Source organism: Neofelis nebulosa, chromosome 6, assembly GCF_028018385.1.
Source record: "Neofelis nebulosa isolate mNeoNeb1 chromosome 6, mNeoNeb1.pri, whole genome shotgun sequence".
NCBI classification, from domain to species: Eukaryota; Metazoa; Chordata; class Mammalia; order Carnivora; family Felidae; genus Neofelis; species Neofelis nebulosa.
In genome coordinates, this window is record NC_080787.1 from 3,038,526 (window position 1) to 3,182,704 (window position 144,179).

Here is a 144,179-nt window from a genome sequence, read left to right on the forward strand (position 1 = left end):
ACAGCATACCCTCAGGCATGGGGTGCACCCTCAGAGAGTACCTCTGCCTTTCAGGCAAAGAGAGTGCCTTCAGGCGCAGGGAGTGGCTTCAGGAAGTGGAGGCTCTGTGTGGCGAGCACAGGGCCTGGAGGCTTCATGGGATTCTGTCTCCCTCTCTCTCTGTCCTTCCCCAGGAGGCTCTGTGCTGAGACCACAGAGCCTGGAGGCTGCTTGGAATTCTGTGTCTCCTTTTCTCTGTGTCCTTCCCCTGCAGTTCCTTCAGGCACTGGGAGTGCCGACTTCAGTCACTGGGAGTGACGACTGCAGTCACTAGGAGTAACTGCAGACACTGAGTGTGACTTTGACTTCAGTCACTGTGAGTGACTATGACATCAGTCACAGGGAGTGACTTTGACTTCAGTCACTGGGAGTGACGTCAGGAGTGACTTCAGTCACTGGGAGTGACTTCTGGAGTGACTTCTGTCACGGGGAGTGACTTCGAGAGGGACTACCGTCACTGGGTGTGACTTCGCAAGGGACTTCCATTTCTGGGAGTGACTTTTCCAGTGACTTCCGTCACGGGGAGTGACTTCGGGAAAGACTTCCCTCTCTGGGAGTGACTTTGGGAGTAACTTTATTTACTGGGAATGGCTTTGACTTTAGTCACTGGGAGTGACTTTGGGAGTGTCTTCATTCATTGGGCAAGACTTCAGTCATTGGGAGTGACTGACTTCAATCACTGGGCATGTCCACAGGCACTGGGCATGCCTGTGCCCTTCAGGCAGGGGCTAGCCTTCAGGCACAGGTGAGAATTCAGGCATGGGGCAAGCATTCAGGCATGGGGCAAGCCTTCAGGCATGGGGCGTGCCTTCAGGCAAGGGGTGTGCCTTCAGGCACTGAGCAGGGCTTCATGCATGGGGCAAGGCTTCAGGCACCAGGCCTGCCTTCAGGCAAGGGGCTTGAGTACAGGCACCTGGAGCTGTTTCAGGCAAGAGGCATGCCTTCAGGAACAGGGAGCAGCTTCAGGCACAGGGAGCGTCTTTAGGCACGTGGCGCACCTTCAACCATGGGGCTTGTCATCAGGCACTGGGAGCACTTTTAGGTACAGCGAGCGGCTTCAGGCACAGGGTGCGACTTAAGGCACGGGGGAGTCTGTGCTCTACAGGCACGGGGCGCCCTCTGGCCAGGGGTGCGCTGTCAGGCATGGTATGCGCCTTCAGGGAGTGCCTGTGCCCTTCATTCAAGGGGAGCGCCTTCAGGCATGGAACATGCCTTCAGGCACATGGTGTGCCTTCAGGCACTGGGCGAGGCATCATTCATGGGGCACTGCTTCAGTCAAGGGGCTTACTTTCAGGCAGTGGGCTTGCCTACAGGCATGTGGAGCTCTATCAGGCATGGGTCGTGTCTTCTGGAACAGGGAGTGGCCTCAGGCACAGGGAGAATCTTCAGGCAAGGGGTGCACCTTCAGCCATGGGGCTTGTCTTCAGGCACAGGGAGCAGCTTCATGCAAGGGGTGCGCCTTCAGGCAAGGGGAGCATCTGTGCTCTTCAGGCATGGGGCATGCAGTCAGGCATGGGGCGACCCATCAGGCATAGGGAGTGGCTTCAGGCATGGTGCATGGCTTCAGGCATGGGGCGTGGCTTCAGGCAAGAGGAGGTCCTGTGCCATTCAGGCAAGGGGGGCTCCTGTGACTTTCAGGCACAGAATGCCCCATCCTGCACAGGGAGCTCAGTCAGACTCAGGGCATGCCTTCAGGCATGGGGTATGCCTATAGAGAGTGCTGGTGCCTTTCAGGCAAGGGGAGTGCCTTCAGACAAGGGGAGTGCCTTCAGGCATTGGAGGCTCTGTCCTGTGATCACAGAGCATAGGGTTTCTGTGCTGGGAGTACAGAGCCTGGAGGAGCTTCTTGGGATTCTATGTCTCCCTCTTGGGAGTCCCTTGGGACTCTATGTCCTTCCCCAGGAGGCTCTGTGGTGAGAGCACAGAGCCTGGAGCCTGCTTGGGATTCTGTGTCTCCCTCTCACTCTGTCCTTCCCCTGGAGTGTCTTCAGGCACTGGGAGTGCCAATTTCAGGCACTGGGAGTGATGACTGCAGTCCCTGTGAGTGGAGACTGCAGTCACTGGGAGTAACTGCAGACACTGAGAGTGACTTTGACTTCAGTCTCTGGGAGTGACTATGACATCAGTCACTGGGAATGACTTTGACTTCAGTCACTGGGAGTGACTTCAGGAGTGACTTCAGTCACTGGGAGTGACTTCGAGAGGGACTTGCCTCACTGAGAGTGACTTCGGGCGTGACTTCTGTCACTGGGAGTGACATCTGGAGTGACTTCCGTCACTGGCAGTCACTTCGGGAGTGACTTTCATCACTGGGAGTGACTTCGAGAGGGACTTCCCTCACTGGGAGTGACTTTGGGCGTGACTTCTGTCACTGGGAGTGATATCTGGAGTGACTTCCGTCACTGACAGTCACTTCGGGTTGACTTTCATCACTGGGAGTGACTTCGGGAGAGACTTCCGTCACTGGGAGTGACTTTGGGATGACTTTCTTCACTGGGAGTGACTTTGTCTTCAGTCACTGGGAGTGACTTTGACTTCATTCCCTGGGAGTGACTTTGGGAGTGACTTCATTCAATAGGCATGACTTCAGACATTGGGAGTGAATGACTTCAGTCACTGGGTGTGCCCTCAGGCACTGGGCATGCCTAACCCTTCAGGCAAGGGGCGAGCCTTCAGGCATGGGGCGAGCCTTCAGGCAGGAGGAGCCTTCAGGCAAGGGGCCTTCAGGCAAGGGACAAGCCTTCAGGCAAGGGGTGAGCCTGCAGGCATTGGACCTGCCTTCAGGCATGGGACATGGCTTCATGCTCAGGGCATGGCTTTAGGAAAGGGGCTTGCCTTCAGGTAAGGGGCTTGTCTTTAGGCATGGGGCATGCCTTCAGGCCCTGGGCATGCCTTCAGGCACAGGGAGCGGCTTCAGGCAAGGGGCTTGTCTTCAGGCATGGGGAGCGGCTTCAGGCATGGGGTGTGCCTTCAGGTACTGGGAGCGTCTGTGCCCTTCAGGACACGTTCCGTGGAAAGTAAGGCTGTACCACTTCTGGCCCCACATGTGTGTGGTCATATCAGATTTAGGAATTTTGTCCTCATTGAGAGAGAGAGAGAGAGACAGACAGAGAGAGACAGAGAGAGAGAGAGAGAGAGAGAGAGAGAGAGAGTGAGAGAGAGTGAGAGAGAGAGAGAGTGTCTTAGCTAGTGTTTGGGTTTGGGCCAGGACTTAGATAGGGCTGAATGGACAGGAGACCCATGATCACCCTGGAAGGCTGCAGTGAGGGCCCATGCACTAATGCGTGTAAGGTTTAGGATTATGGTAAGAGTTGGTGTGAACTTTAGGTTGAGGGGTATGGTGCAGGTCAAGGTTACTGTTAGGTTTAGGTCCCAGGAGGTTGTAGGCGGTGAACCCCTAGCAGTGCAGTGGTCTCCACATAGGGTTGAATGGAGACTGCATGAAAGCCTCTAGTTCAGGCTTCGTCTTTCCATGCCAGAGCCAGCCTCCCGTGTGTGCCACTCTTCTGTTGGGCCTCAGCACCCTCCTTGTGAAACTCCATGCCAGCAGTGGAATTGACATGATGATGTTCCAATTCCATACCGAATAATACTTCAGGGGTCTGGGCCCTATGGGCGTGATGTTCTCAGAATTCGGAACTCGATCCCCATTGGGAGAGAGCCATCGCTAGGGTTAGGGTATGTTCCAGCGACATAAGCATGGCTGAAGCGACACCAGTCCCTTGAGCTACATGGAGGGCTGAATAGGGCGCATGCACAGGTGCAGGTCAGATGTAGGGTTACGGTTAGAGTTGGTGAGGTTGGTGTGTATAGTTATGTTCATTGTTTTAGTTCTGTTCATAGTTATGTTCATGGTGAGTTTGGTGTGTATAGTTATGTTCATTATTGGGTTTGGGGTTAAGTCCTAGGTGGCTCCAAGCGATAAATGAACAGCAATGCAGTCAGCTTCCCGGAGGGCTCAGTGGAGGGCATATTGCAGGTTGTCCGTCATGCTTAGTCTTTGTTTGTCAGGGCAAGCCTCCATCGTGGGCCATTCTTTGATTGAGCCTCAGCAACTACTTCTGCAGCAACATCTGGGCTTTGGATATTACATGATGATATTCCACATTCTACGCTGAGTAATACTCCTCCTCCTCTGGACTCCATGTGTGTGGTATCCTCAGACTAAAGAATTGAGTCACCATCAGGAGAGAGCCTTAGTTTGAGTTAGGGTTTGCTTCAGGGCCATAAGCAGCGCTGAAGCAACACTACTCATGTGATCTACATGGGGTGTTGTATGAGGGACCATGCGCACGTGAGGGTCTGGTGTAGGATTAGCGTTAGAGTTGGAGTGAGGTTTAGGTTGAGGAGTACTGCGAGGGTCATGATTAGGGTTAGGGTCCAGGAGGCCCTAGGTGCTGAAACCCAAGCAGTGCAGTGATCTCCCTGGAGGGCTGAGGGAGGTCGCATTGGAGGGTGCCGGCCAGGCTTAGTCTTTCGGGGCTAGGGCCAGCCTCGGATATGGACCACACTTTGGTTGGGCCTCAGCAACCCCCTTGTGCAGCTCCCTCTGGGCTTTGGAAATTACCTGGTCATGTTCCACGTTCCATGCCGAGGAATCCGGCTCCTCTTCTGAACCCCATGTGTGTAGTTTGCACAGAAGTAAGTATTGGGTCACCATGGGGAGACAGCCTAAAATGGAGTTAGGGTTCAGTCCAAGGACATAAGCAGGGCCGAAGCGACAGCAGTCCCGTGATCTCCCTGGAGGGCTGAAGAGAGGGTCCCTGAGAGGGTGCAAGTCAGTTGTAGGTTATGTTTAGAATAGGGGTGATGTTTAGGTTGAGGGGTACTTTGAAGGTCATGGTTATTGTTAGGTCTCACGAGGCTCTAGGTGCAACAACCCCAGGAAGGATGTGGTCTCCCAGAAGGGCTGAGTGGATCCCACATGGGATTGTGCTGATCAGGCTTTGTCTTTGTGTGCCCGATCAAGCCTCTCGTGTGAGTCACTCTTCAGTGTGGCCTCAGGAACCCCCTTGTGCAGCTCCTTATGGGTAATGGAAATGACACGATTTGCTCCAAGATCCATGCCGAGGAATCCTGCAAAGCTTTGGGCCCCATGTGTGTGGTCTCTCAGAGTTAGGCATTGGATCCCCATCGGGATTCAGCCACAACTAGGGTTAGGGTTCGGTCCAGGGAGGTAAGCAAGGCTGAAGCAACAGCAATCCCATTACCTACATGGAGGTTTGAATGAGGGCCCATGAGCGGGTGAGGGTCAGGTGTAGGGTGTCAGGTGAAGCCTTAGAGTTGGGGTAAGGTTGAGGTTGAGGAGTATGTTGATGGTCACGTTTACGGTTTGGGTTAGGTTCCAGGAGGTACGAGGTACTGTACCCCAAGCAGTCCAGTGGTCTCACTGGAGGAATCAGTGGAGGGCAAATGGTAGGTTGCTGCTCAGGCTTAGTCTTTGGGTGCCGAAGCCAGCATCAGTTGTGGGGCAATCTTCAGATGGGCCTCAGCAAACCCTTTTTGCAGCTTCCTCTGGGCTTTGTAAATTACCTGTCGATGTTCCACGTTCCGTGTGAGTAACACTGCAGCACTTCTGGGCCCCATATGCTTGGTGACTGAGACTTAGGAATTTGTTCCTCGATGGGAGAGAGCCATTACTAGGGTTAGGTATTGGCCCAGGGATGTAGATAGGGCCAAATCCACATGAGTCCGTGATCATTCTGGAGGACTCCATAGGGCCCATGCTTGGGGGCGGGTCATGTGTAGGGTTAGCGTTAGAGTTGGTGTGAAGTTTAGGTTGAGGTGTATGGTGAGGGTCAAGTTTAGTGTTAGTGTTAGGTCCCAGGAGGTTCCAGGCAGTGAATGCCTAGCAGTGCAGTGGTCTCCACAGAGGGCTGAGTGGAAGCTGCATGGAAGTCTACAGCTCAGACTAAGTCTTTGCGTCCCAGAGCAGCATCCTATGTGTGACACTCTTCAGTTGGGCCTCAGCAACCTCCTTGTGCAGCTCCATCCCAGCAGTGCAAATGAAATGATGATGTTCCAATTCCATTCTGAAGAATACTGCAGGGGTTTGGACACTATGTGCATGGTGTTCTCAGAGTTAGGAACTGGATCCCCTTTGGGGGAGAGTCATAGCTAGGGTCAGGATTCGGTCCAGGGACATAAGCAGGGCCGAAGCAACACCAGTCCCATTATCTACATGGAGGGCTGAATGAGCACCCATGCAGGGGTGCAGGTCAGGTGTAGCGTTACCTTTAGAGTTGGGGTGAGGTTGAGGATGATGTGTATGGTTCTTGTCAATATAATGGTTAGGTTTTGTCCCAGGTCCTCCAGAAGCTGAAGCACCAGCAGTGCTGGTCTTCCTGCAGGGTTCAGTGGTGAGCACATAGGAGGGTGTAGGTCATGCTTAGTCTTTGAGAGCCAGGGTGAGCCTCCTTTGTGGGCCACACTTTGGTTGAGCCTCAGGAACCGCTTCTGAAGCAACATCTGGGCTTTGGATATTACATGGTGATATTCCACGTTCCATGCCGAGGAATCCGCCTCTTCTTCTGGAAGGGAGATATCCTCAGACTTAATAATCGGGTCACCATCTGGAGAGAGCTTTAGATAGAGTTGGGTTTCAGACCAGGGCCATAAGGAGGGCCAAAGTTACCCCATTCCACTTACTTCCATGGGGTGATGAATGATAGCCAGTGTGCAGGTGAGGGTCAGGTGTAGGGTTAGTGTTAGTGTAGGAATGCGTTTGAGGTTCAGGGTATGGTGAGGGTCACGGTTAGTGTTAGGGTTAGGGCCCAAGAAATTCCAGGTGGTGAACCCCTAGCATCGCAGTGGTCTCCACGGAAGGCTGAGTGGTGGCTGCATGGGAGCCTTCAGTTCAGACATTCTTTGTGTTTCAAAGCCAGCCTCCCATGTGTGCCACTATTCATTTGGGTCTCAGCAACCTCCTCAGGCAGCTCCATCCCAGAAGTGGAAACGAAATGATGATGCTCCAATTCCATACCGAGTAATACTGTAGGGGTTTTGACCTATATGCGTGGTGTTTCAGAATTAGGACCTGGATACCCATTGGGAGAGAACCACGGATAGGGTGAGGTTCTGTCCAGGGACATAAGCAGGGCTGAAGAGACACCGGTCCTGTTATCTCCATGAGGGCCTGTATGAGGGCCAATGCACGGGTAAGGGTCAGGTGTAGGGTTAGCATTAGCGTTGGGGTGAGGTATAGGTTGAGTAGTATGGGGAGGGTCATAGTTGGCATTATGGCTAGGTTCCAGGAGGCCCAAGGTGCTGAATCCAAGGCAGTGCAGTTGTTTCCCTGGGGGACCCAGAGGAGGGCGCATGGGAGGGTGCCGGTCATGCTTATTCTTTGGGTGCCAAGGCCAGCCTCTTGTGTGGGTCACTCTTCGATTGGTCCTCAGCAACCCCCTTGTGCAGGTCCCTCTGGGCATTGGAAATGGTATGGTGATGTTCCCCGTTCCATGCCAAGTAAGCCTGCACCGCATCTGGGCCCCATGTACGTGGTTTTCTCCGAGTTAGGAATTGGGTCCCCATCGGGAATGAGCCATAGCTAGGGCAATGGTTTGATCCAGGGACGGGACGTAAGCAAGGCTGAAGAAACAACAATCCCTTTACCTCCATGGAGGGCTGAATGAGGGCTCATGCACGGATGCGGGTCATGTGTAGGGTTAGCGTTAGACTTAGGGTGAGGTTCCAATTGAGGAGTATGGAGTGGGTCATGAATAGGGTGAGGGATAGCTCCAAGGAGTCCCCAGATGATGAACCCCATGCAGTGCAGTGGTCTGGGAGGGCTCAGTGGAGGGCACATGGGAGGGTGCTGGTCAGGTTTAGTCTTTGGTTACTGGTGCCAGCCTTGCATGTGGGCCACTTTTGGGCCTCAGCAAGCACTTTGGCACCTCCCTCTGGTATTTGGACATGACATGGTGGTGGTGCATGCTCCATGTGGAATAATCCTGCACCGCTTCTGGGCCACAGGTGCATGATATTCTCTGCATTAGGAATTGGATCCCCATCGGGATAGAGAAATAGGTAGGATTACAGTTAGATCCAGGGACATAAGCAAGGCCGAAGAAACAACAGTCCATTTATCTCCATTGAGTATGAATGAGGGCCATGCGCGGTAGCAGGTCAGGTGTAGGGTTAGTGTTAGAATTGGGGTGAGGTTTTGGTTGAGGAATACAGCGAGGGTTATGGTGAGGGTTAGGGGTAGGTTCCAAGAGGCGCTTAAGTGCAGAAACCTAAGTAGTGCAGTGGTCTCCTAGAGGGTTGAGTGGAGGGTGCAAAGGATGGTGCCATTCCTTCTTAGTCTTAGGGTGTCAAGGCCCTCCTTGGGTGCAGGACACTCCTTAGTTGGGCCTCAGCAGCGCCCTTGTGCAGCTCCCTCTGAGCTTTGGAAATGACATGGTGATGTTCCAGGTTCCAAGCCGAGTGATTTACACCATGAGCGTGCTGTTGTCAGTCATTGGAATTGGGTTGCCATGAGGAAGGAGACTTAGCTAGGGTTAGGGTTCAGTGCAGTGACATCACCAGGGCAGAGTGACTCCAATCTCATGAATTTCATGCAGGGCAGAAGTGAGAAAACTTGCGAGGGTACCGGTCTGGTTTAGAGTTAGTGTGAGAGATAGGTTTAGGTTTAGGTTGAGTGCTAGGGTCAGGGTTCTGGTTAGGGTTGGGGATAAGTCCCAGGAGGCTCCAGATGCTGAACCCACAGCAGTGCAGTGGTCTCCCCGAAGTGTGGACTGGAGTACACAGTGAATGCTGCGGGTCAGGATTAGTCTTTCGGTTGCCAGGCCAGACAACTGTTTCTGGCACTCTTTGGGTAAGCCTCAGGAATGCTCTCAGGCACAACGGAGGCTGCCGGTCCGGATTAGTCTTTGGGTTCCAAGGCTAGACAAGTGTATTGGACACTCTTTGGGGGAGACCTCGGGAATCCTCTTATGCAGCAGCAGCCGGGCTTTGGAAATGACATGGTGATGTTCCACGTTCCACGCCGAGTAATCCTGCACTGCTTCTCAACCCCATGTGCATTCTGTTGTCAGACATTGGAATTGGGTACCCATGGGGAGTGAGTTTTAGCTAGGGTTAGGGTTCAGTGCAGGGATGTGGCCAGGGCCAAAGGACTCCAGTCTCGTGATCTCCCTCGAGGGCTGAAGTGAGGGCACATGTGCTGGTGTGGGTCTGGTGTAGAGGTATTGTGAGATATATGGTCAGGTGAGATTGAGGGTTATGCTCAGGGTTATGGTTAGGGTTAGGGTAGGTCAAAGAAGGATCCAGGCGCTGTACCCACAGCAGTGCAATTGTTTCCCCGAAGGGCAGAGTCAGTGCACAATGGAGGCTGCTCGTCAGAATTAGTCTTTGGGTTCCAAAGACGGACAACTCTATAAGGTCTGGTGTAGATAGGTGGGTCCAGTGTGATAGAAAATGTTAGATTTAAGTTGAGGGTTATGGTTAGGTTTAGAGTTAGGTCCCAGGAGTCTCCAGGCGCTGAACCACAGCAGTGCAGTTGTCTCCCGGAAGGGTTGAGCGGACTGCACAACGGAGGCTGTGGGTCAGGATTAATCTTTGGGTTCTAAGGACAGACAACTGTATCTGGTCTGGAGTAGATAGATGTGTCTAGTGTGAGTGATAGGGTTAGGTTTAGGTTGAGGGTTAGAATATGGTCCTGGTTAGCATTAGGGTTAGGTCCCAGGAGGTTCCACGCACTGAAACCACAGCACAGCATTTGTCTCCCCGAAGGGCAGAAGGGAGTACACAAAGGAGGGTGCTGGTCAGGATTAGTCTTTTGGTTCCAAGGCCAGACAACTGTATGGGCCACCCATCGGTTAGGCCTCAGGAATCCTCTTGTGCAGCTGCAGCCGCGGTTTGGAAATACATGGTGATGTCCACATTCCATGCTGAGTGTTCATGAACCGTTTCTGGTCCTGGTGTGTGTGCTGTTATCAGTCTTTCGATATGGATCCCCATGGGGAGAGGGCCTTAGGTTTATAGTTTTAGATTTAGCGGGTAGAGTTAGAGCATTAGGATGAGTGTTTTAGGGTTAGAGTTAGAGGCTTAGGGTTAGAGAGTTAGGGTCAGGCTAGGGTTAGTTCGGGTTATGTTTACGTTTACGTTTAGTTAGAGGTAGGGCTATGTTTAGGGGAAGGGTGGCGGCAGGATTTAGCATTAGGATTATGGTTAGGGTTAGGTGTTAGGTTTAGGTGGTGGGATTTTGTTTAGTGATAGGTTTAGGAGTTGGGCAAGGAGTAGGTAATGCTTGCACCCCTACTTTGAGCGGGAAGGTGTTCATGCGTGGACACCACCCTCCATGTTTGAGGGATTGTGTTCTTCTATCACCCCAGTCTCTCTGCAGTGCAGGTTGTTCTTGCCTCGCCCATTCCAGCTTTGCTCTGGAGTTTTTCACACCATCACCCCACACTCTCTCGGTATGGTAGGATTTCACGTACCACCCAATCCTTTTTGGTGCATGGGTTGTGTTCACACATGCAACCCTCCACACCTTCTGCGTGCGATGGTGTCACCCATGAGCCTCACCACTCCTTAGATTGGGATTACTGATGCCAGTATTAAATCTGATACTGATGCCAGTATTAAATCATGAATATCTATTTTCACTTTCACAACTGAAAAAGTAGGCGTTTCTTAAGGTAAGGTTTATGTTTAGGATTAATGTTAGGTGTCAGTTAAGGTTTAGCGCATGGTGCAATCCCCCTCGGTGTTGGATGGCTTCCCGATTGTGTCCCATCTGATTCCCTTTATCCACGATGTAGCAGTGATAGTCCTTTTAATTCAGATGTTTTCCTTGGCACCTGGATGTCTCTGAGTTAAGCGTCCCACTTCGTCTTGGTTCATGGGCTCTCAGTTTCTGGTTTGAGCCCTGAGTAGCTTCTGTGCTGATGGCTCTGAATCTGGAGCCTGCTTCCGATACTATCTCTCTCTCTCTCTCTCTCTCTCTCTCTCTCTCTCTCTCTGCCCATGCCCCACTTGTGTTCTTTGTGTCTTTCAAAAATTAATGTACCTAAAATCATTTTCAATCCGATGTTTCCAGGATGGCTCTTTTCACTTTCATTGCTGAAGAAGAAGGCGTCTGTCTCATTCATTGTTCTTTTGTTATCTTTGGCATAGCTGACAACATATACGACATTTCCCCAGCCAGCATCGGGGATGCTCAGCATTTCTTCTACCAGCTGGACACCTCTCATCCACTGTAACACTGCATTCCTCTAGAGCATCCCACATGCTCTCGGAAACTGGACTGTAACTGTGGATGGTAGCACTGTCCCATAGTCTTCTGATGGTATTTCAGGAGGTTCTTCATTCGCACCTTTGGTTACCTGAGTGTCTTCTGACATCTCTCGTATTTCCACTAGGCCGCTGCTATGATGCTCAACAGGGAACCCGAAGCACACAGGGATTCAGGGGCAGACCAACTACCGCTTGGCTCCCACAAATGGTCACCTTGGAACTCTTTATGGAAGAGGAGAAAACACCCACCACCACCATTTCATAACCCTGCACCGAATGTGGAGACAACAATCACCCACCCCCAAAAGGAAACTCTAGCAGGGTACATGTATCAAACCTAAGGTGTTGGTTATGTACTTTGGATCAATAAGGGAGGTTATACTTTTGACTGGTAAGTGTACATCTAAATCCCTCAGAGAGGATATTCTCTGAGGTCACCCCAACCTAAATTGTTGGCCCATGGGGAGATGTGTTGTCCCTATTGACTGTATTGATGTTGTCTCTGTAGGCCAGTGAATTAAAGCTCCATAGGGTCTTATCCTGTTCTTGCCTCTTCACGGGAAGGTCCATTTCACTGATTGAAAGAGACAGCAAGGGAGTAGTGTTGCCACTATTAAATCTGACGTTTCATGAATGAGTCTTTTCACTTTCATGGCTGAAGAAGCAGCATCTCTTATGATGAGGGTTTGGGTTTGGATTACCCTGATGATTAGGGTAAGGGTTAGGTCATGCTTGCACCCCCCGTTTTGGCAAGGGAGGAAGGTCTCACCTGACCCCCACCACCCTCCTTGTGGAAGGGTGTTCAGGCATGCAGCCTGCCTCCCTTCCACAAGGGAGTAGTGATGCCACTACTTAATGTGTTGTTTTATGAATGGCTCTTTTCACTTTCACAGCTGAAGAAGCAGGCATTTCTTAAGGTAAGTGTTATGGTTAGGATTGCCGTTCATGGTTCGGGTAAGGGATAGGACATGCCTGCACCCTCCCTTGGAGTGGGAGGGCATTCACACATGAGCCACGCCCCCCTCATCTCGGCAGGGTGTTCACCAATAGGAACCAGTCCCCTTCAGCGGGGGGGATGTTGATGTATGCGCCTGCACCCATCTCGTGTGCGAGGGTGTTCATGGGTGGACACCACAACCCTTGGCGAGGGAGGGCATTTGTCCATGCACCATGCCCTCCTTGGCTCAGGAGGTGTTCACGCATGAGCACAGTGCCCCCTTGGCTTGGGAAGGTGTTCAGGTAAGTGCATGAACCTGCCCCCCAGCATGGGAGAGGGTTCACGCATGTGCCCTCCCCCCTCAGGTGCTGGAGGGGGTCACTTGTGCACAGCACCACTAGTCAGCAAGGGAGTAGTGATGCTACTATTAAATCTGACGTTTCATGGACGGCTGTTTTCACTTTCACAGCTGAAGGAGCATGTATCTCTTAAGGTCAGGGGTAGGGTTAGCATTACAGTTAGGGGTTAAGATAAGGGCTAGGTCATGCTTGCTCTCCCCCCTCAGCATGGGAAGACTTCACGCATTACCCCACTATCCTGAGCAAGGGAGAGTGTTCACCCTTTCACCCCAACCCCTGAGAGTGGTAAAATATTGAAGCACGTCCTCCACTCCACTTCTGCTGGGGAGGGCTTTCACACATGCGTAGATCCCCCCTTCGGGACAGATTGTTCACATATGTGCATGACCACCTGTCGGGTCAGGAGGGTGTTCACTCATGGGCACACCCCACCTCTGCATGGGAGATGGTTCATGCGTGTGTCTTGCTCACCTCAGCAGGGAGGGTTTTTACGCATGTGCACAGCCCCACCTTGGTGTGGGAGGAGGTCACCCATGCAGATTGCCACTTTTCAATGAGGGAATAGTGATGCCATTATTAAATGTGACGTTTCATGAATGGTTATTTTCAATTTCACAGCTGAAGTAGCAGACAACTCTTAAGGTAAGTGTTCGGGTTAGCATTACCATTAACGGTTAGGGTAAGGGTTAGGTCATGCTTCCACACCCACCCCCTCGTCCCTAGTGTGTATTCACGCAATAGCACCGCCCCTCAGTGTGGGAGAATATTCGTGCGTGTGTCCCGCCCCCTTCAGCGTGGGAGGGTGTTCACACATATGCCCCATCCTCTTCAGCTTGGAAGTGCGTTCACGCATTCTCACATTTGCACCACCCGTCCCAAGTTGAGGGAGGGTGTTTCCACATGTGCCCTGTCTCCCTCGGCATGGGAGGTGGTTCACACATGCTCTTCATCCCCTCGGTAATGGAGGGTGTCACCCATGAACAGTGCCACCCCTCGGAGAGGGAGTACTGTTGCCACTATTAAATGTCACCTTTCATCAATGATTCTTTTCACTTTCACAGCTGAAGAAGTATGCATCACTTAAGGTAAGGGTTAGGGTTAGCATTACATTTAGGCTTTAGGGTAAGGTTTAGGTCATGCTTGCTCCGCCCCTCTGCGAGAGGTGTTTCACTAATACTCCCTGCCCCCTTTGGCACAGATGGGCACAGCCCTCTGTCCGTGTAGAATGGTGTTCTCACGCACAACCCTCCTTGGCGATGGAGGGCTTTTATTCACGCACCCTGCCCCATTAGTGCGGGAGTTTGTTCTCACGTGTGTAAGGCCCCCCTCCTGGAGGAAGGGCGTTCACCCATGTGCACCATCCCCCCACTTTGGCATGGGAAGGTGTTGACCTATGTGACGTGACACGTCAGCATGGGGGAGTATTCACGCATCTGCCCCGTCCCCCTCTGCCCGGGAGGGTGTTCATGCATGCGCACAGCCACCAGTCAGTGAGGGACGGTATTCATGCATGCGCACAACAACCCCTCCATGAAAGAGGGCATTCACATATGCGCCATGCATCCCTCAACAAGGGAATGGTTCAAGCATGTGCCCCATACCCATTTTGGCACGGGATGGTGTTGACCTATGCACCTTACCCCCTCAGCGCTGGAGGGTGTTCATAGATGTGCACAGCCCCCGTTATGGCGGAAGTGTGTTCACACTTCTGAACAACCCCGGCTAGGGGAGGGATGCCATTCGCACGTGGGCCCCGCCCCATACCACTGGGTGCTGTTCACACATGTGCACAGCTCTCCCTACTGGCGGAAGAGTGTTCACACATGCACAAAACTCCTGCTCCAAGAGGTAGGGCGTTTCCACATGAGCACAATCCCCATCAGTGAGGGAGGGCATGCATGCATGCTCCTTACCCACTACCGCAGGAGGCTGTACAGGCATGCGCACAGCCCCCCCCCCCCCAGTGGTGTATGTTCATGCATGCACACAGCCACCCTCAATGAGGGAAGGCGTTTGCACATGCGCCCCCCTCCCCTGGGCAAGGAAGGGTGTTCAGGCATGCACAGAACCACCACCTCAGCCAGGGAGGTCGTTGGTGCATGCACCCTGCCCCATTTAGCACAGGAGGTGGTTCAGGCTTCCGCCTGGCCCCCTGTCAGCATGTGAGTCGGTCACCCATGCACAGCGCCACCCCTCAGGGAGGAAGTACTGATGTCACTATTGAATGTGATGTTTCATGAATGGTTCTTTTCACTTTCACAGCTGAAGAAACACGGCCAGGGAGGGCGTTGACGTATGCTCCCCGCTCCCCTCGCCAGGATGGTGTTCACGCATGTGCAAAGCCCCCCCCTCCTTGCCAAAGGGGGTTCAGGCATGCCCATAACCCCCGCTCTGTGAGGCAGACCATTTGTACAGGCACACAACCCTCCCTCAGCAAGGGACAATGTTCATGCTTGGCCCCACTCACCTCAGTGGGAAGGGTGTTCACACATAACACATAACCCCCCTCAGCATTGGAGGGCATTCAAACATGTGCCCCACCCCACTTGACACCAGAGGTGGTTCAGGATTCTGCCTTGCCCCTGGTTGGTGTGTGAGATGGTCACCCATGCACAGTGCCACCTTTTAGGGAGAGAGTAGTGATGTCACTATTAAATGTGATATTTCACGAATGGTTCTTTCACTTTCACAGCTGAAGAAACACACATCTCTTAAGGTAAGTGTTAGGGTTGGCACTGACATAAGGCGTAGGGTAAGGCTTAGGTAGTACTTCCTCCACCCTGGGTATGAGAGGTTTTCAAGCATTAGCGTCCCCCCCCTTTGGACAGGAGGGGGTTAACACATGCGCCCTCTCACATCAAGGGAGGGGGTCACCATTGCGCCACTGTCTCTGCAATGGAGGGGTGTCACTCATGTTCTTTCCCACACCTTGGCACGGGAGGGGATCATGCATGTGCCCCTTCTGCACCCCTTCTTCAGCGATGTAGCCTTGATGTTTCTTTTAGGCCAGACGTATTTTGCACTGCCTCAGCCGCTCAGTGGATTAAGTGTCCCACTTCAGGTCATAGTCTCACAGTTTGTGGTTTCGAACCCTCGCTTCACCTCTATGCTGATGACTCTGAACATGGAGCCTGCTTCAAATACTGTGTCTCACTCTCTGTCTGCCCCTTCCCCACGTGTGTTCTGTCTCTGTCTGTCTGTCTCTCTCTCTCAAAAAACAGTGAAGCTAAAAACATTTTAAAGCAGCTCCATCAGTCTACTTGTCTTCTTGCTCTATTCCCGCCTCTTCATGGGAAGGTCCATTTCACCGATTGGAAGAGACAGTAAAACCCTCGTGTGGTCATTCAAATGAGTCACTATTTAGGAAACAAGTGATTATGCTACTTTTCCACGGTCAGGATACCATGGCCATGTCATGAATGTCCCTAGGCAGGCGGGGCCTCTAAAACTAGAAATGCTAGAGGTGATTTTACTGGTAAGCAGGTGGGGTTTGTGTTCACTGAGTTACTTTTACTTCCTTTCATCTTTCCTTGATTGCCTATCTGTGTTGGGTCAACAATTGGTTTGGTATTGACTTTACAGTTAGGTTATTTTTATCTCATGGTTAACTATCCATGGTTATCCGCTCTGATAGAGCTTAAGCAAGTACAAATATTTCGTGTTGCACATACTAGCATTATTGTTTCCTGTGCACCTGCAGCTGTTTCTCCCGGCCCACGGGGAGCAATCACTTCCCATCCAGCACCACCTGCTTTGTCTTCCTATGCCTAGCAGCGCACGTGCTGGTGCCTGCAGAACTTCCCTTGTTTGTCTGTCAGCTGAGTCTGAATGGGCTTCCTCTCCCACTCATCCCTATTTCTCATCTCTTTAATGGATGACACACATCGCTGAAGGTCACAGTGAAGTCTCAAACTTCAGTATGTGGATTACGTGGCACCATTTTACAGTCTCACTTGATTACCCCCTTTCTTTAAAAATTACTTCCTTCCTCCTCCCACCGTCTGGGCCGCTGCTCACCAGTGTCTGTGTTGGTAGGTCCTCATCTTCCTCCTGACCCCCATCTGCTTTCCATCCGCCCTTACTCTGGGGTGATCTCAGCCAGCCTCAGGCTTCTATATGCCAGCATCTGGGGCCTCTAAGTCTTTATGCGCTGCCCACAGCTGTTCATGACTCCAGACACCTGACTCCAGCTGTGCACCACACAGGTGCTACCCTCCCCAGACTCTGCTACCTCCTTGTAGGCCTCTCCTATTCCCCTCCCCTTTTTTACTGGGCTGCTGACACACTGGCCCCTCCCTGTTCCCTGAGCTTGTCAGGCACATACTCCTGCATCAGGTCTTTGCACTCACTTTGCCTCGCTCTGTAGGGGATATACTTCCACGTGTCAACAAGACATACTCCCTCATTTCCGTCATAACCTTGCTCTGACATCACCTGCTCAGTGGAGTCTCTGCTAGCTCTCTATATAAAACTGAAAACTGTTCCTTCTCCGACCTGAACACCCGATATCCCTTCCCTGCATTCTTTATCTTCCTGGCCCTTGGCACCATCTGTTTTTCTTTCTTGCTTGCTGGATGTCGCCTCCTGCAGTCCCTGCCAGATTGTTGGCTCCATGGGGCCCAAAGACCAAACTCTCTTTGTTTAGGGCTGGTTCCTTAGGGCCCTCGAACAGTGCCTAACTCCTTCAAAGGCTCACACACCATTTGCTGAGCAAGTAAATATTAGGATTTCGTATTATTCTGCTGGGCCCGCCATCACAATGTACCACAGACTGGGTGGCTTAAGCAACAGAAATTGATTTATTTATTTTCTCACACTTCAGATCAACGTGTGGCCAGGGTGGGTGTCCTCTCTCCATGACTGGTGGATGTCCTCCTTCCCACTGTCTTCACGTGGTCTTCCTTCTGTGTGTGTAGTTGCCCACTCTCTTCCTATAGGACACCGGTTATCAGACTAGAGTCCCTCCCCGCAAATGAGCTCATTCGGCCTCCACTTTACCTTTCAAGATCTGGTATCCAAGTACAGTCCCATGGGTAGTTAGGACTTCAATGTATGGATTTTTGGGGCAAATCCATTCCATAACAGGTTTCTGTCTGTTGTACCTAGTCACTACCTACACGGGTTTTTTTTTTCTCTATGCCCTTGTGCCCATTATTTGCTCACACAGTGCTAATCCCAGTTTGCCCTTAGCCCAAGTTATAACTCTGTTTGTTAATTTATTTGTATAGGCTTGCATCTTTCCCTTTATCAAATGGAAAACTGTTGCCAAAGCAGTTATTTTACTGCATTTATGTTATATCCTATTCACTTTTGTTTAATGCTATTTGTGTGTGTGTGTGTGTGTGTGTGTGTTTGCAACTAAGTGAAATGTGCAATATTTGGTCATTTAAATAGATTCACTAATTTAGGCAAAGTCAGCTATAAACAAATGCAATACATTATGTCCAAAGTAGTCAAGCAGATTTTGCATCATGAGTAAAAGTTGCTTTATCTTAAATGAATTTGCTTTTCTCTTTTATTTTTAACAAGCCAAGTCCAAGGTGAATATATTCTTTCTGCTCACCTTGAGGCAGGGCAAGAGCAGATTTGTGTCAGAGCGCACTGTCCGTATTTATGAGAAACTAGGGAAATTAAGAAAGCCACTTAGGTACAAATCTTAGTGGGGACTCATGACTGACAGCTTTTCAACAATATTCTGTTGGGATGTCTTTTATTTACTGGGTTAATTTTTTTTAATTTTTAGTTAATTTATTTTTTAAATTTACATCCAAGTTAGCATAATGTGGAACAATGATCTCAGTAGTAGATTACTTAAAGTCCCTTATCCATTTAGCACATCAGCCCTCCCACAGTCCCTCCAGTAACCCTGTTTATTCTTCACATTTAAGAGGGTTTTTTTTATGTTTTTGTCCCCCTCCATGTTTTTATATTATTTTGCTTCCCATCCCTTATATTCATCTGTTTTGTATCTTAAAGTCCTCATATGAGTGAGGTCCTATAATATTTGTCTTTCTCTGACCAAATTCCCTTAACATAATACCCTCTAGTTCCATCCATGCAGGTTAAATGGCAACATTTTATTTTTTTTGGATTGCTAAGCAATACCCTATTGTGTGTGTGTGTGTGTGTGTGTCTGTGTGTGTACACCACATCTTCTTTATCCATTCATCCATCAATGAACATTTGGGTTTTTTCTATACTTTAGCTGTTGTTGATGGTGCTTCTGTAACTTTGGGGTTCACTTTTCCCTTCAAAATAGCACATCTGTATCATTTGGATAAATACCTAGTAGTGCAACTGCTGGGTTGTAGGGTAGTCCTCTTTTTCATTTTGTGAGGAACCTACCTACTGGTTTCCAGAGTGACTGTGCCAGTTTGCATTCCCGCCAGCAGTGCAAGAGCTCCTCTTTCTCCGCTTCCTCACCAACATCTGTTGTTGCCTGAGTTGTTAGTGTTAGCCATTCTCACGGGGTGAGGTGTTATCTCATTGTGTTTATGATTTGTACTTCCATGATGATCAGTGATGTTGAGCATTTTTTCATGTTTCATTTGGCCATGTGAATGTCATCCTTGGAAAGTGTTTGCTCATGTCTTTGCTCATTTCTTCACTGGATGACTTGTTTTTTGGGTATTGAGTTCGACATGTTCTTCATAGATTTTGTATACTAATCCTTTATCTCATATGTCGTTTGCAAATATCTTCTCCCATTCTGTTGGTTGCCTTTTAGTTTTGCTGATTGTTTCCTTCACTGTGCAGAAGCTTTTTATTTTGATGAGGTCCTAATCGTTCATTTTTGCTTTTGTTTCCCTTGCCTCTGGAGACTTGTTGACTAAGAAGTTGTGGAAGCAAACATCAAAGAGGTTTCTGACAGCTTTCTCCTCGAGGGTTTTGATGGCTTCCTATGATACATTTAGGTCTTTCATCCATTTTTGAGTGTCTTTCATCCATGTTGAGTGTGAGAAAGTGGTCCAGACTCATTCTTCTGTATGTCGCTGTCCAGTTTTCCCAGCACTCTTTCTGAGGAGACTGTATTTATTCCATTGGATATTCTATCCTTTTTGTCAAAGATTAGTTGGCCATAGGTTTCTGGGTCCATTTCTGTGTGCGTATTCTCTTCCACTCATCTGAGTGTCTGTTCTTGTGCCAAGAGCATACTGTCTTGGTGATTACTGCTTTGAATACAGCTTGAAGTCCAGGATTGTGATGCCTCCTACTTTGGTTTTCTTTTTCAAGATAGCCTTGGCTATTCGGGGTCTTTTCTGGTTCCATACAAATTGTAGGATTCTTTGTTGTAGCTCTGTGAAGAATGATGGTATTATTTTGATAAGTATTGTGTTGACTATGTAGATTGTTCTGGGTACTATTGACATTTTAACAATATTTGTTCTTCCTATCCAGGAGCATGCAATATTTGTCTTTTCTGTGTGTTTGCCATCTGCAATTTCTTTCATAAGCTTTCTGTAGTTTTCAGTGTATAGATTTTTCACCTATTTGGTTAGATATTGCTAGGTATCGTATGGGTTTTGGTGCAATTTTAAATGGGATGGATTCCCTGATCCCTCTTTCTCTTGCTTCATTGTTGGTGCATAGGAATGCAACTGATTTCTGTGCATTGATTTTGTATCCTGCCACTTTGCTGAATTCCTGTATTATTTCTAGCAGTTTTTTGTTGACTATTGTGGGTTTTCCACATAGCGTTTCATGCCATCTATGAAGAGTGAAAGGTTGAGCTCCTCCTGGACGATTTGGATGCCTTTTATTTCTTTGTGTTGTTTGATTGCTGAGGCTAATACTTCCAATATTATGTTGAATACCAGTGGCGAGAGTGGACATCCTTGTCTTGTTCCTGACCTTAGGAGGAAAGCTCTCAGTGTTGCCCCTTTGAGGATGATATTAGCGTCGGGTCTTTCTTTCATATATGCCTTTTATGATCTCGAGGTGTGATCCTTCTATCCCTACGTTCTTGAGGGATTTTATCAAGAAAGGATGCTGTATTTTGTCAAATGCTTTCTCTGCATCTATTGAGAGGATCATGTGGTTCTTGTCCTTTCTTTTATCGATGTGATAAGTCACATTGATTGTTTTGTGGATATTGAACCCGATTTGCATTCCAGGTATAAATCCCACTTGGTCGTGGTGAGTAACGTTTAAATGTATTGTTGGATCTGGTTGGTTCATATCTTGTGGAAGATTTTTGTATCCATGTTCATCATGAAAATTTGTATATACTTCTCCTTTTTAGTGGGTCTTTTTCTGGTTTTGGAATCAAGGTAATGCTGGTTTCAGAGAAAATGTTTGGAAGTTTTCCTTCCATTTCTTTTTTTGGGACAGCTTCAAGAGCATAGGTGTTAACTCTTCCTTAAATGTTTGGTAGAATTCCCCTGGAAAGCCATCTGGCCCTAGGCTCTTTTTCTTGGGAAATTTTTGATTAGTAATTCAATGTCTTTACTGGTTATGGGTCTGTTCAAATTTTCTATTTCTTCCCGTTTCAGTTTTGTTAGTTTATATATTTCTAGGAATTTGTCTGTTTCTTCCAGATTGTCCATTTTATTGGCATATATTTGCTGATAATATTCTCTTATTATTTGTATTTCTGCTGTGTTGGTTGTGACCTCTCCTCTTTCTTTTGTGATTTTATTTCTTTGGGTCCTTTCCTTTTTCTTTTTGATCCAACTGGCTAGTGGTTTATCAATGTTATTAATTATTTCAAAGAACAAGCTTCTGGTTTCATTGATCTGTTCTACTGTTTTGTGTGTGGGTGGAGGGGGGTTATTTGTTGTTGTTTTTTTCTGTGTGTGTTTTTGTTTTTGTTTTCAGTTTCGATAGAATTGATTTTTGCTGTAATCTTTATCATTTCTTGTCTTCTGCTGGTTTTGGTTTTATTTGTTGTTCTTTTTCCAGCTCTTTAAGGTATAAAGTTGGGCTGTGTATCTGAGACCTTCGTACCTCTTTTGGAAGGCCTGGATTGCTGTAAACTTCCTCTTATGACTACCTTTGCTGAATCCCAGAGGTTTAGGGGTGTGGTGTTATCCGTTTCGTTGGCTTCCATGTACTTTTTTTTTTTTAACATTTATTTATTTTTGAGACAGAGAGAGATAGAGCATGAAGGGGGGAGGGTCAGAGAGACAGGGAGACACAGAATCTGAAACAGGCTCCAGGCTCCGAGCCATCAGCCCAGAGCATGACGCGGGGCTCGAACTCACATACCGCGAGATCGTGACCTGAGCCGAAGTCGGACGCTTAACCGACTGAGCCACCCAGGCGCCCCTTCCATGTACTTTTTAATTTTCTCTTTAACTTCTTGGTTCACCCATTCTTTCCTTTTTTTAAATTTTATTTATGTTTTAAAATGTACATCCAAATTAGTTAGCATATAGTGCAACAATGATTTTATGAGTATATTCCTTATGCCCCTTACCCATTTAGCCAAACCCCCTCCCACATCCCATCCAGTAACACTCTGTCCTACATAGTTATGAGTCCATTCTGTTTTGTCCCACTCACTATTTTTATTTTATTTTTGTTTCCCTTCCCTTATGTTCATATGTTTTGTCTCTTAAAGTCCTCATGTGAGTGAAGTCATGTGATTTTTGTCTTTCTCTAATTTCACTTAACATAATACCCTACAGTTCTAACCACGTAGTTGCAAATGGCAAGATTTCATCATATGTATAAGTGATATATATATCACTTATATTTATCACTATATATATATATATATATATATATATATCACTTCTTTATCCATTCTTCCATTGGTGGACATTTGGGCTCTTTCCATACTTTGGCTATTGTTGATAATGCTGCTATAATCATGGGGGTGGTGCATGTGTCCCTTCAAAACAGCACACCTGTATCCCTTCGATAAATGCCTAGCAGTGCAATTGTCGGGTTGTAGGATAATTCTGTTTTTAGTTTTTTGAGGAACCTCCATACTGTTTACAGAGTGGCTGCACCAGCTTGTATTCCACCATTCATTCTTTAGTAGTATGTTCTTTAGTCTCCAAGTGTTTGTTATCTTTCCAAATTTTTTCTTGTGGATGATTTTGAGTTTTATAGCATTGTGGTCTGATAATATGCACGGTGTGATCTCGAACTTTTTGTACTTGTTGAGGGCTGATTTGTTTTCCAGTATGATATCTATTCTGCATACGTTCCATGTGTCCTGGAGAAGAATGTACATTCTGCTGCTTTAGGATGAAATGTTCTGAATATAACTGTTAAGTCCATCTGGTCCAGTGTCTCACTCAAATCCATTGTTTGTTTGTTGATTTTCTGTTTAAATAATCTTTCTGTTGTCATAATGGGGTGTTGAAGTCCCATACTATTATGGTTTTATTATCAATGAGCTTCTTTATACTTGTGATTAATTGATTGATATCTTTGGGTGCCTTCACATTGGGAGCATAAATGTTTACAATTGTTAAGTCTTCTTGGTGGATAGACCCCCTCAATATGATACAACACACTTATTCATCTCTTGTTACTGTCTTTATTTTGACGTCTAGATTGTCTGATATGAGTAAGGCTACTCCGTCTTTCTTTGGCGATCATTAGTATGATAGATGGTTCTGCAGCCCCTCACTTTCAATCTGAAGGTGTCTTTAGGTCTAATATGCGTCTCTTGTAAACAGCATATAGATGGATCTTGTTTTTTTCCCCCACCCTGTTACCTTGTGTCTTTCGATTGGAGCATCTATGCCGTTGACGTTTAGAGTGAGTACTCACAGATATGAGATTATTGCCATTATGTGTCTTGTAGCGTTGGATTTTGTGGTGGTGTTTTTTTGTGCTCTCCAGTCTTTGGTACTTTTGGTGTTTTTTTATTCTTTTTATTTTATCTTTTCTCCCCTCAGGGAGCCCCCCTGAAAATTCCTTGAGGAATTGCTTAGTGGTCACGAACTCCTTTAAGCTTTATTTGTCTGGGAAACTTTTAATCTGTACTTCTATTTTGAACGACAGACTTGCTGGATAAGGAATTCTTGGCTGCATAGTTTTCTGATTCAGCACATTGAGTATATCTTGCCACTCCTTTCTGGCCTGCCAAGCCTCTGTGTGTAGGTCTGCTGCAAACCTGATCTTTGTTGTCTTCCCTTGTTGGTTAAGGACTTTTTTCCCTGGCTGCTTTCATGATTCTTTCCTTGCCTGAGTATTTTGTGAATTTGAATATGATATTCCTTTTACTGGTGGATTTTTGTGGAATCTTATGAGAGTCCTCTGTGCTTCCTGGACTTTAATGTCTGTGCCTTTTCCTAGGTAAAAAAAAAATATATATATATCCGCTATGATTTGCTGACTTAACACTTCTATCGCTTTGTCTCTCTCTTCATCTTCTGGGAGCCCTCTGATTCTGATGTTGTCCTTTTTAATGAGACAGGGTTAGGTGTAGGTTGAGGGTTAGGGTTAGGGTTAAGGTTAGGGTTAGACTTAGGACCCAGGATGCTCCAGGCACTGAAACCCCAGCAGTGCACTTGTCTCCACGAAGGGCTGAGTGGAGTACACAAGGGAGTGTACCAGTCAGGATTAGTGTTTGGGTTCCAAGACCAGACAACTCTATGGGACGTTCTTCAGGTAGGCCTAAGAAATACTCTCTTGTAGGCACACTCGCGCTTTGGAAATCACATGGTGATGTTTCAGGTTCCATGCCAAGTGTTTCTGCACCTATTTTCGAACCCGTGTGCGTGTTGTAGTCAGACTTTGGAATTGGGTCCCATGGGGAGAGAGCCATAGCTATGGTTAGGGTTCGGACCAGGGACATCGACAGGGCTGAGACGACACCAGTATCATGAATTCCATGGAGGACTGAGGTGACGGCACATGCACAGCTGTGGGCCTGCTGTAGAGTTAGTGTGATAGATAGGGTTAGGAGCAGGTTGAGGGCTAGGGTTAAGATTACGGTTAGGGTTAGGGTATGTCCCAGGAGACTCCAGGCACTGACCCCACATCAGAGCAACTGTCTCCCCGAAGGGCCGAGTGGAGTACACAAGGGAGGATGCAGGTCAGGATTAGTCTTTGTGTTCCAAGTCCAGACAAATGTATGGGCCACCCTTCAGGGAGGCCTCAGGAATTCTCTTGGGCAGCTGCAGCCAGGCCTTTGAAAGGACATGGTGATGTTCCAGGTTTTTTGCCGAGTGATTCTGTACCGCTTCATGCACCCAGACTCGTGGTGTTTTCAGACTTTGGTATTGGGTCCCCATGGGGGGAGACCTTAGCTAAATTTAGGGTTCGATTGAGTGACATCACCAGTGCCGAAGCGAATCCAGTCTTGTGATCTCCATGGAGGGTTGAAGTGAGGGCCCATGTGAAGGTGCAGGTCATGAGTAGGCTTTGAATTGAGATAGGGTTAGGGTTTGTTGAGAGTTCTGGCTAGTGTTAGGGTTAGGGTTAGTTTCCAGGGGAATCCAAGTGCTGACCCCACAGCAGTGCAGTTGTCTCCCTGAAGGGCTGATTGAGGGTACAGTGGATCGTGCTCGTCAGGATTAATTTTTGGGCTCAAAGGCCAGACAACTGTATGGGCCACTGGTCGGGTAGGCCTCAGGAATTCTCAGGGGCAGCTACAGTGGGGCTTGGAAACAACATAGTGATGTTCCAGGTTCTATGCCAGGTGATCCTGCACCGCTTCAGGACCCCAAGTGTTGGGGTTGTCAGACTTTGGTATTGGGTACCCATGGGGAGAGAGCCTTAGCTAGGGTTAGGGTTTGATCCAGGGACATCGCCAGTGTTGATGAGACCAGTCTCGTGACCTACCTCGAGGGCTGAAGTGGGGGCCCATGTGACGGTGCGCTTCAAGTGTAGGGTTAGAGTTCGAGATAGTGTCTGGGTTCGCCTGAGGGTTCTGGTTAGGGTTTCTGTTAGGTTTAGGTCTCAGGAGCCTCTAGACACTGACCCCAAGGCAGTGCAGATGTTTCCCCGAAGGGCTGAGGTGAAGACACAAGGGAGGGTGCCGGTCAACATTAGGCTTTGGGTTCCAAGGCCAGAAAAATGTATTGGCCACCCCACAGGTAGGCCTCAGGAATCCTCTCATGAAGCTGCAGTCGCGGTTTGCAAATGACATGGTGAATTTCCATGTTCCATGCCGAGTATTTCTGCACTGATTGTTTATCTCATGTGCGTGCTGTTGTCAGACTTGAAATTTATTCCACATGGGGAGAGAGCCTTAGCTAGGGTTAGGGGTCGGTCCTGGGAAGTCACCAGAGCTGAAGCTACTCCAGTTTCATGATCTTCCTAGAGGGCTGAGTGAGGGCCCATGCGAAGTTTCAGGTGAAGTACAGGGTTAGAGTTAGAGATAGGGTTAAGTGTAGGTTGAGGGATATGGTTTGGGTTTCGGTTTCAGTTAGGGTTAGGTCCCAGGAGGCTCCAAGCACTGATTCCACAACAGTATTGTTGTCTACCTGAGGGGCCGAGTGGTGTCCCCAGGGAGGGTTCAGTCAGGATAAGTCTTTGGGTTCCAATTCCAGACAAATGTATGGGAGACACTTCGGATAGGCCTCAGGAATCCTCTCGTGCAGCTCCAGTCGTGCTTTGGAAATGACGTGGTGATGTTCTACATTCCGTGTAGAGTATTTCTACACTGATCTCGAAACCGTGTGTTTGCTGTTGTCAGTTTTGGAATTGGTTCCCACGGGGTTAGCGCCTTAACCAGGGTTAGGGTTAGGTCCAGGGAAGTCGGCAGGGCTGAAGCGACTCCAGGTTCGTGATCTCCCTCGTGGGCTGAATTGAGGGCCCAGCAATGATGCGGGTCAAGTGTAGGGTTAGAGTTCAAGATAGGATTAGGTTTCGGTTGAGGGTTCTGTTTAAGATTACGTTTAGGGTTAGGGTTAGAATTAGGTCCCAGGAGGCTCCAGGCAATGAAAGCACAGCAGTGCAGTTGTCTCCCCACTGGGCTGAGTGTACAAGGGAGGGTGCTAGTCAGGATTATTCTTTTGGTTCCAAGGCCTGACAACTCTATGGGTCACTGGTGTAGTAGGCGTCAGGAATCCTGTCAGGCAGCTATAGCCAGGCCTTCGAAAGCACATGGGGACCTTCCAGGTTCTGTCCTGAGTGATCCCGCACCACTTCTGGAGCCCAGGCATGTGGTGTTGTCAGACTTTGGTATTGGGTCCACATGGGGAGAGAGCCATAGCTATGGTTAAGGTTCTGTCCCTGGACGTCGCCAGGTCTGAAGCGACTCTGGTCTCGTGATGTCCCTCCAGGGATGAAGTGAGAGCCCATGCGACGGTGATGGTCAAGTGGAGCATTAGTGTTTGAGATAGGATTAGGTTTCGGTTGAGGGTTCTGGTTAGGCTTAGGTTTAGGGTAGTGTTAGGACCCAGGATGCTCCAGTCGCTGAACCCACAGCAGTGCAGTTGTCTTCCCGAAGTAATAAGGTGAGGGCACATGGTAGGGTGCTGGTCAGGATTAGTCTTGGGCTTCCAAGACCACACAACTCTTTGGGCCACTGGTCAGTGAGGCCTCTGGAATCCTCTCGGGATGCCGCAGCCGGGTCTTTGAAAGGACGTGGTGTTGTTCCAGGTTCTATGCCGAGTGATCCTGCACCGCTTCTGGACCCCAGGTGCATGGTGTTGTCACACTTGGTTTTGGGTCCCCATGGGGAGAGAGGCTTAGCTAGGGTTAGCTAGGGTTAGGGTTTGGTCCAGTGACATCGCCAGGGCTGAAGCAACTCCAGTCTTGTGATCTCCCTCGAGGGCTGAAGTGAGGGCCCATGCGACGGTGCGGGTCAAGTGTAGGGTTAGGGTTACAGATAGGGTTAGGTGTATTGTGAGGGTTATGTTTAGGGTTAGGGTTCGGTCCCAGGAGTCTCTAGACACCCCACAGCAGAGCAGTGTCTCCCCAAAAGTCTGAGTGGAGTACACAATGGAAGGTGCCTGTCAGGATTAGTTTTTTGGTTCCAAGGCCAGACAATTATATGGGCCACCCTTCGGTTAGGCCTAAGAAGTCCTCTAGTGCAGCTGTCATAGCTCTTTGGAAATGACGTTGTGATGTTACACGTTCCATGGCGAGTATTTCTCCACCGATTCTTGAACGTGTGCGTGTTGTTTGCAGACTTTGGAATTGGGTCCCCATGGGAAGAAAGCCTTACCTAGGGTTAGGGTTCGGTCCAGGGACATTGCCAGGGCCAAAGTGACACCAGTGTTGTGAATCCATGGAGGGTGACATGAGGGCACATTCATGGCTGTGGGTCTGGTATAGAGTTAGTGTGATAGATCGGGTCAGGTGTAGGGTGGGTTATGGTTAGGGTTATGGTTAGGGTCAGGGTTATGTCCCAGGAGCCTCCAGGTACTGAACCCACAGCAGAGGAGTTGTCTCCCTGAAGGTTTCAGTGGAGTACACAAGGTAGGGTGCCAGTCAGGATTAGTCTTTGGGTTCCATGGCCAGTCAAATGTATGGCCCACCCTTCTGGTGGGGCTCAGGAATCCTCTCGTACAGCTGTCTCCCCGAAGGGCTGAGTGGAGTACACAAGAGAGGTTTCCAGTAAGGATTTGTCTTGGGTACAAAGTCCAGACAAGTGTATGGAATGCTCTTCTTGTAGTACTCATAAATCCTCTGTTGTAGCTGCAGTCGTGCTTCAGATATGACATGGTGATGTTCCATGTTATGTTGAGTATTTCTGCACCAATTCTGGAACCCATGTACGTGCTCTTATCAGACTTTGGAATTGGGTCTCCATGGGGAGAGAGCCTTAGCTAGGGTTAGGGTTCAGTACAGGGACGTCAGGGCCGAAACGATACCATTCTCGTGAATTCCATGGAGGGCTGAAATGTGGGCACATGGGCGGGTGTGGGTCTGGTTTAGAGTTAGTGTGAGAGTTCGTGTTAGGTTTAGGTGTAGCGTTAGGGTTACGTTTCTGTTTATGGTTGAGATTAGTTCCCAGGAGGTTCTAGACCCTGAACCTACAGCAGTGCAGTTGTTTCCCGGAATGGCTGACTGGAGTGCAGAAGGAAGGGTGCCGGTCAGCATTAGTCTTTGCGTTCCACGGCCCCACACCTATATCCGCACTCTTCGGTAGGAATCCTCCTGTGCATCTGAAGCCCTGCTTTGGAAATGACATGGTGATGTTCCACGCTTCACACATAATTATCCTGCACCGCTTCTCAAGCAATTGTGCCTGCTCTTGTCAGACTGTGGAAATTTGGTCTCCATATGCAGAAAGCCTTAGCTACAGTTAGGGTTTTGGCCAGGGAAATCTCCAGGGCTGAAGTGACACAAGTTCTGTGATCTCCCTGAATCGATGATATGAGGGCACACGCATGGTGCGAGTCAGGTGTAGGGTGAGTGTTAAAGATGAGGTGAGGTTTAGGTTCACGTGTATACTGTGGGTCACTGTTAAGATTAGGGCTTGGTCACAGGAGGCTCCTGGCACTATACCCCCAGTAGGGCCATTGTCACCCCACAAGGCTGAGTAGAGGGGTCTAAGGAGGTTCCCAGTCAGGCTGAGTTTTGGGTGCCAGTGCCACTCCTCGGTTACACCTCAAGAAGTCCCCTGTGGAGCTCCTTCTGGTCTTTGGAAATGACATTGTGATATTCCAGGTTCCATGCTGAGTAATCCTCCTCCGCTTCTGGGCCCCAAGTCCGTCATGTCCTCAGACTTGGGAATTGGGTCCCCATTAGGAGAAAGCTCTTGCCAAGGTTAAGGTTCGTTCCATGGATGTTGCCAGGGCCAAAGCGACACCAGTGCCATGATCACCCTGAGGGCTGAATGAGGGTCCATGCACGGGTGCGGGTCATGTGTAGGGTTAGGTTTAGAGTTGGGTTGAGGTTTAGTTTGAGCGGTATGTGAGTGTCACAGTTAAGGTTAGGGTTAGGTCCCAGGAAGCTCCAAGCGCTGAACCTCCGCTGGGTAGTGGTCTCCCCAGAGGATTTTGTGTGGGCCTCATCAGAACGGGCTGTTCAGACTTAGTCTTTGTGTTCCAGGAGCAGCCTCGTGTGTGTGCCATCTTCAGTTGGGCCTCATCAGCCCCCTTGTGCTGCTCCATGCGGGCATTGGAAATTTCATGATGATGTTCGATGTTCCATTTCGAGTAATTCTGTACCGCTTTGGGCCATTTGTTTGTGGTGTTCTCAGAGATAGGAATTGGGTCCCCATCTAGAAAGATTCTTAACTAGGGTTAATGTTCTGACCAGGACTTCACCAGTGTGTATGTGACACCATTCCTGTGTGTCGTGTGCGTTGGGTTAGGGTTTGGGATTGGGTTTGGTGTTAGGTGTTAGGGTTATGGTTAGGGTTGTTGTTAGGGCTTACTGTTAGGGGTTAGAGTTAGGTTTATGCATTAGGGTTATGTTTAGGGTTATGGTTAGTGTTTAGTGTTATGGTTAAGTGTTAGGTTTAGGCATTAGGTTTGGGCTTGGGTTAGGCTTAGGTTTAGGGTTATGGTTTGGGTTTGAGAGTTAGGGTAATGGTTAGATGGTGGGGTTAGGGTAAGTTGATAGCATTAGTGTTAGGGTTTGCGTTAGGTTTAGGGATAAAGTGAGGTCTAGGTCTAGGACTTGGGTTCGGGTTATGGGTGTGGAGATTCGATTAGCGGTTAGCGTTAGGGTTAGTGTTCGAGTTTTATGGTTAGGGTTAGGGTTAGTGTTAGGTGTTATAATTTTAGGGTTAACGGGTAAAGTAGAGCATTAGGGTTATGGTTTTAGGGTTAGAGTTATATGGTTAGGGTTAGAGGTTTAGGCACAAGGTCACAGTTAGTTCAGGGATTGTTTACTTTCTCAGTTCGGTAGAGTTAGGTTTGGGTTTAGGTGTAGGGATAGGGACAGGGTTTAGTATTAGGGTTATGGTTAGGGTTAGCTGTTATGTTTAGGTGTTGGGATTTGGGTTAGTGTTAGGGTTAGGTCAAGGACAAGAATTAAGTTATGTTTGCACTCCCACTTGGAACGGGGAGATGTTTATGCGTAGACATCGACCTGGATCTGGGAGGGAGTGTGTTCAATCTTTTCGCCCCTGTCTCTCTGCACCGGAGGTTTTTTTGCCTTGCCCCATTCTTGCTTGGCTCTGGACTGTTTCACATCGCCACCCTGCCTCTCTAGGTATGATAGGATTTCACGTACTGCCTCATCCGTTTTTGATGCATCGGGTGCATAGTTTTAATCTCTATATCATTTGTTTCTTTTTTGATTTTAATTATTTTCTTCATTCTGTCCTTTGTGAGTTTTGTTTGTTGTCCTTTGTCTGGTTTTTATTTTATAAAGTTATGGAGTTTACTTCAGTGTTGTTTTTTTTTTTGTTTCTTTTTGCCTGAGGCAGACTTGTATTGTTATAAACTTCCCTGTTAGAACCAGTTTTCCTGCTTTACAGAAGTTTGGATTCTTCTGTTTTCATTTTCATTTGTTTCCATGTTTTTTTTTTTTTATTTTCTCTTTGATTTGTTGGTTGAGCCATTGTTTGCTTACTGGCATGTTAACTTCCATGATTGTGTGCCTTTTCCAGAGTTTTTTTTCTTGTTGTAGAGTTCTAGTTTCATAGCTTTGTGGTCTGAAAAGACACATGGTATGGTGTCAATCGGTTTGATTTTGTTTTGGCTTGTTTTATGACCTAATATCGAGTGTGGGGAATGTTATGTGCACGTGAAAAGAATGTGTATTGTGCTGTTTTAGGATGGAATGTCTAAAATATGTCGGTTAAGTCCATCTGGTCTACTCTATCATTCAAAATCTCTACTTCTTTGCTGATTTTCTGATGGAAATATCTCTCCATTGATGTAATTGGGGTGTTAAAGTGCCCTACTATTATTGGATGACTATCAATTCTTTAGTTTTGGACTGTTTTGTGTATTTGGATGCTCTCAGGTTGAGCGCACATATGTTTACAATTGTTCTATCTTTTTTTTTCCATTTTTTTTAATTTATTTTTTATTTTTTAATATATGAAATTTACTGTCAAATTGGTTTCCATACAACACCCAGTGCTCATCCTAAAAGGTGCCCTCCTCAATACCCATCACCCACCCTGCCCTCCCTCCCAACCCCCATCAACCCTCAGTTTGTTCTCAGTTTTTAACAGTCTCTTATGCTTTGGCTCTCTCCCACTCTAACCTCTTTTTTTTCCCTCTTCCCCTCCCCCATGGGTTTCTGTTAAGTTTCTCAGGATCCACATAAGAGTGAAACCATATGGTATCTGTCTTTCTCTGTATGGCTTATTTCACTTAGCATAACACTCTCCAGTTCCATCCGTGTTGCTACAAAGGACCATATTTCATTCTTTCTCATTGTCATGTAGTACTCCATTGTGTATAGAAACCACCGTTTCTTGTTCCGGAAGATGGCGGCGTAGGAGGACACTGGGCTCACCGCGCGTCCTGCTAATCACTTAGATTCCGCCTACACCTGCCTAAAACCCAGAAAACCGCCAGAGGATTAGCAGAACGGAGTCTCCGGAGCCAAGCACAGACGAGAGGCCCACAGAAGAGGGTAGGAAGGGCGGCGAGGCGGTGCGCGCTCCACAGACTGGCGGGAGGGAGCCGGGGCGGAGGGGCGGCTCGCCAGCCAAGCAGAGCCCCCGAGTCGGGCTGGCAAAAGCGGAGGGGCCGGATGGACTGTGTTCTGACAGCAAGCGCGACTTAGCGTCTGGGAGGTCATAAGTTAACAGCTCTGCTCAGAAAGCGGGAAGGCTGGAGGACAAAGGGAGGGAGAGCTGCTGAGCCCCCGGCCGGCAGAGCTCAGCTTGGCGGGGAACAAAGGCGCTCGCCAGCGCCATCTCCCCCGCCCATCCCCCAGCCAAAATCCCAAAGAGAACCAGTTCCTGCCAGGGAACTTGCTCGCTCCGCGCAAACACCCAACTCTGTGCTTCTGCGGAGCCAAACCTCCCGCAGCGGATCTGACTCCCTCCCGCTGCCACAGGGCCCCTCCTGAAGTGGATCACCTAAGGAGAAGCGAGCTAAGCCTGCCCCTCCCACCCCCGTGCACCTTGCCTACCCACCCCAGCTAATACGCCAGCTCCCCAGCACCACAAGCCTGGCAGTGTGCAAGTAGCCCAGACGGGCCACGCCACCCCACAGTGAATCCCGCCCCTAGGAGAGGGCAAGAGAAGGCACTCACCAGTCTGACTGTGGCCCCAGCGGTGGGCTGGGGGCAGACATCAGGTCGGACTGCGGCCCCGCCCACCAACTCCAGTTATACACCACAGCACGGGGGAAGTGCCCTGCAGGTCCTCACCGCTCCAGGGACTATCCAAAATGACCAAACGGAAGAATTCCCCTCAGAAGAATCTCCAGGAAATAACAACAGCTAATGAACTGATCAAAAAGGACTTAAATAATATAACAGAAAGTGAATTTAGAATAATAGTCATAAAATTAATCGCTGGGCTTGAAAACAGTATACAGGACAGCAGAGAATCTCTTGCTACAGAGATCAAGGGACTAAGGAACAGTCACGAGGAGCTGAAAAACGCTTTAAACGAAATGCAAAACAAAATGGAAACCACGACGGCTCGGATTGAAGAGGCAGAGGAGAGAATAGGTGAACTAGAAGATAAAGTTATGGAGAAAGAGGAAGCTGAAAGAAAGAGAGATAAAAAAATCCAGGAGTATGAGGGGAAAATTAGAGAACTAAGTGATACACTAAAAAGAAATAATATACGCATAATTGGTATCCCAGAGGAGGAAGAGAGAGGGAAAGGTGCTGAAGGGGTACTTGAAGAAATTATAGCTGAGAACTTCCCTGAACTGGGGAAGGAAAAAGGCATTGAAATCCAAGAGGCACAGAGAACTCCCTTCAGACGTAACTTGAATCGATCTTCTGCACGACATATCATAGTGAAACTGGCAAAATACAAGGAGAAAGAGAAAATTCTGAAAGCAGCAAGGGATAAACGTGCCCTCACATATAAAGGGAGACCTATAAGACTCGTGACTGATCTCTCCTTTGAAACTTGGCAGGCCAGAAAGGCTTGGCACGATATCTTCAGTGTGCTAAACAGAAAAAATATGCAGCCGAGAATCCTTTATCCAGCAAGTCTGTCATTTAGAATAGAAGGAGAGATAAAGGTCTTCCCAAACAAACAAAAACTGAAGGAATTTGTCACCACGAAACCAGCCCTACAAGAGATCCTAAGGGGGATCCTGTGAGACAAAGTACCAGAGACATCACTACAAGCATAAAACATACAGACATCACAATGACTCTAAACCCGTATCTTTCTATAATAACACTGAATGTAAATGGATTAAATGCGCCAACCAAAAGACATAGGGTATCAGAATGGATAAAAAAACAAGACCCATCTATTTGCTGTCTACAAGAGACTCATTTTAGATCTGAGGACACCTTTAGACTGAGAGTGAGGGGATGGAGAACTATTTATCATGCTACTGGAAGCCAAAAGAAAGCTGGAGTAGCCATACTTATATCAGACAAAGTAGACTTTAAATTAAAGGCTGTAACAAGAGATGAAGAAGGGCATTATATAATAATTACAGGGTCTATCCATCAGGAAGAGCTAACAATTATAAATGTCTATGTGCCAAATACCGGAGCCCCCAGATATATAAAACAGTTACTCATAAACATAAGCAACCTTATTGATAAGAATGTGGTCATTGCAGGGGACTTTAACACCCCACTTACAGAAATGGATAGATCATCTAGACACACAGTCAATAAAGAAACAAGGGCCCTGAATGATACATTGGATCAGATGGACTTGACAGATATATTTAGAACTCTGCATCCCAAAGCAACAGAATATACTTTCTTCTCGAGTGCACATGGAACATTCTCCAAGATAGATCATATACTGGGTCACAAAACAGCCCTTCATAAGTTTACAAGAATTGAAATTATACCATGCATACTTTCAGACCACAATGCTATGAAGCTTGAAATCAACCACAGGAAAAAGTCTGGAAAACCTCCAAAAGCATGGAGGTTAAAGAACACCCTACTAACGAATGAGTGGGTCAACCAGGCAATTAGAGAAGAAATTAAAAAATATATGGAAACAAACGAAAATGAAAATACAACAATCCAAACTCTTTGGGACGCAGCGAAGGCAGTCCTGAGAGGAAAATACATCGCAATCCAGGCCTATCTCAAGAAACAAGAAAACTCCCAAATACAAAATCTAACAGCACACCTAAAGGAAATAGAAGCAGAACAGCAAAGGCAGCCTAAACCCAGCAGAAGAAGAGAAATCATAAAGATCAGAGCAGAAATAAACAATATAGAATCTAAAAAAACTGTAGAGCAGATCAACGAAACCAAGAGTTGGTTTTTTGAAAAAATAAACAAAATTGACAAACCTCTAGCCAGGCTTCTCAAAAAGAAAAGGGAGATGACCCAAATAGATAAAATCATTAATGAAAATGGAATTATTACAACCAATCCCTCAGAGATACAAACAATTATCAGGGAATACTATGAAAAATTATATGCCAACAAATTGGACAACCTTGAAGAAATGGACAAATTCCTAAACACCCACACTCTTCCAAAACTCAATCAGGAGGAAATAGAAAGCTTGAACAGACCCATAACCAGTGAAGAAATTGAATCGGTTATCAAAAATCTCCCAACAAATAAGAGTCCAGGACCAGATGGCTTCCCAGGGGAGTTCTACCAGACGTTTAAAGCAGAGATAATACCTATCCTTCTCAAGCTATTCCAAGAAATAGAAAGGGAAGGAAAACTTCCAGACTCATTCTATGAAGCCAGTATTACTTTGATTCCTAAACCAGAGAGAGACCCAGTAAAAAAAGAGAACTACAGGCCAATATCCCTGATGAATATGGATGCAAAAATTCTCAATAAGATACTAGCAAATCGAATTCAACAGCATATAAAAAGAATTATACACCATGATCAAGTGGGATTCATTCCTGGGATGCAGGGCTGGTTCAACATTCGCAAATCGATCAACGTGATACATCACATTAACAAAAAAAAAGAGAAGAACCATATGATCCTGTCAATCGATGCAGAAAAGGCCTTTGACAAAATCCAGCACCCTTTCTTAATAAAAACCCTTGAGAAAGTCGGGATAGAAGGAACATACTTAAATATCATAAAAGCCATTTATGAAAAGCCCACAGCTAACATCATCCTCAATGGGGAAAAACTGAGAGCTTTTTCCCTGAGATCAGGAACACGACAGGGATGCCCACTCTCACCGCTGCTGTTTAATATAGTGCTGGAAGTTCTAGCATCAGCAATCAGACAACAAAAGGAAATCAAAGGCATCCAAATTGGCAAAGATGAAGTCAAGCTTTCGCTTTTTGCAGATGACATGATATTATACATGGAAAATCCGATAGACTCCACCAAAAGTCTGCTAGAACTGATACATGAATTCAGCAAAGTTGCAGGATACAAAATCAATGTACAGAAATCAGTTGCATTCTTATACACTAACAATGAAGCCACAGAAAGACAAATAAAGAAACTGATCCCATTCACAATTGCACCAAGAAGCATAAAATACCTAGGAATAAATCTAACCAAAGATGTAAAAGATCTGTATGCTGAAAACTATAGAAAGCTTATGCAGGTAATTGAAGAAGATATAAAGAAATGGAAAGACATTCCCTGCTCATGGATTGGAAGAATAAATATTGTCAAAATGTCAATACTACCCAAAGCTATCTACACATTCAATGCAATCCCAATCAAAATTGCACCAGCATTCTTCTTGAAACTAGAACAAGCAATCCTAAAATTCATATGGAACCACAAAAGGCCCCGAATAGCCAAAGTAATTTTGAAGAAGAAGACCAAAGCAGGAGGCATCACAATCCCAGACTTTAGCCTCTACTACAAAGCTGTCATCATCAAGACAGCATGGTATTGGCATAAAAACAGACACATAGACCAATGGAATCGAATAGAAACCCCAGAACTAGACCCACAAACGTATGGCCAACTCATTTTTGACAAAGCAGGAAAGAACATCCAATGGAAAAAAGACAGTCTCTTTAACAAATGGTGCTGGGAGAACTGGACAGCAACATGCAGAAGGTTGAAACTAGACCACTTTCTCACACCATTCACAAAAATAAACTCAAAATGGATAAAGGACCTGAATGTGAGACAGGAAACCATCAAAACCTTAGAGGAGAAAGCAGGAAAAGACCTCTCTGACCTCAGCCGTAGCAATCTCTTACTCGGCACATCCCCAAAGGCAAGGGAATTAAAAGCAAAAGTGAATTACTGGGACCTTATGAAGATAAAAAGCTTCTGCACAGCAAAGGAAACAACCAACAAAACTAAAAGGCAACCAACGGAATGGGAAAAGATATTTGCAAATGACACATCGGACAAAGGGCTAGTATCCAAAATCTATAAAGAGCTCATCAAACTCCACACCCGAAAAACAAATAACCCAGTGAAGAAATGGGCAGAAAACATGAATAGACACTTCTCTAAAGAAGACATCCGGATGGCCAACAGGCACATGAAAAGATGTTCAACGTCGCTCCTCATCAGGGAAATACAAATCAAAACCACACTCAGATACCACCTCACGCCAGTCAGAGTGGCCAAAATGAAGAAATCAGGAGACTATAGATGCTGGAGAGGATGTGGAGAGACGGGAACCCTCTTGCACTGTTGGTGGGAATGCAAATTGGTGCAGCCACTCTGGAAAGCAGTGTGGAGGTTCCTCAGAAAATTAAAAATAGACCTACCCTATGACCCAGCAATAGCACTGCTAGGAATTTATCCAAGGGATACAGGAGTACTGATGCATAGGGGCACTTGTACCCCAATGTTTATAGCAGCACTCTCAACAATAGCCAAATTATGGAAAGAGCCTAAATGTCCATCAACTGATGAATGGATAAAGAAATTGTGGTTTATATACACAATGGAATACTACGTGGCAATGAGAAAAAATGAAATATGGCCTTTTGTAGCAACGTGGATGGAACTGGAGAGTGTGATGCTAAGTGAAATAAGCCATACAGAGAAAGACAGATACCATATGGTTTCACTCTTATGTGGATCCTGAGAAACGTAACAGAAACCCATGGGGGAGGGGAAGGGAAAAAAAAAAAAAGAGGTTAGAGTGGGAGAGAGCCAAAGCATAAGAGACTGTTAAAAACTGAGAACAAACTGAGGGTTGATGGGGGGTGGGAGGGAGGGCAGGGTGGGTGATGGGTATTGAGGAGGGCACCTTTTGGGATGAGCACTGGGTGTTGTATGGAAACCAATTTGACAGTAAATTTCATATATTAAAAAATAAATAAATAAATAAATAAAAAAAAAAAAAAGAAACCACCGTTTCTTTATCCATTCATCAGTTGATGGACATTTAGGCTCTTTCCATAATTTGGCTATTGTTGAGAGTGCTGCTATAAACATTGGGGTACAAGTGCCCCTATGCATCAGTACTCCTGTATCCCTTGGGTAAATTCCTAGCAGTGCTATTGCTGGGTCATAGGGTAGGCCTATTTTTAATTTTTTGAGGAACCTCCACACTGTTTTCCAGAGCGGCTGCACCAATTTGCATTCCCACCAAGCGTGCAAGAAGGTTCCCGTTTCTCCACATTCTCGCCAGCATCTATAGTCTCCTGATTTGTTCATTTTGGCCACTCTGACTGGCGTCAGGTGATATCTGAATGTGTATTTCCCTGATGAGGAGCGACATTGAGCATCTTTTCATGTGCCTGTTGGCCATCTGGATGTCTTCTTTAGAAAAGTGTCTATTCATGTTTTCTGCCCATTTCTTCACTGGATTACTTGTTTTTCGGGTGTGGAGTTTGGGGAGCTCTTTATAGATTTTGGATACTAGCCCTGTGTCCGATATGTCATTTGCAAATATCTTTTCCCATTCCGTTGGATGCCTTTTAGTTTTGTTGGTTGTTTCCTTTGCTGTGGAGAAGCTTTTTATCTTCATAAGGTCCCAGTAGTTCATTTTGCTTTTAATTCCCTTGCCTTTGGGGATGTGTCAAGTAAGAGATTGTTACGGCTGAGGTCAGAGAGGTCTTTTCCTGCTTTCTCCTCTAGGGTTTAGATGGTTTCCTGTCTCACATTCAGATCCTTTATCCATTTTGAGTTTATTTTTGTGAATGGTGTGAGAAAGTGGTCTAGTTTCAATCTTCTGCATGTTGCTGTCCAGTTCTCCCAGCACCATTTGTTAAGGAGACTGTCTTTTTTCCATTGGATAATCTTTCCTGCTTTGTCAAAGATTAGTTGGCCATACGTTTACAATAGCATCCAAAACAATAAAATTTATTGGAATAAATTTAGCCAAGGAGGTGAAAGATCTCTACAGATAACTACAAAACCTGTGTGCAGAAATGGAAGAAATTCAATTTGCATGGAAGAAACAGAACACACAAGTCAGTGAAAAGCCACCCCATGTCCATCTGTAGGAGGAATTAATACAGATACAGCGTCCATACTACTCAAAGCCCTCTAGAGATTCAGTGCTATCTCTATCAAGACTCCGATGCAATTTTTATGCAATTAGAAACACATACCCTCAAATGTATTTGGAACCACAAAAAGACCCTAAGTAGCCAATGCAAGAAAGGACAAAATAGGAGGCATCACACTTCTCGATTTCAAGCTTCATTCTAACACAAAGAAGTCAGTTATGTTACTGGCATAAGCACACACATAAGACAATGGAATGGAAATTGAGAGCCCAATCTAAACCCGTGCGTGCACAGTCAACTAGTATTTGACAAGGGAGTCAAAAATACACAGTGGAGAAGAATAGTCTCTTGAATAACTGGTGCTGGGAAAATTGGATATTCACATGTACAAGAATAAAGGTTAGCACTGTATGTTACACCACTCCCTAAAGAGTGAAAGGAAGAAACATAGATGTGGTTAGAGAGAAACAGTGACAAAGAGGAAGTACAAAGAGGAAGGTAGACACCTGCTCGAGGTATGTGGATGGCATTAGATGCGTCAGGGGAGAGAGGATGTATGAGATGGCTCTGCGTGCTGGGGCAGAAAGGGATTGTATCGTGGGCATCAGAGTTCCATGACCCCAAGACTCCAACATCCCTGGGTCCAAGCTCTGCAGAAGCCATTGGAATTGAACAGAAGAGTATCCCTTATTTCTTCTGGAATTGTGAGGCTCAGCCTCATGTTCTGTCATGGAGAGGGATGTCTTGAGGGAGATTGTGCTGCTCTTTGGCAGGTATACTCCAAGTCTGCCTTGTGGGGAGGTGTCCTGGGGCCATCTCTCTCACTGCCCCAGGCCCTGTTGGATATCCCCTCTCCCCCACCAGCTGGCCTTCCTCAAGTTCTGAACCCAGGCATCAGGCATCATGTTGTCCCCAGGTCCTGAAGTCTGTACCTGGCAGAGGTGGACTGCTGATATTGATTTTTAAAAATTGACAATAAGGTCCATATCCTCCCTCTGGGACTAGCGGTGTGCATCCAAATCGTGGGTTGCTATCCTCCTGTCCACAACTAATCTGAGGATTCCAGAAGGTAGGTGAACACTTTAAAACACTCTAGTCTTCTCTTAAATCAAATTCAAAGACACTTTCTTGTCCCAGATTTTTTTAATGCTGAAGAGATGGCAATTAGTAATTGAAGGCATAACGGTCCTATAGGATATTTACCTATATGACTGGTGGACATTATTTCATCCATCCATGTCCCTAAAGCACATTTCTTTGGAAATATTATCCAAGGATACATACTGTAAATTCACAACTGATTCATAGCTCCCTGTAAGTTTCATTCTGACCTTGTCACATATGTGTCATCAAAGATATTGTTAGTGACTTTTCAGATAAGCTCTTCACATCAAGATGGTGATGTGAGAAAATCTGGTATAAATGGAATTTCACAAATTCCAAATTAGGAATTATTTTTCATTTTTAATGTTTCTTTTTTCTGTTTTTGAGAGAGCCCGAGCTGGGGAGGGGGGAGAGAGTGGGAGATACTGAAACTAAGGCAGGCTAGAGGCTCTGAGCTCTCAGGACAGAGCCTGACGCAGGGCTCAAACTCATGGACTGCAAGATCACGACTTGCATCAAAGTCGGACGCTTAACCGACTAAGCCACCCAAACGCCCCAGGAATTATAGTTGATTGGCAAAGAAGGAGAAATTAAAAATAGTGTAAAGGATGTCTATTTTTAATTGAAATATTGTTCACACATTAGTTGTATGAGTTTTAGGCATACATTGTAGTCATTCCATATGTCTATAAATTATATTGTACTTAAGCACAAGTGTAGCTATCCTGTGAAAGCATGCAACAGTATTATTACAGGATTGACTCCATTGCATTGGCTGTCCCTTGTATCCCTAGGACTCATTCATTCCATAGCTGATGCCGGTATCTCTCTCAAAGGTGTTCATTCTTTATCTAACCTAAGTATTTTGGTGGTAAACACAATTACCACTTGCTCAGCAAGTGTAAATTGGCGGTCTATTTTTCTGTGAACATTGCTTAAAACACTACAAATGATGTCATTACGTTAATAAATTCGGTTTCATTCTTCACTCACAAGAAAGGAGAAGGAAAAGATTTCTTTGTGTCCCAGGCCCTGTCATTAAAACCTTTCCCAATGTGGAGAACAGGTTTAGTTGCCCAGGCACCTTCAGTGTCTCAGCTGAGTGACCAGGGCCTTCCACATTGCAAAAATGCCCATGATGGCCAACAGAGAGAGCTCGAGCACCGCAGACCCGGAGAGGCGTGTTTCTCTGCCCAGGCAGTGACGGCCAGCAGAGGGCGCAACATCGGCTTTTCTGACCAAGAGCACCTGAGAGCAGGAAGGGCGTTGATTGCTCCCAGAGTACTCAGGGCCTCTGCCGCTGCCTCAGTACAGAGAGCAGAGCTGCATTTCCAGCAGGTTGTGCCACCCGCCCCAGGGGAGATCTTAGGAGATTTGTAGCAACTTGGCATCTCCTGAGTCGCCAGAGAGAATTTGCCTTATTGTACTGAGTGCTGAGGAGTGGGCGCTGGGTGGCTTCCCTGGGCAAGCTGGTTGCTGAGCTGCACAGGCCCTTGCATTTTCTGGGCTGTTCCCGAGTTTCATTCCTCCCCTTCCCGGACAGTATTTGAACAAGACATATTTCACTAAAGGTCTCGTGGATTGCGGAGTCCCACGACATCACCTCATCGATGCAGTCGATGGTTTGTTCCAGATTCAGGCTTGTTTCCGGGAAGAAACCCTGACAGAAATTCAGAAGAATGGGAGCTGCATTCCGTTAGGACATGAATACATGAAATGCTCGTCTTGGGAACTCCTAGAAGGATGAGCTGGGACCCACTTTCCGAGTCCTGCTAGAACCAGTGACTGAGGTAAGGGCACAAACTGTCCCCCACATCATACATGCCTTTTAAAAAGTTTCATGGTTATTTTTCCAACCTAATTAAGTGATTGCAAACTACAGAAAACCTGGTAGGTACCTGTCATTAACGTACGTTATCTTTAATTTAAATTGCAGTGAGTAAAGTTACAGTGTAGTATTAGTTTCAGGTGTAAAATATAGAGCAACCCTTCCACACGTCATCCGGTGCTCATCCCAGCTGTACTTCTTAATCCCCAGCAGCTGTTTCACCCATTCCCCACCTTGCTCTGGAAGCCCTGTTTGTTTCCTAGTTAAGCGTCTGTGTGTCACTGTCTCCTCCCCGCCCCCCCCCCGCTTTGTTTTGTTTTATTTCCATGTGTTAGTGAAATCATCTGGTATTTGTCTTTGTCTGAAAGGCTTATTTCACCCAGGGTAACATTCTCTTGCTCCATCCAGCTCATGGCAAATGGCAAGATTTCATGTTTTTACGGCCTAGTAATATTACATTCCATATACCACATCTCAATTTATTCATCAGTTGATGGATGCTTGGATAGTTTCTGTAATTTGGCTGTTGTAGGAAATGCTGCTGTAAACATCATGGTGCATGTATCCCTTTGAAGATTTTGTATTCTTTGTGGAAATACCTTGTAGTGAAATTGCTGGATCGTAAGGTACTTCCATTTCCAGTTTGTTTTTTTTTTTTGAGAAATCTCCATAATGTTTCCCAGACTGGCTGCACCAGTTTGCATTCTTACCCACAGTGCACGAGGGTTATTCTTTCCCCACATCCTTGGCAGCACCTGCTGTTTCATCCTTCATTGATTTTCGTCATTGTGACAGATGTGATGTGTTATCTCATTGTACTTTTGAATTGTATTTCCCTGAAGATCAGTATTGTTGAGTATTTTTTCATGGGTCTCTTGGCCAGGTATATGTCTTCCTTTGGGAAATGTCCATTTTTGTCAGGTCCAGTGTGTCATTCAAAGCCATTGTTTCCTTGTTGATTTTCTGTTTACAGCTTCTGTCCATTGATGTGAGTGATGTGCTAAAGTCCTCTACTATCGTTATATTATAAAAAATGAGTTCCTTTATGTGGTTGTTAAATATTTTATATACTTAGCGATCGCATGTTGGGTGCATCAAAATTTACAATCATTGGATCTTCTTGTTTCATTGTCCCCTTTAGTATGAGATAGCGTCCGTCTTCATCTCTTGTTATGGCTTTATTTATTTATTTATTTATTTACTTACTTATTCATTTATTTATTTATTTAAATTTAAGTCATAGTTGACATACAGTGCATTCTCGGATTCGGGAGCAGAATTTGGTGATTCATCCCTTACATACAATACCCAGTGCTCATCACAACAAGTGCTCTCCTTAATACTCATCGGACATGTAGCCCAGCGCTGACCCATTTCCCTCCATCAACCTTCGTTTTTTTTCTCTAACATTAAGAGACTCATGTGGTTTGTTACCACTCTTCTCGTTTCCTTCCCCCTTCCCATGTTTTCATCTGTTTTGTTTCTTCAATTCCACATGAGTGAAATCCTATATTTGTGTTTCTCTGATTGACATATATCACTTAGCATAATACATTCTAGCTCCATCCACATCATTGCAAATGGCAAGATTTCATTCTTCTTGAAGTTGAGTTATATTTCTTTGTATATACATGTTTGTATATATGAACGTACACATATGTGTATATATATATATATATATATATATATATATATATATATATATATGCGTATACATACATACACACACACACACACAAACCGCTTCTTTATACCTTCATCAGTTGATGGATACTTGGGCTTTCTCTGTAGTTTGGCTACTGTTGATAATGCTGCTATAAATACTGGGTTCATGAAATGTCACTATTAGGTATTTACCCAAAGTGTACCAAAATAGAGTCTCGGTTTTTAAGGTTATTTTGCCTGATATAAGTATTGCTACTGGCTTTCTTTTGACATTATTGGCATAATAAATGTTTCTTTATTCCCTCACTTTAAATCTGAAGGTGACTTAAGTCCAAATAAATCTTTGTAGACAGCATCTAGATAGGTGTTGTTTTTGTTTGTTTGTTTGTTTTGTCCATTCTGACGCCCTATCCAATGTCTTATGATTGGAGCATTTAGTCCATGTACATTTAGAGTGGTTATTAATACGTATATATTTAGTGCCATTCTTCTAGTTGTTTTGCCATTGTTTCTTGGTGTTTTCTCTGATCCTTTCTTGTCTGTAACACTTTTAGTCCTAGATTTCCACTCAAAGAGCCCAATTTAAATATTCTTTTCTTTTGACTGGTAGTACATTTCTTTACTTCTTTTTAATATCTCTCTTTTTTTTAATTTAAGCTCAAGTTAGTTACTTTATAGTGGAATACTGTTTCAGCAGTAGAATTTAGTGATCCATCAAGTACAAAATATACGCAATACTCATCCCAAGTGTGCCCGTAATGCTCATCACCCATTGAGCCCATACCCCTATTCAATAACCCTCCTGGAACCCTGAGTTTCTTCTCTGTATTTAAGAGTCTCTTATCGTTTGACTCCCTCTCTGTTTGTATCTTATTTTTGCTTTCCTTTCACTACGTTCATCAGTTGTATTAAATTCCACAGATGAGAGAAATCATATGATGTGTGTCTTTCTCTGACATAATTTGCTTAGCATAATCAAGTCAGGTTCCACCCATGTTGTTTCAAAGAGCAAGATTTCATTCTTTTTGCTCGCCGAGTAATATTCCATTGTATGAATATACCACATCTTCTTTATCCATTCATCTGTCAATGGTCATTTGGGCTCTTTGCATAGTTTAGCTATTGTTGATAATGTTGCTATAAACATTGCAGTGCATGTGCCACTTCGACTCAGCGTTAGTGTAACCTTTGGATAAACACGTGGTAGTGCAATTGCTGGGGCCTAGTGTAGTTCTATTTTTAGTTTTTCTGACAAATCTCCATACTATTTCCAGAGTGGCTACACCACTTTGCATTTCCACCAGCATTTCAAAAGCGTTCCCTTTCTCTGCATCCTTGCCAAATCTGTCTTTTTCGGAGATGTTAATTTTAGCCATTCTGATAGGTGTGAGGGGATATCTCATTGTGGTTTCGATTTGTATTTCAGTGATGACGAGTGACATTGAGCATCTTTTCATGTGTGACCAATCTGAATGTCATCTTTCTTAAAGTGTCTCTTCACGTCTTTTGCCCATTTCTTCACCGGATTATTTGGTTTTTGGGTGTTGAGTGTGATGATTTTTTATAGATTTTGGATACTAATCCTTTATCTGATATGTCACCTGCAAATATCTTCTCCCATTTCATTCAGTGGCCTTTCAGTTTTGCTGATTGTGTTCTCTGCTGTGCAGATGCTTTTTATCTTGAGGTCCCAAGAGTTCATTTTGGTTTTTATTGCCCTTGCTTTGGAGGCATGACAAGCAAGAAGTTGTTGTGGCCAGTATCAAGGAGGTAGATTGCCTGTTTTCTCCTCTAGGATTTTGATGGTCCCTTTCTTACATTTATATCTTTCATCCATTTTGAGGTGTGTGTGTGTGTGTGTGTGTGTGTGTGTGTGTGTGTGTGTGTGTGTGTGTGGTTTAAGAACATAGTCCAGGTCCAGTCTTCTCACTGTCCAGTTTTCCCAGTACCATTTGCTGAAGAGACTTTTGTTTTTCCATTGGATACTCTTTCCAGTGTTATCAAAGATTACTCGGCCATATGTTTGAGGGTCCATTTATGGGTTCCCTATTCCATTCCATTGATGTCTGTGTCCGTTTTTGTGCCCATACCATACTGTCTTGATGATTGCGGTTTTCTAATACAACATAAAGTCCAGATTTTAATGCCTCCAGCTTTGTTTTCTTTTTCAACATGACTTTGGCGATTTGGGGTCTTTTCTGGCTCCCTACAAATTTTAGGGTTGTTTGTTCTAGTTCTGTGAGAAATGCTGTTGTTATTTTGATAGGGATTGCATTGAATGTGACGATTGCTTTGGGTGGTATTGACATTTTAATAATATTTGTTCTTCTCATCCATGAGCATGGAATGTTTTTCCATTTCTTTGTGTTTCTTCCATTTCTTTCATAGATGTTGTATGGTTTGTTCCTTTATTTTTTAATGTTTGTTTATTTTTGAGAGAGAGAGAGAAAGAGAGAGCACATGAGCAGGGGAGGGGCAGAAAGAGAGAGAGAGAGGGAGACACAGACTCTGAAGCAGGCTCCAGACTCCGAGCGGTCAGCACAGTGCCCATCACGGGACTCAGACCCACAAATGAGGGATCATGTCCTGAACCGAAGTTAGCACTTAACCGACTGAACCACCCAGGCGCCCCTCTATTGTTTAAGTGTACTGATCTTTTACCTCTTTGGTTATGTTTACCCCTGGGTATTTGATGGTTTTCAGTGCAGTTGTAAAGTACATCAATCCTTGATTTCTCTCTGCTGACTCATTATTGGTGTATAGAAATGCAGTCAACTTCTGTATATCGATTTTATATCCTGAGACTTTCCTGAATTCCAGTATCAGTCCTAACAGTTTTTCCATGGAGTCTTTTGGATTTCCTTGGAAACTATCATGTCTGTGAAGAGGGAAAGTCTGACCCTCCTTGCCAATTTGGACGCCTTGTATTTCTTTTTGTTGTCTGATTGTTGAGGTTAAGACTTCCAACAGTTTGTGGAATAATAGTGGTGAGAGTGGACATCCCAGTCGTGTTCCTGACCTTAGGGGGAAAGCTCTCAGTTTTTCCTCAATGAAGATGATATTAGCTGTGGGACTTTTGTATCTGGACATACTGATATTCAGACAAGATCTTTCTATCCTTCCTTTCATGAGTACTTTTTTTTTCATCAAGAAAGGATGCTGCATTGTGTCAAATGCTCTTTCTGCATCTATTGAGAGGATCATATGGTTGTTATCCTTTCTTTTATCAATGTGATGTATCACATCAGTTGATTTGCAGTTATTGAATTGGTGGTGCATCCCAGGAATAAATCCAATTCATTGTGGTGAATAATTATTTGTATGTATTCTTGGATCCGGTTCACTCCTTTTTGCATCCAGGTTGATCAGGGAAATTGGTCTGTAGTTTTCCTTTCTGGTGGGGTCTTTTTCCAGTTTGGACTCAAGGCCAAGCTGGCCTCATAGAATGAGTTTGGAAGTGTTCCTTCCATTTCTCTGGCCATGACCGTATCTTTTTCTTTCATTTGGATGCATTCATGTTGTCTTGGCATTTTGGCTGAGTATTTGCCTTCTCTGTGTTACAAAAGCTCATTATGTTAGCTGCCTGTGAGATGAATGGCTTTATGAAAAGGAGGTCATCTAGTGTCCAGGGCCTGACCATCAGGGAGTGTCCGTGGTGTGTGTTGCATACACTGTTTTGTGTTCTGGCTGCACTGTCCTTCAGGCCAGTTGTATGGACAATGTATGGTCCTTGGCCAGAATGTGCTGAGTTTTATCTAGGTCAGCTCCGATCTGCTTCTTAAGTGAGACTTGAAATGACTGCCACTCGAAGTGAAGCTCTGCAGAACTGTCTGGTCAAGAGAGGTGATGTGGTCATGGGCTTCCGCTGGTCTCCTGGGGAAGGGGACACCTCCATTGGGACTGAAGCAAGCCTGTGGCTCTGTGTTTATGCTGTGGGGAAGAGGAGGAAAATGGTCCCACACACCTCCTCTGTCCTAGCGCCTTTGTCCCCTTGTTGTGAACACTGCCTCTCAGGGATGCTCTCCATGATGAGTGTATAATCGCCCCACTGCGTGCACCAGGCGATGTACAGGTCACTGTTTCCATACCATCTGCCTGTAAGTAGTTTGCTGCCTTCTCTCAAGGATTAGGCCAGTGCCCTCAGGGCTGTATCCCAGCCAAGCCTGCTAACCTTTGAAACTCCACATTCTCGGGGTCTGGATCGCTTGGTTAAGTGTCTGAGTCTTGATCCTGGCTCAGATCATGACCTCGTGGTCATGGGCTTCTCTCTCTCCCTCTATTCCTGCCCCTCCCTTGCATGTGCTCTCTCTCTCTCTCTCTCTCTCAAAATAAATAAACTTAAAAAAAATTTAGTGGCATGGAATACCTTATTTAGGCGAGATTCCCTCCCTGAGGGAATGGCGGGGGTCTGTCAGTTAAATTCCAGCAATGACTAGGAATTTCATTGCTGACTGGTTAAAGGTTACATTCCTACAGGAATGAATTTAGGGATAGTGACATGAGGCTTTAACGTAAGTAACTCCATGATGGTCCTGTGAGTTTTCTTTACATTCCAAACCCATATTTTTGCACATCAATTTTTTTTATTAAAAACATAACCCTAAATCATATTTTAGCCATCTACTGCCAGCCCGATGATCATATCCTGTAAAACTGTGACCATCTCCTAATCATAGATGAAGATCAACTCTGTGGCTCTAAGATTTTTGTGACTCTAAATTACATTGATGTATGTTACTTAGATCTTTGTGAGTCTAGGTTACTGCTGGCCTCCTGAAATCTTTGACCCAGGGACACCCAGCCAGGTTTCTGAGCCATCACTTAGGCACAGAAGCACCCTTTCCAAGTCACCTCTTCCTAAAGAGTGTCTTTCCCTCTGGTACTTCTGGGTCTTACCCTTTTGCAGATCACATGCTGTGATGGACATCCCCTCATGAAAACCTGTCAAAGTGGGTGAGAAAAACCTGCTTGCCTGTGACTGCCACTTCATGGTCACATCTTTTCCTTCTGAAACCACTTGAACACCCTATCATTCTTCCAGACTTTGAACATCTCTTTGATTTGGAAATATTTCATTCTCTTGTATTCCTGCTAAAAATATGCGTGAAAATATTAAAGCCAGTCACAATGATCCATCTGGCCGTGTGTACGTATGTTTTCTTTTTTGGACACTCTTCAGGCATGATGTGAAGTACATCCTGTAAAATCTGAGTATCCTTCATTATCTAGGATAACCGCCTTTATGGAAAGCCATTTAATGACATGTTCATTCAAGATCCGAAAAACACTTAATTGACATACCACATAATACAGTGGTGTCTACATACGTTATTATCTTAACATATGTAAAGTGGATGTTTCTATGAAGCGTATATCATGCATTCAGTTTTCTGTACCATGAATGCTATTATTTAAATTACACAATAGTAAGAACAACAAGACTAGGTACATGGCCATCACTAGTAACTAATACTAGAACTAGTCATATAATATTAGGTGTTGAAAACATAAAACCATGATTACTACTAATATTTTCAACCGTGGTGGGCTTCTAGTTACCAGAAAAATGGGGAAGATATTATTGAGTCTCCACACACATCAGAGTGTTTTCTGACTATTGATGTCCTCTAAGTCGATACATGATCACAATCAATATCCCAAAGAGATATGGTAGTATTAACTAACTTTATATTTGTTCAGATTGCTTCAGTTTTAACCTCTTCTGTCCCAGACTCATCCCAGCTGGCACATTACAGTCATCCTGTCTCCTTCGGCTCCACTTGGCCATGACAATTTTTAGATTTTTCCATATTTTTCATGATCTGCAAAGTTTTGAGGGTACGTTTGTAGAATGTATTTTGTAGAATGATCTTTGGTTGGGATATGTCTAACGTTTGTTCAAATGCTTAGGCTGACTACTGTGTTTTGGAGCAGAAGATCCAGAGGCATAGTTCCATCCATAATTATCACTTCACATAAAGGTTGTTTACTCTGAAGATTTGGGTCTTTTGTGGTTCTGTACAAATTTTAGGACTGTTCTAGTTCTATGAAAAATGTTGTTGCTATTTTGATGGCGATTGCATTAATTGTGTCAGTTGCTTTGGGAAGTATAGACATTTCCATGAAATTTGTACTTCCGATCCATGAGTATGGAATATCCTTCCACTTTTTTGTGTCATCTTGTATTTCTTTCATCACTTTTTTATAATTTTCAGAGTATAGGTCGCTCACCACCTTGGATAGATTTATTCATAGATAACTTTTTATTTGGTGTACAACTGTAAATGGGACTGTTTTCTTAATTTCTCTCTCTACTGATTCGTTATTGTCTAGAAATGCAACAGATTTCTGTGCAATGATTTTGTATCCGGTGACATTGCTATATTCATTTATCACTTCTAGCAGTTATTGGGTGGACTCTTTGGGGTTTTCTATATATAGTGTCATGTAATCGGCAAAGTGTGAAAGATTCACTTCTTCCAGATTTGGATTAGTTTTTCTTTTCTTTTCTTCTTTTCTTTTCTTTTCTTTTGTCTTTTCTTTTCTTGTCTTTTACTTTACGTTGTTTTGTTTCGTTTCGTTTTGTTTAGTTTCATTTCATTTGATTTATCTCCTGGCTGTAGCTTGGACTTCCAGTGCTATGTTTATTAAAAGTGGTAAGAGTAAACATCCTTGTGTTTTCCCTGACCTTATAGGAAAAGCTCTCAGATTTTCTCCATTAAGGTTGATTATAGCTTCAGGGTTTTCATAGAAAACATTTATTGCATTGATGTATGTTCCCTGTAAACCTACTTTAGGGGGTTATAATCATGAATGGATGTTGTAGTATGTCAAATGCTTTTTCTTCATGTATTGAAATGACCGTATGGTTCTTTTCTTTTAACGTTTATTACTTTTGAGAGAGACAGAGTGTGAGCAGGGAAGGGGCAGAAAGAGAGTGGGAGACACAGACTTCGATGGAGGCTCTTGGCTCTGAGCTTTCAGCACAGAGTCTGATGTGGGACTTGAACTCCCGAATCATGGGGTCATGACCTGAGCTGATGTCAGACTGCTAAAGGATTGAGCCACCCAGGTGCCCAGATCATATGGTTCTTATCCTTTCTCCTGTTGATATATTGTATCACATTGATTTGCAAATACGGAACCACCCTTGCAGCTTGGAAATAAATCCCACTTAATTGTGGGATATATTTACAGTTGTTATATCTCCTTTTGGACTGTACCCTTTACTGTTCTATAACGTCCTCCTCTGTCTCTTGTTATGTACTTTGTTTTAAGTGTATTTTTTCTGATACAAGTATTGCTACTCTAATTTTTTTTTCATCCGTTCTTACACCCTATGTGTCTAGATTGGAGCATTCATTCCATTTACCTTCAAAGAAATGATTGCTATGTATGTATGTATGTATTGCCATTATATTACCTGTTTTCTTGTGGTTTCTAATGATTTTCTCCGATCCTTTCTTGTCTGTCTTTCATGTTTTGCTTATTTTCTTTAGTGAAGTATTTTAATTTATTTATCTTTATTCTTAGCATATTTGTGACTGGTTTTTGATATATGGTTACTGCTGGGTTATTTACATAACCTCTTCTGCGTTTAGCAGTTTGTACTAAGCTGATGGTCATTTACCTTGGAACCCATTATGTTCTTCTCCCTAGGTTTTTGGTAGATGTTATTATATTTCAAATCCATATCTCTGAGTTCCTTAACTATTTTTTACAAAAATATTCATGTTTTACTTGATTTGTGTCTTTTACCTCTATAGTGTCACTTTGGTCTCTCCTTTCCACTCAAAGAGTCCCTCTTCATATTTCTTGCAGGACTGATTTAGTGGTACAAACACCTTTAGTTTTTGTTTGGGAAAGTCTGTGTCTCCTTCCATTCTGAATGATAGACTTGCTGGATAGAGTATTCTTGGCTGCTGATTTTTCCATTCAGCACTTTGAATATGTGATGTCACTTGCTTCTCGCTTGCCAAGTATCTGTTCAGAAATCTGGTAGCTAGCCTTCTAAGTGAAGGTCTCTTTGTGTTGCTGCATTTAAGAGTTTTTCTTTATTGTCACTGTAATTTGCAAGTTTGCTTACAATATGTCTGGATGTTGGCCTGATTTTGTTCATTTCGATGTGAATTCTCTAGCCTCCCGCATGGGGATGTTTGTTTCCTCCCCCAATTAGGGCATTTTTCAGCTATTGTTTCCACAAATAAATTTTCTGCCGCCTTTTCTCTTTCTTCTGAGACTCCTACAATATCAATATTGTTATCTTTGCTGTAGTCACTGAGGTCCCTTAGTCTCATCTCACGTTGCAGAATTCAGTTCTCTCTCTTTGGTTCAATGTGATTAATTTCCATTACTCAGTCTTCGAGGACACTGGTTTGCTCCTCTGCTTCTTCCATCCCTTTGTTAGTTCCAGCAAGCATGTCTCTCCTTTATCGTGTCCTCAATGTCTACTGTACTATTTCTTATCTCTAGTCAGTCTCACTCTTCTACTCATTTCACAACTCTAATGAGTACCCTTATGATCATTGCTTTCAAATCTGTATCAGGTATGTTACCTACATCTCTTTGGCTTAGATCTCTGGCTGTGACTTTGACTAGGTCTTTCATTGTGGATAAACATCTCTGTGTGTCCATTTTGTCTGTCTCTCTGTCTCTGTTTGTCTGTGTTAAGAAAGTCAGCTGTACCTTCTGCTCTTGAAACAAATAACGTGATGAAGAAGAGGTCCTGGAGAACTCAGCAGTGCACATCTCCGTTTATAGGACCTGGACCTTCAGGAGGCTATCGTATAGGTACTGTTCACAGCCTGCTGCTGTGTCTGGGTTACTTTTCCTGTCAGTGCAGGTGTCTGCACTGACTGCGTGCTGTTTTGGGCTGTGCTTTGTCTCAGTGGTGTTAGTGGGACCCAGGCAGGCCAGCTGTGGGGTGGTATGTCCGCTGGATAACTTGGGCACAGGGCAGAAGTGTTAGCAAAATTTCACAGGGCTACAAGTCCTATGCCAGATTTCCCGATGTCCTTTGGTGGCTAGGGGCTGTGGCCCAGCGGTGGAAGGTAGGGGCTTGAGGATATGCACAGAGCATGTCTGTGCCTGGGGACATGTGGCTTAGTGAGACAGATGAGGGTACCTGGATATGTACAGCTGGGTGAGGTGCAGATGTGCACAGCATGTTGTGGCAGCTATGCATGCAGCTTGTCAGACAGGGTGCCCTTGTGGTTTGAAAAATGTTTGCCCTGAGACCAGCAGGCTTGGTTTGGTGAGTCCCCTAGTGAACCCTTGGGACTGGTGCACTGCTAATGGGTTAGTTAGCAAGTGTCTGTGCAGCCTCACCCTCTTGTGGGTGCTTCTATGCTTATTCTGGGAGGCTGGGGGAGAAGAGTGGTGCCTGTGAGCTCCCTCATTGTTGGAGAAGTCCTCCAACACACTCCAGAATCAGCATGAATACATCTGTCTCCTGTTTCCTCGGCATTGTGTAAAATGCCATGTTTACATTGCCTCTCTACACATGCAGGGATATGGCTATCACTCATCCTCCTGGATCTCCCAGTGCTGGGTCAGCTGACCTCCAAACCCCCTGTCTCTGAACACAAAGGCATTCAGCCCCTCTAAATTTTAATGCACAATGTTATGGAGATTAGTCTTCCCTGTATGACCTCCCTGGTGTGAGGGCTCACTTTTTCTGCCCCTTCTGCAGGCAGACAGCCTCCACCTTTCTGGTATTCCTAACCTTTCTGATGCAGCTTCTCTCTACTTCGGTGTGGAGTTTGTTCTGCCAGTCTTTGGATCGCTCTTTGGTTCATGGACTTGAATGTGGATGTTATGCAGTTGAAAATATGGGACAGGGTGAGCTCAGGGTCCTCTTACTTTGCTATTATTAATTTTTTAAATGTCTTATTATTTTGGATTTTTGAGACATGGGAAGACAAACTCATGTTACACATGCACTTCAGGATTGGAAAGGAACTTTCCCACATTTGCTTCTATTACTTTATGTTTTGAAACTCTCTTTAATGAGATATGATTACATATAACAAACCTCAAGTTAAAGGGTATACTTTGATGAGATTGAGGGTACAGGACCATGGGTACAGCACCATGAAATCATAGGGTTTCTCCCTAAACCTTCCATCATGAGCCCTTTGTGTCTAATGCTAATGTTGCTTTTGAAGTAAGGACTACTTTTTTCCCCACGTTTTCACATATTGCCCAGGTGTCTGAAAGCTGGCATTGGGGTATCTCCTTTTCCGATAGTCTATATTCCCATAAGTTTTGAAGTCGGTTTACCTTTGGACTTTTGCTTCTATTGTATCTCTCTGTATGTTCACATGCTCTCGTTGCAATACTTTAATGATGAGGTCTTCATCATCGCTTTAATTTTCACCAAATGGTATGAGCTACAGTTCCACTTATGACAGAAGGCACAGGCTTCCTGTGATATGTATTCAAGAGCGAGGCAGATATCCTGAGCACTTGAGCTGAGAATGTCACCCTGTCTTTTTGCCAGCTCTCTTCCCTTCCCTGCGAGACAAGAATCTCCTTTTGTTCACACAGAAATGTGGGTGAAGTCAGTAGAAAACGTTGCCTTCTCTCCTCTTCCCTTTATATCTCAAAATCCCTGCCACTATCTTCTGCCTTTCCCTTTCTCTGACTCATTCTCTCAGACCCACTGTTCCACTCCAGCCATGATCAGGGTGTCCTCCAGCTGCTGGCCTCTGCCCTGTCCATCCCTCAGTGAGAAATCTGGAGTAGGATTATGCATTTCACAGGACTGATCAAGAAATATGTGATCCTCAGAGCCCTCCTGCACAAGGTTGCTGTCGTGGAGACATGGCATCCTGGGTGAGGATCTGACGCCATGTGTGGCCCCCTCACTCATCTCCCACAGTCACTGCTGGTCCCTGATCGTTACCCACCATTAGAAATCAGCCATATGTTAGGGTCAGGTACCTGTCTATCTGACCCCAAGCACCAGGAGTCAGTGAATATTTCTATAATAAATGAGCACAAGCACCCCATGCATCTAGATATAGGAAGTTACCATCACCCCAGAAAACTCTCTCGGGCTCCTCTGCAAAAAGGGCGATCTTGCTACTATCCTCCATCACTGCAATTTCTGCTAGTTTGTTACCTGTGTGTATAGGAACCGCACTGTGTGCATTCGATGGGGGGTGAGAGTAGGTCCTCCTAGAAGCAAACACTGAAACAGAGACAGAACAGTAAAAGTACTATTAAGGGATACTAAGAAAAACAAAGTGGAGAGCGCAGGGTGAGCAGAGAAAGCATGTGGGCAGATCTGACACATTTTTAAGATATATAATCACCATACTCTGTCACCTCACACAGTCCTCTTCAAATTTCAAAATAGTTGTCATATAAGACAGTGAGATTTATGAGATTTGGGGTTATTTCCCTATGGTCTTATGTTTTCCTATATGCATTCCCTCTTCGGTACTTAATCTGTGGCCTCAGATGAACACTTTAGTGTGTGGATGCATCTGCAAGTCTATATGTAATGGAATATGATTGTCTTCAGATCTCAGATGTAGAACTCTGATATATACATTCTCGTAATTATCTTTTTCTTTCTTTGCCTGGTAAGGCCTGATTCTTAATAGAATAAGTGTGCCGTTGTCTTCTTTAAAGTGGCGATCCCCAATCCCTGGGCTGAGGCATTAACCGTCTTAGTTTAATGAACTTCTGTGACCATCTTTTTTTGATGATCATTTGTGTGGAGATATCTTAATTGAAACTGTGAGAAGGGTGAGTGGACATTTCCCAGACATTTTGCAGATGCATTCTGTATTCAATGTCTTCTTTTCATTATGTCCTTAGAAACAAATATTACCCCTCTTTCACAGATAACCCATCTCAGGCTCTGTGTAGGTCCCACTGAGAATTGGTGTTCTGGCTGAGATAACAGGAACACAGGGAAACCCTCGGGATATTGTGAAAGAAGCTTAAGCAGATAGATGCAAAGCTGTAGTCAGGTTATGTCAGGGGTCCATCAGGGGTGGCATCTGGGCATCCCTGAATTGTAGGTTTACCCAGGCTAAAGGCCAATGCAGGCACTCAGCTGATCTAGATCCTGTCTTCACTTTTAGTCTCACTGAAGGATATGAACTTAGGCACACAAGCATTTCCTTAAGACCAAGTTAAATTTCCCTTATATCCAGGGCATTTTTTCACCCATAAATATCCAGAACCTTCAGACAACGCAGGGAGACAACAACCTTTTTAGATGATCACCTGGGTGCACTTTGACAAATATGACATTTTGGAGAGGAACCTTGCATTGTGCACTGAGAGTGATCCCACATAGTAGCTCCGTGTGGAACTCATGCTCCCTGCTCAGGCTGTGGTCAGGAATGGCCTGCAGCTGCATCTCACTGAACCCAGTACCCTCCCCTCTGCACTCCCTCAAACTCTGCTTACTGTCGTCTAATTTCTCAAATTTCTATTCCTGTGTGATTCAAGTTTCTCCCACTCCTTCACTGGTGCTTCCATTATGGTGACCGCAAGGTCTGTGTCATATAATGCATGTGCCCCATTTCACACAGGACACCTAAGGCACCTACACTTAGTGGTGCATCTCATTCTTCACAGAACTCAAAACATTGTGTCTGTAAAATATGCACTAGTACGCCCGATACATCTGTCTTTGTGTAAAAATCCTCTTTCTTTTTGACAGGAGAAACCTAAAGCTGACCTCGTTACGGGGAAATAATACAGTCCATTGAACATATGTCCTGAGAAACTTGAGATATGTTACAAAGTCCTCAGGCAGTTTTGCAGTTGAATTGCCAAGCCCTAACAACCATCTCCACATTTTTCCCACAAAGTGTTTCACGAAGTAGATGAATATGCTTTAGAAATCCCTAACCACTTCAGTTTATCTACCCAAATAGAGGAGGCATAGGATGGGGAGGGGGGGGTAGTTCATAGTCCATGACTGGTGATGAAGGACTTTCCATGGGGTTAGGGTTAGGGGTTAGGGTTAGCGGTTCGGGGTTAGGGTGAGGATTAGGATTAGATGGTTAGATTTAAATGTTACGATTAGGGTGAAGGTTAGGTTTAGGGTTTAGGGGCTAGGGTTGGGGTGATGGTTAGTGTTAGGGTAGGGCTTAGGTGTTAGTGTTAGTATCAGCATTAGCTTCAGTGTTAGGGTCACAGTCAGGGTAGTGTCAGGGTCAGGGGATAGGGGTTAGGATTTAGGTTTTATTGTTTAGAGTTTAGGTTTTAGGTTTTGGGGTAGGTTTTAGGTTTTCGTGGTTACGTGTTAGTGGTTAGGTTTTAGGGTTATGGTCAGGGTCAGTGTTTGGTTTAGGGTTAGTGTTTAGGATTTATGGTTTACGGATTAGGGTTAAAGTTTAGTGTTCAGGTCTAGGGTTTAAGTTTATGGTTACAGTTAGGATTTGGATTAGGATTTGGGGTTTAGGGTTCAGCGTTTCGGTGTAGGGTTTAGGGTTAGTATCATTGTTGCGGTTCGGGTTAGGGTAGGTCAGTGCCATGGTTTGTGTTAGGGATAGGATTTAGGGCTATGATTCAGGTTAGGGTTTGTGTTTGGGTTAGGGTTAGGAATAGTAGTTAGGATTAGGTCCTAGCACATTGCAGGGACTGATCCCACAGCATTGGAGTTGTCTCCCCAAAGGGCTGAGTAGAGGTTCCAAGGTCAGTTTCCTGTCAGGATTAGTCTTTTGGTTCCAATCCAGACAACTGTATGGGAGAATGTTCTAGCAGGCCTCAGGAATATTCTCGGGCAGCTGCAGCCAGCCTTTGGAAACGACATGGTGATGTTCCAGGTTCTAAGCCAAGTGATCCTGCACCACTCCTGTACTTAGGGCGTGGTTTTGTCATACTTTGTTATTGGGTCTGCATGGGTAGAGAGCCTTAACTAGGGTTATGGTTTGTTACACGGACGCTGCCAGGGCGTAAGCGACTCTAGTGTCGTGATCTGCCTCTAGGGCTGAATTGCGGACCCATGCGACGTTGCTTCTCCACTGTAGGGTTAGGGTTGAGATAGTGTTACGATTCGGTTGAGGGTTCTGTTAGGTTTAGGCATAGGTTTAGGGATATGTTCCAGGAGATCTAGTCGCTGAAACCAGAGCAGTGCAGTTGTTTTCCTGAAAGTCTAATTTGAAGGAACAATGGAGGGTGCCGATTAGGATTATTCTTTGAGTTCCAAGGCGAGACAACTGTATGGGCCACCAGTCAGGTAGGCCTCTGGAAATCTCTCTGGAGCTCCAACTGGTCCTTCAAAAGGACATAGTATATTATGTGTCCTATGAGGAGTTATGCTGCACCGCTTGTGTTCCCCAGGCATGTGGTGTTTTCATATGTTGTTATTGGGTCCAATAGCGAGAGAGCCTTATCTAGGGTTAGGGTTCGGTCCAGTGACATTTCCAGCTCCAAGTGAAACCAGTCTTGTCATCTCCCTCGAGGTCTGAAGTGAGGGCCAATATGACGATGCGGAGCAATTGTAGGGTTTGGGTTCGAGTTAGGTTCGGTTCCAGTTGAGGTTTCCGATTAGGGTTAGAAGTAGGGTTCGGGGTTTGTTCCCAGGAGGTTCAAGGCGCTAAACACATAGCAGTGCACTTGTCTCCCTGAAGGGCTGAGTTGAGGGCACAAGGGAGGGTGCCGGTCAGGATTTGTCTTTGGGTTCCAAGGCCAGACAATTATATGGGCCACTGGTCGGTTAGGCCTCAGGAATACTTTCGAGCACCTGAATCCCAGCCTTGGAAATGACATGGTGATGTTCCAGGTTCTATGTGGAGTGATCCTGCACCGCTTCTGGACCCCAGGCGCGTGGTGTTGTCAGATTTTGGTATTCGGTCCCCATGGGAAGAGAGCCTTAGCTAGGGTTAGGGTTTGGTCCAGGGAACTCACCAGAGCTGAAGCAACTCCCATCTCTTGATCTTCCTCGAGGGCTGAAGTGAGGGCCTAGGTGATGGTATGGGTCAAGTGTACGGTTAGGGTTCGAGACTAGGTTAGGTTTTGGTTGGCGGTTCTGGTTGGGGTTAGGGTTAGGGTTATGGTTAGGTCCCAAGAGGCTCCAGGCACTGAACCTACAGCAGTGTGGTTGTCTACCCAATGGGCTGAGTTGAGGGCTCAAGGGTGGGTGCTGGTCAGGATTAGTCTTTGGGTTCCTATTCCAGATATCTCTATGGGCCACTTGTTGGGTAGGCGTCAGGATTCCTCTCAGATAGCTGCAGCCGGGTTTTGGAAACGACATGGTGATGATCCAGAGTATATGTTGAGTGATCCTGCACCATTTCTGTACCCCAGACGCTTGGTGTTGTCAGACTTTGGTATGAGGTCCCCACTGGGAAAGAATCTTAGCTTGTGATAGGTTTCGGTCTAGGGACATCGCCAGGGCCAAAGCCACTGCAGTCTTGTGATCTCCCTCGAGGGCTGAAGTGAGAGCCCATGTGACGGTGTGCTCAATGTAGGGTTAGTTTTCGAGTTAGGGTTAGGTTTTGCTTGAGAGTTCTGGTTAGCGTTAGGTCCCAACAGGCTCCAGGCGCTGAAGCCACAGCAGTGCAATTGACTCCCTGAAGGGCTGAATTGAGTGCACAAGGGAGGGTGCCCTCAGGATGAGTCTTTGGATTCCAAGGCCAGACAACACTGTGGGCCAGTGTTCGGGTAGGCCTCAGGAATACTCTTGGACAGCTGCCACCGGGACTTGGAAATGACATGGTGATGTTCCAGATTCTATGCTGAGTGATCCTGCACCGCTTCTGGACCATAGGCGCGTGGTGTTGTCACTTTGGTATTGGGTCCTTATGGGGAGAGAGCCTTAACTAATGTTAAGGTTCGGTCCAGAGACAACACCAGGGCCGAAGCGACTCCAGACTCGTGATCTCCCTCAATGGCTGAATTGAGGGTCCATGCAATGGTGTGAGTCATGGGTTTGGGTTCGAGATACCGTTAGGTTTCTGTTGAGGGTTCTGGTTAGGGTTAGGGTTAGGTCCCAGGATTCTCCCTACACTGAACCCACAGCAGAGCAGTTGTCTCCTTGAAAGGCTGAGTTGAGGGCACAAGGGAGGGTGCCGCTCAGGATTAGTCTTTGGGTCCCAGACCATACAATTCTATGGACCACTCATCAGTTAGGACTCAGGAATTCTCTTGTGCACCTGTACTCAGGCCTTGGAAATGACTCGGTGATGTTCCAGTTTCTATGCCGAATGATCCTACATCGCTTCTGGCCCCCAAGCACATGCTGTTGCGAGACGTTGGTGGGTCCCCATGGGGAGAGAGCCCTAGCTAGGGTTAGGGTTCAGTCCAGGGATGTCCCCAGATGCAAAGCGACTCAAGTCTCGTGATCTTCCTCGAGGGCTGAAGTGAGGGCCCATGTGACAGTGCGGGTCAAGTGTAGCATTAGGTTTTGGTTGAGGGTTCTGGTTAGGAATAGTGTTAGGTCCCAGGAAGCCTCTGGCACTGAGTCCACAGCAGTGCAGTTGTCTCCCCGAAGGGCTGGGTTGAGGGCACATGGCAGGATGCTGGTCATTTTTAGTATTTCCGTTCCAATTCCAGACAACTGTATGGACCATTGGTCGTGTAGGCCTCAGCAATCCTTTCGGAAAGCTGCAGCCAGGCCTGAGAAACAACATGCTGAGGTTCCAGGTTCTATCCGGAATGATCCTGCACTGCTTCTGGACCCCAGGCGTGTGGTGTTGTCAGACTTTGGTTTTGGGTGCCCATGGGTAAGAACCTTAGCTAGGGTATGGTTCCATCCAGGGTTGTCGCCAGGCTGAAACAACACCACTGTTGTGAATTCAATGGAGGGCTGATGTGTGGCTGTGAGTCTGCTGCAGAGTTAGTGTGCTAGATACAGTTAGGTTTAGGGTGAGGGTTATGTTTCGGTTCACCGTTAGGGTTAGGTCCCAGGTGAGTGAAGGCAGTGACTCTACAGCAAAGCAGTTGTATTCCTGAAGGCCTGAGTGCAGTACAGAAGGGAGGGTTTTCGTTAGCATTAATCTTTGGGTTCCAAAGCCAGACAAACATATGGCCCACCCTTCGGTTAGGCCTCAGGATTCTTCTCGTGCAGCTGCTGTCGTGCTTTGCATATGACATGGTGATGTTCCACGTTTCATGTCTAGTGTTTATGCACCGATTCTCGATCCCATGTATGTGCTGATGTCAGACTTTGTAAATGAGTCCCCATGGGGATAGACACTTAGCTAGGGTCAGGGTTCAGTATAGGGAAGTTGCCACGTCCGAAGCGACACCAGTGTTTTGAATTCCATGGAGGGCTGAAGTGAGGGCACATATGCGGCTGTGAATCTGGTTTAGAGTTAGTGTGCTAGATAGGGTTAGGTGTAGGGTGAAGGTTGTGTTTAGGGTTATGATTAGGGTTAGGGTTAGGTCTCAGGAGGCTCTAGGCACTGAACCCACAACAGTGGTGTTGTCTCCACGAAGAGGTGAGTGGTGTCCCCAAGGGAGGGTGTCAGTCAGGACTAGTCTTTGGGTTCCAAGGCCAGACAAATGTAAGGGTCACCCTTCAGGTAGGCCTCAGGATTCGTCTCGTGCAGCTGCAGTCGCGCTTGAAATGAGATAGTGATGTTCCACATTCCATGTCGAGTATTTGTGTACAGATTCTCGAAACCGTGTGCATACTGTTGTCAGACTTGGAATTGGGTTCTGACGGGGAGAGAGCCTTACCGAGGGTTTGTGTTAGGTCCAGGGAAGTCAGCAGGAGTGAATCGACTCCAGTTTCGTGATCTTCCTCGAGGACTGAATTGAGGGCCCATGCGACAGTTCGGGTCAAGTGTAGGATTTGGGTTAATGTTAGGGTTAGGTGTAGGGTGAAGTTTACGGTTAGGGTTACGTTAGGGCTAGGGTTAGGTCCCAGGAGTCTCTAGGCACTGTCCCCACCGCAGAGCAGTTGTCTCCCCGATGGGCTGAGTGGAGTACACAAAGGAAGGTGTCAGTCAGGATTAGTCTTTGGTTTCCAATGCCAAACAAATATTGGGCAAGCTTCATATAGGCCTCAGGAATCCTCTCGTTCAGCTGCAGTTCTGCCTTGAAAATGACATAGTGATGTTCCACGTTCCATGTCAAGTATTTCTGCACTGATACTCGAACCTATGTGCGTGCTCTTGTCAGACTTTGGAATTGGGTCCCCATGGGGACAGAGCCTCAGTTAGGGTTAGGTTTCGGTCCAGGGGCGTCAGCATGGCAGAAGCCATAGCAGTTTTGTCAATTCCATGGGGGGCTGAAGTGAGGGTACGTGCGTGGCTATGGGTCTGGTGTAGCTTATTGAGGTTGATAGGGTTAGGTGTAGGGTAAGGATTATGTTTAGGATTAGGGTTAGTTTTAGGTCTCAGAAGACACCAGACACTGATCCCATAGCAGAGCTGGTGTTAACCCGAGGGGCTGAGTGGAGTACACAAGGGAGGGTGCCGGTCAGGATTAGCCTTTGTCTTCCAAAGCCAGAGAAATGTATGTGTCACCCTTCGTGTAGGACTCAGGAAGCTTCTCGTGCAGCTGCAGTCGCGCTTTGGAAATGACATGGTGATGTTCCACGTTCCATGCCAAGGATTTCTGCACTGATTCTCGAGCCCATTTGTGTACTGTTGTCAGACTTTGGATTTGGGTCCCCGAGCCTTAGCTAGCATTAGGGTTTGGTCCAGGGAAGTTGCCAGTCCTGAAGCAACTCCCTTTTCGTGATCTCCCGCGAGGGCTGAATTGAGGGCACATGCGAGGGTGTGGTTCAATGTAGGGTAGGGTTAGATATAGGGGTAGGTGTAGGGTGAGGGTAATTGTTAGGGGTACAGTTAGGGTTACAGTTAGGGTTATGGTTTGGAAATAACATGGTGATGATATATATTCCATGCCAAGTATTTCTACACCTGTTTTCGAACCTTGTGTGTGCTATTGTCAGATTTTGGACTTGTTTCCCCATGGGAGAGACACTTTAGGTTTAGGGTTTGGTCCAGGAATGTCACCAGGGCCAAAGCAACTCCAGTGTTGTGAATTCCATGGAGCTCTGAAGTCAGGGCACATGCGCAGCTGTGGGTCTGGTGTAGACTTAATGAGATAGATAGGGTTCGGTGTAGGGTGATATTTATGGTTAGGGGTACTGTTAGGTTTAAGTTTAGGTCCCACGAGACTCCAGACACTGACCCCAAACACAGCAGGTGTCAACCTGAAGAGCTGAGTGTAGTACACAAGGGAGGGTGCCCGTCAGTCTTCGTATTTGGGTTCCTAGACCAAACAAATGTATGGGCCACCCTTTGGGTAGGCCTCAGGATTCCTCCCGTGCAGCTGCAGTTGCACTTTGGAAGTGACATGGTGATGTTCCAAGTTCCATGCCAACTATTTCTGGACGAATTCTTGAACCAGTGTGAGAGCTGTTGTCAGACATTGGAATTGGGTCCCAATGCATACAGAGCCAGAGCTAGGGTTAGAGTTCGTTCCAGCGGTGTGGCCATGGCCGAAGAGACTCCAGTGTCGTGATCTCGCTGGAGGGCTGAATTGAGTGTCCATGCGAGTGTGCAGGTCAAGTGTAGTGTTTGGGTTAGAGATAGGGTTGGGTGTAGGTTGAAGTTTACGATTAGGGTTATGATTAGGGTTAGGGTTAGGTCCTAACCCATCAAGCTCCAGGCACTGAACGCACAGCAGAACAATTGTATCCCCGAAGGGCTGAGTGTAGGACACAAGGGAGGGTGTCTGTCAGGATTAGTCTTTGGGTTCCAAGGCCAGGCATATGTATGGGCCACCCTTCGGGTAGGCCTCAGGAATCCTCTTGTGCAACTGCAGTCGTGCTTTTGAAATGACATGGTTATGTTCCATGTTCCATGCTGAGTATTTTTTAACCGATTCTCGAATCCTTGTGGGTGCTGTTGTCAGATTTTAGAATTGCGTCCCCATGGGGAGAAAGCCTTAGCTAGGGTTAGGGTTCAGTCCAAGGAAGTCGACAGGGCTGAAGCGACTCCAGTCTAATGATCTCCCTCGAGGGCTGTGTTGAGGGCTCTAGAGCAGGTGGGGGTCAAGTATAGGGTTCAATTAGAGATAGGGTTAGGTGTAAGTTGAGGGTTATGTTTAGGGTTATGGGTAGGGTTAGTTTTAGGTCCCAGGAGGCTCCAGGCACTGAACCCACAACAGTGCAGTTGTCTCCCCGAAGGGCTGAGTGGAGTACATAAGGGAGCCTGCCGGTCAGTATCAGTTCATAAGATCCAAGACCAGAGAGATGTTTGGGCCACCCTTGGAATAGGCCTCAGGAATCCTGTCGTGCAGCTGCAATCACACCTTGCAAAAGAAATGGTGGTGATGTTCCACGTTCAATTCCGGGTATTGTTGCACCGATTCTCGAACCCGTGTGCGTGCTGTTGTCAGACTTTGGAATTGGGTCTCCATGGGGATAGACACTTAGCTAGGGTAAGTGTTCGGTACAGGGAAGTTGCTAAGGCTGAAGCGACACCAATGTTGTTAATTCCATGGAGGTCTGAAATGAGGGCACATGTGCGGCTGTGGATCCGATTTACTTTTCATGTGCTAGATAGGGTTAAGTGTAGGGTGAGGGTTATGGTTAGGGTTATGTTTACGGTTAGTGTTAGGTCCCAGGAGGCTCTCCACCCATGTAGTGTCAAATGGCAATATTTTATTCTTTTTGATGGCTAAGTAATATTCCAGGGTGTGTGTATGTATGTATGTGTATACACACACACACGCACGCACACACACATATACATACCGTGTGTGTGTGTGTGTGTATGTACGTCTATATCCATTCATCCATCGATGGACATTTGGGCTTTTTCCATACTTTGGCTATTGTTGATAGTGGTGCTATAATCATGGGGGTGCATGTGTCCCTTCAAAACAGCACACCTGTGTCCCTTAGATAAATGCCTAGTATTGCAATTGCTGTGTCGTAGGATAGTTCTCTTTTTAGGTTTTTGAGGAGCCTCCGTACTGTTTTCCAGAGTGGCTGCAACAGCTTGCATTCCACTATTCATTGTTCAGTGGGATGTTCTTAATTCTACAAGTATTTGTTATCTTTCCAAATTTTTTCTGGTGGTTGATTTCGAGTTTCATAGCATTGGGGTCTGAAACTGTGCACGGTTTGATCTCTATCTTTTTGTACTTGTTGAGTACAAGTAAACATAAAATTATTTATGTTTACTTATTTTAGAGAGAGAGACAGAGCATGAGCGGGGGAGGGGCAGAGAGAGAGGGAGACAAAGAATCCGAAACAGGCCTCAGGCTCTGAGCTGTCAGCACAGAGTCCGACACAGGGCTCCAACTCACAAACCATGAGATGACGACCTGAGCTGAAGTCAGATGCTTAACTGAATGAGCCTCCCAGGCACCCACTTTAATGAAATTTTAAATGACACCGTTCAAAGTGCACTTGCTACCTTGCAAACTCAGAGAGAGAGAAAGAAATGTGAAGAATCAGGAAGTGGTTAAGAGTTGGCTGCTGAGTTTTACCGTAATTTGGCTTTGGAGGGTTTTTGTTCATTGGGTGAAGTGAGCACAGCATATTTGCCTGCCATTTACCACAGTAGACAATGGGCCTCTGGGAGCCAAAACTCTTTCTGACCAATGAGTTGGAATTTCAGTAGGACCGCCAAGATGAGATTTGCTATTTCAAGGACTAGGAGTTATCTTTTATTTTCACAACTAGGTAATTATCACATCATTCAACTTTGCCCTCCAAGATATGTAGAAAATACCCAAATATAGTTGAGAGAGAAAGGGTGATAGCCAAAGTGTATAATCCTTTCCCTTTAAAAAATATGTTTAAATTATGCTTTATGATTTTTTTTTTAATTTTAGTGAGGGGCATGCAAGTGGGGGAGAGGGGCAGAGGGAAAGAGAGAGAATCTTAAGCAGGATTCACACTCAGTGTGGAGCCCAACACAGGTCTGGGTCACATGATCCTACAATCATGACCTGACCCAAAATCAAGAATCTGATGCTCAACTGACTGAGCCACCCAGGTGCTCAATAGTCTCTTTCTCTCTGAATGCTGAATAGTAAATTTTCAACGTGAATGGGGGATAAACATGCATACATACATACATACATATGTATACCACTAAGAAAGCCATGAGTTGTTAGACATGAACTATTTTCCATCACCTTTGTCTTCTAGTTATATTCATGCCTCAAGGTGATTGTTGATTGCAATGCACGATCTTGCTGTGTGAGGTACAAATTGTTGTGTGATCAGTTTTCCGTGAAAGTCTTTCCTCATATCTGTCTTAACCACAAGATGCAAATGTCGAATTCAAGGATGTAGAGCTAAGAGCCTTCAGGTCCAATAACTGTCAACTAGAAGTTATATATTCTGTTGGGGAGAAATCCCCATATGATGGCAATGACTTTGCATTGGTAAGGGAAAGAATACTTTCATGCCTTCGTGGTTCTTGCCTTTTTTCTGTCTCACCAAAATCAAGACTCAGGTCATGTGCACGTTTATCAAGAAAACACCTTTTTCTTTTTTTCCAGAAAATAAAAACGCCCTGGAAGACAAGTGTGATGCATTGAGGTCTTTGAAAGCCACAAAGGAAGCAAAAGTCAAACAGCTGAAGGAGAAAGCACATAACCTGGAAGAATTCTATGAACAAAGAAAAGTGCCTACAAAAAAGTAACATGGGGGCGCTTGGGTGGCTCAGTCGGTTGAACGTCCAAATTCGGCTCAGGTCATGATCTCACGGTCCATGAGTTCAAGCCCCATGTCGGGCTCTGTGTTGACAGTTCAGAGCCTGGAGCTTGCTTTGGATTCTATATCTTCCTCTGGCCCTACCCAAATCTCAGTCTGTCTCTATCAAAAAATGAATAAACGTTAAAAAAAATTTAGAAAAGTAAGATGTTCATGTGAGAACTGTCACAAGGACCGGATTGTGTGGGAGAACATGGCAGCCAGTAGAGATAATTGTATTTCTTTTGGAACTGGGTCCAGAGTATTTTTGCCCAATGCATTCAGTAGTATTGGACCTTCCCTTCCTACCTTGCTTTCTGTAATGTAACCTGCATTTTCCTTTCTGTCCTAAGTGCTTGCCACACATTGTGTCATGTTTTGGGGGTGGAAGAGGGAAGGTACCATCATTAATAACTTTAATACCTGGATCCACTCTGGATCCACCTACACTGTCCTACAGGTTTCAATCGCATCACACTGTTTTGTCACCCAGCAATTAGGTCATTTTTCTTCAGGACCAGACATGGGTCAAAAATGTGTGGGGAAAAAAAATGAATTATCTTGCTGCAGAAACAATGGAAGTTGCTTTCTGGAAAGTGCGTAGGGGTACAAGCAGTACTGGATCCCTGCATCCATTCTGCCAGTGAGATTGCTCACTGCAGGCCCAATCCCTAAGAAAGTCAAGTTGTTTCCTGTCCCCTGATTTTTTAAGTGTAACTCTTCTGAGTCTTGGCCAAAGCCCGCAGCTTCACTAGGGCTCATCTTTGCTGGCCGCCCCTGAACTACACTTGTTTACTTCTAAGTCTGTGCCCATAATGTTGTTCAGCTTCTTTGCCATTCAAATGTATGCCCCCCACCTCAATGATGAGTCCTAGGGAGTTTGGGTCCAACTGCCAGGCTGGCTTTGTCCTGGGCTTCCTTCTTCTCCATCTTGGTCTTGTGTGTCTTTGTAGGGTTGTCAGACACTTGGTGCATTCAGTAACATGTTTCCTCCTTTGTACAGTATTTCCTTTTGTTCTCAGGAGGAGATGCGGGACTTTAAAGTCCCTCACTCGTGTTGGAAAATGAAGTCTTCTCTTCCCTGGAGACTCACCTTATATTTGTCCTTCCCACAGCTGGGGTTAGGGCTTGCTCTGTCTCACTGGCATCTTGTTTTTGTTAACTCGTAAGCACTTTCTGTGAGTGGGTGCAGCACCCTGACCTCCTCTCTATCTTCAACCCCTTACAACAGAGCCACTACATTACAACCACTCCAGCAAGCATTTGCCGAAGGACTGCCTGAGAGGCCAGAAGGAAATGCATGTGCCTTTCTCTGTCTAGTGCTTTTGTGTCATTTTCTAAGAGATTTTCAATTTTGCATGTGATTCTTGAGTACATCAAGTGTCAAGTTGAAACCATCTCAATCAACACCACAAAGAAAATAGTCTGAGGGTAACACAGCAACCCAGCCTTGCCAAGCATTGCCTTTTGCTGCCTTCATTATCAATGGAATGAGTCTTGTTAAAGTAGATTTGGCTCCATGAAGTTGAGAGTTTTCCACCTGAAATCTCTTTCCTGGAAGTAATCCCAGACTGTGTGACAGTTCATATCATGTTGTACGTCAGGAGATGATGTTGTTCTAAGATTGGCCTTTTGAAGGTGGAGGCACGGGTTGCAGTCCTGAACTCTAGCGATGTCTGGGAGTGAGCTGCAATGTTAGTGAAACCATATTCTGGAAGGTCGTCTTTCAGGTGATTGCCTGTGTCATGGTACAACTTTTGGACTGAGAATCAGGGCTCCCCATGGAGGTGTAAGACTAGTGATGATCCCCTGCTTCATCCTAATGGGTACAGTTGGTCAGATATGGTTTTTCACTCACTGATGAAATGAGTCTTCACCATCTCAAACAAAAGACCAACTCTGGGAAGGCACAAAGTACAATGTTATTTGATGACTTTATGATAAAGGAGAGGAAACGAGAACTAGAAAGACAGTTCCAATAGTAGAGACGCGGCAGCAGACAGAAGTTGAATTTTCTTGAACTTAAATGGGGTGTTCACTTCATTTCTCTGATTGGGTTGTCAGTCTGTGCATTTATGGGAGAAGTGGGGGAAGGGATATTTGCATAGGACTTCAAGAGTGCTGGGAGGTAAAAAGGGAGAACCTCTGGACCTTGTTCCTGACTGTGTATGTATCTTTCCCATCATAGGAAGCTGAAAATGACACTGTGAACTGGTGGCAAAGAAGAATCAGCTGGCAGCTGCAGGTAAAATTTGAAAATAGCTACTTAAGGGGCGCCTGGGTGGCTCAGTCGTTTAAGCGTCCAACTTCAGCTCAGGTCATAATTTCACAGTCCGGGAGTTCGAGCCCCGTGTCAGGCTCTGTGCTGACAGATCAGAGCCTGGAGCCTGTTTCAGATTCTGTTACATCTCTCTCTGTCCCTCCCCTGCTCATGCATGTGCTCACTCTCTCTCTGTCTCAAAAATAAACATTAGGAAAAAAAAGAAAATAGCTACAGAAGAAATAAACAAGTGCAAGTGAGTTCAGCTAGTAATTACCAGCAGCTCATGAAACCGCTGTTCATTTTTTGGTTTTTAATCTTTGTGCAGTGTTTAAAGTCAACATATGCATAGAGTATTAACAGATAAAAAAGGTAAGTTTAGAAAGGATAAAACAATTAAGTTTCTAAACATTTGCAGATCTCAAGTAGTGGCCAGACTGTGTGGAAACTTTGTCCATGCTAACATTCCTCGGAGGTGGTGTCAATTGTCATCATATGTAGGAAAGCAGTGTGTCATACAATGAATCATACCCATCAACGTGGTAGTGCCATTTCATGGCCCTCATCTTTGCAACCCTGGGAAACATGGTGAGGATATAAGTTATAGAAGAATAGATCTTTATGATAAAAGACACTTGTCACATGATGAGTTAGAGAAAGATTGAAAATGGGAAGGAATTCTATGAACTCTGAACCCTACAGGCATGGAATAACGAGTAAGGAAAAGATGTAACAATAGCTTTGATCCTACTGGTCATTGATAATCATGTGCAAAGTGTTTCATGTGTAAGAATAAATTGTATCCTGGGACAAATATGAGGTTGTTGGGAACGTGGGCAGCTTATTTAAAATCATACCCAATATTGGGCCTTATCTGACAAGAGCAATTGTAACTCACAGGCAACAAATTGAACAAACACGGGAACAGCTGCAGCAGGCAGAGCTCCCCTTTAGATACCAGGTAACCTGAGTTCTGCCTGACATACTGAACCCTTAGCACCCCACGCGGGTGAGTGTAGTGGCCCTTGGAATCCCTGACCACGGGCTTTTCATTGTTGGCTTTTTCAGCTTGCAGTTCATGAGAAGAATGCTCAGGACAACTAGGTAAGTGTTTTCTTGTTTCCTCCTCTTTCTTTGGTGCATAGTGTGGCACCACCTTCCGACTGAAGGTGGATGTGTTTTTTCTCCCCCAGATCAAGACTCAGATCTGGGACAGGGAGATGGCAGAGCAGGGCAGGGAGGTCGCTTACTTGAAATACAGGTGTGGTCATTTGACTTGCGTTTTTATGGGTGTTTCCAGGGATGACGCCTGCACTGTTTGTTGTCTAGTAGACGACGCGGTGTTGCAACTCTTCTAGAAGTCCATTATTTTTCTGTATCCAAGACTGGACGGGATGGAAGCAAAGAGGCTGCCTGAGGGATACATGAGGCAGAAACCAATCACTGCAAGAACCCTCCACGGAGAGGTAAGGAGCACGTTGTGATGTGCCGCAGTCTAATTTCTGCTGTGCAGCCTGTTCCTGTGTGTGATCATCGTGTGGTCTGGAAAGAATCACAAGCAGTCAGGACGGCAGGTGGTCTGAAGGGGTGACAGAAGGGTGTTCTCCTCTGGTGCTGCAGACAGTGAGGCACTTGTCCCTGTGACTGGTGGAGCTCATGCCCCTCCTCTGACGGTGACCCTCCCACCTCCTCTAACATCCCGGTGTCTGAAGAGCCTGGAAACCTTCTTCCCACCCGGACACAATACGAAGACTTTAGTTTATTTGAGGAGAAGGTCATTTATTCACTAGTTTTAACAGTCTTTCTTTTTGTTTGTTTTGCAAACTGTAGCCCTACATCCCTCATTTCAAGTTCCATAAAGCTTAGCTTAGTCCTCTGATGGTATCAGTGCAACTCTGCAGCTTCACTGCTAACTTCTGACAGTTTTCCTTTTCTCGATAGTGTCAAATTAGTCTTTCCTTATATACTAACTGCTCTCATGTGGAAGGCAGCTTGTAGATAAGCTGGGAGATTGAACAATTTGCCTGAAGCCTGAAGAAATGCACCCTTCTTGAGGACTCATTGAGGATATACACCAAACCAGTATTCTCAATGTTATTCTTTTTTGTTAATTTTATTTATTTTGAGAGACGCATAGACAGAATGCCAAGCAGGCGCCACACTGTCAGTGAGGAACCCAATGCTGGGCTTGAATTCACAAGCTGTGAGATCGTGACCTGAGCCAAAATTAAGAGTTGGATGCTGAATCCAAGCATCCTCAGATTAATTCTTGATCTGTAATGGAATCGTGATTTCCCATGATGTATACTGAGAAAACTGTTTTACTGGTGAATTCTAAATTGCTAGTTTGCCTGGCCTGTCCACAGTTATGTGATTAATTATGAAACAACATGAACTAGGGCACCATGAGGCCTTTATCAAGGTGAGGGGACGGTTCTCCCCCTTATCCTTGGGGACCTGACCATAGGGAAAAGTTTAAGATATTTGAGGAATGAGTTGAGGGATTGTTTTCATTCCGCACAGTCCTCTAAAAGCAGAATAAACCTCTGTCCCTTCTAGGGTCTTTAGTAGATCGAGAAACTGCTGAAACCTTTGTGGGTTACAGTGGCTCTGACGGTACCAAGAATGCATACAAGGACAAGGTAAATGCCAGGGCCATTCTCAGTTGTAACTCTTTTGGGAAACCCTCATCTTTATGTACAGCATGCTCCCCGGCCTTGTCTCATTTTGCGTGTTGTGTGATATGTCTGTTTGTTCTTTCTTTTCCAAATGCATACTCATAACCCAGGAGCCCACAGGCTTCTCAATTTTTAGTCTGTCAGCTTTCTGTGGTAAGTTTAGAAGCCAAAAGCGCTTAGAGACTGAGTACCTTAAGGTTTTTCCATGAGTTTCAGGAAATAATGAGAGGAGGATGACTGCACACTCCAAAAAGAGGTCTCCCGGCCTGGGTGATCCCTTCCAGACCTCACCTCTGTGGGAACAGTGTGGCTGCTGTGTCTTCCTTTCTTGATTCTGGCTAGGAGATGAACCAGTTAGAAACGACATCATGACTCCAACTTTTTATTATGTGCCCTGTGCCATTTAGAGTGGTCATAGACAAAGCCAATGTCATCACCTTTCTGTCTTTGTTGGTAAATGACTTGTCTGGAATCCTCCAGCTATACCTTAGGTAAAAAACAATTTGCACACTGTGTCCTTCAGTTGTGTTTCTATGAGCAGTTTCTGGTTGTGTCCCCAGTCACTATTAGAGCTGATATAATCTCATGACACATACCAGTTTTATACCAAAACACTTGCATGAAATCTGTTATGTGAATTTCTCCCTCTTTTTTTCCGTTGCACATAACTACTCTGTGTCCTTTAGTATGCTTAAAGTCAGAATTCCCTATGAATTAAGATGAACACATCTGAACTTTGTAGACATTTACCACAAGTAACTCGTTCTTCACAGAAGACTCTCATTCCCCTGCAAGATTCCAGGCATCCTCCACTCCCCAGAGGTCTCCGAGGCCTTTGACAACACTTCAAGAGGGAAGACTCCTTTCTCAGGGAGAGGACCAGAGGAGGCACAGTGAGGGTCCGGCTGCAGAACGTTTTGCCAGGAGTGGCTGTGATTCCATGAGCAGAATATGAGTCGTTTATTCCCAATCATTTTTTTTGTGTTCTTAATATAGCAAAGGCAGAGCATCTGGAGTCGCCGTAGAGGAGGGATGCAGGGTGAACCTGGACATCGATGGCTGCCTATCGGGAGAATGCTACTTCATTAATCTGTAATTACTTCTGTTAACCCTCTAGGACAGGACCCTTGCCATTTTACTTCTGCAGACATGGGCAATGATGTGTGGTGGCAATAGGTTAACCTCTTGCATCTACTACCCCAAGCTGTAGGTGGTATCCAGTGGCAGGGACAGACTTTTCAGGTACTGATGCTACTCTCTTGGATCCTGGTGGTAGAGAGGTGGCAGGTGCTAACACCTTCTTCTCTGGGTTACAGCTGCTTTTGGTATTGGTTCTCTTGTCTGGCATATGGATGTAGCTGTCACTTCTGTTCTGCAGGGCAGTCTGGATCCTGTGGACCTCCGCCGTTAACTGGATGATTCTGCATGCCCTACCCTAGACATGCCCCGCCCCCATGGACTATTAGGCACATCCACCTCCTGAACCTTAGTGGCCCTGAGGCCACCCGGAACCCCTCCACCTGCAACACTTGGTAAGATGATCTAAGCACTAGGATTTGACTCTAAAACACGCTCACCTTATTTTGTTGCTGTTAGGTCTTGGGCCAAGGTGCAGAGGCGGTACCACAGACCATTGTGATGCAAGGGGAATGTGTCTGCTGCCATTACCATATTCCTCAAGTTGCTCAGGATCTCATCTTTGTCCTTTCCCCCACCATGGGTTGGTACAGGCATCTCTTGTGGAAAAGGAATGGGGCCGTATGCAGAAAAGCAGACATAGCGCTTCAGCAGAAATGCCCTGTACACAGTCCACTTGCTGGGATCTGTGAGGCATGAGGCACAATGTAACGTACGTCCATCTAGTTGTGCTCACAGCCATCCATAGTTGTTCTATGACTGATGAATACATCTGAATCAGGGCTTTTAGGAGTCTTCATCAAGTTATAAGGGATGGTTCTTCAAGTTCTTTTTGGGTATCACCGGAGGCATGTGGGACACCCTGTGCATGTAATTTGGGATCTCACTGGGACAAAGAGTTTAAGTTGACGGAAGTATGTGGGGAGGGATTTTTTTTTTGTTTTTGGCCTCCAAACAGTCTACTCAAGTCAGAATAAACCTCCATCCCTTCTAGAGCTTTTTGCAGGTCTAGAAGTAGGTGTCACAACCAAGAGTGACATCGACACTGGCTCTGCCAAAACTACCAAGAAGCACAAAGTAAATACTGTGGCCATTTTCAGTTCTAAGTCTTTACGGACAGCCACATCTTTCTGTACAGGACACTCTCCTGCTATTGTCTCTGGTTTGTGTGAAGTATGGCCTGTCTACTGTTTTTTTTTTTTTTCCCCAAATGCAAAACCTTTACCACCGAGTCTATGGGATTCCCTATTTTCCAGCTGGCATCTCTTTGTGGTAACTTTAGAAGCTAAGCGTGCTTAAGGGTGAGAACCATAGGGCTTTTCCAATGTGTTCCTGGAATAAATCAAGGAGGATGACACCACACTCCACTTGGAAGTCTCCTACCTTGCCTCATTCTTTGTGGATCTCCTCAATGTGGAATCATTGCTCTTGCTGTTTCTTCCTCTCCTGTTTCCTTCTATTGAGGGTTTTAACGTGCTCAGAAAAATCTGTGGGTATCCTTACAATTTGAAAATGCAAACTGCCTTCACTCCAACTTATATTTTTGTATGTGTCATTTACAGTGGTCTTAGACAAAGTAAATTTCATACCCATCAGCATTTTGGTAAACATGCTGTCTAGAGTCCCTTCAGGTGTGCCCTGGGCACAAATATCTGAACTATAAGAGGTGGCATATTTGCCATAGAAAACATGCACTGAAACTTAAGTTGTGAAGAGAAAAAATCCAAAATTACCTGTGTGTCAAGTCCCCACGGTGTCCTTCACTTGTGTTCACATGAGCACATTCTCTCGTGTCCTGTGTCACAGGTACAGCTAAAACATGGAAACTTACACCAGACATCAAAGTGCATTTGTGTTAATTTTGTCTTTTAGAATTTCAGCTCATTTTTCCAGAGGACACAATTACCCTGCAGAGTGTACTGCACTTAAGCTGAGAAGTACCTCTGAATTCAAATAAATTAGCTGAACCCAACTAACATGTATAGGCTACCTGTTTCTCTAAGAGCATGCTTTCCCAGGTCCTCTACAGGCCCTCACTGTGCCCATGGATAGCACTTCCAGAGAGGAGGAGATCCCATTGTCGGGACAGTAGTTTGGACACAGGCAGGGGCTTAGAGGCAGAACTTTGAGCCACGAGGGCTATGATTCCATGTGTGGACACTGGCTTTGTCATTCCTTCTCATTCTGTAGTTCTTCACATACACAATAAACAGCCTCTGTGGTGGAGGGGATGAAGGGTGGAGTGTGATCCTGGACATAGTTGACTTCCTATCTGGAATATGCTACTTTGTTAATTTAGTATTCAGCCTATAAATCTTCTAGGAAAAGGACGCTTGCTGTTTCTATGTTTCCAGACACGTGGGGACATTAGTTTACCCCAATCACATCCTCTTCCCACCCCAAAGCTGTAAGTGGAACCCAAAGTATGGGTAGAGATTTTGGCACTGATGCTGCCCTCTTGGAACCTGGTGGTGGGGAAGCTAGTAGGATATGAGCACTGCTGCTTTGGGTTTCTGCTTTTTGCTGGTGTTGGTGCTCGGTTCTGTCCTATGAACATACCTCTCATTTCTTTTCCGCAGGCTATTTTGTATGCAAGAGTCCTGGTCCTTTCCCAGGATTGCCTTGCAGGCTGTACCCTGTGGACCACCCTTCACCACCAGTCATGGGCTATAGGCCACATCCCCCTCCTCCACCTACTCTCTTTGTTAAGATGACCTCAACTGGATGAGTGGCTGGAAAAGTATATTCATCTTCTTCATGATTGACTTTGTGGCAACGATGTAGAGATGGTTGTGAGTCTTGGCAATGCAACTCCAAACTGCCTGAGGACACTGTAGCATATCTCAAGTTTCTCAGGACATACATACAATGGGCAGTGTCATGTCCCTGTAATACAGTGAGCTATACGTTTCTCTTGTCAAATGAAAGAGGTTTTTTACACAAAAGCAGACGTATCAGCAGTACTGGGGCGTATGTTGGAGACACAATGTGTTGGGTTCTCTAACTTTTAGAGCATCAGGTGTCCTGTGTGAAAGAGGGACATTCATTAAACGATGCAGACCTTGTGATCACCATGATGGAAACACCAGTGAAGGATCCAGTGCAAAACCGGGGGAGACTTGAATCATACAGGAATAGAAGGGAAGTTGAGCACAAGAAGCAGAGTTTGAGGAGGTGCAGAGGGGAGGGTGTTGGGGGTCAGTGAGATGCAGCTGGAGGTCATTCCTGGCCACAGCCTGAGCAGGGAGTGTGAGGTCCATACAGAGCTGCTATGTGGGACCGCTCTCAGTGCACAATGCACTGTTCATCTCCAAAATGTCAGTGTGTTGCCAAAGTGCACGCAGGTAATCACCTAAAAAGATTCTTGTCTCCCTGGATTTTCCTGAAGGTTCTACATATTTGTGGGGGGGGGGGGGAAGAGCCCTGGAGATATGGGGAATTTAACTTGTTCTTATGAAAATGCTGTATGCCCAAGTTCATATCCCTCAGTGAGACTAAAAGTGGAGACAGTTTCTAGATCAGCTGAGTCATCCTACAATTCAGGGCTGGCCAGATGCCACCCCTGCTGGACCCCTGTCATCACCCTGACTACAGCTTTGCATCTCCTCAAACTTCTCTCACAATATCCTGAGGCTTTGCCTGTGTTCCTGCTGTCTCAGCCCTAATAACAGTTCTCAGTGGGACCTACACAGAGCCTCAGCTGTGTTATCTGTGAAAACAGGGGTAATATTTGTTTCTAAGAACAAGAGAAAAAGAAGACATTCAGTGTATAAAGCATCTGCAAAATCTCTGGGAACACGCTTCTCACAGTTTCAGTTAAGATAGCTCCACACAATGATCCTCCAAAAAAGATGGTCACAGGAGTTCATTAAACTAGGACTGTTAACAACTCAGCCCAGGGAGTGGGAATCACGGTTTTAAAAAATAAGACAATGTCCCTCGTTTTTCTATTAGAATTCGGGCCCTGCCACACAGTGAAAGAAAAGCTAATTATGAGAATGTGTACATTCAGAGACCTAGATCTGAAGACAATCATTTTCTATTACACATAATCTCACAGATGCAGCCACACACTACAGTGTTCATCTGAGGCCACAGCCACAGATAAACTACAGAAGACAGAATGCATGTAGGAAAACATAAGGTCACAGGGAAATAAACCAAAATCTCTTTGCCTTGTAGGACAACTCTTTTGAAATTTGAAGAGGACTGTGCATGGTGACAGACTATCATGTTTGTATATACATTTTAAGAATGTGCCAGATCTACCTGAATGCTTTCCATGCCCATCCTGTCCCCTCCACTTTGTCCTTCCTACTGTCCCCTAATCCACCTTTCATCGTTATGTCTCTGTGTCAGCGTCTGCTTCTAGGACCATCTACTCTCACTCCCCATTGGAGCACACAGTGGGGTTCCTGTACACACAGGTAAGAAAGTACCAGAAATGGTGGAGGGAGTTTTCTGGGGTGATGGGACCTTCCTATATCTAGGTGCTTATGCTCATTTATTTTGGAAATATTCCCTGAGTCCATGATGCCTTCGGGTCAGATAGGTATCTGTCCTTAGGAAATGGCTGAGATCTAATGGTGGAGAAGGATGAGGGACCAGCAGTGACTGTGGTAGAGGAGTGAGGGTCAGACCCATGCCCAGGATGCCAGGTGTTCACAGACAGCACCACGTGTAGGAGGACTCTGAGGAGCAGAGATTTCTTGATCAGACCCATGGACTACATAATCATCCTGCAGTTTCCTCACTGAGCGATGGCCAGAGCAGAAGGACAGCAGCTGGAGGACACCCTGATCATGGCTGGAGTGGAGCAGTGGGCCTGGGGGATTGAGTCAGGGAAAGGGACAGGCAGAAGGCAGCAACAGGGAGTTTGAGAGACAAAGGAAAGAGAAGAGAAGGGACCCTTCTCTGCTGACTTCACCTACATTTCTGTGTGACCAAAATGAGACGCTTGTCTCCCAGGGAAGGGAAGAGGGCTGGCAAAAAGACAGAATGACATACTCAGCTCAAGTGCCCAGGGTATCTGCCTTGCTCTTGAGTACCTAACACAGGAAGCACGTGCTTTCTGTCATGATTGGAACTGCAGCTCGTACCATTTAGTGAAAATCAATCCAATTATGCATCCCTCAGCATTAAAGTACTGCAAAAAAATTAAGTGAACAGCCTGAAAGATACAACACAGGATAAAGTCCAAAGGTAGAATGACTGCAATACTTTCGGGCATACAGTCTATCAGAAAAGGAGGTAGGTACCCTAGTGCCGGCCTTCAGACACCTGGGCAATATCTGAAAATGTAAAAAAAAAAAAAAGTCCTTACTCCAAAAGCAACATTAGCTCTAGACACAAAGGGATCATGATTTAAGGTTTAGAGAGAAAGCATGTGACTTCATGGTGCTGTATCCAAGAGATCAATTCTCATCAAATTATACCCTTTAATTTGAGGCTCTTTGTTATATGTAAATTATACCTCATTAAAGAGAGTTTCAAAGCACAAAATACTAGAAGCAAATGTGGGAACGTTCCTTTCAAATCCTGAAGTGCATGGGTGAGATGAGTCTGTCTGCCCATGTCTCAAAAATCCAAAATAATAAGACACTTAAAAAATTAATAGCAGACTAAGCAGACCCTGAGCTCACACTGTCCCATGTTTTCAACTGCATAACATCCACATCCAAGTCCATGAACCAGAGAACGATCCAAAGACTGGCAGAACAAACTCCACACCTAAATAGAAGCTGCATCAGAAAGGTGGAGTCTGGCTGCCTGCAGAAGGGGCAGAAAAAGTGAGCCCTCACACCAGGGAAGACTAATCTCCATAACATTGGGCATTAAAACCCAGGGGGGGCTGAAATCCCTTGAGTTTAGATCCTGGGCTTTGGAGGTCAGCTGACCCAGCACTGGGTGATCCAGGAGGATGAGTGATAGCCAGGTCCCTGCCTGTGTAGAGAGGCAACGTAAACATGGCATTTCACACAATGCTTAGGCCACAGGAGACACATGTATTCATGCTGATTCTTGATTCTTGACTCAGCTGGCCTGCCTGGGTCCCACTGACACCACTGACAGCAAGCACAGCCCACAACAGGCACGCATTCAGTGCAGACCTCCGCACTGAAAGGAAAAGTAACCCAGACACAACAGCAGGGAGTGAGCAATACCCATACGATATCCTCCTGAAGGTCCAGGTTCTATAAACGGAGATGTGCACTGCTGAGGACTCCAGGACCTCTTCTTCATAACGGCATTAATTTCAAGATCAGAAGGCACAGCTGACTTTCCTAACACAGAGAAATGGAGCCAGAGAGACAGACAAAATGGACACACAGAGATGTTTATCCACAGTGAAAGACCTAGTCAAAGCCACAGCCAGAGATCTAAGCCAAAGACATATAAGTAACATACCTGATACAGAATTTAAAGCAATGATCATAAGGATACTCACTGGAGTTGTGGAATGAGTAGAAGAGTGAGACCCCTGACAGAGGTAAGATATAACATAGTTACACACTGAGGACACAATAAAGGAGAAACATGCTTGCTGGAATGAACAGAGGGATGGAAGAAGCAGCCGAACAAACTAGTGACCTCGAAGACTAAGTGATGGAAATTAATCACACTGAACCAAAGACAGAGAACAGAATTCTGCCACGTGAGACGAGACTAAGGGAACTCAGTAACTACAGGAAAGATAATAGTATTCATATTGTAGGAGTCCCAGAAGGAAGAGAAAATGGGGAAGAAAATTTATTTGAGAAAACAATAGCTGAAAACTTCCCTAATTGGGGGAGGAAAACAAACATCCACATCCAGGAGACTAGAGAACTCCCATCAAAATCAGGCCAACACACAAACCTATTGTAAGGAAACTTACAAATTAGGGTGAGAGTAAAGAAAAACTCATAAAAGCAGCAAAACAGTCCTTAACTTAGAAGGGAAGACCCATGAGGCTAACTACATATTTCTGAAAAGAAACTTGGCAAGCCAGAGTGACATCACATATTCAAAGTGCTGAATGGAAAAATCAGCAGCCAAGAATACTCTATTCAGCAAGGCTATCTTTCAGGATGAAGGAGACACAGACTTTCACAAAGAAAAACTAAAGGAGTTTGTACCACTAAACCAGTCCTGCAAGAAATATTAAGAGGGATTCTTTGAGTGGAAATGAGAGACCAACAGTGACAGTATAGAGGTAGAAGACAAGTTCAAGTAAAAAATGAACATTTCTGGGAAAAAATCAGTTAAAATACTCAGAGAAATGGATCTGAAATATAATAACATCTGCCAAAAACCTAGGGAGGAGAAAGTAATGGGTTCAAAGGTAAATGACCATCAACTTAATACAAACTGCTAAATGCAGAAGAGGTTATATAAACACCTAACAGTAGCCATATCCTAAAACCAGTCATAAATATGCTAAGAATAAAGAAATCAAAATGTATCACTAAAGAAAATAAGCAATACATGAAACAAAGGCAAGAAAGGATCAGAGAAAATCATTAGAAACCACAACGAAACAGGCAATAAAATGGCAATACATATATACATAGCAATCAATTTTGAAGGGAAATGGAGTGAATGCTCCAGTCTAGAGAGGTAGGGTCTAAGAATGGGTGACAAAACAAAACAGATTCTGATGCCTACAAGTGACCCACTTTACACCTCAAGAATGACAGGATAGCGAAACATCACACAAATGAATGTCAAAAGAAAGCTGGGGTGGCAATATTTGTATCAGAAAAAATACACTCAAAAAAGTACATAACAAGAGACAGAGGAGGACAGTATATAACAGTAAATGGTACAATCCCAAAAGAAGATATAACAACTGTAAATATATCCCACAATTAAATGGGATTTATTCCCAAGCTACAAAGGTGGTTCAATATTCGCAAATCAATCAATGTGATACAATACATCAACAGGAGAAAGGATAAGAACCAGATGATCAGGAAATCCGGGTGGCTGATCCTTTAACAGTCTGAAATCAGCTCAGGTCATGACTTCATGATTCCTGAGTTCAAGTCCTGCGTCAGACTCTGTGCTGAAAGCTCAGATCCAAGAGCCTCCTTCGACTTCTATGTCTCCCTCTCTCTCTTCCCCTCCCTGCTCACGCTCTCTCTCAAAATTAGTAAACGTTAAAAGAAAAGCAGCATACAGTCATTTCAATACATGCAGAAGGGAACATTTGACAAAGTACAACATCCGTTCATGCATGTAACCCCCTAAAGTAGGTTTACAGGAAACATACATTAACATCATAAAGGTTATCTATGAAAACCCTGCAGTTATAATCAAGCTTAATGGGGAAAATCTGAGAGCTTTTCCTGTAAGGTCAGGAAGAAGACAAGGATGTTTACTCATACCACTTTTAGTAAACAAATTACTGGAAGTCCTAGCCACAGCCAGCAGACAAACAAAATGAAACTATTTGCAGATTACATGACACTATATATAGAAAACCCGAAAGAGTCCACCCAATAACTGCTAGAACTGATAAATGAATTCAGCAATGTCACAGGATGCAAAATCATTGTACAGAAATCTGTTGCATTTGTAGACCATACAGAAGCAGTAGAAAGAGACATTAAGAAAACAGTCCCATTTACAGTCATACAACAAAAATAAGGTATCTATAAATCTAACCAAAGTGGTGAGCGACCTATACTCAGAAAAGTATAAAACAGTGATGAAAGAAATTCAAGATGACACAAAGAAATGGAAGGACATTTCATACCCACGGATCAGAAGTACAAGTATAGTGAAAATGTCTATGCTTCCCAAAGCAATTGACAGAATTAGAGCAATTTCCATCAAATTACCGACAGCAGTTTTCACAGAACGACAACAGTCCTAAAATTTGTATGGAACCAAAAAAGACCCCAATCTTCAGAGTAAACAATCTTTATGTGAAGTGATAATTATGGATGGCACTATGCCTCTGGATCTTCTGCTCCAAAACACAATAACTCTGGCTTAAGCATTTCAACAAACGTTAGACATATCCCAACCAAGGATCATTCTACAAAATACATTCTACAAACGTACCCTCAAAACTTTGCACCTTATGAAAAATATGGAAAAATCTAAAAATTGTCATGGCCAAGTGGAGCCTAAGGAGACAGGATGACTGTAATGTGCCAGCTGGGATGAGTCTGGGCTAGGAGAGGTTAAAACCGAAGCAATCTGAATAGAAATATAAACTTTACTTCATACTACCATATCTCTTTGATACATTGATTGTGATCATGTACCAACCATTATGACATCAATAGTGAGAAACAGTCTGATGTATGTGGATACTCAGTATTATGCTCCCAATTTTTTTTGGTAACTAGAAACCCATCATGAAAGAATAGATTATTAGTAATCATGGTTTTTCTACACGTAAGATTACATAACCAGTTCCAGTATTAGTTACTAGTGATGTACATGTACCTATTCTTGTTCTTACTATTGTTTAATTTAAATAATAGCATTCATGGTACAGAAAACTGAATGCATGATAAACCCTTCATAGAAACATCTACTTTACATATTTTAAGATAGTAACGTATGTATATACGACTCTATTATGTGGTATGTAAATGTTTTTCTGATCTTGAACGAGCATGTCATTGAATGGCTTTCCATAAAGGTGGTTATGCTAGATAATGAATGATACTCAGATTTTACAGGATGTACGTCACATCATGCCTGAACATTGTCAAAAATAAAAAGATACATGCGGCCAGATGAAGCATTGTGACTGGCTCACTTATTGTAAAGAACCCTTGCTTTACTATTTTCACGTATATTTTTAGCAGGAATACAAGAGAATCAAATATTTCCAAATCGAAGAGATATTCAAAGACTGGAAGAACGATAGGGAGTTCAAAGGGTTTCAGAAGGATAAGATGTGACCATGAAGGGGGAGTCACAGGCAAGCAGCTTTCTCTGGTCCACACTGACATGTTTGCATGAGGATATGTGACTTGCCAAAGGGTAAGTCCCAGAAGTACAAGAGGAAAAGACAACGCTTTAGGGCGGGGTGACTTGGAAAGGGTGCTTCTGTGCCTAAGTGATGGGTCAGCAACCTGGCTGGGGGTCCCTGCGTCAAAGACTTCAAAAGGTCAGCAGTAACCTATACTCACAAAGATCTTAGCAACATAGATCAAAGTAACTTAGAGCCACAAAGATCTTAGAACCACAGAGTCGATCTTCACCTATGATTAGGAGATGGTCACAGTTTCACAGGATATGATCTTTGGGCCGGCAGTAGATGCCTAAAATATTATTTAGGGCTATACATTTAATGAAAAAAATGTATGTGTAAAAATTTGGGTTTGGAATGTTAAGAAAAATCACAGGCCCATCATGGAGTTACTTACGTTAAGGCCACATGTCACTAAACCTAATTTCATTCCTGTAGGAATGTAACCTTTAACCAGTCAGCAAAGAATTTCCTAGTCAGTGCTGGAAATTTAACTGATAGATCCCTGCCATTCCCCTCAGAGAGGCAGTCTTGCCTAAATAAGGTATTCCATGCCACTATTTTTTTTTAAGTTTATTCAAGTTAGAGACAGGGAGCACATGCAAAAGAGGGGCAAGACAACAGGGAAAGAGAGAATCCCACAACCAAGAGGTCATGATCTGAGGCAGGATCAAGAGTCAGACACTTAACCAAGCCATCCAGGCACCCTGAGAATGTGGAGTTTCAAAGGTTAGCAGTCTTGGCTGGGATACAGCCATGAGGGCACTGGCCTACTCATGAAGAGAAAGCGCAAACAACTTGCAGGCAGATGGCATTGAAACAGTGATCTGTACAACACCTGGTGCACACACTGGGGGAGATTATACACTCATCGTGGAGAGCATCCCTGTGAAGCAGTGTTCACAATGAGGGGACAAAGAGCTAGGACAGAGGAGCTTCGTGGCGCCATTACCCTGCTCTGCACACCCCCCCAGCAAAAAAAACACAGAGCCATCTGCTGGAACCAAGGCAATCCCCACACTGGGTGCCTTAGCTGCTTACGACAACCCCAACTTCCTGTGTTCTGCCGAGACTGGGCTTCAAGGTCATTCAATCTTGCTTCAGTCCCAATGGAGCTGGCCCCTTCCCCACAAGACCAGGGGAAGCCCATGACCATACCACCTCTCTTGACCAGACAGTTATGCAGGGCTTCACTTCTAGTGGCAATCATTTCAAGTCTCACTTAACAAGCAGATTGGAGCAGACCTAGATAAGTCTCACAACATTCTGGCCAAGGACCATACATTGCTCATACAACTGGCTTGAAGGATAGTGCAGCCAGAACACAAAACAGTGCGTGCAACACACACCACAGACACTCCGTGATGTGCCAGGTCCTGGACACTAGATGATCTCCTCTTCATAAAGCCATTCATCCCAGAGGCAGGTAACATAATGAGCTTTGGTAACAGAGAAGGTAAATACTCAACCAAAATGCCAAGATAAGAGGAATGCATCCCAAATGAAAGAACAAGATAAGGTCATGGCCAGAGACATGGAAGGAACATTTCCAAACTCATTCTATGAGGCCGGCATGGCCTTGAGTCCAAACTCGACAAAGACCCCACCGGAAAGGAAAACTACAGACCAATTTCCCTGATGAACCTGGATGCGAAAATTCCCAACAAAAAGTAGCAAACCGGATCCAACAATACATAAAAAGGATTATTCAGGACAATGAGGTGGATTTTATTCCTGGAATGCACGATAGATTGAATATCTGCAAATCAACTGATGTGATACATCACATTGATAAAAGAAAGGATAACAACCACATGATCCTCTCAATAGATGCAGAATAACCGTTTGACAAGATGCAGCAGCATCCTTTCTTGGTGAAAAAAAAAAAACCTCATGAAAGGAGGGATAGAAGTATCATTCCTCAACATGAGAATATCCAGATATGAAAGTCCCACAGCTAATATCATCTTCAGTGGTGAAAAACTGAGCTTTCCCCCTAAGGTCAGGAACACGACGGGGATGTCCACTCTCAGCACTGTTATTCACCATACTGTTGGAAGTCTTAGCCTCAGCAATTAGACATCAAAAAGAATACAAGTTGTCCAAGTTGGCTAGGAGGAATCAATCTATCCCTGCTCACAGACACGATACTCTCCGTGGAAAATCTGAATGACTCCACCAAAAAACTTCTTGGATTGATACAGGAATTCAGGAAAGTATCAGAATATACAATCAATATGCAGAAGTTGATTGCATTTCTATACACCAGTAATGAATCAACAGAGAAATCAAGGAATTGATGCCATTTACAACTGCACTGAAAACCATAAAATACCCAGGGATAAACCCAACCAAAGAGGGAAAAGATCAGTACAGTTAAAACAATAGAGGGTCTCCTGGGTGGCTCAGTCGGTTAAGTGCCGTCTTCGGTTCTGGGCATGATCCTGCATTTGTGGGATTGAGTCCCTTGACGGGCTCTGTGCTGACAGCTCAGAGTCTGGAGCCTGCCTCAGAGTCTGTGTCTCCCTCTCTCTCTCTCTCTGCCCTCCCCCCCCACCACCGCTCATGCGCTCTCACTTGCTCGCTGACTCTCTCAAATATAAATAAACATTAAAAAATTAAAAGAACAAACCAGGGGCGCCTGGGTGGCTCAGTCGGTTAAGCCTCCGACTTCAGCTCAGGTCACGATCTCACGGTCCGTGAGTTCGAGCCCCATGTCGGGCTCTGGGGTGATGGCTCAGAGCCTGGAGCCTGCTTCCGATTCTGTGTCTCCCTCTCTCTCTGCCCCTCCCCCATTCATGCTCTGTCTCTCTCTGTCTCAAAAATAAATAAACTTTAAAAAAAAAAATTAAAAAAAAAATAAATAAAAAAAATAAAATAAAAGAACAAACCATACAGCGTCTATAAAAGAAGTTGAAGAAGACACAAAGAAATGAAAAAAAAATCCCATGTACATGGATTAGAAGAACAAATATTGTTAAAATGTCAATACTATCCAAAGCAATCGACAAATTCAATGTAATTCCTATCAAAATAACACCAGCATTTTTCACAGAGCTAGAGACAACAATCCTAAAATTGTATGGAACCAGAAAAGATCCCAAAGAGCCAAAGTAATGTTGAAAAAGAAAAACAAAGATGGAGACATTACAACTCTGGACTTTATGGTGCATTAGAAAGCCGCAGTCATCAAGACAGTATGGAACGGGCACAAGAACAGACACATAGATCAAAGGACCAGAATATGGAACCCAGAAATGGAGCCTCAAACATATGGCTGAATAATCTTTCACAAAGCAGGAAAGAATATCCAAAGGAAAAAGAAGAGTCTCTTCAGCAAATGGTACTGGGAAACCTGGACAGTGACAAGTATGAACCTGGACTATGTTCTTAAACTTCTCTCTCTCTCTCTCTCTCTCTCTCTCTCTCTCTCTCTCTCACACACACACACACACACACACACAAACACACACACACCTCAAAATGGATGAAACATCTAAATGTAAGACAGGAAACCATCAAAATCCTAGAGGAGAAAACAGGCAACCTACCTCTTTGATCCTGACCGCAACAACTTCTTGCTTGTCATTTCTCCAGAAGCAAGGGCAATAAAACCAAAATAAACAATTGGGACCTCAAGATAAAAAGCTTCTGCACAGCAGAGGAAACAATCAGGAAAACTAAAAGGAAACTGAATGGAATGGGAGAAGATATTTACAGGTGACATATCAGATAAAGGGTTAGTATCCAAAATCTATCAAGAACTTATCACACTCAACACCCAAAAACCAAATAATCCAGAGAAGAAATGGGCAAAAGACATGAAGAGACACTTTAACAGGACATCCAGATTGGTCACATGTGAAAAGATGCTCAACCACATTCCTCATAAGTGAAATACACATCAAAACCACAATGAGATATCCCCTCACGCCGATCAGAATAGCTAAAATTAACATCTCAGGAAACGACAGATGTTGGCAAGGATGCAAAGGGAAAGCTTTTGCAATGCTGGTGGGAATGCAAAATGGTGTAGCCACTCTGGAAAATAGTATGGAGATTCGCTACAAAAACCAAAACTAGAACTGCACTAGGACCCAGCAATTGCACTACTAGGTTTTTTTTTTTTTTTTTTTTTTTTTTTTTTTTTTTTTTTAATTTTTTTTTTTTCAACGTTTTTTATTTATTTTTGAGACAGAGAGAGACAGAGCATGAACGGGGGAGGGGCAGAGAGAGAGGGAGACACAGAATCGGAAACAGGCTCCAGGCTCCGAGCCATCAGCCCAGAGCCTGACGCGGGGCTCGAACTCACGGACAGCGAGATCGTGACCTGGCTGAAGTCGGACGCTTAACCGACTGCGCCACCCAGGCGCCCCTGCACTACTAGGTTTTTACACAAAGGATACATTAATGCTGACTCCAAGTGGCACATGCACTCTAATGTTTATAGCAGCATTATCAACAATAGCTACATTATGCAAAGAGGCCAAATGACCATTGACAGATGAATGGATAAAGAAGATGTATATTCATACAATGGAATATTACACGGTGATCAAAAGGAGTGAAATCTTGCTATTTTCAACAACGTTTAGTGAACTGGACTTTATTATGATAAGCAAAATATGTCAGAGAAAGACACACATCATATTAAATTCCACAGATGAGAGAATTCATAACACTGAAGAACGTAGTGAAAGGAAAGCAAAAATAAGATACAAACAGAGATGGAGTCAAACGATAAGACACCGTTAAATAGAGGGAAGAAGCTCAGGGTTCCTGGAGGGTTACTGAATAGGGGTATGGGCTACATGGGTGATGGGCATTACAGACAGCACTTAGGATGAGTACTGGATATATTTTGTAATTGACGGATCACTAAATTCTAATCCTCAAACTATTCCACTATAAGGTAACTAACTTGGGCTTAAATATTAAAAAGGAAAAAAAAATATTAAAAATAAGTAAAGAAATATACTACCAGTCAAAAGTAAAGAATATATAAATCGGGCTCTTTTAGTGGAAATGAGAGACCAAAATTGTTACAGACAAGAAAGGATCAGAGAAAACATCAAGATACAATGGTAAAACAACTAGTAGGGCAGTAAATATATACCTATCAATAATTACTCTAATGTAAATCGATAAATGCTCCAATCAAAAGACATTGGATAGGGAGACAGAATGGACACAAAAAAAAAGAAAAGAAAAGAAAAAGAAAAGAAACAAACAAACAAACAAAAAAACCAAGGCCTATCAAGGTGCTGCCTACAAAGCCTTATTTGGACTTAAGTCACCTGCAGATTTAAATTGAGGGAATGAAAAAACATTTATCATGCCAATAATATCAAAAGAAACCCAGTACCAATACTTATATCGGGCAAAAAAACTTTAAAATTGAGACTGTAGTTTGGTACCCTTTAGGTCAATACCTAGTAGAAAATTGCATGCACCCAATATTTATAGCAGCTTTATCAACAGTAGCTAAATTATGGAGAAAGCCCAAGTGTCCAACAAATGATGAAGGTATAAAGAAGTTGTGGGGTCTGTGTATGTGTGTGTCTGTGTATTCATGTATATGCACGTGTGTGTGTGTGTGTACGTGTATATATTCATACATACATACATACATACATACGTATATACAATCAAATATGTCTCGGCCTCAAAAAGAATGAAATCCTGTCATTTGCAACGATGTGGATGGATCTAGAATGTGTTATGCTAAGTGAAATATGTCAATCAGAGAAAGACAAATATATCATTTCACTCATGTGTAATTGAAGAAACAAAACAGATGAAAACATGGGAAGGGGGCAGGAAAAGAGAAGAGTGGTAACAAGCCACATGTGTCTCTTAATGATAGAGAAAAAAAAGTGAAGATTCATGGAGGGAGATGGGTCAGCTCTGGGCTAGATGGGGGACCTGTATTAAGAAGAGCACTTGTTGTGATGAGCACTGGGTGTTGTATGTAAGGGATGAATCACTGAATTCTACTCACGAATCCGAGAATGCACTGTAAGTCAACTAAGACTTAAATTTAAAAAATAAACCTGTAACAAGAGATGAAGACGAACACTATCTCATACTAAAGGGGACAACCAAACAAGAAGATCCAATGACTGTAAATTTTGATGCCCCCAACATGCAACCACCAAGTATATAAAACATTTAACAACAATAAAAGAACTCATTTAAAATAATATAACGATATTAGAGGACTTTAACACATAACTCACATCGATGGACAGAACCTGTAAACAGAAAACCAACAAGGAAACAATGGCTTTGAATGACACACTGGACCAGATGGGTGTAACAGATATATTCAGAACACTCCATACTAAAATGACAGAGTACACATTCTTTTCAAGTGCACATGGGGCATTCTCCATAATTGATCACATTCTAGGTCACAAATCAGGCCTCAACAGGTACCCAAAGGCAGAGATCAGACCAAGCATTTTTTCTGACCACAAAGCTAAGAAACATGAAGTTAACCACGTGTGCGCACGCACGCACACACACACACACACACACACACACACACTAAGGGGGAAAGGCCACAATTAAAGGGAGGTTAAATAACATGCTACCAAATGAATGGGTCAAACAGGAAATCAATGAGAAAATACACCGAAACTAATGAAAATGAAAATACACTGGTAAAAGCATTTGGAATGCGGCAGAAGCAGTCTATGATGGAAGTATATAGCAGTACAAGCCTACCATAAAGAGCAAGAAAAATCCCAAACAATCCTAACTTATAACTAAAGGAATGAGAAGAACAGCCGAAGGAAGGAAATAATAGAGATTAAGGCAGAAATAAGGAATATAGAAACCAAAAAGACACTAGAGCAAATCAATGAAACCAGGGGCTGGTTCCTTGAAAACAGTAATCAACATGAAAACCTCCTAGCCATACTTTTCACAAAGAAGAAGGAAAGGACTCAAATAAAATCACAAATAACACAGGAGAAATAACAGTCAACACCACAAAAATACAGTTAGAAGATAATATTATGAAAATCTATATGCAACAAATTGGACACTCTGAGAAAAATGGAACAATTCCTAGAAACACACAAACTACCAAAACTGAAACGGAAAGATACATAAAATCTGAAAACAGAAAGAAATCAAATCAGTAATAAAAAATTTCCCCCCCAACACAAGAGTTCAGGGCCAGATGGCTTCACTAATGAATTCCACCATCCATTTAAGGAAGAGATAATATGTATTCTTCTCGAATTATTACAAAAATTAAAAAAAGAAGGAAAACTTACAAATTCATCTTATGAGGCCATCATTACCTTGATACCAAAACCAGTTAAAGCCTCCACTAAAAATGAAAACTGCCGGGGCTCCTGTGTGGCTCAGTGGGTTTGGTGTCCAAATCTTAATTTTGGATTAGGACATTATCTTGCAGCGCATGGATTCGAGTCCCACGTTGGACCCTGTGCTGACAGTGTGGAGCATGGCCAAGATTCTCCCTCTCCCTGTTTCTGCCCCTCCCTCACTTTTATGTACCCTATGTCTCTAAGTAAATAAATACTTTAAATATGTTTTAAAAAATTTAATACTACAGACCAATATCCCGATGAATATGTATGCATAAATTCTCATTAAAATACCTTCAAATTAAAGTCAATAATACATTAATAGAATCATTTACCATAATCAAGTGGGATATATTCCCGGACTGCAAGGGTGGTTCCACATTCACAGATCAATCAACATGATGCACCACAGTAATAGAAGAAAGGATAAGAACAATATGATGCTTTCAAGACATGCAGGAAAACGATTTGACAAAATGTCACGTCCATTCACGATAAAACCCCCTAGCAAGTATATTGGTACTCAGCCTACCTGCGCATAATAAAGGCCATCTATGAAAAACCCACAGCTCATCTCATCCTCAATGGGGAAAAATTGAAATTTTTCTTCCAAGGTCAGGGACAAGATGGGGATGATCCCTCTCACCACTGTTATTCCACATAGTACTGTAAGTTATAGCCACAGCAATCAGACAACAAAAAGAAATAAGAAGCATCCAAACTGGCAAGGAAGAAATAGAACTTTCATTATTTGGAAATGACATGATGCTTTCTATAGAAAACATGAAAGATTCCCCTCAAAATTGTTAGAATTGATACATGAATTCAACAAATCAAAATATACAGAAATCAATGTACATAAATCTATTGCATTTCTGTAGACAAATAATGAATTAACAGAAAGAGAAAGTAAGGGGTCAATCCCATTGACAGGTGCACCAAATACCCCAAGATACCTGGAATAAACCTAACCAAAGAGGTAAAAGATCTGTACTCTAAAGGCTTTGAAACACTGATGAAAGAAATGGAAGAGGACGCAAAGAAAAGGAAATACATTTCATGTTCACGGACAGGAAGAACAAAATACTGTTAAAAGGTCTACACTCCACAAAACAATCGACACATGTAAGGAAATCCCTATCACACAAACAAAACATTTGTCACAGAACTAGAACAAATAGTCCCAAAATATGTATGGAGTGACAAAGACCCCAAACAGCCAAAAGAAATTGAAGACCAAAACTAAAGCTGGAGACATCACGCTTCTAGACTTTAGGTTATATTACAAAGCTGTACTGAACAGAACAGTATGGTACTGGCAACCAACAACAACAACAAAAACATAGACGCAGAGACCAATAGAATGGAAACCCAGGCATGAACTCATACATATATGGTCAATTAATTCTCAACAAAGCAGGAAAGGATATCCAATGGGTAAAAAAGATACTCTTGGGACACATGTGTGTCTCCACAGCGTGTGACTGTGGATTCAGCTCCAACCATGATCTCAGGGCAGTGCAGAGCATGCGTGGGATTCTCTCTCTCCATTTCTCTCTGACCCTCTTCTGCATGTTCTCTCTCTCTCTCTCTCTCTCTCTCTCTCTCAAAAATAAATACATAAACTTAAAAAAAAGTCTCCTCAACATGTGGTTTTGGAAAACTAGACAGCAACCTGCAAAACAAAACAAAAACACAACCGGACCACTTTCTTACAACATACACAAAAATAAATCCAACATGAATAAAGAACTATGTGTGAAACCTGAAACCATAAAAATCCCAGAGGATACCTAACACAGGCAGTATCTTATTTGACATTGGCTGTACAAACATCTTTGTAGATATATCTCCTGAGGTAAGGGAAACACAAGCAAAAATAATGGGACTTCATAAAAATAAAAAGCTCCTGTCACAAAGGAAATAATCAACAAAACTAAAACACCTACAGAATAATATTTGTAAACGACATCTGATAAAGGTTTACTGTCCAAAATACATAAAGTTATACAGCACCCAAAAACTGAGAAATCCAATTAAAAATGGGCAGATGACACGAATGGACATTTTCCCAAGGTGACATAAACATAGCCAAGAGACACATGAAAAGATGCTCAGCGTTACTCGTCTTCAGGGAAATACAATTCAAAAGTACAAGGAGATAACACGTCACATCTGTGAAAATGACTAAACTCAATGAATGATGAGACAGCAGGTGTTGGCAAGGATGTGGGGAAAGAGGAACCCTCTTGCATTGTGGGAAGGAATGCAAACTGGTGCAGCCACTCTGGAAAACAACATGGAGATTCGTCAAAAAAAAAATGGAAATAGAACTATGTTACGATCCAGCAATTTCACTACGAGGTATTTACAGAAAGATTACAAAAATAATTCTTCAAAGGGATACATGCACCATGAGTTTACAGCAGCATTTTCTACAAAAGCCAAATTACGGAAACTGACCAAGCATCCATCAACTGACGAATAAACTGAGATATAGTATATGGAATGTAATATTATTTAGCCATAAAAACATGAAATCTTGTCATTTTCCACGAGGTGGATGGAGAGAATGTTATGCTGGGTGAAATAAGCCTGTCAGAGAAACACAAATACCAGATGATTTCACTAACACATGGAAATAAAACAAAACAAAGTGGGGGGGGGGGAGGAGACAGTGACAAACACTCTTAACTAGAAAACAAACTGAGGGGTTCCACAATGAGGTGGGGGAATGGATGAAACAGCTTCTGGGGATTAGGAAGTGCACCTGGGATGAGCACCAGGTGACGCATGGAAGTTGCTCTACATTGTACACCTGAAACTAATATTACACTGTATGTTTACTAAGTGCAATTTAAAGTAATAGATATCAGAAGGTTAAGACACCTACCTACGGGGTTTTCTGTAGTTTTCAATCACTTCATTAGGTTGGAAAAATAACCATAAATTTTTTAAAAAAGCATGTATGTTGTGGGGGACAGTTTGTGCCCTTACCTCGGTCACTGGTTCCAGCAGGACTCGGAAAGTGGGTCACAGCTCATTCTTCTAGAAGGTCCTGAGACAAACATTTCGTGTATTCAAGTCCTAATGGAGTGCAGCTCCCGTTCTTCTGAATTTCTGTCAGGGTTTCTTCCCGGAAACAAGCCTGAATCTGGAACAAACCATCGACTGTATCTATGAGGTGACGTCGTGGAACCCTGCAATCCACAAGTCCTTTAGTAAAATACGACTTGTTCAAATACTGTCCAGGAAGTTGAGGAATGAAACACGGGAACAACCCAGAAAATGCAAGGGCCTATGCTGTTTTGCAACCATCATGCCCAGGGAAGCCACCCAGCGCCCCCTCCTCAGCACTCAGTACAACAAGGCAGCTTCTCTCTGGCGACTCAGGAGATGCCAAGTTGCTGCAAAGCTCCCAAGGTCTCCCATGGGGCGGGCGGCAGAACCCGCTGGAAACACAGCTCTGCTCTCTGTCCTGAGACAGTGGTAGAGGCCCTGTGTCCTCTGGGAGCAGCAGCAGCCCTTCCTGCTCTGAAGTGCCCTGGGTCAGAAAAGCTGATGGTGCGCCCTCTGCTGGCCATCACTGCCTAGGCAGAGGAGGCCGCCCCTCCGGGTCTGTGGTGCTTGAGCCCTCTCTGCTGGCTACCATGGGAATTCCTGCAAAGTTGAAGGCCTTGGTCGCTCAGCTGAGGGACTGAAGGTGCTCTGGGCAACTCCGCCTGTTCTCCACAATGGGAAGGGTCTTAGTGACAGGGCCTGGGACACAAAGAAACCTTTTCCTTCTCCTTTTTTTTGAGTGAAGAATGAAACAGAATTTATTAACATAATGACATCATTTGTAATGTTTTAAGCAATGTCCACAGAAAAATAGACGGCCAATTTACACATGCTGAGCAAGTAATTGTGTTTACCACCAGAGTATTTAGGTTAGATAAAGAACTGACACCTTTGAGAGAGAGATAACTGCTTCCAGCTATGGAACGAATGAGTCCTAGGGATACAAGAGATAGCCAATTGAATAGAGTTAATCCTGTAATAATACTGTTGCATGCTTTCACAGGATAGCTACACTTGTGCTGAAGGACAACATAATTTATAGACATATGGAATGACTACAATGTATGCCTAAAACTAATACAACAAATGTGTGAAGAATATTTCAATGAAAAGTTGACATCCTTTTACATTTAAAAATGAAACTCTAAGAAGAGGGAAAGAAGGAAATTATAATGATAAAAGGTATAATCCAACGAAAGATACAACAATTGTAAACATACATGTGCTCAACCTGAGAGAATCCAATACACAAAACACTGAAAACCTAAAGGAAAGAATTGATACTCATACATACATAGAAGGGCACTTTAACACTGCAAAGACATCAAGGGAGATATCATTCCACCAGAAAATATACATTTGTACATTTTCTAATAACAGCATGCACATGGGTTCCAGAATTGATGAAGAAATACTCGACATGGAACGTGGAATATCACCATGTCATTTCCAAAGCGAGACGGCAGCTGCACGAGAGGATTCCTGAAGCCTACAGTAAGGGTGGCACATACATATGTCTAGCCTTGGAACCCATAGAATAATCTTGACCGGCACACACCCTTGTGACTCCACTCAGCCCTTTGGGGATACACCTGCTCTGCTCTGGGGTAACAACCCGGAGCCTCCAGGGAGCTAACCCTAAACCTAATGGTAACCCTAACCAGAATACTCACCCTACACCTAACCCTATATATCACACTAACTTTACAACAGATCCATGCCGGAACATGTGCCCTCATTTCAGCCTTCCATGGAATTCAAAACACTGATGTTGCTTCGACCCTGGCGACTTTCCTGGACCGAACCATAAACCTCTGACGATATCACGTGGCTGGGGTGCAGAAGCAGTAAAGGGTCACTCGGAATGGAACGTGGAACCTCACCATATCATTTCCCAGGCCCGGCTGCAGCTGCCCGAGAGGATTCCTGAGGCTTAACCTACAGGGGGCCATATATTTGTGTGAAATTGGAAGCCAAAGACTGGTCTTGATTGGCAACCTCCCTGTACCCTCTACTCAGACCTTCGGGGAGACCACTGCACAACTGTGGGTTCAACGCCTGGAGAATCCTGGGACCTAACTCTAAGCCTAATGCAACCCCTAAACGGAAAGCTCCACCGAAGTCTAAGCCGACCTCGAACCCTGACCCTATACTTGAGACCCACCGTCACATAGGCCCTCACTTCAGACCTCGAGGGAGATCATGAGTCTCGGGTGGCATCGGTCCTGGTGACGTCCCTGGAACGAAACCTAAACGTACCTAACGCTCTCTCACCATGGGGACCCAATACTACAGTCTGACAACACCATGCAACCGGGGTCCAGAAGCGTGCAGGCTAACTCGGCATGGAACCTGGAACCTCAACATGCATTTCCCAACCCGGCTACAACAGCCCGAGAGGATTCCTGAGGCCTCCCAGAACATCGCACAGAGAGGTTGTGGCCTTGGAAGCCAAAGAGTGATCCTGACCGTCACCCAACCTTCTGCCCTAAACTCAGAACTCCGTGGAGACAACTGGCTTCTGAGGGTTTGGCACCTGGAGACACCAGGGACCTAACGCTAACCCTAACCCCACTCCAAAAGGGGACCCTCCAACGAAAATAAAGGGGACCTAGAACCCTACCCTACACATGAGCAGTCCCATGTAATGGGCCCTCACTTCAGCCCTCGAAGGAGATCACGAGACCAGAGTAGCTTCAGCCCTGGCGGCGTCCCTGGACCGAATCCAAACACTAGCTAAGGCTCTCTCCCCATAGGGACCCAATTCCAACGTCTGAGAAGACCAGGCGCCTGGGGTCCAAAAGCGGTGCAGGCTGACTCGGCATGGAACCTGGAAGCTCACCATGTCGTTTCCCAGGCCCGGCTGAGGTGGACCGAGAGGATTCCGGAGGCCTCCTGGACCAGGGGCCAATCACATGTGTGGCCTTGGCAGCCAAAGACAGACCCTGACCGGCACCGTATCTTGTGCCCTCAACTCAGCCCTTCGGGGAGACCACTGCCATCCTATGGGTTCAGGACCTGGATCCTGGGACCTAACCCTAACCCTACCCTACCGCGAACCAGGACCCTCCACTGAAACTTAAGCCTGCCTCGAACCCTAACCCTGCAATTGATCCGCCTTCTGGCATGGGTCTTCACTTCAGCCCTTGAGGAAGATCACGAGACCCGAGTCGCATCGTCCCAGGCGACGTCCAAGGACCAAACGCTTACCCTTACTAAGGCTCCCTACCCATGGGGACCCAATTCCAACGTCTGAGAAGACCAGGCGGCTGGGGGCAAGAAGCGGTGCAGGCGGACTCGGCATGGAACCTGGAAGCTCACCATGTTGTTTCCCAGGACCTGCAACGGCCCGAGAGGCTGCAACGGCCCCAGAGGAATCCTGAGGCCTGCTCGACCAGGGGCCCAATCATGTGTTTGGCCTTGGCAGCCAAAGACGGATCATGACCGGCAGCCTCCCTTGTGCCCTCAACTCAGCCCTTGGGGGCGACCACTGCCCTGCTGTGTGTTGGGCGCCTGGAGCCTCCTGGGACCTAACCCTAACCCTAACAGTATCCCGAACTGGGACCCTCCACCACAACCTAAGCCTGCCTCGAACCCTAACCCTGCTATGGAGCCACCTTCTGGCATGGGCCCTCACTTCAGCCCTCGAGGGAGATCACGAGACTGGAGTCGATTCAGCCCTGGCGACGTCCCTGGACCAAACCCTAACCCTAGCTAAGGCTCCCTCCCCATGGGGACCCCATGCCAAAGTCTGACAACACCACGAGCCTGGGGTCCAGAAGTAGTGCAGGCTGACTCGGCATGGAAGCTGCAAGCTCACCATGTCGTTTCCAGGCCCGTCTGCAGCTGACCGAGAGGATTCCGGAGGCCTCCTCGAACAGGGGCCGATCGACGTCTGTGGCCTTGGCAGGCAAAGACGGATCCTGACCGGCACCGTCCCTTGTGCCCTCAACTCAGCCCTTCGGGAAGACTACTGCCCTGCTGTGGGTTCGGCGCCTGGAGCCTCCTGGGGCCTAACCCTAACCCTAACCCCACACCGAACGGGGACCCTCCACCCAAACCTAAGCCGGCCCCGACCCCTAACCCTGCACTTGAGCCGCCTTGCTGCATGGGCCCTCACTTCAGCCCTCGAGGGAGATCACGAGACCGGAGTCGCTTCGGCCCTGGCGACGTCCCTGGACCGAACCCTAACCCTAGATAAGGCTCTCTCCCCAAGAGGACCCAATGCCAACGTGTGACAACCCCACGCGCCTGGGGTCCGGAAGAGGTGCAGGCTGACTCGGCATGGAACCTGGAAGCTCACCATGTCGTTTCCCAAGCCCGGCTGCAGCTGCTGAGAGGATTGCGGAGGCCTCCTCGACCAGGGGCCCAAACACGTGTGTGGCCTTGGCAGCCAAAACGGATCCTGACCGGCAGCCTCCCTTGTGCCCTCAACTCATCCCTTGGGGGCGACCACTGCCATACTGTGGGTTGGGCGCCTGGAGCCTCCTGGGACCTAACCCTAACCCTAACCGTACCCCGAACCGGGAACCTCCACCACAACCTAAGCCTGCCTCGAACCCTAACCCTGCTATGGAGCCGCCTTCTGGCATGGGCCCTCACTTCAGCCCTCGAGGGAGATCACGAGACTGGAGTCGATTCAGCCCTGGCGACGTCCCTGGACCAAACCCTAACCCTAGCTAAGGCACCCTCCCCATGGGGACCCCATGCCAAAGTCTGACAACACCACGCGCCTGGAGTCCAGAAGCGGTGCAGGCTGACTCGGCATGGAAGCTGCAAGCTCACCATGTCGTTTCCAGGCCCGTCTGCAGCTGACCGAGAGCATTCCGGAGGCCTCCACGAACAGGGGCCCAAACACGTGTGTGGCCTTGGCAGCCAAAGACGGATCCTGCCCGGCAGCCTCCCTTGTGCCCTCAACTCAGCCCTTGCAGGCGACCACTGCCATGCTGTGGGTTGGGCGCCTGGAGCCTCCAGGGACCTAACCCTAATCCTAACCTTACACCGAACCGGGACCCTCCACCACAACCTAAGCCTGCCTCGACACCTAACCCTGCACTTGAGCCGCCTTGCTGCATGGGCCCTCACTTCAGCCCTCGAGCGAGATCACGAGACCGGAGTCGCTTCGGCCCTGGCGACGTCCCTGGACAGAACCCTAACCCTAGCTAAGGCTCTCTCCCCAAGAGGACCCTATGCCAACGTCTGACAACCCCACGCGCCTGGGGTCCGGAAGAGATGCAGGCTGACTCAGCATGGAAACTGGAAGCTAACCATGTCGTTTCCAAGGCCCGGCTGCAGCTGCCGAGAGGATTGTGGAGGCCTCCACGAACAGGGACCCAAATACGTGTGTGGCCTTGGCAGCCAAAGACGGATCCTGACCGGCAGCCTCCCTTGTGCCCTCAACTCAGCCCTTGGGGGCGACCACTGCCATGCTGTGGGTTGGGCGCCTGGAGCCTCCTGGGACCTAACCCTAACCCTAACCGTACCCCGAACTGGGAACCTCCACCACAACCTAAGCCTGCCTCGATCCCTAACTCTGCTATGGAGCCGCCTTCTGGCATGGGCCCTCACTTCAGCCCTCGAGGGAGATCACGAGACTGGAGACGATTCAGCCCTGGCGACGTCCCTGGACCAAACCCTAACCCTAGCTAAGTCACCCTCCCCATGGGGACCCCATGCCAAAGTCTGACAACAACACGCGCCTGGGGTACAGAAGCGGTGCAGGCTGACTCGGCATGGAAGCTGCAAGCTCACCATGTCGTTTCCCAGGCCCGGCTGCAGCTTCCGAGATGATTGCGGAGGCCTCCACGAACAGGGGCCCAAACACGTGTGTGGCCTTGGCAGCCAAAGACGGATCCTGACCGGCAGCCTCCCTTGTGCCCTCAACTCAGCCTTGGGGGCGACCACTCCCATACTGTGAGTTGGGCGCCTGGAGACTCCTGGGACCTAACCCTAACCCTAACCGTACGCCGAACCGGGACCCTCCACCACAAACTAAGCCTGCCTCGAACCCTAACCCTGCTATGGAGCCGCCTTCTGGCATGGGCCCTCACTTCAGCCCACGAGGGAGATCACGAGACTGGAGTCGATTCAGCCCTGGCGACATCCCTGGACCAAACCCTAACCCTAGCTAAGGCTCCCTCCCCATGGGGACCCCATGCCAAAGTCTGACAACACCACGCGCCTGGGGTCCAGAAGCGGTGCAGGCTGACTCGGCATGGAAGCTGCAAGCTCACCATGTCGTTTCCAGGCCCGTCTGCAGCTGACCGAGAGGATTCCGGAGGCCTCCTCGAACAGGGGCTGATCGACGTCTGTGGCCTTGGCAGCCAAAGACGGATTCTGACCGGCAGCCTCCCTTGTGCCCTCAACTCAGCCCTTCGGGAAGACCACTGGCCTGCTGTGGGTTCGGCGCCTGGAGCCTCCTGGGACCTAACCCTAACCCTAACCCAACACCGAACGGGGACCCTCCACTGAAACCTAAGCCGGCCTCGACCCCTAACCCTGCACTTGAGCCGCCTTGCTGCATGGACCCTCCCTTCAGCCCTCGAGGGAGATCACGATACCGGAGTCGCTTCGGCCCTGGCGACGTCCCTGGACCGAACCCTAACCCTAGCTAAGGCTCTCTCCCCAAGAGGACCCTATGCCAACGTGTGACAAACCCACGCGCCTCGGGTCCGGAAGAGGTGCAGGTGACTCGGCATGGAACCTGGAAGCTCACCATGTCATTTCCCAGGCCTGGCTGCAGCTGCGGAAAGGATTGCGGAGGCCTCCTCGAACAGTGGCCCAAACACGTGTGTGGCCTTGGCAGCCAAAGACGGATCCTGACCGGCAGCCTCCCTTGTGCCCTCAACTCATCCCTTGGGGGCGACCACTGCCATGCTGTGGGTTGGGCGCCTGGAGCCTCCTGGGACCTAACCCTAACCCTAACCGTACCCCGAACCGGGAACCTCCACCACAACCTAAGCCTGCCTCGAATCCCAACCCTGCTATGGAGCCGCCTTCTGGCATGGGCCCTCACTTCAGCCCTCGAGGGAGATCACGAGACTGGAGTCGATTCAGCCCTGGGGACGTCCCTGGACCAAACCCTAACCCTAGCTAAGGCTCCCTCCCCTTGGGGACCCCATGCCAAAGTCAGACAGCACCACGCGCCTGGAGTCCAGAAGCGGTGCAGGCTGACTCGGCATGGAAGCTGCAAGCTCACCATGTCGTTTCCAGGCCCGTCTGCAGCTGACCGAGAGGATTCCGGAGTCCTCTTCGAACAGTGGCCCAAACACGGGTGTGGCCTTGGCAGCCAAAGACGCATCCTGACCGGCAGTCTCCCTTGTGCCCTCAACTCAGCCCTTGGGGGCGACCACTGCCATGCTGTGGGTTGGGCACCTGGAGCCTCCTGGGACCGAATCCTAACCCTAACCGTACCCCGAACCGGGACCCTCCACCACAACCTAGGCCAGCCTCGAACCCTAACCCTGCTATGGAGCCGCCTTCTGGCATGGGCCCTCACTTCAGCCCTCGAGGGAGATCACGAGACTGGAGTCGATTCAGCCCTGGCGACGTCCTTGGCCCAAACCCTATCCCTAGCTAAGGCTCCATCCCCATGGGGACCCCATGCCAATGTCTGACAACACTACGCGCCTAGGGTCCAGAAGCGGTGCAGGATGACTCGGCATGGAAGCTGCAAGCTGACCATGTCGTTTCCAGGCCCGTCTGCTGCTGACCGAGAGTATTCCGGAGGCCTCCTCGAACAGGGGCCGATCGACGTCTGTGTCCTTGGCAGCCAAAGACGGATCCTGAACGGCACCGTCCCTTGTGCCCTCAACTCAGCCCTTCGGGAAGACCCCTGGCCTGCTGTGGGTTCGGCGCCTGGAGCCTCCTGGGACCTAACCCTAACCCTAACCCCACACCGAACGGGGACCCTCCACTGAAACCTAAGCCGGCCTCGACCCCTAACCCTGCACTTGAGCCGCCTTGCTGCATGGACCCTCCCTTCAGCCCTCGAGGGAGATCACGATACCAGAGTCGCTTCGGCCTTGGCGACGTCCCTGGACCGAACCCTAACCCTAGCTAAGGCTCTCTCCCCAAGAGGACCCTATGCCAACGTGTGACAACACCACGCGCCTCGGGTCCGGAAGAGGTGCAGGTGACTCGGCATGGAACCTGGAAGCTCACCATGTCATTTCCCAGGCCTGGCTGCAGCTGCGGAAAGGATTGCGGAGGCCTCCTCGAACAGTGGCCCAAACACGTGTGTGGCCTTGGCAGCCAAAGACGGATCCTGACCGGCAGCCTCCCTTGTGCCCTCAACTCATCCCTTGGGGGCGACCACTGCCATACTGTGGGTTGGGCGCCTGGAGCCTCCTGGGACCTAACCCTAACCCTAACCGTACCCCGAACCGGGAACCTCCACCACAACCTAAGCCTGCCTCGAACCCTAACCCTGCTATGGAGCCGCCTTCTGGCATGGGCCCTCATTTCTGCCCTAAAGGGAGATCACGAGACTGGATTCAATTCAGCCCTGGCGACGTCCCTGGACCAAACCCTAACCCTAGCTAAGGCTCCCTCCCCATGGGGACCCCATGCCAAAGTCTGGCAACACCACACGCCTGGGGTCCAGAAGCGGTGCAGGCTGACTCGGCATGGAAGCAGCAAGCTCACCATGTTGTTTCCAGGCCCGTCTGCAGCTGACCGAGAGGATTCCGGAGGCCTCCTCGAACAGGGACCGATCGACGTCTGTGGCCATGGCAGCCAAAGTCGGATCCTGACCGGCACCGTCCCTTGTGCCCTCAACTCAGCCTTTCGGGAAGACCACTGCCCTGCTGTGGGTTCGGCGCCTGGAGCCTCCTGGGACCTAACCCTAACCCTAACCCCACACCGAACGGGGACCCTCCACTAAAACCTAAGCCGGCCTCGACCCCTAACCCTGCACTTGAGCCGTCTTGCTGCATGGGCCCTCACTTCAGCCCTCGAGGGAGATCACGATACCGGAGTCGCTTCGGCCCTGGCGACGTCCCTGGACCGAACCCTAACCCTAGCTAAGGCTCTCTCCCCAAGAGGACCCTATGCCAACGTCTGACAACACCACGCGCCTCGGGTCTGGAAAAGGTGCAGGCTGACTCGGCATGGAACCTGGAAGCTCACCATGCCGTTTCCCAGGCCCGTCTGCAGCTGACCGAGAGGATTCCGGAGGCCTCCTTCAACAGGGGCCGATCGACGTCTGTGGATTTGGCAGCCAAAGACGGATCCTGACCAGCAGCCTCCCTTGTGCCCTCAACTCAGCCCTTGGGGGCGACCACTGCCATGCTGTGGGTTGGGCGCCTGGAGCCTCCTGGGACCTAACCCTAACCCTAAACGTACCCCGAACCGGGACCCTCCACCACAACCTAAGCCTGCCTCGAACCCTAACCCTGCTATGGAGCCGCCTTGCTGCATGGGCCCTCACTTCAGCCCTCGAGGGAGATCACGAGACTGGAGTCGATTCAGCCCTGGACCAAACCCTAACCCTGGCTAACCCTGGACCAAACCCTAACCCTAGCTAAGGCGACGTCCCTGGACCAAACCCTAACCCTAGCTAAGGCACCCTCCCCATGGGGATCCCATGCAAAAGTCTGACAACACCACGCGCCTGGGGTCCAGAAGCCGTGCAGGCTGACTCGGCATGGAAGCTGCAAGCTCACCATGTCGTTTCCAGGCCCGTCTGCAGCTGACCGAGAGCATTCCTGAGGCCTCCTCGAACAGTGGCCGATCGACGTCTGTGGCCTTGGCAGCCAAATATGGATCCTGCCCGGCAGCCTCCCTTGTGCCCTCAACTCAGCCCTTGTAGGCGACCACTGCCATGCTGTGGGTTGGGCTCCTGGCGCCTCCTGGGACCTAACCCTAACCCTAACCGTACCCCGAACCGGGAACCTCCACTACAACGTAAGCCTGCCTCGATCCCTAACTCTGCTATGGAGCCGCCTTCTGGCATGGGCCCTCACTTCAGCCCTCGAGGGAGATCACGAGACTGGAGACGATTCAGCCCTGGCGACGTCCCTGGACCAAACCCTAACCCTAGCTAAGTCACCCTCCCCATGGGGACCCCATGCCAAAGTCTGACAACAACACGCGCCTGGGGTCCAGAAGCGGTGCAGGCTGACTCGGCATGGAAGCTGCAAGCTCACCATGTCGTTTCCCAGGCCCGGCTGCAGCTTCCGAGATGATTGCGGAGGCCTCCACGAACAGGGGCCCAAACACGTGTGTGGCCTTGGCAGCCAAAGACGGATCCTGACCGGCAGCCTCCCTTGTACCCTCAACTCAGCCCTTGGGGGCGACCACTCCCATACTGTGAGTTGGGCGCCTGGAGACTCCTGGGACCTAACCCTAACCCTAACCGTACGCCGAACCGGGACCCTCCACCACAAACTAAGCCTGCCTCGAACCCTAACCCTGCTATGGAGCCGCCTTCTGGCATGGGCCCTCACTTCAGCCCTCGAGGGAGATCACGAGACTGGAGTCGATTCAGCCCTGGCGACATCCCTGGACCAAACCCTAACCCTAGCTAAGGCTCCCTCCCCATGGGGACCCCATGCCAAAGTCTGACAACACCACGCGCCTGGGGTCCAGAAGCGGTGCAGGCTGACTCGGCATGGAAGCTGCAAGCTCACCATGTCGTTTCCAGGCCCGTCTGCAGCTGACCGAGAGGATTCCGGAGGCCTCCTCGAACAGGGGCTGATCGACGTCTGTGGCCTTGGCAGCCAAAGACGGATTCTGACCGGCAGCCTCCCTTGTGCCCTCAACTCAGCCCTTCGGGAAGACCACTGCCCTGCTGTGGGTTCGGCGCCTGGAGTCTCCTGGGGCCTAACCCTAACCCTAACCCCACACCGAACGGGGACCCTCCACCGAAACCTAAGCCGGCCTCGACCCCTAACCCTGCACTTGAGCCGCCTTGCTGCATGGGCCCTCACTTCCGCCCTCGAGGGAGATCACGACACCGGAGTCCCTTCGGCCCTGGCGACGTCCCTGAACCGAACCCTAACCCTAGCTAAGGCTCTCTCCCCAAGAGGACCCAATGCCAACGCCTGAAAACCCCACGCGCCTGGGGTCCGGAAGAGGTGCAGGCTGACTCGGCATGGAACCTGGAAGCTCACCATGTCGTTTCCCAGGCCCGGCTGCAGCTGCCGAGAGGATTGCGGAGGCCTCCTCGACCAGGGGCCCAAACACGTGTGTGGCCTTGGCAGCCAAAGACGGATCCTGACCGGCAGCCTCCCTTGTACCCTCAACTCATCCCTTGGGGGCGACCACTGCCATGCTGTGGGTTGGGCGCCTGGAGCCTCCTGGGACCTAACCCTAACCCTAACCGTACCCCGAACCGGGAACCTCCACCACAACCTAAGCCTGCCTCGAACCCTAACCCTGCTATGGAGCCGCCTTCTGGCATGGGCCCTCACTTCAGCCCTCGAGGGAGATCACTAGACTGGAGACGATTCAGCCTTGGCGACGTCCCTGGACCAAACCCTAACCCTAGCTAAGGCACCCTCCCCATGGGGACCCCATGCCAATGTCTGACAACACCACTCGCCTGGGTTCCAGAAGCGGTGCAGGCTGACTCGGCATGGAAGCTGCAAGCTCACCATGTCGTTTCCCGGGCCCGGCTGCAGCTGCCGAGATGATTGCGGAGGCCTCCACGAACAGAGGCCCAAACACGTGTGTAGCCTTGGCAGCCAAAGACGGATCCTGACCGGCAGCCTCCCTTGTGCCCTCAACTCATCCCTTGGGGGCGACCACTGCCATGCTGTTGTTTGGGCGCCTGGAGCCTCCTGGGACCTAACCCTAAGCCTAACCGTACCCCGAACCGGGACCCTCCACCACAACCTAGGCCTGCCTCGACCCTAACCCTGCTATGGAGCTGCCTTGCTGCATGGGCTCTCACTTCAGCCCTCGAGGGAGATCACGAGACTGGAGTCGATTCAGCCCTGGCGACGTCCCTGGACCAAACCCCAACCCTAGCTAAGGCTCCCTCCCCATGGGCACCCCATGCCAAAGTCTGACAACACCACGCGTCTGGGGTCCAGAAGCAGTGCAGGGTGACTCGGCATGGAAGCTGCAAGCTCACCATGTTGTTTCCAGGCCCCTCTGCAGCTGATCGAGAGGATTCCGGAGGCCTCCTCGAACAGTGGCCCAAACACGGGTGTGGCCTTGGCAGCCAAAGACGGATCCTGACCGGCAGCCTCCCTTGTGCCCTCAACTCATCCCTTGGGGGCGACCACTGCCATGCTGTTGTTTGGGCGCCTAGAGCCTCCTGGGACCTAACCCTAACCCTAACCGTACCACGAACCGGGACCTTCCACCACAACCTAAGCCTGCCTCGAATCCCAACCCTGCTATGGAGCCGCCTTCTGGCATGGGCCCTCACTTCAGCCCTCGAGGGAGATCACGAGACTGGAGTCGATTCAGCCCTGGGGACGTCCCTGGACCAAACCCTAACCCTAGCTAAGGCTCCCTCCCCTTGGGGACCCCATGCCAAAGTCTGACAGCACCACGCGCCTGGAGTCCAGAAGCGGTGCAGGCTGACTCGGCATGGAAGCTGCAAGCTCACCATGTCGTTTCCAGGCCCGTCTGCAGCTGACCGAGAGGATTCCGGAGTCCTCTTCGAACAGTGGCCCAAACACGGGTGTGGCCTTGGCAGCCAAAGACGCATCCTGACCGGCAGTCTCCCTTGTGCCCTCAACTCAGCCCTTGGGGGCGACCACTGCCATGCTGTGGGTTGGGCACCTGGAGCCTCCTGGGACCGAATCCTAACCCTAACCGTACCCCGAACCAGGACCCTCCACCACAACCTAAGCCAGCCTCGAACCCTAACCCTGCTATGGAGCCGCCTTCTGGCATGGGCCCTCACTTCAGCCCTCGAGGGAGATCACGAGACTGGAGTCGATTCAGCCCTGGCGACGTCCTTGGCCCAAACCCTATCCCTAGCTAAGGCTCCATCCCCATGGGGACCCCATGCCAATGTCTGACAACACTACGCGCCTAGGGTCCAGAAGCGGTGCAGGATGACTCGGCATGGAAGCTGCAAGCTGACCATGTCGTTTCCAGGCCCGTCTGCTGCTGACCGAGAGTATTCCGGAGGCCTCCTCGAACAGGGGCCGATCGACGTCTGTGTCCTTGGCAGCCAAAGACGGATCCTGAACGGCACCGTCCCTTGTGCCCTCAACTCAGCCCTTCGGGAAGACCACTGGCCTGCTGTGGGTTCGGCGCCTGGAGCCTCCTGGGACCTAACCCTAACCCTAACCCCACACCGAACGGGGACCCTCCACTGAAACCTAAGCCGGCCTCGACCCCTAACCCTGCACTTGAGCCGCCTTGCTGCATGGACCCTCCCTTCAGCCCTCGAGGAAGATCACGATACCGGAGTCGCTTCGGCCCTGGCGACGTCCCTGGACCGAACCCTAACCCTAGCTAAGGCTCTCTCCCCAAGAGGACCCTATGCCAACGTGTGACAACACCACGCGCCTCGGGTCCGGAAGAGGTGCAGGTGACTCGGCATGGAACCTGGAAGCTCGCCATGTCATTTCCCAGGCCTGGCTGCAGCTGCGGAAAGGATTCCGGAGGCCTCCTCGAACAGTGGCCCAAACACGGGTGTGGCCTTGGCAGCCAAAGACGGATCCTGACCGGCAGCCTCCCTTGTGCCCTCAACTCATCCCTTGGGGGCGACCACTGCCATGCTGTGGGTTGGGCGCCTGGAGCCTCCTGGGACCTAACCCTAACCCTAACCGTACCCCGAACCGGGAACCTCCACCACAACCTAAGCCTGCCTCGAATCCCAACCCTGCTATGGAGCCGCCTTCTGGCATGGGCCCTCACTTCAGCCCTCGAGGGAGATCACGAGACTGGAGTCGATTCAGCCCTGGGGACGTCCCTGGACCAAACCCTAACCCTAGCTAAGGCTCCCTCCCCTTGGGGACCCCATGCCAAAGTCAGACAGCACCACGCGCCTGGAGTCCAGAAGCGGTGCAGGCTGACTCGGCATGGAAGCTGCAAGCTCACCATGTCGTTTCCCAGGCCCGGCTGCAGCTTCCGAGATGATTGCGGAGGCCTCCACGAACAGGGGCCCAAACACGTGTGTGGCCTTGGCAGCCAAAGACGGATCCTGACCGGCAGCCTCCCTTGTACCCTCAACTCAGCCCTTGGGGGCGACCACTCCCATACTGTGAGTTGGGCGCCTGGAGACTCCTGGGACCTAACCCTAACCCTAACCGTACGCCGAACCGGGACCCTCCACCACAAACTAAGCCTGCCTCGAACCCTAACCCTGCTATGGAGCCGCCTTCTGGCATGGGCCCTCACTTCAGCCCTCGAGGGAGATCACGAGACTGGAGTCGATTCAGCCCTGGCGACATCCCTGGACCAAACCCTAACCCTAGCTAAGGCTCCCTCCCCATGGGGACCCCATGCCAAAGTCTGACAACACCACGCGCCTGGGGTCCAGAAGCGGTGCAGGCTGACTCGGCATGGAAGCTGCAAGCTCACCATGTCGTTTCCAGGCCCGTCTGCAGCTGACCGAGAGGATTCCGGAGGCCTCCTCGAACAGGGGCTGATCGACGTCTGTGGCCTTGGCAGCCAAAGACGGATTCTGACCGGCAGCCTCCCTTGTGCCCTCAACTCAGCCCTTCGGGAAGACCACTGCCCTGCTGTGGGTTAGGCGCCTGGAGTCTCCTGGGGCCTAACCCTAACCCTAACCCCACACCAAACGGGGACCCTCCACCGAAACCTAAGCCGGCCTCGACCCCTAACCCTGCACTTGAGCCGCCTTGCTGCATGGGCCCTCACTTCCGCCCTCGAGGGAGATCACGACACCGGAGTCCCTTCGGCCCTGGCGACGTCCCTGAACCGAACCCTAACCCTAGCTAAGGCTCTCTCCCCAAGAGGACCCAATGCCAACGCCTGAAAACCCCACGCGCCTGGGGTCCGGAAGAGGTGCAGGCTGACTCGGCATGGAACCTGGAAGCTCACCATGTCGTTTCCCAGGCCCGGCTGCAGCTGCCGAGAGGATTGCGGAGGCCTCCTCGACCAGGGGCCCAAACACGTGTGTGGCCTTGGCAGCCAAAGACGGATCCTGACCGGCAGCCTCCCTTGTACCCTCAACTCATCCCTTGGGGGCGACCACTGCCATGCTGTGGGTTGGGCGCCTGGAGCCTCCTGGGACCTAACCCTAACCCTAACCGTACCCCGAACCGGGAACCTCCACCACAACCTAAGCCTGCCTCGAACCCTAACCCTGCTATGGAGCCGCCTTCTGGCATGGGCCCTCACTTCAGCCCTCGAGGGAGATCACGAGACTGGAGACGATTCAGCCTTGGCGACGTCCCTGGACCAAACCCTAACCCTAGCTAAGGCACCCTCCCCATGGGGACCCCATGCCAATGTCTGACAACACCACTCGCCTGGGTTCCAGAAGCGGTGCAGGCTGACTCGGCATGGAAGCTGCAAGCTCACCATGTCGTTTCCCGGGCCCGGCTGCAGCTGCCGAGATGATTGCGGAGGCCTCCACGAACAGAGGCCCAAACACGTGTGTAGCCTTGGCAGCCAAAGACGGATCCTGACCGGCAGCCTCCCTTGTGCCCTCAACTCATCCCTTGGGGGCGACCACTGCCATGCTGTGGTTTGGGCGCCTGGAGCCTCCTGGGACCTAACCCTAACCCTAACCGTACCCCGAACCGGGACCCTCCACCACAACCTAGGCCTGCCTCGACCCTAACCCTGCTATGGAGCCGCCTTGCTGCATGGGCTCTCACTTCAGCCCTCGAGGGAGATCACGAGACTGGAGTCGATTCAGCCCTGGCGACGTCCCTGGACCAAACCCCAACCCTAGCTAAGGCTCCCTCCCCATGGGCACCCCATGCCAAAGTCTGACAACACCACGCGTCTGGGGTCCAGAAGCAGTGCAGGGTGACTCGGCATGGAAGCTGCAAGCTCACCATGTTGTTTCCAGGCCCCTCTGCAGCTGACCGAGAGGATTCCGGAGGCCTCCTCGAACAGTGGCCCAAACACGGGTGTGGCCTTGGCAGCCAAAGACGGATCCTGACCGGCAGCCTCCCTTGTGCCCTCAACTCAGCCCTTGGGGGCGACCACTGCCCTGCTGTGGGTTGGGCGCCTGGAGCCTCCTGGGACCTAACCCTAACCCTAACCGTACCACGAACCGGGACCTTCCACCACAACCTAAGCCTGCCTCGAATCCCAACCCTGCTATGGAGCCGCCTTCTGGCATGGGCCCTCACTTCAGCCCTCGAGGGAGATCACGAGACTGGAGTCGATTCAGCCCTGGGGACGTCCCTGGACCAAACCCTAACCCTAGCTAAGGCTCCCTCCCCTTGGGGACCCCATGCCAAAGTCTGACAGCACCACGCGCCTGGAGTCCAGAAGCGGTGCAGGCTGACTCGGCATGGAAGCTGCAAGCTCACCATGTCGTTTCCAGGCCCGTCTGCAGCTGACCGAGAGGATTCCGGAGTCCTCTTCGAACAGTGGCCCAAACACGGGTGTGGCCTTGGCAGCCAAAGACGCATCCTGACCGGCAGTCTCCCTTGTGCCCTCAACTCAGCCCTTGGGGGCGACCACTGCCATGCTGTGGGTTGGGCACCTGGAGCCTCCTGGGACCGAATCCTAACCCTAACCGTACCCCGAACCGGGACCCTCCACCACAACCTAAGCCAGCCTCGAACCCTAACCCTGCTATGGAGCCGCCTTCTGGCATGGGCCCTCACTTCAGCCCTCGAGGGAGATCACGAGACTGGAGTCGATTCAGCCCTGGGGACGTCCTTGGCCCAAACCCTATCCCTAGCTAAGGCTCCATCCCCATGGGGACCCCATGCCAATGTCTGACAACACTACGCGCCTAGGGTCCAGAAGCGGTGCAGGATGACTCGACATGGAAGCTGCAAGCTGACCATGTCGTTTCCAGGCCCGTCTGCTGCTGACCGAGAGTATTCCGGAGGCCTCCTCGAACAGGGGCCGATCGACGTCTGTGTCCTTGGCAGCCAAAGACGGATCCTGAACGGCACCGTCCCTTGTGCCCTCAACTCAGCCCTTCAGGAAGACCACTGGCCTGCTGTGGGTTCGGCGCCTGGAGCCTCCTGGGACCTAACCCTAACCCTAACCCAACACCGAACGGGGACCCTCCACTGAAACCTAAGCCGGCCTCGACCCCTAACCCTGCACTTGAGCCGCCTTGCTGCATGGACCCTCACTTCAGCCCTCGAGGGAGATCACGATACCGGAGTCGCTTCGGCCCTGGCGACGTCCCTGGACCGAACCCTAACCCTAGCTAAGGCTCTCTCCCCAAGAGGACCCTATGCCAACGTGTGACAACACCACGCGCCTCGGGTCCGGAAGAGGTGCAGGTGACTCGGCATGGAACCTGGAAGCTCACCATGTCATTTCCCAGGCCTGGCTGCAGCTGCGGAAAGGATTGCGGAGGCCTCCTCGAACAGTGGCCCAAACACGTGTGTGGCCTTGGCAGCCAAAGACGGATCCTGACCGGCAGCCTCCCTTGTGCCCTCAACTCATCCCTTGGGGGCGACCACTGCCATACTGTGGGTTGGGCGCCTGGAGCCTCCTGGGACCTAACCCTAACCCTATCCGTACCCGAACCGGGAACCTCCACCACAACCTAAGCCTGCCTCGAACCCTAACCCTGCTATGGAGCCGCCTTCTGGCATGGGCCCTCATTTCTGCCCTAAAGGGAGATCACGAGACTGGATTCAATTCAGCCCTGGCGACGTCCCTGGACCAAACCCTAACCCTAGCTAAGGCTCCCTCCCCATGGGGACCCCATGCCAAAGTCTGGCAACACCACACGCCTGGGGTCCAGAAGCGGTGCAGGCTGACTCGGCATGGAAGCAGCAAGCTCACCATGTTGTTTCCAGGCCCGTCTGCAGCTGACCGAGAGGATTCCGGAGGCCTCCTCGAACAGGGACCGATCGACGTCTGTGGCCATGGCAGCCAAAGTCGGATCCTGACCGGCACCGTCCCTTGTGCCCTCAACTCAGCCTTTCGGGAAGACCACTGCCCTGCTGTGGGTTCGGCGCCTGGAGCCTCCTGGGACCTAACCCTAACCCTAACCCCACACCGAACGGGGACCCTCCACTGAAACCTAAGCCGGCCTCGACCCCTAACCCTGCACTTGAGCCGCCTTGCTGCATGGACGCTCACTTCAGCCCTCGAGGGAGATCACGATACCGGAGTCGCTTCGGCCCTGGCGACGTCCCTGGACCGAACCCTAACCCTAGCTAAGGCTCTCTCCCCAAGAGGACCCTATGCCAACGTGTGACAACACCACGCGCCTCGGGTCCGGAAGAGGTGCAGGTGACTCGGCATGGAACCTGGAAGCTCACCATGTCATTTCCCAGGCCTGGCTGCAGCTGCGGAAAGGATTGCGGAGGCCTCCTCGAACAGTGGCCCAAACACGTGTGTGGCCTTGGCAGCCAAAGACGGATCCTGACCGGCAGCCTCCCTTGTGCCCTCAACTCATCCCTTGGGGGCGACCACTGCCATACTGTGGGTTGGGCGCCTGGAGCCTCCTGGGACCTAACCCTAACCCTAACCGTACCCCGAACCGGGAACCTCCACCACAACCTAAGCCTGCCTCGAACCCTAACCCTGCTATGGAGCCGCCTTCTGGCATGGGCCCTCATTTCTGCCCTAAAGGGAGATCACGAGACTGGATTCAATTCAGCCCTGGCGACGTCCCTGGACCAAACCCTAACCCTAGCTAAGGCTCCCTCCCCATGGGGACCCCATGCCAAAGTCTGGCAACACCACACGCCTGGGGTCCAGAAGCGGTGCAGGCTGACTCGGCATGGAAGCAGCAAGCTCACCATGTTGTTTCCAGGCCCGTCTGCAGCTGACCGAGAGGATTCCGGAGGCCTCCTCGAACAGGGACCGATCGATGTCTGTGGCCATGGCAGCCAAAGTCGGATCCTGACCGGCACCGTCCCTTGTGCCCTCAACTCAGCCTTTCGGGAAGACCACTGCCCTGCTGTGGGTTCGGCGCCTGGAGCCTCCTGGGACCTAACCCTAACCCTAACCCCACACCGAACGGGGACCCTCCACTAAAACCTAAGCCGGCCTCGACCCCTAACCCTGCACTTGAGCCGTCTTGCTGCATGGGCCCTCACTTCAGCCCTCGAGGGAGATCACGATACCGGAGTCGCTTCGGCCCTGGCGACGTCCCTGGACCGAACCGTAACCCTAGCTAAGGCTCTCTCCCCAAGAGGACCCTATGCCAACGTCTGACAACACCACGCGCCTCGGGTCTGGAAAAGGTGCAGGCTGACTCGGCATGGAACGTGGAAGCTCACCATGCCGTTTCCCAGGCCCGTCTGCAGCTGACCGAGAGGATTCCGGAGGCCTCCTTCAACAGGGGCCGATCGACGTCTGTGGATTTGGCAGCCAAAGACGGATCCTGACCAGCAGCCTCCCTTGTGCCCTCAACTCAGCCCTTGGGGGCGACCACTGCCATGCTGTGGGTTGGGCGCCTGGAGCCTCCTGGGACCTAACCCTAACCCTAAACTTACCCCGAACCGGGACCCTCCACCACAACCTAGGCCTGCCTCGAACCCTAACCCTGCTATGGAGCCGCCTTGCTGCATGGGCCCTCACTTCAGCCCTCGAGGGAGATCACGAGACTGGAGTCGATTCAGCCCTGGACCAAACCCTAACCCTGGCTAACCCTGGACCAAACCCTAACCCTAGCTAAGGCACCCTCCCCATGGGGATCCCATGCAAAAGTCTGACAACACCACGCGCCTGGGGTCCAGAAGCCGTGCAGGCTGACTCGGCATGGAAGCTGCAAGCTCACCATGTCGTTTCCAGGCCCGTCTGCAGCTGACCGAGAGCATTCCGGAGGCCTCCTCGAACAGTGGCCGATCGACGTCTGTGGCCTTGGCAGCCAAATATGGATCCTGCCCGGCAGCCTCCCTTGTGCCCTCAACTCAGCCCTTGTAGGCGACCACTGCCATGCTGTGGGTTGGGCTCCTGGCGCCTCCTGGGACCTAACCCTAACCCTAACCGTACCCCGAACCGGGAACCTCCACCACAACCTAAGCCTGCCTCGATCCCTAACTCTGCTATGGAGCCGCCTTCTGGCATGGGCCCTCACTTCAGCCCTCGAGGGAGATCACGAGACTGGAGACGATTCAGCCCTGGCGACGTCCCTGGACCAAACCCTAACCCTAGCTAAGTCACCCTCCCCATGGGGACCCCATGCCAAAGTCTGACAACAACACGCGCCTGGGGTCCAGAAGCGGTGCAGGCTGACTCGGCATGGAAGCTGCAAGCTCACCATGTCGTTTCCCAGGCCCGGCTGCAGCTTCCGAGATGATTGCGGAGGCCTCCACGAACAGGGGCCCAAACACGTGTGTGGCCTTGGCAGCCAAAGACGGATCCTGACCGGCAGCCTCCCTTGTACCCTCAACTCAGCCCTTGGGGGCGACCACTCCCATACTGTGAGTTGGGCGCCTGGAGACTCCTGGGACCTAACCCTAACCCTAACCGTACACCGAACCGGGACCCTCCACCACAAACTAAGCCTGCCTCGAACCCTAACCCTGCTATGGAGCCGCCTTCTGGCATGGGCCCTCACTTCAGCCCTCGAGGGAGATCACGAGACTGGAGTCGATTCAGCCCTGGCGACATCCCTGGACCAAACCCTAACCCTAGCTAAGGCTCCCTCCCCATGGGGACCCCATGCCAAAGTCTGACAACACCACGCGCCTGGGGTCCAGAAGCGGTGCAGGCTGACTCGGCATGGAAGCTGCAAGCTCACCATGTCGTTTCCCAGGCCCGGCTGCAGCTGCCGAGAGGATTGCGGAGGCCTCCTCGACCAGGGGCCCAAACACGTGTGTGGCCTTGGCAGCCAAAGACGGATCCTGACCGGCAGCCTCCCTTGTACCCTCAACTCATCCCTTGGGGGCGACCACTGCCATGCTGTGGGTTGGGCGCCTGGAGCCTCCTGGGACCTAACCCTAACCCTAACCGTACCCCGAACCGGGAACCTCCACCACAACCTAAGCCTGCCTCGAACCCTAACCCTGCTATGGAGCCGCCTTCTGGCATGGGCCCTCACTTCAGCCCTCGAGGGAGATCACGAGACTGGAGACGATTCAGCCTTGGCGACGTCCCTGGACCAAACCCTAACCCTAGCTAAGGCACCCTCCCCATGGGGACCCCATGCCAATGTCTGACAACACCACTCGCCTGGGTTCCAGAAGCGGTGCAGGCTGACTCGGCATGGAAGCTGCAAGCTCACCATGTCGTTTCCCGGGCCCGGCTGCAGCTGCCGAGATGATTGCGGAGGCCTCCACGAACAGAGGCCCAAACACGTGTGTAGCCTTGGCAGCCAAAGACGGATCCTGACCGGCAGCCTCCCTTGTGCCCTCAACTCATCCCTTGGGGGCGACCACTGCCATGCTGTGGTTTGGGCGCCTGGAGCCTCCTGGGACCTAACCCTAACCCTAACCGTACCCCGAACCGGGACCCTCCACCACAACCTAGGCCTGCCTCGACCCTAACCCTGCTATGGAGCCGCCTTGCTGCATGGGCTCTCACTTCAGCCCTCGAGGGAGATCACGAGACTGGAGTCGATTCAGCCCTGGCGACGTCCCTGGACCAAACCCCAACCCTAGCAAAGGCTCCCTCCCCATGGGCACCCCATGCCAAAGTCTGACAACACCACGCGTCTGGGGTCCAGAAGCAGTGCAGGGTGACTCGGCATGGAAGCTGCAAGCTCACCATGTTGTTTCCAGGCCCCTCTGCAGCTGACCGAGAGGATTCCGGAGGCCTCCTCGAACAGTGGCCCAAACACGGGTGTGGCCTTGGCAGCCAAAGACGGATCCTGACCGGCAGCCTCCCTTGTGCCCTCAATTCAGCCCTTGGGGGCGACCACTGCCCTGCTGTGGGTTGGGCGCCTGGAGCCTCCTGGGACCTAACCCTAACCCTAACCGTACCACGAACCGGGACCTTCCACCACAACCTAAGCCTGCCTCGAATCCCAACCCTGCTATGGAGCCGCCTTCTGGCATGGGCCCTCACTTCAGCCCTCGAGGGAGATCACGAGACTGGAGTCGATTCAGCCCTGGGGACGTCCCTGGACCAAACCCTAACCCTAGCTAAGGCTCCCTCCCCTTGGGGACCCCATGCCAAAGTCTGACAGCACCACGCGCCTGGAGTCCAGAAGCGGTGCAGGCTGACTCGGCATGGAAGCTGCAAGCTCACCATGTCGTTTCCAGGCCCGTCTGCAGCTGACCGAGAGGATTCCGGAGTCCTCTTCGAACAGTGGCCCAAACACGGGTGTGGCCTTGGCAGCCAAAGACGCATCCTGACCGGCAGTCTCCCTTGTGCCCTCAACTCAGCCCTTGGGGGCGACCACTGCCATGCTGTGGGTTGGGCACCTGGAGCCTCCTGGGACCGAATCCTAACCCTAACCGTACCCCGAACCGGGACCCTCCACCACAACCTAAGCCAGCCTCGAACCCTAACCCTGCTATGGAGCCGCCTTCTGGCATGGGCCCTCACTTCAGCCCTCGAGGGAGATCACGAGACTGGAGTCGATTCAGCCCTGGCGACGTCCTTGGCCCAAACCCTATCCCTAGCTAAGGCTCCATCCCCATGGGGACCCCATGCCAATGTCTGACAACACTACGCGCCTAGGGTCCAGAAGCGGTGCAGGATGACTCGGCATGGAAGCTGCAAGCTGACCATGTCGTTTCCAGGCCCGTCTGCTGCTGACCGAGAGTATTCCGGAGGCCTCCTCGAACAGGGGCCGATCGACGTCTGTGTCCTTGGCAGCCAAAGACGGATCCTGAACGGCACCGTCCCTTGTGCCCTCAACTCAGCCCTTCGGGAAGACCACTGGCCTGCTGTGGGTTCGGCGCCTGGAGCCTCCTGGGACCTAACCCTAACCCTAACCCCACACCGAACGGGGACCCTCCACTGAAACCTAAGCCGGCCTCGACCCCTAACCCTGCACTTGAGCCGCCTTGCTGCATGGACCCTCACTTCAGCCCTCGAGGGAGATCACGATACCGGAGTCGCTTCGGCCCTGGCGACGTCCCTGGACCGAACCCTAACCCTAGCTAAGGCTCTCTCCCCAAGAGGACCCTATGCCAACGTGTGACAACACCACGCGCCTCGGGTCCGGAAGAGGTGCAGGTGACTCGGCATGGAACCTGGAAGCTCACCATGTCATTTCCCAGGCCTGGCTGCAGCTGCGGAAAGGATTGCGGAGGCCTCCTCGAACAGTGGCCCAAACACGTGTGTGGCCTTGGCAGCCAAAGACGGATCCTGACCGGCAGCCTCCCTTGTGCCCTCAACTCATCCCTTGGGGGCGACCACTGCCATGCTGTGGGTTGGGCGCCTGGAGCCTCCTGGGACCTAACACTAACCCTAACCGTACCCCGAACCGGGAACCTCCACCACAACCTAAGCCTGCCTCGAATCCCAACCCTGCTATGGAGCCGCCTTCTGGCATGGGCCCTCACTTCAGCCCTCGAGGGAGATCACGAGACTGGAGTCGATTCAGCCCTGGGGACGTCCCTGGACCAAACCCTAACCCTAGCTAAGGCTCCCTCCCCTTGGGGACCCCATGCCAAAGTCTGACAGCACCACGCGCCTGGAGTCCAGAAGCGGTGCAGGCTGACTCGGCATGGAAGCTGCAAGCTCACCATGTCGTTTCCAGGCCCGTCTGCAGCTGACCGAGAGGATTCCGGAGTCCTCTTCGAACAGTGGCCCAAACACGGGTGTGGCCTTGGCAGCCAAAGACGCATCCTGACCGGCAGTCTCCCTTGTGCCCTCAACTCAGCCCTTGGGGGCGACCACTGCCATGCTGTGGGTTGGGCACCTGGAGCCTCCTGGGACTGAATCCTAACCCTAACCGTACCCCGAACCGGGACCCTCCACCACAACCTAAGCCAGCCTCGAACCCTAACCCTGCTATGGAGCCGCCTTCTGGCATGGGCCCTCACTTCAGCCCTCGAGGGAGATCACGAGACTGGAGTCGATTCAGCCCTGGCGACGTCCTTGGCCCAAACCCTATCCCTAGCTAAGGCTCCATCCCCATGGGGACCCCATGCCAATGTCTGACAACACTACGCCCCTAGGGTCCAGAAGCGGTGCAGGATGACTCGGCATGGAAGCTGCAAGCTGACCATGTCGTTTCCAGGCCCGTCTGCTGCTGACCGAGAGTATTCCGGAGGCCTCCTCGAACAGGGGCCGATCGACGTCTGTGTCCTTGGCAGCCAAAGACGGATCCTGAACGGCACCGTCCCTTGTGCCCTCAACTCAGCCCTTCGGGAAGACCCCTGGCCTGCTGTGGGTTCGGCGCCTGGAGCCTCCTGGGACCTAACCCTAACCCTAACCCCACACCGAACGGGTACCCTCCACTGAAACCTAAGCCGGCCTCGACTCCTAACCCTGCACTTGAGCCGCCTTGCTGCATGGACCCTCACTTCAGCCCTCGAGGGAGATCACGATACCGGAGTCGCTTCGGCCCTGGCGACGTCCCTGGACCGAACCCTAACCCTAGCTAAGGCTCTCTCCCCAAGAGGACCCTATGCCAACGTGTGACAACACCACGCGCCTCGGGTCCGGAAGAGGTGCAGGTGACTCGGCATGGAACCTGGAAGCTCACCATGTCATTTCCCAGGCCTGGCTGCAGCTGCGGAAAGGATTGCGGAGGCCTCCTCGAACAGTGGCCCAAACACGTGTGTGGCCTTGGCAGCCAAAGACGGATCCTGACCGGCAGCCTCCCTTGTGCCCTCAACTCATCCCTTGGGGGCGACCACTGCCATACTGTGGGTTGGGCGCCTGGAGCCTCCTGGGACCTAACCCTAACCCTAACCGTACCCCGAACCGGGAACCTCCACCACAACCTAAGCCTGCCTCGAACCCTAACCCTGCTATGGAGCCGCCTTCTGGCATGGGCCCTCATTTCTGCCCTAAAGGGAGATCACGAGACTGGATTCAATTCAGCCCTGGCGACGTCCCTGGACCAAACCCTAACCCTAGCTAAGGCTCCCTCCCCATGGGGACCCCATGCCAAAGTCTGGCAACACCACACGCCTGGGGTCCAGAAGCAGTGCAGGCTGACTCGGCATGGAAGCAACAAGCTCACCATGTTGTTTCGAGGCCCGTCTGCAGCTGACCGAGAGGATTCCGGAGGCCTCCTCGAACAGGGACCGATCGACGTCTGTGGCCATGGCAGCCAAAGTCGGATCCTGACCGGCACCGTCCCTTGTGCCCTCAACTCAGCCTTTCGGGAAGACCACTGCCCTGCTGTGGGTTCGGCGCCTGGAGCCTCCTGGGACCTAACCCTAACCCTAACCCCACACCGAACGGGGACCCTCCACTGAAACCTAAGCCGGCCTCGACCCCTAACCCTGCACTTGAGCCGTCTTGCTGCATGGGCCCTCACTTCAGCCCTCGAGGGAGATCACGATACCGGAGTCGCTTCGGCCCTGGCGACGTCCCTGGACCGAACCCTAACCCTAGCTAAGGCTCTCTCCCCAAGAGGACCCTATGCCAACGTCTGACAACACCACGCGCCTCGGGTCTGGAAAAGGTGCAGGCTGACTTGGCATGGAACCTGGAAGCTCACCATGCCGTTTCCCAGGCCCGTCTGCAGCTGACCGAGAGGATTCCGGAGGCCTCCTTCAACAGGGGCCGATCGACGTCTGTGGATTTGGCAGCCAAAGACGGATCCTGACCAGCAGCCTCCCTTGTGCCCTCAACTCAGCCCTTGGGGGCGACCACTGCCATGCTGTGGGTTGGGCGCCTGGAGCCTCCTGGGACCTAACCCTAACCCTAAACGTACCCCGAACCGGGACCCTCCACCACAACCTAAGCCTGCCTCGAACCCTAACCCTGCTATGGAGCCGCCTTGCTGCATGGGCCCTCACTTCAGCCCTCGAGGGAGATCACGAGACTGGAGTCGATTCAGCCCTGGACCAAACCCTAACCCTGGCTAACCCTGGACCAAACCCTAACCCTAGCTAAGGCGACGTCCCTGGACCAAACCCTAACCCTAGCTAAGGCAACCTCCCCATGGGGATCCCATGCAAAAGTCTGACAACACCACGCGCCTGGGGTCCAGAAGCCGTGCAGGCTGACTCGGCATGGAAGCTGCAAGCTCACCATGTCGTTTCCAGGCCCGTCTGCAGCTGACCGAGAGCATTCCGGAGGCCTCCTCGAACAGTGGCCGATCGACGTCTGTGGCCTTGGCAGCCAAATATGGATCCTGCCCGGCAGCCTCCCTTGTGCCCTCAACTCAGCCCTTATAGGCGACCACTGCCATGCTGTGGGTTGGGCTCCTGGCGCCTCCTGGGACCTAACCCTAACCCTAACCGTACCCCGAACCGGGAACCTCCACCACAACCTAAGCCTGCCTCGATCCCTAACTCTGCTATGGAGCTGCCTTCTGGCATGGGCCCTCACTTCAGCCCTCGAGGGAGATCACGAGACTGGAGACGATTCAGCCCTGGCGACGTCCCTGGACCAAACCCTAACCCTAGCTAAGTCACCCTCCCCATGGGGACCCCATGCCAAAGTCTGACAACAACACGCGCCTGGGGTCCAGAAGCGGTGCAGGCTGACTCGGCATGGAAGCTGCAAGCTCACCATGTCGTTTCCCAGGCCCGGCTGCAGCTTCCGAGATGATTGCGGAGGCCTCCACGAACAGGGGCCCAAACACGTGTGTGGCCTTGGCAGCCAAAGACGGATCCTGACCGGCAGCCTCCCTTGTACCCTCAACTCAGCCCTTGGGGGCGACCACTCCCATACTGTGAGTTGGGCGCCTGGAGACTCCTGGGACCTAACCCTAACCCTAACCGTACGCCGAACCGGGACCCTCCACCACAAACTAAGCCTGCCTCGAACCCTAACCCTGCTATGGAGCCGCCTTCTGGCATGGGCCCTCACTTCAGCCCTCGAGGGAGATCACGAGACTGGAGTCGATTCAGCCCTGGCGACATCCCTGGACCAAACCCTAACCCTAGCTAAGGCTCCCTCCCCATGGGGACCCCATGCCAAAGTCTGACAACACCACGCGCCTGGGGTCCAGAAGCGGTGCAGGCTGACTCGGCATGGAAGCTGCAAGCTCACCATGTCGTTTCCAGGCCCGTCTGCAGCTGACCGAGAGGATTCCGGAGGCCTCCTCGAACAGGGGCTGATCGACGTCTGTGGCCTTGGCAGCCAAAGACGGATTCTGACCGGCAGCCTCCCTTGTGCCCTCAACTCAGCCCTTCGGGAAGACCACTGCCCTGCTGTGGGTTCGGCGCCTGGAGTCTCCTGGGGCCTAACCCTAACCCTAACCCCACACCGAACGGGGACCCTCCACCGAAACCTAAGCCGGCCTCGACCCCTAACCCTGCACTTGAGCCGCCTTGCTGCATGGGCCCTCACTTCCGCCCTCGAGGGAGATCACGACACCGGAGTCCCTTCGGCCCTGGCGACGTCCCTGAACCGAACCCTAACCCTAGCTAAGGCTCTCTCCCCAAGAGGACCCAATGCCAACGCCTGAAAACCCCACGCGCCTGGGGTCCGGAAGAGGTGCAGGCTGACTCGGCATGGAACCTGGAAGCTCACCATGTCGTTTCCCAGGCCCGGCTGCAGCTGCCGAGAGGATTGCGGAGGCCTCCTCGACCAGGGGCCCAAACACGTATGTGGCCTTGGCAGCCAAAGACGGATCCTGACCGGCAGCCTCCCTTGTACCCTCAACTCATCCCTTGGGGGCGACCACTGCCATGCTGTGGTTTGGGCGCCTGGAGCCTCCTGGGACCTAACCCTAACCCTAAACGTACCCCGAACCGGGACCCTCCACCACAACCTAGGCCTGCCTCGACCCTAACCCTGCTATGGAGCCGCCTTGCTGCATGGGCCCTCACTTCAGCCCTCGAGGGAGATCACGAGACTGGAGTCGATTCAGCCCTGGCGACGTCCCTGGACCAAACCCCAACCCTAGCTAAGGCTCCCTCCCCATGGGCACCCCATGCCAAAGTCTGACAACACCACGCGTCTGGGGTCCAGAAGCAGTGCAGGGTGACTCGGCATGGAAGCTGCAAGCTCACCATGTTGTTTCCAGGCCCCTCTGCAGCTGACCGAGAGGATTCCGGAGGCCTCCTCGAACAGTGGCCCAAACACGGGTGTGGCCTTGGCAGCCAAAGACGGATCCTGACCGGCAGCCTCCCTTGTGCCCTCAACTCAGCCCTTGGGGGCGACCACTGCCCTGCTGTGGGTTGGGCGCCTGGAGCCTCCTGGGACCTAACCCTAACCCTAACCGTACCACGAACCGGGACCTTCCACCACAACCTAAGCCTGCCTCGAATCCCAACCCTGCTATGGAGCCGCCTTCTGGCATGGGCCCTCACTTCAGCCCTCGAGGGAGATCACGAGACTGGAGTCGATTCAGCCCTGGGGACGTCCCTGGACCAAACCCTAACCCTAGCTAAGGCTCCCTCCCCTTGGGGACCCCATGCCAAAGTCTGACAGCACCACGCGCCTGGAGTCCAGAAGCGGTGCAGGCTGACTCGGCATGGAAGCTGCAAGCTCACCATGTCGTTTCCAGGCCCGTCTGCAGCTGACCGAGAGGATTCCGGAGTCCTCTTCGAACAGTGGCTCAAACACGGGTGTGGCCTTGGCAGCCAAAGACACATCCTGACCGGCAGTCTCCCTTGTGCCCTCAACTCAGCCCTTGGGGGCGACCACTGCCATGCTGTGGGTTGGGCACCTGGAGCCTCCTGGGACCGAATCCTAACCCTAACCGTACCCCGAACCGGGACCCTCCACCACAACCTAAGCCAGCCTCGAACCCAAACCCTGCTATGGAGCCGCCTTCTGGAATGGGCCCTCACTTCAGCCCTCGAGGGAGATCACGAGACTGGAGTCGATTCAGCCCTGGCGACGTCCTTGGCCCAAACCCTATCCCTAGCTAAGGCTCCATCCCCATGGGGACCCCATGCCAATGTCTGACAACACTACGCGCCTAGGGTCCAGAAGCGGTGCAGGATGACTCGGCATGGAAGCTGCAAGCTGACCATGTCGTTTCTAGGCCCGTCTGCTGCTGACCGAGAGTATTCCGGAGGCCTCCTCGAACAGGGGCCGATCGACGTCTGTGTCCTTGGCAGCCAAAGACGGATCCTGAACGGCACCGTCCCTTGTGCCCTCAACTCAGCCCTTCGGGAAGACCACTGGCCTGCTGTGGGTTCGGCGCCTGGAGCCTCCTGGGACCTAACCCTAACCCTAACCCAACACCGAACGGGGACCCTCCACTGAAACCTAAGCCGGCCTCGACCCCTAACCCTGCACTTGAGCCGCCTTGCTGCATGGACCCTCACTTCAGCCCTCGAGGGAGATCACGATACCGGAGTCGCTTCGGCCCTGGCGACGTCCCTGGACCGAACCCTAACCCTAGCTAAGGCTCTCTCCCCAAGAGGACCCTATGCCAACGTGTGACAACACCACGCGCCTCGGGTCCGGAAGAGGTGCAGGTGACTCGGCATGGAACCTGGAAGCTCACCATGTCATTTCCCAGGCCTGGCTGCAGCTGCGGAAAGGATTGCGGAGGCCTCCTCGAACAGTGGCCCAAACACGTGTGTGGCCTTGGCAGCCAAAGACGGATCCTGACCGGCAGCCTCCCTTGTGCCCTCAACTCATCCCTTGGGGGCGACCACTGCCATGCTGTGGGTTGGGCGCCTGGAGCCTCCTGGGACCTAACCCTAACCCTAACCGTACCCCGAACCGGGAACCTCCACCACAACCTAAGCCTGCCTCGAATCCCAACCCTGCTATGGAGCCGCCTTCTGGCATGGGCCCTCACTTCAGCCCTCGAGGGAGATCACGAGACTGGAGTCGATTCAGCCCTGGGGACGTCCCTGGACCAAACCCTAACCCTAGCTAAGGCTCCCTCCCCTTGGGGACCCCATGCCAAAGTCAGACAGCACCACGCGCCTGGAGTCCCGAAGCGGTGCAGGCTGACTCGGCATGGAAGCTGCAAGCTCACCATGTCGTTTCCAGGCCCGTCTGCAGCTGACCGAGAGGATTCCGGAGTCCTCTTCGAACAGTGGCCCAAACACGGGTGTGGCCTTGGCAGCCAAAGACGCATCCTGACCGGCAGTCTCCCTTGTGCCCTCAACTCAGCCCTTGGGGGCGACCACTGCCATGCTGTGGGTTGGGCACCTGGAGCCTCCTGGGACCGAATCCTAACCCTAACCGTACCCCGAACCGGGACCCTCCACCACAACCTAAGCCAGCCTCGAACCCTAACCCTGCTATGGAGCCGCCTTCTGGCATGGGCCCTCACTTCAGCCCTCGAGGGAGATCACGAGACTGGAGTCGATTCAGCCCTGGCGACGTCCTTGGCCCAAACCCTATCCCTAGCTAAGGCTCCATCCCCATGGGGACCCCATGCCAATGTCTGACAACACTACGCGCCTAGGGTCCAGAAGCGGTGCAGGATGACTCGGCATGGAAGCTGCAAGCTGACCATGTCGTTTCCAGGCCCGTCTGCTGCTGACCGAGAGTATTCCGGAGGCCTCCTCGAACAGGGGCCGATCGACGTCTGTGTCCTTGGCAGCCAAAGACGGATCCTGAACGGCACCGTCCCTTGTGCCCTCAACTCAGCCCTTCGGGAAGACCACTGGCCTGCTGTGGGTTCGGCGCCTGGAGCCTCCTGGGACCTAACCCTAACCCTAACCCCACACCGAACGGGGACCCTCCACCGAAACCTAAGCCGGCCTCGACCCCTAACCCTGCACTTGAGCCGCCTTGCTGCATGGGCCCTCACTTCCGCCCTCCAGGGAGATCACGATACCGGAGTCGCTTCGGCCCTGGCGACGTCCCTGGACCGAACCCTAACCCTAGCTAAGGCTCTCTCCCCAAGAGGACCCTATGCCAACGTCTGACAACACCACGCGCCTCGGGTCCGGAAGAGGTGCAGGTGACTCGGCATGGAACCTGGAAGCTCACCATGTCATTTCCCAGGCCCGGCTGCAGCTGCCGAGAGGATTGCGGAGGCCTCCTCGACCAGGGGCCCAAACACGTGTGTGGCCTTGGCAGCCAAAGACGGATCCTGACCGGCAGCCTCCCTTGTACCCTCAACTCATCCCTTGGGGGCGACCACTGCCATGCTGTGGGTTGGGCGCCTGGATCCTCCTGGGATCTAACCCTAACCCTAACCGTACCCCGAACCGGGAACCTCCACCACAACCTAAGCCTGCCTCGAACCCTAACCCTGCTATGGAGCCGCCTTCTGGCATGGGCCCTCACTTCAGCCCTCGAGGGAGATCACGAGACTGGAGACGATTCAGCCTTGGCGACGTCCCTGGACCAAACCCTAACCCTAGCTAAGGCACCCTCCCCATGGGGACCCCATGCCAATGTCTGACAACACCACTCGCCTGGGTTCCAGAAGCGGTGCAGGCTGACTCGGCATGGAAGCTGCAAGCTCACCATGTCGTTTCCCGGGCCCGGCTGCAGCTGCCGAGATGATTGCGGAGGCCTCCACGAACAGAGGCCCAAACACGTGTGTAGCCTTGGCAGCCAAAGACGGATCCTGACCGGCAGCCTCCCTTGTGCCCTCAACTCATCCCTTGGGGGCGACCACTGCCATGCTGTGGTTTGGGCGCCTGGAGCCTCCTGGGACCTAACCCTAACCCTAACCGTACCCCGAACCGGGACCCTCCACCACAACCTAGGCCTGCCTCGACCCTAACCCTGCTATGGAGCCGCCTTGCTGCATGGGCTCTCACTTCAGCCCTCGAGGGAGATCACGAGACTGGAGTCGATTCAGCCCTGGCGACGTCCCTGGACCAAACCCCAACCCTAGCTAAGGCTCCCTCCCCATGGGCACCCCATGCCAAAGTCTGACAACACCACGCGTCTGGGGTCCAGAAGCAGTGCAGGGTGACTCGGCATGGAAGCAGCAAGCTCACCATGTTGTTTCCAGGCCCGTCTGCAGCTGACCGAGAGGATTCCGGAGGCCTCCTCGAACAGGGACCGATCGACGTCTGTGGCCATGGCAGCCAAAGTCGGATCCTGACCGGCACCGTCCCTTGTGCCCTCAACTCAGCCTTTCGGGAAGACCACTGCCCTGCTGTGGGTTCGGCGCCTGGAGCCTCCTGGGACCTAACCCTAACCCTAACCCCACACCGAACGGGGACCCTCCACTGAAACCTAAGCCGGCCTCGACCCCTAACCCTGCACTTGAGCCGTCTTGCTGCATGGGCCCTCACTTCAGCCCTCGAGGGAGATCACGATACCGGAGTCGCTTCGGCCCTGGCGACGTCCCTGGACCGAACCCTAACCCTAGCTAAGGCTCTCTCCCCAAGAGGACCCTATGCCAACGTCTGACAACACCACGCACCTCGGGTCTGGAAAAGGTGCAGACTGACTCGGCATGGAACCTGGAAGCTCACCATGCCGTTTCCCAGGCCCGTCTGCAGCTGACCGAGAGGATTCCGGAGGCCTCCTTCAACAGGGGCCGATCGACGTCTGTGGATTTGGCAGCCAAAGACGGATCCTGACCAGCAGCCTCCCTTGTGCCCTCAACTCAGCCCTTGGGGGCGACCACTGCCATGCTGTGGGTTGGGCGCCTGGATCCTCCTGGGACCTAACCCTAACCCTAAACGTACCCCGAACCGGGACCCTCCACCACAACCTAAGCCTGCCTCGAACCCTAACCCTGCTATGGAGCCGCCTTGCTGCATGGGCCCTCACTTCAGCCCTCGAGGGAGATCACGAGACTGGAGTCGATTCAGCCCTGGACCAAACCCTAACCCTGGCTAACCCTGGACCAAACCCTAACCCTAGCTAAGGCGACGTCCCTGGACCAAACCCTAACCCTAGCTAAGGCACCCTCCCCATGGGGATCCCATGCAAAAGTCTGACAACACCACGCGCCTGGGGTCCAGAAGCCGTGCAGGCTGACTCGGCATGGAAGCTGCAAGCTCACCATGTCGTTTCCAGGCCCGTCTGCAGCTGACCGAGAGCATTCCGGAGGCCTCCTCGAACAGTGGCCGATCGACGTCTGTGGCCTTGGCAGCCAAATATGGATCCTGCCCGGCAGCCTCCCTTGTGTCCTCAACTCAGCCCTTGTAGGCGACCACTGCCATGCTGTGGGTTGGGCTCCTGGCGCCTCCTGGGACCTAACCCTAACCCTAACCGTACCCCGAACCGGGAACCTCCACCACAACCTAAGCCTGCCTCGATCCCTAACTCTGCTATGGAGCCGCCTTCTGGCATGGGCCCTCACTTCAGCCCTCGAGGGAGATCACGAGACTGGAGACGATTCAGCCCTGGCGACGTCCCTGGACCAAACCCTAACCCTAGCTAAGTCTCCCTCCCCATGGGGACCCCATGCCAAAGTCTGACAACAACACGCGCCTGGGGTCCAGAAGCGGTGCAGGCTGACTCGGCATGGAAGCTGCAAGCTCACCATGTCGTTTCCCAGGCCCGGCTGCAGCTTCCGAGATGATTGCGGAGGCCTCCACGAACAGGGGCCCAAACACGTGTGTGGCCTTGACAGCCAAAGACGGATCCTGACCGGCAGCCTCCCTTGTACCCTCAACTCAGCCCTTGGGGGCGACCACTCCCATACTGTGAGTTGGGCGCCTGGAGACTCCTGGGACCTAACCCTAACCCTAACCGTACGCCGAACCGGGACCCTCCACCACAAACTAAGCCTGCCTCGAACCCTAACCCTGCTATGGAGCCGCCTTCTGGAATGGGCCCTCACTTCAGCCCTCGAGGGAGATCACGAGACTGGAGTCGATTCAGCCCTGGCGACGTCCTTGGCCCAAACCCTATCCCTAGCTAAGGCTCCATCCCCATGGGGACCCCATGCCAATGTCTGACAACACTACGCGCCTAGGGTCCAGAAGCGGTGCAGGATGACTCGGCATGGAAGCTGCAAGCTGACCATGTCGTTTCTAGGCCCGTCTGCTGCTGACCGAGAGTATTCCGGAGGCCTCCTCGAACAGGGGCCGATCGACGTCTGTGTCCTTGGCAGCCAAAGACGGATCCTGAACGGCACCGTCCCTTGTGCCCTCAACTCAGCCCTTCGGGAAGACCACTGGCCTGCTGTGGGTTCGGCGCCTGGAGCCTCCTGGGACCTAACCCTAACCCTAACCCAACACCGAACGGGGACCCTCCACTGAAACCTAAGCCGGCCTCGACCCCTAACCCTGCACTTGAGCCGCCTTGCTGCATGGACCCTCACTTCAGCCCTCGAGGGAGATCACGATACCGGAGTCGCTTCGGCCCTGGCGACGTCCCTGGACCGAACCCTAACCCTAGCTAAGGCTCTCTCCCCAAGAGGACCCTATGCCAACGTGTGACAACACCACGCGCCTCGGGTCCGGAAGAGGTGCAGGTGACTCGGCATGGAACCTGGAAGCTCACCATGTCATTTCCCAGGCCTGGCTGCAGCTGCGGAAAGGATTGCGGAGGCCTCCTCGAACAGTGGCCCAAACACGTGTGTGGCCTTGGCAGCCAAAGACGGATCCTGACCGGCAGCCTCCCTTGTACCCTCAACTCAGCCCTTGGGGGCGACCACTGCCATGCTGTGGGTTGGGCGCCTGGAGCCTCCTGGGACCTAACCCTAACCCTAACCGTACCCCGAACCGGGAACCTCCACCACAACCTAAGCCTGCCTCGAATCCCAACCCTGCTATGGAGCCGCCTTCTGGCATGGGCCCTCACTTCAGCCCTCGAGGGAGATCACGAGACTGGAGTCGATTCAGCCCTGGGGACGTCCCTGGACCAAACCCTAACCCTAGCTAAGGCTCCCTCCCCTTGGGGACCCCATGCCAAAGTCAGACAGCACCACGCGCCTGGAGTCCCGAAGCGGTGCAGGCTGACTCGGCATGGAAGCTGCAAGCTCACCATGTCGTTTCCAGGCCCGTCTGCAGCTGACCGAGAGGATTCCGGAGTCCTCTTCGAACAGTGGCCCAAACACGGGTGTGGCCTTGGCAGCCAAAGACGCATCCTGACCGGCAGTCTCCCTTGTGCCCTCAACTCAGCCCTTGGGGGCGACCACTGCCATGCTGTGGGTTGGGCACCTGGAGCCTCCTGGGACCGAATCCTAACCCTAACCGTACCCCGAACCGGGACCCTCCACCACAACCTAAGCCAGCCTCGAACCCTAACCCTGCTATGGAGCCGCCTTCTGGCATGGGCCCTCACTTCAGCCCTCGAGGGAGATCACGAGACTGGAGTCGATTCAGCCCTGGCGACGTCCTTGGCCCAAACCCTATCCCTAGCTAAGGCTCCATCCCCATGGGGACCCCATGCCAATGTCTGACAACACTACGCGCCTAGGGTCCAGAAGCGGTGCAGGATGACTCGGCATGGAAGCTGCAAGCTGACCATGTCGTTTCCAGGCCCGTCTGCTGCTGACCGAGAGTATTCCGGAGGCCTCCTCGAACAGGGGCCGATCGACGTCTGTGTCCTTGGCAGCCAAAGACGGATCCTGAACGGCACCGTCCCTTGTGCCCTCAACTCAGCCCTTCGGGAAGACCACTGGCCTGCTGTGGGTTCGGCGCCTGGAGCCTCCTGGGACCTAACCCTAACCCTAACCCCACACCGAACGGGGACCCTCCACCGAAACCTAAGCCGGCCTCGACCCCTAACCCTGCACTTGAGCCGCCTTGCTGCATGGGCCCTCACTTCCGCCCTCCAGGGAGATCACGATACCGGAGTCGCTTCGGCCCTGGCGACGTCCCTGGACCGAACCCTAACCCTAGCTAAGGCTCTCTCCCCAAGAGGACCCTATGCCAACGTCTGACAACACCACGCGCCTCGGGTCCGGAAGAGGTGCAGGTGACTCGGCATGGAACCTGGAAGCTCACCATGTCATTTCCCAGGCCCGGCTGCAGCTGCCGAGAGGATTGCGGAGGCCTCCTCGACCAGGGGCCCAAACACGTGTGTGGCCTTGGCAGCCAAAGACGGATCCTGACCGGCAGCCTCCCTTGTACCCTCAACTCATCCCTTGGGGGCGACCACTGCCATGCTGTGGGTTGGGCGCCTGGATCCTCCTGGGATCTAACCCTAACCCTAACCGTACCCCGAACCGGGAACCTCCACCACAACCTAAGCCTGCCTCGAACCCTAACCCTGCTATGGAGCCGCCTTGCTGCATGGGCCCTCACTTCAGCCCTCGAGGGAGATCACGAGACTGGAGACGATTCAGCCTTGGCGACGTCCCTGGACCAAACCCTAACCCTAGCTAAGGCACCCTCCCCATGGGGACCCCATGCCAATGTCTGACAACACCACTCGCCTGGGTTCCAGAAGCGGTGCAGGCTGACTCGGCATGGAAGCTGCAAGCTCACCATGTCGTTTCCCGGGCCCGGCTGCAGCTGCCGAGATGATTGCGGAGGCCTCCACGAACAGAGGCCCAAACACGTGTGTAGCCTTGGCAGCCAAAGACGGATCCTGACCGGCAGCCTCCCTTGTGCCCTCAACTCATCCCTTGGGGGCGACCACTGCCATGCTGTGGTTTGGGCGCCTGGAGCCTCCTGGGACCTAACCCTAACCCTAACCGTACCCCGAACCGGGACCCTCCACCACAACCTAGGCCTGCCTCGACCCTAACCCTGCTATGGAGCCGCCTTGCTGCATGGGCTCTCACTTCAGCCCTCGAGGGAGATCACGAGACTGGAGTCGATTCAGCCCTGGCGACGTCCCTGGACCAAACCCCAACCCTAGCTAAGGCTCCCTCCCCATGGGCACCCCATGCCAAAGTCTGACAACACCACGCGTCTGGGGTCCAGAAGCAGTGCAGGGTGACTCGGCATGGAAGCAGCAAGCTCACCATGTTGTTTCCAGGCCCGTCTGCAGCTGACCGAGAGGATTCCGGAGGCCTCCTCGAACAGGGACCGATCGACGTCTGTGGCCATGGCAGCCAAAGTCGGATCCTGACCGGCACCGTCCCTTGTGCCCTCAACTCAGCCTTTCGGGAAGACCACTGCCCTGCTGTGGGTTCGGCGCCTGGAGCCTCCTGGGACCTAACCCTAACCCTAACCCCACACCGAACGGGGACCCTCCACTGAAACCTAAGCCGGCCTCGACCCCTAACCCTGCACTTGAGCCGTCTTGCTGCATGGGCCCTCACTTCAGCCCTCGAGGGAGATCACGATACCGGAGTCGCTTCGGCCCTGGCGACGTCCCTGGACCGAACCCTAACCCTAGCTAAGGCTCTCTCCCCAAGAGGACCCTATGCCAACGTCTGACAACACCACGCACCTCGGGTCTGGAAAAGGTGCAGACTGACTCGGCATGGAACCTGGAAGCTCACCATGCCGTTTCCCAGGCCCGTCTGCAGCTGACCGAGAGGATTCCGGAGGCCTCCTTCAACAGGGGCCGATCGACGTCTGTGGATTTGGCAGCCAAAGACGGATCCTGACCAGCAGCCTCCCTTGTGCCCTCAACTCAGCCCTTGGGGGCGACCACTGCCATGCTGTGGGTTGGGCGCCTGGATCCTCCTGGGACCTAACACTAACCCTAAACGTACCCCGAACCGGGACCCTCCACCACAACCTAAGCCTGCCTCGAACCCTAACCCTGCTATGGAGCCGCCTTGCTGCATGGGCCCTCACTTCAGCCCTCGAGGGAGATCACGAGACTGGAGTCGATTCAGCCCTGGACCAAACCCTAACCCTGGCTAACCCTGGACCAAACCCTAACCCTAGCTAAGGCGACGTCCCTGGACCAAACCCTAACCCTAGCTAAGGCACCCTCCCCATGGGGATCCCATGCAAAAGTCTGACAACACCACGCGCCTGGGGTCCAGAAGCCGTGCAGGCTGACTCGGCATGGAAGCTGCAAGCTCACCATGTCGTTTCCAGGCCCGTCTGCAGCTGACCGAGAGCATTCCGGAGGCCTCCTCGAACAGTGGCCGATCGACGTCTGTGGCCTTGGCAGCCAAATATGGATCCTGCCCGGCAGCCTCCCTTGTGTCCTCAACTCAGCCCTTGTAGGCGACCACTGCCATGCTGTGGGTTGGGCTCCTGGCGCCTCCTGGGACCTAACCCTAACCCTAACCGTACCCCGAACCGGGAACCTCCACCACAACCTAAGCCTGCCTCGATCCCTAACTCTGCTATGGAGCCGCCTTCTGGCATGGGCCCTCACTTCAGCCCTCGAGGGAGATCACGAGACTGGAGACGATTCAGCCCTGGCGACGTCCCTGGACCAAACCCTAACCCTAGCTAAGTCTCCCTCCCCATGGGGACCCCATGCCAAAGTCTGACAACAACACGCGCCTGGGGTCCAGAAGCGGTGCAGGCTGACTCGGCATGGAAGCTGCAAGCTCACCATGTCGTTTCCCAGGCCCGGCTGCAGCTTCCGAGATGATTGCGGAGGCCTCCACGAACAGGGGCCCAAACACGTGTGTGGCCTTGGCAGCCAAAGACGGATCCTGACCGGCAGCCTCCCTTGTACCCTCAACTCAGCCCTTGGGGGCGACCACTCCCATACTGTGAGTTGGGCGCCTGGAGACTCCTGGGACCTAACCCTAACCCTAACCGTACGCCGAACCGGGACCCTCCACCACAAACTAAGCCTGCCTCGAACCCTAACCCTGCTATGGAGCCGCCTTCTGGCACGGGCCCTCACTTCAGCCCTCGAGGGAGATCACGAGACTGGAGTTGATTCAGCCCTGGCGACATCCCTGGACCAAACCCTAACCCTAGCTAAGGCTCCCTCCCCATGGGGACCCCATGCCAAAGTCTGACAACACCACGCGCCTGGGGTCCAGAAGCGGTGCAGGCTGACTCGGCATGGAAGCTGCAAGCTCACCATGTCGTTTCCAGGCCCGTCTGCAGCTGACCGAGAGGATTCCGGAGGCCTCCTCGAACAGGGGCTGATCGACGTCTGTGGCCTTGGCAGCCAAAGACGGATTCTGACCGGCAGCCTCCCTTGTGCCCTCAACTCAGCCCTTCGGGAAGACCACTGCCCTGCTGTGGGTTCGGCGCCTGGAGTCTCCTGGGGCCTAACCCTAACCCTAACCCCACACCGAACGGGGACCCTCCACCGAAACCTAAGCCGGCCTCGACCCCTAACCCTGCACTTGAGCCGCCTTGCTGCATGGGCCCTCACTTCCGCCCTCGAGGGAGATCACGACACCGGAGTCCCTTCGGCCCTGGCGACGTCCCTGAACCGAACCCTAACCCTAGCTAAGGCTCTCTCCCCAAGAGGACCCAATGCCAACGCCTGAAAACCCCACGCGCCTGGGGTCCGGAAGAGGTGGAGGCTGACTCGGCATGGAACCTGGAAGCTCACCATGTCGTTTCCCAGGCCCGGCTGCAGCTGCCGAGAGGATTGCGGAGGCCTCCTCGACCAGGGGCCCAAACACGTGTGTGGCCTTGGCAGCCAAAGACGGATCCTGACCGGCAGCCTCCCTTGTACCCTCAACTCATCCCTTGGGGGCGACCACTGCCATGCTGTGGGTTGGGCGCCTGGAGCCTCCTGGGACCTAACCCTAACCCTAACCGTACCCCGAACCGGGAACCTCCACCACAACCTAAGCCTGCCTCGAACCCTAACCCTGCTATGGAGCCGCCTTCTGGCATGGGCCCTCACTTCAGCCCTCGAGGGAGATCACGAGACTGGAGACGATTCAGCCTTGGCGACGTCCCTGGACCAAACCCTAACCCTAGCTAAGGCACCCTCCCCATGGGGACCCCATGCCAATGTCTGACAACACCACTCGCCTGGGTTCCAGAAGCGGTGCAGGCTGACTCGGCATGGAAGCTGCAAGCTCACCATGTCGTTTCCCGGGCCCGGCTGCAGCTGCCGAGATGATTGCGGAGGCCTCCACGAACAGAGGCCCAAACACGTGTGTAGCCTTGGCAGCCAAAGACGGATCCTGACCGGCAGCCTCCCTTGTGCCCTCAACTCATCCCTTGGGGGCGACCACTGCCATGCTGTGGTTTGGGCGCCTGGAGCCTCCTGGGACCTAACCCTAACCCTAACCGTACCCCGAACCGGGACCCTCCATCACAACCTAGGCCTGCCTCGACCCTAACCCTGCTATGGAGCCGCCTTGCTGCATGGGCTCTCACTTCAGCCCTCGAGGGAGATCACGAGACTGGAGTCGATTCAGCCCTGGCGACGTCCCTGGACCAAACCCTATCCCTAGCTAAGGCTCCCTCCCCATGGGCACCCCATGCCAAAGTCTGACAACACCACGCGTCTGGGGTCCAGAAGCAGTGCAGGGTGACTCGGCATGGAAGCTGCAAGCTCACCATGTTGTTTCCAGGCCCCTCTGCAGCTGATCGAGAGGATTCCGGAGGCCTCCTCGAACAGTGGCCCAAACACGGGTGTGGCCTTGGCAGCCAAAGACGGATCCTGACCGGCAGCCTCCCTTGTGCCCTCAACTCAGCCCTTGGGGGCGACCACTGCCCTGCTGTGGGTTGGGCGCCTGGAGCCTCCTGGGACCTAACCCTAACCCTAACCGTGCCACGAACCGGGACCTTCCACCACAACCTAAGCCTGCCTCGAATCCCAACCCTGCTATGGAGCCGCCATCTGGCATGGGCCCTCACTTCAGCCCTCGAGGGAGATCACGAGACTGGAGACGATTCAGCCCTGGGGACGTCCCTGGACCAAACCCTAACCCTAGCTAAGTCACCCTCCCCATGGGGACCCCATGCCAAAGTCTGACAGCACCACGCGCCTGGGGTCCAGAAGCGGTGCAGGCTGACTCGGCATGGAAGCTGCAAGCTCACCATGTCGTTTCCCAGGCCCGGCTGCAGCTTCCGAGATGATTGCGGAGGCCTCCACGAACAGGGGCCCAAACACGTGTGTGGCCTTGGCAGCCAAAGACGGATCCTGACCGGCAGCCTCCCTTGTACCCTCAACTCAGCCCTTGGGGGCGACCACTCCCATACTGTGAGTTGGGCGCCTGGAGACTCCTGGGACCTAACCCTAACCCTAACCGTACGCCGAACCGGGACCCTCCACCACAAACTAAGCCTGCCTCGAACCCTAACCCTGCTATGGAGCCGCCTTCTGGCATGGGCCCTCACTTCAGCCCTCGAGGGAGATCACGAGACTGGAGTCGATTCAGCCCTGGCGACATCCCTGGACCAAACCCTAACCCTAGCTAAGGCTCCCTCCCCATGGGGACCCCATGCCAAAGTCTGACAACACCACGCGCCTGGGGTCCAGAAGCGGTGCAGGCTGACTCGGCATGGAAGCTGCAAGCTCACCATGTCGTTTCCAGGCCCGTCTGCAGCTGACCGAGAGGATTCCGGAGGCCTCCTCGAACAGGGGCTGATCGACGTCTGTGGCCTTGGCAGCCAAAGACGGATTCTGACCGGCAGCCTCCCTTGTGCCCTCAACTCAGCCCTTCGGGAAGACCACTGCCCTGCTGTGGGTTCGGCGCCTGGAGTCTCCTGGGACCTAACCCTAACCCTAACCCCACACCGAACGGGGACCCTCCACCGAAACCTAAGCCGGCCTCGACCCCTAACCCTGCACTTGAGCCGCCTTGCTGCATGGGCCCTCACTTCCGCCCTCCAGGGAGATCACGACACCGGAGTCCCTTCGGCCCTGGCGACGTCCCTGAACCGAACCCTAACCCTAGCTAAGGCTCTCTCCCCAAGAGGACCCAATGCCAACGCCTGAAAACCCCACGCGCCTGGGGTCCGGAAGAGGTGCAGGCTGACTCGGCATGGAACCTGGAAGCTCACCATGTCGTTTCCCAGGCCCGGCTGCAGCTGCCGAGAGGATTGCGGAGGCCTCCTCGACCAGGGGCCCAAACACGTGTGTGGCCTTGGCAGCCAAAGACGGATCCTGACCGGCAGCCTCCCTTGTACCCTCAACTCATCCCTTGGGGGCGACCACTGCCATGCTGTGGGTTGGGCGCCTGGAGCCTCCTGGGACCTAACCCTAACCCTAACCGTACCCCGAACCGGGAACCTCCACCACAACCTAAGCCTGCCTCGAACCCTAACCCTGCTATGGAGCCGCCTTCTGGCATGGGCCCTCACTTCAGCCCTCGAGGGAGATCACGAGACTGGAGACGATTCAGCCTTGGCGACGTCCCTGGACCAAACCCTAACCCTAGCTAAGGCACCCTCCCCATGGGGACCCCATGCCAATGTCTGACAACACCACTCGCCTGGGTTCCAGAAGCGGTGCAGGCTGACTCGGCATGGAAGCTGCAAGCTCACCATGTCGTTTCCCGGGCCCGGCTGCAGCTGCCGAGATGATTGCGGAGGCCTCCACGAACAGAGGCCCAAACACGTGTGTAGCCTTGGCAGCCAAAGACGGATCCTGACCGGCAGCCTCCCTTGTGCCCTCAACTCATCCCTTGGGGGCGACCACTGCCATGCTGTGGTTTGGGCGCCTGGAGCCTCCTGGGACCTAACCCTAACCCTAACCGTACCCCGAACCGGGACCCTCCACCACAACCTAGGCCTGCCTCGACCCTAACCCTGCTATGGAGCCGCCTTGCTGCATGGGCTCTCACTTCAGCCCTTGAGGGAGATCACGAGACTGGAGTCGATTCAGCCCTGGCGACGTCCCTGGACCAAACCCCAACCCTAGCTAAGGCTCCCTCCTCATGGGCACCCCATGCCAAAGTCTGACAACACCACGCGTCTGGGGTCCAGAAGCAGTGCAGGGTGACTCGGCATGGAAGCTGCAAGCTCACCATGTTGTTTCCAGGCCACTCTGCAGCTGACCGAGAGGATTCCGGAGGCCTCCTCGAACAGTGGCCCAAACACGGGTGTGGCCTTGGCAGCCAAAGACGGATCCTGTCCGGTAGCCTCCCTTGTGCCCTCAACTCAGCCCTTGGGGGCGACCACTGCCCTGCTGTGGGTTGGGCGCCTGGAGCCTCCTGGGACCTAACCCTAACCCTAACCATACCACGAACCGGGACCTTCCACCACAACCTAAGCCTGCCTCGAATCCCAACCCTGCTATGGAGCCGCCTTCTGGCATGGGCCCTCACTTCAGCCCTCGAGGGAGATCACGAGACTGGAGTCGATTCAGCCCTGGGGACGTCCCTGGACCAAACCCTAACCCTAGCTAAGGCTCCCTCCCCTTGGGGACCCCATGCCAAAGTCTGACAGCACCACGCGCCTGGAGTCCAGAAGCGGTGCAGGCTGACTCGGCATGGAAGCTGCAAGCTCACCATGTCGTTTCCAGGCCCGTCTGCAGCTGACCGAGAGGATTCCGGAGTCCTCTTCGAACAGTGGCCCAAACACGGGTGTGGCCTTGGCAGCCAAAGACCCATCCTGACCGGCAGTCTCCCTTGTGCCCTCAACTCAGCCCTTGGGGGCGACCACTGCCATGCTGTGGGTTGGGCACCTGGAGCCTCCTGGGACCGAATCCTAACCCTAACCGTACCCCGAACCAGGACCCTCCACCACAACCTAAGCCAGCCTCGAACCCTAACCCTGCTATGGAGCCGCCTTCTGGCATGGGCCCTCACTTCAGCCCTCGAGGGAGATCACGAGACTGGAGTCGATTCATCCCTGGCGACGTCCTTGGCCCAAACCCTATCCCTAGCTAAGGCTCCATCCCCATGGGGACCCCATGCCAATGTCTGACAACACTACGCGCCTAGGGTCCAGAAGCGGTGCAGGATGACTCGGCATGGAAGCTGCAAGCTGACCATGTCGTTTCCAGGCCCGTCTGCTGCTGACCGAGAGTATTCCGGAGGCCTCCTCGAACAGGGGCCGATCGACGTCTGTGTCCTTGGCAGCCAAAGACGGATCCTGAACGGCACCGTCCCTTGTGCCCTCAACTCAGCCCTTCGGGAAGACCACTGGCCTGCTGTGGGTTCGGCGCCTGGAGCCTCCTGGGACCTAACCCTAACCCTAACCCCACACCGAACGGGGACCCTCCACTGAAACCTAAGCCGGCCTCGACCCCTAACCCTGCACTTGAGCCGCCTTGCTGCATGGACCCTCACTTCAGCCCTCGAGGGAGATCACGATACCGGAGTCGCTTCGGCCCTGGCGACGTCCCTGGACCAAACCCTAACCCTAGCTAAGGCTCCCTCCCCATGGGGACCCCATGCCAAAGTCTGACAACACCACGCGCCTGGGGTCCAGTAGCGGTGCAGGCTGACTCGGCATGGAAGCTGCAAGCTCACCATGTCGTTTCCAGGCCCGTCTGCAGCTGACCGAGAGGATTCCGGAGGCCTCCTCGAACAGGGGCTGATCGACGTCTGTGGCCTTGGCAGCCAAAGACGGATTCTGACCGGCAGCCTCCCTTGTGCCCTCAACTCAGCCCTTCGGGAAGACCACTGCCCTGCTGTGGGTTCGGCGCCTGGAGTCTCCTGGGGCCTAACCCTAACCCTAACCCCACACCGAACGGGGACCCTCCACCGAAACCTAAGCCGGCCTCGACCCCTAACCCTGCACTTGAGCCGCCTTGCTGCATGGGCCCTCACTTCCGCCCTCCAGGGAGATCACGACACCGGAGTCCCTTCGGCCCTGGCGACGTCCCTGAACCGAACCCTAACCCTAGCTAAGGCTCTCTCCCCAAGAGGACCCAATGCCAACGCCTGAAAACCCCACGCGCCTGGGGTCCGGAAGAGGTGCAGGCTGACTCGGCATGGAACCTGGAAGCTCACCATGTCGTTTCCCAGGCCCGGCTGCAGCTGCCGAGAGGATTGCGGAGGCCTCCTCGACCAGGGGCCCAAACACGTGTGTGGCCTTGGCAGCCAAAGACGGATCCTGACCGGCAGCCTCCCTTGTACCCTCAACTCATCCCTTGGGGGCGACCACTGCCATGCTGTGGGTTGGGCGCCTGGAGCCTCCTGGGACCTAACCCTAACCCTAACCGTACCCCGAACCGGGAACCTCCACCACAACCTAAGCCTGCCTCGAACCCTAACCCTGCTATGGAGCCGCCTTCTGGCATGGGCCCTCACTTCAGCCCTCGAGGGAGATCACGAGACTGGAGACGATTCAGCCTTGGCGACGTCCCTGGACCAAACCCTAACCCTAGCTAAGGCACCCTCCCCATGGGGACCCCATGCCAATGTCTGACAACACCACTCGCCTGGGTTCCAGAAGCGGTGCAGGCTGACTCGGCATGGAAGCTGCAAGCTCACCATGTCGTTTCCCGGGCCCGGCTGCAGCTGCCGAGATGATTGCGGAGGCCTCCACGAACAGAGGCCCAAACACGTGTGTAGCCTTGGCAGCCAAAGACGGATCCTGACCGGCAGCCTCCCTTGTGCCCTCAACTCATCCCTTGGGGGCGACCACTGCCATGCTGTGGTTTGGGCGCCTGGAGCCTCCTGGGACCTAACCCTAACCCTAACCGTACCCCGAACCGGGACCCTCCACCACAACCTAGGCCTGCCTCGACCCTAACCCTGCTATGGAGCCGCCTTGCTGCATGGGCTCTCACTTCAGCCCTTGAGGGAGATCACGAGACTGGAGTCGATTCAGCCCTGGCGACGTCCCTGGACCAAACCCCAACCCTAGCTAAGGCTCCCTCCTCATGGGCACCCCATGCCAAAGTCTGACAACACCACGCGTCTGGGGTCCAGAAGCAGTGCAGGGTGACTCGGCATGGAAGCTGCAAGCTCACCATGTTGTTTCCAGGCCACTCTGCAGCTGACCGAGAGGATTCCGGAGGCCTCCTCGAACAGTGGCCCAAACACGGGTGTGGCCTTGGCAGCCAAAGACGGATCCTGTCCGGCAGCCTCCCTTGTGCCCTCAACTCAGCCCTTGGGGGCGACCACTGCCCTGCTGTGGGTTGGGCGCCTGGAGCCTCCTGGGACCTAACCCTAACCCTAACCGTACCACGAACCGGGACCTTCCACCACAACCTAAGCCTGCCTCGAATCCCAACCCTGCTATGGAGCCGCCTTCTGGCATGGGCCCTCACTTCAGCCCTCGAGGGAGATCACGAGACTGGAGTCGATTCATCCCTGGCGACGTCCTTGGCCCAAACCCTATCCCTAGCTAAGGCTCCATCCCCATGGGGACCCCATGCCAATGTCTGACAACACTACGCGCCTAGGGTCCAGAAGCGGTGCAGGATGACTCGGCATGGAAGCTGCAAGCTGACCATGTCGTTTCCAGGCCCGTCTGCTGCTGACCGAGAGTATTCCGGAGGCCTCCTCGAACAGGGGCCGATCGACGTCTGTGTCCTTGGCAGCCAAAGACGGATCCTGAACGGCACCGTCCCTTGTGCCCTCAACTCAGCCCTTCGGGAAGACCACTGGCCTGCTGTGGGTTCGGCGCCTGGAGCCTCCTGGGACCTAACCCTAACCCTAACCCCACACCGAACGGGGACCCTCCACTGAAACCTAAGCCGGCCTCGACCCCTAACCCTGCACTTGAGCCGCCTTGCTGCATGGACCCTCACTTCAGCCCTCGAGGGAGATCACGATACCGGAGTCGCTTCGGCCCTGGCGACGTCCCTGGACCGAACCCTAACCCTAGCTAAGGCTCTCTCCCCAAGAGGACCCTATGCCAACGTGTGACAACACCACGCGCCTCGGGTCCGGAAGAGGTGCAGGTGACTCGGCATGGAACCTGGAAGCTCACCATGTCATTTCCCAGGCCTGGCTGCAGCTGCGGAAAGGATTGCGGAGGCCTCCTCGAACAGTGGCCCAAACACGTGTGTGGCCTTGGCAGCCAAAGACGGATCCTGACCGGCAGCCTCCCTTGTGCCCTCAACTCATCCCTTGGGGGCGACCACTGCCATGCTGTGGGTTGGGCGCCTGGAGCCTCCTGGGACCTAACCCTAACCCTAACCGTACCCCGAACCGGGAACCTCCACCACAACCTAAGCCTGCCTCGAATCCCAACCCTGCTATGGAGCCGCCTTCTGGCATGGGCCCTCACTTCAGCCCTCGAGGGAGATCACGAGACTGGAGTCGATTCAGCCCTGGGGACGTCCCTGGACCAAACCCTAACCCTAGCTAAGGCTCCCTCCCCTTGGGGACCCCATGCCAAAGTCAGACAGCACCACGCGCCTGGAGTCCAGAAGCGGTGCAGGCTGACTCGGCATGGAAGCTGCAAGCTCACCATGTCGTTTCCAGGCCCGTCTGCAGCTGACCGAGAGGATTCCGGAGTCCTCTTCGAACAGTGGCCCAAACACGGGTGTGGCCTTGGCAGCCAAAGACGCATCCTGACCGGCAGTCTCCCTTGTGCCCTCAACTCAGCCCTTGGGGGCGACCACTGCCATGCTGTGGGTTGGGCACCTGGAGCCTCCTGGGACCGAATCCTAACCCTAACCGTACCCCGAACCGGGACCCTCCACCACAACCTAAGCCAGCCTCGAACCCTAACCCTGCTATGGAGCCGCCTTCTGGCATGGGCCCTCACTTCAGCCCTCGAGGGCGATCACGAGACTGGAGTCGATTCAGCCCTGGCGACGTCCTTGGCCCAAACCCTATCCCTAGCTAAGGCTCCATCCCCATGGGGACCCCATGCCAATGTCTGACAACACTACGCCCCTAGGGTCCAGAAGCGGTGCAGGATGACTCGGCATGGAAGCTGCAAGCTGACCATGTCGTTTCCAGGCCCGTCTGCTGCTGACCGAGAGTATTCCGGAGGCCTCCTCGAACAGGGGCCGATCGACGTCTGTGTCCTTGGCAGCCAAAGACGGATCCTGAACGGCACCGTCCCTTGTGCCCTCAACTCAGCCCTTCGGGAAGACCCCTGGCCTGCTGTGGGTTCGGCGCCTGGAGCCTCCTGGGACCTAACCCTAACCCTAACCCCACACCGAACGGGGACCCTCCACTGAAACCTAAGCCGGCCTCGACCCCTAACCCTGCACTTGAGCCGCCTTGCTGCATGGACCCTCACTTCAGCCCTCGAGGGAGATCACGATACCGGAGTCGCTTCGGCCCTGGCGACGTCCCTGGACCGAACCCTAACCCAAGCTAAGGCTCTCTCCCCAAGAGGACCCTATGCCAACGTCTGACAACACCACGCGCCTCGGGTCCGGAAGAGGTGCAGGTGACTCGGCATGGAACCTGGAAGCTCACCATGTCATTTCCCAGGCCTGGCTGCAGCTGCGGAAAGGATTGCAGGGGCCTCCTCGAACAGTGGCCCAAACACGTGTGTGGCCTTGGCAGCCAAAGACGGATCCTGACCGGCAGCCTCCCTTGTGCCCTCAACTCATCCCTTGGGGGCGACCACTGCCATACTGTGGGTTGGGCGCCTGGAGCCTCCTGGGACCTAACCCTAACCCTAACCGTACCCCGAACCGGGAACCTCCACCACAACCTAAGCCTGCCTCGAACCCTAACCCTGCTATGGAGCCGCCTTCTGGCATGGGCCCTCATTTCTGCCCTAAAGGGAGATCACGAGACTGGATTCAATTCAGCCCTGGCGACGTCCCTGGACCAAACCCTAACCCTAGCTAAGGCTCCCTCCCCATGGGGACCCCATGCCAAAGTCTGGCAACACCACACGCCTGGGGTCCAGAAGCGGTGCAGGCTGACTCGGCATGGAAGCAGCAAGCTCACCATGTTGTTTCCAGGCCCGTCTGCAGCTGACCGAGAGGATTCCGGAGGCCTCCTCGAACAGGGACCGATCGACGTCTGTGGCCATGGCAGCCAAAGTCGGATCCTGACCGGCACCGTCCCTTGTGCCCTCAACTCAGCCTTTCGGGAAGACCACTGCCCTGCTGTGGGTTCGGCGCCTGGAGCCTCCTGGGACCTAACCCTAACCCTAACCCCACACCGAACGGGGACCCTCCACTGAAACCTAAGCCGGCCTCGACCCCTAACCCTGCACTTGAGCCGTCTTGCTGCATGGGCCCTCACTTCAGCCCTCGAGGGAGATCACGATACCGGAGTCGCTTCGGCCCTGGCGACGTCCCTGGACCGAACCCTAACCCTAGCTAAGGCTCTCTCCCCAAGAGGACCCTATGCCAACGTCTGACAACACCACGCGCCTCGGGTCTGGAAAAGGTGCAGGCTGACTCGGCATGGAACCTGGAAGCTCACCATGCCGTTTCCCAGGCCCGTCTGCAGCTGACCGAGAGGATTCCGGAGGCCTCCTTCAACAGGGGCCGATCGACGTCTGTGGATTTGGCAGCCAAAGACGGATCCTGACCAGCAGCCTCCCTTGTGCCCTCAACTCAGCCCTTGGGGGCGACCACTGCCATGCTGTGGGTTGGGCGCCTGGAGCCTCCTGGGACCTAACCCTAACCCTAAACGTACCCCGAACCGGGACCCTCCACCACAACCTAAGCCTGCCTCGAACACTAACCCTGCTATGGAGCCGCCTTGCTGCATGGGCCCTCACTTCAGCCCTCGAGGGAGATCACGAGACTGGAGTCGATTCAGCCCTGGACCAAACCCTAACCCTGGCTAACCCTGGACCAATCCCTAACCCTAGCTAAGGCGACGTCCCTGGACCAAACCCTAACCCTAGCTAAGGCACCCTCCCCATGGGGATCCCATGCAAAAGTCTGACAACACCACGCGCCTGGGGTCCAGAAGCCGTGCAGGCTGACTCGGCATGGAAGCTGCAAGCTCACCATGTCGTTTCCAGGCCCGTCTGCAGCTGACCGAGAGCATTCCGGAGGCCTCCTCGAACAGTGGCCGATCGACGTCTGTGGCCTTGGCAGCCAAATATGGATCCTGCCCGGCAGCCTCCCTTGTGCCCTCAACTCAGCCCTTGTAGGCGACCACTGCCATGCTGTGGGTTGGGCTCCTGGCGCCTCCTGGGACCTAACCCTAACCCTAACCGTACCCCGAACCGGGAACCTCCACCACAACCTAAGCCTGCCTCGATCCCTAACTCTGCTATGGAGCCGCCTTCTGGCATGGGCCCTCACTTCAGCCCTCGAGGGAGATCACGAGACTGGAGACGATTCAGCCCTGGCGACGTCCCTGGACCAAACCCTAACCCTAGCTAAGTCACCCTCCCCATGGGGACCCCATGCCAAAGTCTGACAACAACACGCGCCTGGGGTCCAGAAGCGGTGCAGGCTGACTCGGCATGGAAGCTGCAAGCTCACCATGTCGTTTCCCAGGCCCGGCTGCAGCTTCCGAGATGATTGCGGAGGCCTCCACGAACAGGGGCCCAAACACGTGTGTGGCCTTGGCAGCCAAAGACGGATCCTGACCGGCAGCCTCCCTTGTACCCTCAACTCAGCCCTTGGGGGCGACCACTCCCATACTGTGAGTTGGGCGCCTGGAGACTCCTGGGACCTAACCCTAACCCTAACCGTACGCCGAACCGGGACCCTCCACCACAAACTAAGCCTGCCTCGAACCCTAACCCTGCTATGGAGCCGCCTTCTGGCATGGGCCCTCACTTCAGCCCTCGAGGGAGATCACGAGACTGGAGTCGATTCAGCCCTGGCGACCTCCCTGGACCAAACCCTAACCCTAGCTAAGGCTCCCTCCCCATGGGGACCCCATGCCAAAGTCTGACAACACCACGCGCCTGGGGTCCAGAAGCGGTGCAGGCTGACTCGGCATGGAAGCTGCAAGCTCACCATGTCGTTTCCAGGCCCGTCTGCAGCTGACCGAGAGGATTCCGGAGGCCTCCTCGAACAGGGGCTGATCGACGTCTGTGGCCTTGGCAGCCAAAGACGGATTCTGACCGGCAGCCTCCCTTGTGCCCTCAACTCAGCCCTTCGGGAAGACCACTGCCCTGCTGTGGGTTCGGCGCCTGGAGTCTCCTGGGGCCTAACCCTAACCCTAACCCCACACCGAACGGGGACCCTCCACCGAAACCTAAGCCGGCCTCGACCCCTAACCCTGCACTTGAGCCGCCTTGCTGCATGGGCCCTCACTTCCGCCCTCGAGTGAGATCACGACACCGGAGTCCCTTCGGCCCTGGCGACGTCCCTGAACCGAACCCTAACCCTAGCTAAGGCTCTCTCCCCAAGAGGACCCAATGCCAACGCCTGAAAACCCCACGCGCCTGGGGTCCGGAAGAGGTGCAGGCTGACTCGGCATGGAACCTGGAAGCTCACCATGTCGTTTCCCAGGCCCGGCTGCAGCTGCCGAGAGGATTTCGGAGGCCTCCTCGACCAGGGGCCCAAACACGTGTGTGGCCTTGGCAGCCAAAGACGGATCCTGACCGGCAGCCTCCCTTGTACCCTCAACTCATCCCTTGGGGGCGACCACTGCCATGCTGTGGGTTGGGCGCCTGGAGCCTCCTGGGACCTAACCCTAACCCTAACCGTACCCCGAACCGGGAACCTCCACCACAACCTAAGCCTGCCTCGAACCCTAACCCTGCTATGGAGCCGCCTTCTGGCATGGGCCCTCACTTCAGCCCTCGAGGGAGATCACGAGACTGGAGACGATTCAGCCTTGGCGACGTCCCTGGACCAAACCCTAACCCTAGCTAAGGCACCCTCCCCATGGGGACCCCATGCCAATGTCTGACAACACCACTCGCCTGGGTTCCAGAAGCGGTGCAGGCTGACTCGGCATGGAAGCTGCAAGCTCACCATGTCGTTTCCCGGGCCCGGCTGCAGCTGCCGAGATGATTGTGGAGGCCTCCACGAACAGAGGCCCAAACACGTGTGTAGCCTTGGCAGCCAAAGACGGATCCTGACCGGCAGCCTCCCTTGTGCCCTCAACTCATCCCTTGGGGGTGACCACTGCCATGCTGTGGTTTGGGCGCCTGGAGCCTCCTGGGACCTA